The sequence below is a fragment of the Micromys minutus genome (assembly GCF_963924665.1).
Source record: "Micromys minutus genome assembly, chromosome: 23".
Taxonomy (NCBI): Eukaryota; Metazoa; Chordata; class Mammalia; order Rodentia; family Muridae; genus Micromys; species Micromys minutus.
Genome location: NC_137958.1, coordinates 20,412,365 through 20,556,543, shown reverse-complemented (window position 1 = coordinate 20,556,543; position 144,179 = coordinate 20,412,365). Strand labels below are relative to the sequence as shown.

The 144,179-nt window shown below is 35.8% G+C and overlaps 1 protein-coding gene across 1 annotated transcript; it reads left to right on the top strand.

The window, feature by feature from the left end:
• Nucleotides 1-31,369: 31,369 nt before the first annotated feature.
• Nucleotides 31,370-138,524, top strand: SEMA3D (semaphorin 3D; the record flags this gene model as incomplete). Its single annotated transcript, XM_080936271.1, has 17 exons — nt 31,370-31,520; nt 46,649-46,809; nt 64,498-64,560; nt 73,005-73,124; nt 78,809-78,902; nt 81,688-81,816; nt 93,507-93,649; nt 103,538-103,652; nt 104,687-104,756; nt 108,649-108,793; nt 118,330-118,552; nt 120,874-120,962; nt 123,346-123,387; nt 126,032-126,189; nt 128,615-128,679; nt 132,235-132,374; nt 138,099-138,524. The coding sequence occupies 17 exons, from the start codon at nt 31,370-31,372 to the stop codon at nt 138,522-138,524; spliced, it is 2,334 nt and encodes a 777-aa protein (XP_080792397.1).
• Nucleotides 138,525-144,179: the final 5,655 nt, after the last annotated feature.

The window sequence follows — 144,179 nt, the reverse complement described above, 5'->3', positions numbered from 1 at the left end:
ATCTTGCTTACAGGGATATTTCTCTTTTATTTTCAAAAAGATGGGAAAGAAGGACTTAGGAAACTTTGAATCTGTTTCAGTTCTTAGTACCTTAGCAGTTCAGTAACTTTTTTCCATGATACAAGTAAGCCAACAAAAATGAACCTTTGACTTAATAAATGTGGTCTTGAGAACCTAGATTGAAAAATCATAACTAATATTCTAATTAATTCTGAATCTAAGTTACTAGCATGGTGTGGATATCTTTGGGACATGGCACAGCAATTTATATTTTAATCAGATGGACCACCTTGAGCCTCATGATCTGTTCTAAATGGTACTCGAGGAAGTAGTTGGTTTTATCAGATTCTCTGATGGAAAGATACTTGCACACAGTTATGATGTGCTGGAATGCATGGTGTAGAAACTGTGTTAGCCTGGTCAGTTGTTCATGTACTGTCTGACAGATTTCCAACTTTGTTTTTAACCGAACAGTCAGCGTGCTTCACTATACACCAAACAAAATCACTTTACTACAGACTTGCCCTCTGCCCTCAGTATTAAGATCACAGTGTAGCCTATTCCTTGCTACCCACACCCATAATTCCAGATTCTTAAAACTGAGAATCAAAAAGGCTTACGACATCAGAATATACTGGAAAACATGGTAAAGTAACCATGGAAGCCCTGAACAATGATGTTTGATATCTTTTAATTTTTTGAGTCTAATTAAAATAAATACCTCTCATGATAAACAATGCAATAATTTCTCATTCCATGGCTAGGGTGGTGGAAAGCACAATCATAATATATTATATGAATAGCCATCAGTAAAAATTACACACAATAGAAAACCCTAATACTAACCTACAATCTGTAGGGATGGTGCAGAGGGACAGGCACCCTGACTTGAGGCAAATGGCACCTGTGGACTTTTAAGATCTATGCCAAAGGTTTCCAATCTTTCTGGATCCACCATTCCTTCGCTCAGGAGAGCTGGTGAGTTAACAGCTGGTATGCCACATATTTCCCAGAAAGGAGTGTCACCCATCTCCAGTGCGAGTCCTAACTCACAACCCTGTAGTGCTCCAAAGAAGACATTCTGAATGAATTCTTATTTTATATCAGTTTTACACTCGGTAACCCAGTTAACTATGAGAACATACTTTTCCCCTCAAAAACAGACATCTGCTACAAATGTGTATGTATCCTGAGCCTGTGACTTTGGTGGATACTTATCTAGATTAATAAAATAACTCAATTATGAGAGTCTTTACACTAAGTATTATTTATCTATTATGTGAGGAATGTGACCACACTCATTGGAAACTCAGAACAGAAAACTGAAGTAAGGTGAATCAAGGAGCAATCAAGGAAATGGATGGATTTAAGGACAAGGAAAAACAAGAGGAATGACAGAGACATTTCTGTACAATCCCAAAATATTTCACACAGTGTACAATAAGGGCAGTCACTAACAGTGATACTCTCAGTGACATTCTTGTGATTTACAATCAAATATCTGTATTCATTTTCCTCATCAGTCAATTCTAAACCCAATTTACAACAACTTACCATGTTCAACAACCATGGACCAACTAGGCAGTAGATGACCTAGGAAATGGAACTTAGCACTCAGATCTGGAGGGATGGCTCAGTGATTAAGAGTACTTGCTGTTCTTGATCACATTTTGGTTCCCAGCATCCTCCTGATGCCTCACAAGCCTCATTAAATACACTTCAGAGGAGTCTTCTAACCATACACACACACGGTGCTCATAAATACAAACCAACATTCAAAATCTCAACACTAATAGTGGGAAGGTTGGTGCAACACAGAGCTATCCATATAAAGAAAGGGTCCTGGGGTTCACAAAGTCGGATCTGTATTGTAAGTTGCAGACTCATCATATTGTATTAAATCTTATACAATACTAAGCCCTGAAAACAATTAGCTAATACATGGTAAGTAAAATAGATCATAGAAAATCAGAGACAAATAACTCACTTGAAAATGGAAAAGTATTAAAAGAAAAGTGAATTCAGACGTACCACAGGCAGTATTACCATCTGCTAGGGTTAGAAGCCATTAAGTTTGCAGAAAAGAATTACACACTTTCCAAGGGTATTTCTGTAAAACTTTCGATTATCAGCTAGAAAGAGAAAAAGGGAAATAGCTTTAGTTTTAAGCAAGTGTTGTGTGTGTTGAAATTCTTTATTCTAAGCTGGCCAGAGTCTTCACAAAGACTCTACTTGAGAGAATCCCTTTTCCCACAACTTCATATGCTTTGTTATTTTTCTATCTTACTTCAGCACAGCTTTGCAGTATGACGTAGAATTTAGAAGGATCAGGCAGGGGATTGTGAATTTAAGGGCAACTTGAACTACACAGCAAACTGCAATGTAGCCTAGCAAGTTCTTGTTTTGTACACAAGAAACCCACCTAAAAAAGAAGTGAAAAATATCACTCACATGAAGAAATGCTGAAATGTGTGTGTGTATGTGTGTGTCTCTGTATTTGTGTCTGTGTGTGTCTGTGATTTTTTAAAAATTGAGGCTAAAGCTGTAAAATGACTGATTAATAATTTTCACGTGGTATTGAGTACTGTGGGTTGGTTCAGTGGGGACAGTGCTTGCTGCATGTGAATGATGATTCAAGCTTGAAAAATCACCAGCTAAAAATCCCAGTGCTGATGGACTGAGATGCGTTCATCCAGGCAGCCAACATTGCCAGTTACTATCAAAGAAATGCAGCCCTAAGTTCAGATGATGATGGTGATGATGATGATGATGATGATGATGATGATGATGATGATGATGATGATAATGATGATGATGATGATGATGTGGGAAACAGTAAAGGAAGGTACATGGTGTCTGTCTCTAACGTCTAAAAACACAAATACAGGTTAGAACGCCTGTATGAACATGTACACACACACAAATTAAAAATATAAATAAAAAATTAAAAATTTGGATTCATTACATGATTTTAGACAAAATTTTCTTTCATCTATGACTTTAATTTTCTTATTTTAACTTACTAAAAATTAAAATTAGATATCTTACGTTATATTTTATCAGGAAGTAGGACAATCTATTGGCCACTGTAGTATATTTTATCCATACTGTGTATTTATGCTTCTTATTTATTTTAATCTGTAGATATCTGATTACACGAGAGTTAGAATTCAGTTGTTATTATTTATTTTAGAGTTTATGGTCAGACACTTCAGTTGTGTGGTCTGAGATGAACAGTTTCTGTATCAAGTCACTTCTCTTCCTGACTGCGGATTGGATCTTGGTGAGGAGGCAGAGGCCTCTCACTTTCTTCTGACTCAGTGGACCCTAAGATGACCTTGTATGAAACCATCTTTTGCTGCATACTAAAGTTGTGTGAGACAAGTTAATACTCTAAAGGAGAAAGATTTGTCAAGTTGATTGGAGTAGAGAAACTCTTGGGCATTCTTCTTTTTATTTAAACCAAGATGGCAGTGTCCTAACATCAGGCATTCTCTGAGAAAACCGTTTCAGCTCGTGGATATGATTCAACATGTAAATATCCACGAAAATAATGTATATGGATGCATATTTATTTTGAGAAACTATCACACAGCCAAGAAGGAGAGGTTAGTCTATTCACATCATTTTCTTTGTCTGGGAATCTTTCTAGGGAAAAAGCAAAGAAACCATAAAGTGAAAGAAAACATCTATGAGAATTTCATACTCTTAAAATGCCATTTCATGTTTTTCTTCTGTAATCTTCCTTTTGGAAACTCCTGGGATCACTAAAATAAAATAAATACAAAAATCTCTTTTTTCCCCTTCTTTCTAAAATTTGCCTGGATCTGCTCTTGGGGTTTAAGCCCAATGCAAAGTGGGGGAAATGCTTCATTATCACAGAGAATGATTAAGTTAAAATGGGACCACCACGAGCTGGATTCCTTATTTCCTTGATGTAATCTATGTTTTTTATAAATAAATTATGACATCTTTAAAAAGATTTTATTAAAAAGTTTAAAATAGTGCTGTACTTCCCTGTCTCGAGAAAGAAATTTGTTTTTATTTTAAGCAATCAAAGCCATACAGAATTAACTGGCCAATTTAAAAGTTATAGACAGAACTAAACACTTGCAAAATGGTTTACTAAAATGATTTAGTTAAGCAATCTATTATATTGGGTAAAAGAAAACAACTCCATAAACTCAAATTGAATGAACAATTTATTTCATTTTAAAATGGAGAAATTTACCCAATTAATTTTCCTTGTATTACTATTGGTATGTAATTGCTTAGAAATTCTACATATAACAAAACTAAAGTAGCATGCCAATTCCTATATTCATTTCAGAAATACCCAGCTTTCCTTTTTACCTAACTTCTTGGGGCGAGGAATCGCTGTTCTATTTAAATGGTATATATTGAGGCGTTATTAAATGTGTGCTTTGTATTCTTTTCCAATTCTCTTCCTTTGAGTGCAAAGTGCATTGCACACATCATAAATTAATACTGAGAAATCTGAATGTACCCTAATCGAGCCTCTCAGTGATGTCTGGATAAGCCAGGCCCTTGTTTATTCTGTGTGTGGCCACTTTGGTTATTAGTAATGGTTAGACTGGCCGCCTTGCCCCAGATTTATGAGACTTGGCAAAGGCCTTGAGAAAACAGAGCCCAGTTTGTCTCAACAGAAAACATTATTAGATACTAAATAAACATTAATTTAGGTAAACTAGTACCACTCAGCCCAAAGGAACACGTTCCTATTCAGATTTGACTCTGATGGATGAAAGGCTACATGAGGAAATTTCTTTTTGGAAACCACAAAGAAGGTCCATTTAAGTAATAGCTAAAACTGTGTCCTTAGGACACCTTCAAGCTCCTTTCTGAAAAGCAGTGACCGTCTGCCACAAATGGAATATAACATGTCTTCTCCCCTGGGGGAAAGATCAAGGGAACATTCAATCTTTTAAAAATAGTATAGAACCCCCAATAGTGCAATGATTGATTTTCTCTGGATTCCAACAAATCTTTGAGAAATGAAGCACATTGTAGACTTAATTAACATATGGCTCTGAGATAGATTATAGATAGACTGTGACAACTTTGAGATTTACCATGAGAAAGTTAAAACTATCATAGAAGAACTTGAATATGTCTTTCATCAAGAAGTAAATGTCATGACTAAGATGGGGGATGGAGCTGGCACAAATTTCATGTTAAATCCAGATTTGGAAAAATATCCAGCTACGAAAAACACTTTGAGGTGATCTTGAATATTAATGCGGATCGATTATGAAATAATGAAATAACTAATAAAAATTAAAAATTTAAGCAGTTTATAAATTATAATGTTTACTGTAATTACTTCTGTAAAATATATCTCAGTGTATGCTTGTATAAGTGAAAACACTTGAGAAGATAAAGAAAAGTTCTATGGTAACAATTTAAACTGGAGTTAATAAAAATGTGATATCTTAATTTTCTCTTTGTGAACCATTGATTTTTAGCCCCTCAGATTCAGATTTGGTGAGCAGTATCAAATCTGTCTCCAAACCGTATGAAATGAGTTGAAACTATTTTGTTTTCTTTTTGTAAAAATGGCTCTCATTGAATCTTTAATTATTTTTAGGGTACTGACATACACACCTTGCTCTAAATGAGTGAGTATTTCAATATATTTTTCCTCACTATGACTAATAATTCTATACATTCACTTATTAAGCCATTACCTGTGAGAGAAACAGAGGAAACCTGGGTTAAATGTATTTTGTTGTTAACAAGGAGTACTTTGCAGTTCAGATTGGTGGGTAATGTTCTTGCTTTCTATGCTGTAAGCTATGCATTAGAGAGAATACATCATAGAGGTCAGAGTCAGGAAATAAGATCTAAGAACTCTGCTGTAACTGGTCAGACAGCATTGGTGTTGTGGTTGAAGTGAGTATGGTGAATCCTTCCCATCTTGTTTTTAATCTTCATCTCACTCACTCACTAATTACCTTCTCTGGTCGCCTGCTTTTTGGTCCTTAGTCACTACAGTGTAAGTTGCATGGGATTCCTCCTCATGTGCTCCGTGGGATGTCGACAGTACTGAGAAGCCTTTGGAGCAGATAAAAGGTGCCTAACACTTTTCTGAATAATACATACAGAAAAAAGCATTCATAATAACTGTTGATAGCTTGATTTTTAAAAACATTTGCACTTCATTATTTGTTTGTGCTGCGTGGGGCACTATCACTCCTAGGGAGAGAGCTCACAGGACAACTTCAGGCAGTCAGTTTTTTTCCTTTGACACTGAAGGTCATGGTGACTACCCTCAGGTAGTTTAGCAAACACTTCTACCTGCAGAGTCATAGCTTTTTAACCCTACTTAACACAAGTTCCAGTAAAGTGAATATTTATATCTATTTTGAACAAATAATAAAAGCTGATTCGATGAGAACAAATACTTTTGTACAATATTTTAAAATTATAAGACATTTATTAAAATCTGTAATAATATACTAATCGCTACTAATTGCAATATACAAGTTTATCTAATGCTACTTTCTTGGATGTTTCATGGTTTTTCTGCTATCTCAATATAGTGCTTAACCATCTATACAAAAATAATTACTGATTAATTACATGTAGTTTCAATAACATACTTTACTCAGTAAATGCCAACTGGTGGTGTACTCAAACTAAGGTGGCATTTCACGTCAAATTTAAAAGCATACAATAGATAATGTAAATTTTCTTCTTAGGGAATTACTTTCTAAATGATTAAGAGCTTTAATCTTTGAAAAAACCAGTTATAATACATTATAGAAAGAAACAAGTACAGATTGTGACATTAATTTTATGTGCTATAAGGTTTAAATTTAAACCTTTTTTAAATTTAAGCATTTATTGACATAAAAGGGTATTTTTATCTTTAAGATGGGATAAAATAGATATTTGCCTGAATAAGAATTGGTAATTTTGATTATCTATAATTCCTTAGGACACATCAATTATGTTAATGACAGTAAGGACATTGAATAAGTTTACTCCTTCATTTCCCTCCTAATATTTCCTGTGAATCAGAACACCACACAGTCCTAGTCAACCCCTCCCTCTCCAGAAGCTATTTTGGGTTCTCACCATTGGTTTTCCTCAGGTTTTTAGCCTCTGCATAGTGGATCACATCAAGGATCAGTTCTCATTGTTCCTTCAACTACTGGACTCCTTGTCCTGGCAACCTGCCCTAATGATTCCTTAGAGCTGATCACTAATAAAGCTTGGCTTCTACCATGGCTGCCGTCCACTTCTTCAGTTTTTAACCCAGCTGTCTTGTCTATACTTTCCAGTTCACAGATATCCAGCTAACAGATTAAGCATCTTCAGATTTCACATTTTAATCCTCCAGCTATCTCCTGGTTGCTCCCCATGAGAAGCATATTTCTGAATTCTCTCTCAATAGTGTTAGCCCCATTGTTTCAGTGTGTTAGTAATCTGCCCTTTACTTTTCTCTCCTCCATAGCTATCACTGTTTCATCTGCTATGTAAGGAACTTCTCCAGATCTTTATTCTAGTTTAATGTCTTAATTCCTACTCTAGTATTTAAATGGAAACATTCTCTAGTGTCTTTGCACAATTTTACACATTGCTCTTACAACAATGTTGATATGTGCTTTACCTTTCATGTAACTTCTATATCTACATTTAAGGGAGCAATATGCATGGTGAATTTTGTTTCTAGGTTCTATTCCAACCTCTAAAAGAAACATTAATACACTATGAAAGATATATGTGTGTGTGTTTGTGTGTGTGTATGTGTGAATTTAGATTTAGAATTACAAATATTTATGTCATTTAAACTATCTCTTTATATGACATTTTCATTCATATATAATTTCTTTTTTTCTTGGATAGTCTCTGCATTTACATTTCAGATGTTATCTTCTTTCCCTAATCCCATTCCCCCTCCCCCTCCCATTGCCTCCATGAAGGTACTCTCTCTCCCAACAACCCTTTCCTACCTCAGCAGCTTGGCATTTCCCTACAATCAATGGGAAAATGGGCCTTTGCTGGACCAAAGGCTTCTTCTTGAATTGATGCTAGAAAATCCTGTCCTCTGCTGCATATGCACCTGGGGCCATGCATCTCTCTGTGCAAACTCGCTGGTTGATGTTTTAGTCCCTGGGAGCTCTGGTGGGTTTGGTTAGTTAATAATTTTGTTCTTCCTGTGGGGTTGCAGACCCTTTCAGCTCCTTCAGTTCTTTCTCTAGCTCCTTCATTGGGGTCCTCATGTTCAGTCTGATAACTGCAAGCATCCTCCTCTGTAGCAGTATGGCTCTGGCAGAGCTTCTGAAAATGCATCCATATCAGGTTCCTGCCAGTAAGCACTACTTGACATCAGCAATAGTGCTTGGATTTAGTGGTTGCATATGGGATGGATTCCCAGGTGAGGCAGTCTCTGGATGATCTTTTCTCCAATTCCCAATCCTTTATTTTTCCCTTTATTCCCTCCCATGAGCGTCATAATTTCTTTTTTTCTTACAGAATTCATTATAAAGCCTATGTAGATCTTAGGTCTCATAGATGACATGTTTTATTTTCTGTATCCCAAAGCTCATGCTAACTCCTCATAAACAATTGAGCTGTATCTTTGTTCAGAACACAGTTTAGAGTAATTTCTTAGCATGAATCCTAAAATAATCAGCTTATATTAGGTTGAATATTTCCTATGAAATTTAACTGTTTACCTAGGTCTAACACATGTGGTAACTACAAAGTAACATTGTCACATTCTTCTATATAGAATAATATATAGATTAGAGCTTCAATCATCATGCTCCTAGATTTAAAAAAATGGCAGCAATAAAATGCATCTGTGTTCTGCACATATACCCTGTGTTTCTGAACTTCTAATCAGTTGGGAACTTATTATCATTATCAGATTTTCTTATCCACTTCTGTTATCCACTTCTTAATATTCTTGTTATAGCACTATTATTAACAATGCTATTGGAGAACAAGTTTGTTGAAGACAGAAGCTAAGACAAAAACAAAACACTTTATTAAGTGGTGTTGAAATATATTTGGTCTATAGGGATCAGAGTTTGTAAAGATTAATCTAATGTGCTAAATAGTATTCTCTGATCAAATGAAAGGCCTTGAAACTCTACATTCTAATAATTGTAAGACCAATATTTGTGTAAGGTTGCTTTCCTGTTATGGAATACCTGAGAAAATCCCATTAAAAGATGTAAAGGTTTACTTTGGCTCAGAGTTTCAGATTTCAGTGCATGGTCAGTTGGCTCAGTTGTTTGGGGACCTAGAGAGGAACAGCACATGGTGGCCTTGCTCAGCAGATCTTCTTACCTAATGGCAGCCTGAAAGCAGCCGAAAAAGACGATCTGGAGTCTCATATTCTTTTCAGAGTATGTTCCCAGGGACCTAAGTTCTTTAAGATAGACTGTATTTATTCAGAGATACATTACCTTCCAAATGCATCACAGATGCAGACTAATGCTTTAACACCTGGCCTTCGGCAGACTCTGGAGACCCAAATTCAAAAGTTATTAGCATCATGTAGTGCACTTGGGCATGAGCACGCACGCGCACACACACACACACACACACACACACACACACACACACACATACACACAATATCATCTTGGTAGCTAAACATATTAAGGCAATAGATAAGATACAGTAAAGAATGGTTTCAACTGTGCTCAGACACTTGAAAACCATGATGTCCTTCATCAATTTCACAATATGTCCCATTACTTATAAAGCAAAACCTGTCACATCAATTTCTTCTCATCATTAATTATTATACTTTGTCAATTTCTTTTAACAAATTTTGATGTAACCAGGTGATTTTAAAAGAAATTTTCTATATACTTCTATTTCCCCAAAAGTTATCTATTTAATGACTCAGAAGAATGGATGTTTGTTACATTCACATTTTATTTATTTGATGATTTACATTCTACATACTAAGTAAGATTTGTGTTGGGCCTAGTAATTCTTTATGCGGTATTTATAGTAAATAAAAGAAAATGTACAAGTTTGTTGTCCGGACATCACCTGATCATTTTAGTTATTTTTAAAGTTGCTCAAAGTAGATTATGGATTTCTGCTTAGCATTTTTATGGAATTCCAGTGTAAACAAGTAGTTCTCTTACATATGTGCCTTCTCTTGGGCTTTTTACATTCAATTTTTGTTGTTGCTTTCTTATCCAACTTCAACATGATAGTTTCTGCTTTGTCTGATTATATTTTATTTTGTAAGATTTTTGGATGAGTGAATGAATGAGCAAAAACCTGTGTACAAGGCTAAAGGTTAACCAATGAATTGTCACTTATATCTACTGGGAGATGGAAAATTGTCACGCTACAATGGAGTCAACTTGAGTATATAAACCATTTCAGGAAAGAACTCATGTTCAGATGTTAACAACATATTATAGACTCCACCGTGTTTTGTGTGCGGTTATTTGGTTCTTGTTTGGGTGGATTTGTTTTGTTATGTATATATGCTTGAGAGTTGTTACATTTTCTTGGATTTGGTGGATTTTTGGTGTTGTGTTAGGTTTTAATTTTTTGAGAAAAGAAAAGTTGGGTGTATAAGGATGGGGAGTGAATCTGGAAAGACATATACAGAGACACACACACAAATAATTAAAAACCTTTTGAAAAGGAATTTATTGTGCTTGTAATTTGTTAGTTAAGCACAGTTGTCAAAATTATCCTTAAATTAGAAAAAAAAAGTTGAGCTATATACAGCCTTATTTATGATCTAGTCAGATCCCAAAGTCTATGTTTTAAAGAAAAGCATTATAAGTTGAAATGTATTTTGTGCATTAATCTGCCTAATATCTTAGTACTGTACCTTAGCAACACAGTTCAAGGCAGTTCGTTGCTTATTTGGCTCTGTGATTAGTAGACAGGGAGCTGATGTTTTTCTGCCACTGTCCAGCATTAGAAAATAATATCATTCCACATGCCATTCACCTGGGGAATGTTCCAAATTTCAAATGGATGCACGTGCATGTATGTAGAAAACTCAAAACATGAGAACTCATTACAGAAAGCATCAAAGGTTGAAGATTAATTATGATAAATTTTCTAAATCAGTGTAGTAAAGAGAAAACCATTCTGGTTGTCTTGGCAAAGAGTGAATCAGTGACTTGAACTGAAATGTATCCAGAAACGCTTTTTGGATGAGCTTGGGTGAGGGAGAGCAGAGCATCACCCACAGGGAGAGGAAATGCACATGATTTGGATGGCATGCACTCACTTGCCATTTTGTCTGGAACAAGGAGTGCATATTGAAGAACAGAGAGAAAGCAATTTATGTAGTTAGAGACAGAACTTGGATTTCAAGCTGAGGAGTTTATATTTCAAATTAGAAATGCCATTTGGAACGAAAACACTTAAAGTATCTGGAAGTAGTAAGTACTCCTTGGATTCACGTATACAGGCACAGGCCAGAATATCAATTGTAGTAACTCAGATACTCCAAGAGAGCAATCTCAGCTACAGGACTAACCTTGGACATGAAACAGCAAGGATCAGTCAGTGACAGAATGCTGGGTACGTGATTAAAAGTGGCAACTTAGATAAATAGCCTACTTTTCTTCACAGTCACCATTCTTTCTGTGATGTGTGTGTGTGTGCATGCATTATTATGAGTTGTGTTTTTTGACGAAGACAATTTGTAATAAATCTGAAGCAGGTTTTTTGTAAGTCATTTTACTTAATATTTTCCAGTAACATCTTTCTCAAAGAGAGCAAAGCTGACTTGGAAAATTCATCTCTGAAAAAAATATCGGTATACTATTATCAGTTAATCATTACACAATTTATATATTCTCTAGCTATGTGATGTCAATGATATATATCTGCATAACACACTTACATAGAGGCCCCACAAAATTGAGTGCAAATTACATTCCCCAAACTCATATGCCTCATATGAATTAAAATCAAGTTTATAGCCAGGTCTTAATGATCTTTTTACATGTCTTTTCTTACTGTCTTTAATAAAATTGCACCAAGGAATCTACCCTATATTCAAGAAACACATTGTAACTTGATGGAGTTGTATGGTAATAGAAAATCAGAGTAGCACCTTCCTGCTTTTCATTCAGAATGATTTTAGTTTTCATCACATTTGAAATAAAAATATGTGGCATAATTGCCTTAAACTTGTATAATTATAAAATGCAAACTGTAGATTGTAATAGTTCCCTAATAATGTTAGTTTATAGATTTTCAGTATAGTGATTAATTGGTACATTGTGATGAGTAATGTTTGTATTAAAATATGTCTGTTCTAAGTGAATTGCATACAACAATTTTGAAAAGCCAAGTTCCAGGATTCCAGAATACAGATATTATCATCAGTTTCTGAAGGTCAACCCGAAGTAAGAATGTACCTTGAGGGTTTGTTGGAGGAGAAGTTGTAAGTTTACAAGGTACTAGAGTATAGCACTGTTATTGATGGACCTCTAAGTCTGACTTATTGATGTGTGAAAGATAAAAGATAACATTCCTTCATTGTCTTATAATCAAGTATCTGTTGGTCTTTTTGTCACATTCCAAACGATGCCTCCACACACTGTTACAGTTAAGCTTCACATTCCTTCTTGCTCAGGACAGCAATAATCTCTCTATCACTTAGTTTTCCCTCTAAATTGTTTGCATATTTTACCACTTAGACACTGCTCTCCCTTCCCGCTTTAAATCTGATTGTGGATTTATTTACAATATTTCTGCTCCGTGACTGCAGCAGGAGTGGGTAGTGAGGACTCAGCTTGTATGCTTGATGGCTAGTTACCCAGCATGCCTAGGCTTTCTTTCTATGTTCCTATGTTCAATGGTATGTTTTCTCTTTTAGATACAAATAAAAATTTTAAAAAAGAAAAACAAACAATATAAAGACAACTGTAAACAGCTGCAGACAAAAACAGTTGTCTAGTATAAAAGAATCTCTTCACTGAAATAATGCTAATATGAAAGAAAGAACCACAACAAACGCTGTGGGAGAATTTCCTGACTATAAATGACAAACACGTCAGATGCTTTGGAGGGCCCCACAGCTTTGGAGAGAGAAGTTTGCCCACAGTTTATTGGGGAACACTTGAACGTTCATTATATGTGTTTCATTGCAAAATTGTCATTCTTAAATTTCAAAGAAATCTTGAAGTGAATAAAACTAGAATTCAATTCTTCTTCAAAACTACCTGAATTAAAGGTCAAATTATTTGTCTCTTTCGTGGCCTTTATCTGCATACAGAATTCTCTTAAAACATTCCCAAGTGATGAAAAAAGAAACGGAAGAGGAAAAAAAAAGAAAAACTGTCAAATATTCTGAAAACAAATACAAATACTCAGAATGTTCTTCCTGCATGTACACAAACACACACATATGAGAGAAAGAGACAGAGAGACAGAGAGACAGAGAGACAGAGAGAGACAAAGAAAGACAGAGCGACAAAGAGACAGAGGAACAAAAAGACAGAGAAAGAGACAAAGAGAGAGAGAGACACAGAAAGAAATGGATCAATAGATCTTAGGTCATTTCTTTTTAGTTCCTATGTTTACTGAACTTAGGTCTATAAGGTTTTTAGATCTTTTTGATGTATAGGATATTCGTGTCTTCCCTAACATGGATCACAGCAGTAATCTAATGAGAAAATAAGAAGAAACTGGCTATATTATGAGTACATGCCCAGCTCTTTGCTGGGTTTTGGAATTAAGTCATCATGGATGACTTGTACGCACAGGTTCTAATGAAAATAAATGTGGGTTGTTGAGATGGTTCAGAGACTAACATACTTGCCACCAAATCTGATGACTGGAGTTATATCCTTGAGAACCACATGATAGTAGGAGAGAATTAACTTTTCCAAGTGGTCCTCTGCCCTTCACACATTTATGAAGACACATAAAAGATCACACACACACACACACACACACACACAGAGAGAGAGAGAGAGAGAGAGAGAGAGAAATAAAACATTATTTTTTTTTAAAGAATATGTCTGTACTGTATATTTCCAAATAACAAAAAGAAATTTTGTGAAAGAGAGAAAATGGCCTAAATATCATTTGGACAGGTTTTTAAAACTGATTTTGGAAACTCGGTGTTTTCTGTAAACCTAAACCACTGTAGAACTCTTATAATTAAAGCTGAAGTTAATAAATTTGTATTAGCCTCCTCAGGCATTATAATGTCCAAATAACCATCAGAAGCACCTTACAGGCTGGCTTCCTGCTGCAACAGCTTCTCAATATTAGGAACAATAAAACCTCCCCAAAGACATTCTATTCAAAGATATTTAGTAACCCCAAGTTAAACCTATTTTAAATATTTCTTTTGCTTTTGCCTTTCTTTTTCTAATTTTCTAACATTCACATGCTATAAAGTCATTAAGTATGTTCTTTTTGTTAGGATTTAATTTTGGCAGTACATATAGGCCCTAGAAATAAGAAGTTGAAAGAAAATGGGTGTCTGACTATTAATGCAATGGGGCTCTTATCTCATTGTTCCTTGAATATAGTTTTATAATGAAAAACAAAAGCAGGGGTTTTAATGCCAAGTTATACAAACATGTTTGTGTGCATGACAGGGGATGATGGGAATTTCCAGCTTTCCTCTAACTTCATTGCCTCTTAGTAAAATAGTGGCTATCATATTCTGGATAAAAAAAGTAGAAATGCTTTAGGCTAATGTTGCAAGCTATATGCCAGACAAGGAATGAAATCTCTCACTTTTTTCTTATCATTATCACATTTGGAAAGGGCTAGTGATTCACTTTTCTAAATGAAGAGCATGGACTTAGAGAATTTATGTATAGTCTATGAAAAAATAAAGCCTTTAAGCATCCAAACAAATATTACACAAAGGAGTTAGTTGACCACGAACTTAGTTCTTACCTGGAACCTTGCATCTGTAGACGACTCGAGAACTTTACTGTAGTTATAATAACTCGCAGCAAAAATAAAAGGGTTTAGTTACTGATGATTTTAAAAGATTGATTGCTAAATTCAGTTCTATGTTTTAAATTTAAGATCACATCACTGCATTGATATCGGAGTCCATTTAAGGGACCATGTAATAAAAAGTGCTTATAAAACTCTCAAATAGAAAAGAAAGTTTTTTTTTTTTTTTTTTTTACCTTGAACTGTGAGTTGTTTCTGGGGTGTTCAGAGCTTTCTGCAGTTAGTATCCCATTATCAGTGACGGCATATTATGTCTGTTCTTTTGTGACTGGGTTATCTCACTCAGGATGATATTTTCTAGATGGATCCATTTTCTTAAACATTTCATAAAATCAATGTTTCTGATAGCTGAGTAGTACTCCATTGTGTAAATATACCACAAATTTTGTATCCATTCTTCTACTGAAGGACATCTGAGTTCATTCCAGCTTGTGGCTATTATAAATAGGGCTGCTATGAACATTGTGGTGCATGTGTCTTTTTTGTATGTTGGAGCTTCTCTGGGGTATATGCCCAGAAGTGGAATAACTGGGACTTCAGGTAGTACTATGTCCAATTTTCTGAGGAACTGCCAGACTGATTTCCAGAGTGATTGTAAAAACCATTATGCTTAATCTTTACACACCAAGAAAACTTTAACTAATTCCAGGTTACATCTTGTTTTCCATGTACTTTATGCTCATTGTAACTAGTAGGATCTTAATGCACACTATCAAACCTTTAAAAAAAACCAAGTACTGACAAAAATGTATTGTATATTTTTATGCAAAAATGCTAAAAATCCGTACATTTATCTTTGTTTTTTAAAATAAAGTTGTTCAATTAAAAAAAACATAGATCATAAAAAAATAAATAAAATAAAATAGAGAAAGTATTTCCAAATGGAGAAATAAACCTCAGAACTATATGCTCATCCCTAGAGCCTCTTGTTTGACCTAACTCAAGATCATGTTGGAAGCAGGGAAATCTATGATGGACTTTTACATCCAGCTGTTAAGATGTCACTAAGTTGTCTCGGATCTCACTGTCCTACTTCAGCCTCGTCAGTACGTTTCTTGCAAAAATACTCTCCATCACTTCAAAATTCCCTACAAGAAAGTATATATTATGCTTTAATACTGCAGACCAGCATATAAAATTGCGTTTCTGGAAAAATATAGTATTAGAGTTATATTTTTTAATATGACTTCTAATATGAATATATATATATATATATATATATATATATATAATTTAAAACCTTTATTAACCTCATGTTAGTATTTAATAATCTTTACAGTAATGTGATTTCCAATGATACAATACATTGAGTATTTAGTTTATCAATTAATAATTACCAGTAGCTGAGTTCTGTAGTTTGAAGGCCCATGCTACAGAAACTTTCCATTCTTAAACATAAAAAAGAGAAATTTAAAATGTGGGTTTGATATTCCATATTAGAGAATATATAGCAGATATATTATGATGATATAGGAAGTGATGTAACTCTTAGAATTTGTGAATCTAAAAAGCCTTAAAATTTTGTTATGCTACCCAGTCATTTTTAAAACTGTTACAAATAAAATATGGAAAGTTAATGGATCTGAAATGGTTGTAAATGTTATTAAAATATTTTTAATATTTCATATCCCTAGCAATCTGAGAAATGCAAATAAAAACTATACAACGATTCTATCTCACCCCAGTCAGGATGGCTGTCATTAAAAAATAACAATAATGCCAGTGAGAATTAGGGAAGGAGAATTATATTTTACTGCGGGAATGTAAATGGATCCAACCACCACCGAGATTCCCCAAAACACTAAGAACTACTCTATGACCCATTTAAGCCATACCACAGTGTATACGTTAAGCAATATAAGCGAACACATCACAAAGAGAAGTCATGTTTATAACAGCATTATGTACGATAGCCAAGTCTCAGGATCAGAATTCACTAAATAATAAAATGAGGTTTTTTTGCACAGTGGGGTTTTATTCAGTCACAAGAAATAAATTTGCACAATTTGTTGGAAAAATCATGTGACCAGCAATCATTTTAAAGTGAAAAATGTCAGATTTAAAAAAGCAAGTATTGTCTTTTCTAATTGTAGATGCTATGAGAACATTATTTTGTACTGCTGTATATTAGAGTTCTTTTTCTTCTATATATAATCATAAGATGTTACTGAAGATTGCTTTACTTATCTAAACAACTGTGGATTTCCAAATACACTTGGTAATTGAAACAAACAACCAAAAGCAAACAAAAACGAAGAGAAACAACAATAAAACAGTGTAAATAAAATGTTTACCGAAATTTTATTTAGGGAAGTGAATATTCAGGTCAGTGGTAAAACCTTCCCTAGCCCAAAAAGCTCAGAGCACCCAAGAAACAATTCACAGACCTTATGAAACTCAAAGAAGAAGGAAGGCGAGAATGTGAACGTCTCAGTCCTTCTTAGAAGGAAGAACAGAAAAACACTCACAGTTGAAAATACAAGGTCAAATAGAAAAGCAGGGATTGAAGAAAAGATCATTCAGAGGCTGTCTCACCTGGGGATCCACGCCATATGCAGCCACCAAACCCAACCAAGCACTGTTGCTGATGCCAAAAAGTACTTACTGATAAGAACCATTATGGCTGTCTGCGAGGCTCTGCCAGCAGCATCCAGATACAGTTGAAGATGGTTACAGCTAAGCATCCGACTGAACACAGGGACTCAGTTAAAGAGCTACAGAAAGGACTGAAGAAGCTGGAAGAGTTTGTAACACCATGGGAAGAACAACATTATCAACCAATGAAACCCTCTAGAGCTTCCAGGGACTAAAACACCAACCAATGCATACACATGGAGAGACCCATGGCTCCAGGTGCATATGCAGCAGAGGATATAGCATTGTCTGGCATCAATGGGAGACGAGTTCTTTGATCCAGTGAAGGTTCATTTCCCCAGGATAGGGGAATGCCAAGGCGCTGAGGTTGGAGAGGGCGTTTGGGAGAAGGAGCATCTTCATAGAAGCAAGGGGAAGAAAACTAGGGTGGGAATTGGGGGGAGGAAGAAGGAAATAGTATTTGAAATGTAAACACAGAATATCCAATAAAAAATTTTTCTAGCATGTATAATGGCCTTAGATTTCATCTCCAGAATAATACTCAACAAAGATATTAGCTATTTTAGAAATGTTTTATTGTCAGGAAAATATTTTAATTGACTATATGAAATAACTCTATACATATGCTGAAAGAGTAAGCAACCAATAAAATATAAAATAAATGGAGTTCAAGTTGACATTAAGAACATTAGTGTTTTACTTAAGGAAAATTGAAAACAAGGACATTTAATAAGCATTCATTAGACAAACATGTACTGGTTTTATAAGTTAAGGTTAAGGGTGTATAGAAGGGATCCCTTGCAAATGCCAGATTGAATTATATAGAAGATGCTATCACTGGGTTTTGGCCTCTGGTTTTTTATTCCTTTGTATTTCATATAATACACTGGATAATTGAAAATCCCTTCTCCTAGTACCTTGGATTCCAAAACAAAGAGAAGCTTAATCCTTTTCATTGTTATACAGCTCTGGAAATATTAAATATTAAATTACATTGTCTTCAAGGTGATTATTTAACTTCTTCTTCTTTAGGTTTTACAAAAGTTATTGTAATTGACATTGTAAAAATATTGTTTTTATTTGAGTTCACAGTGTTGGATGGTATCTAATTACTTTTTGACAATTATATTTTAAACCCTAATGAATTTTAAACATATTTTCATATCATTATTGTGTTAAGCTTAAGTTTTTTTAGTCTCACATAAATTGTTATTAAAAAGAAATATATATTTGTAATATGAATATGACCATTCTAAGTAGAAACATTAGCATATGACTTACTTACAATGGTGTGCATTGCTTTATATCATGAATATTTCATCCTTATAATAAATGCATTCAGTATTCTGATAATCCACAGTTTCAGGGTGGCAGGCACATGACTTTTGGTTACTACCTACAGATAAACAGAAGGCACACATACCTTTGAATGATGATTCTAGTATTCTGAGGCTGTTTCTGACATGGCGAAAGAATGTTATATAGAATATAACCAGGTAGGAAACTCAAAACATTTAGCTTAAAATAATTTAGAAATATCATCATATTAGGTTAAAAAAATAACACAGTGTCAGAAAATTTTTAAAATATTCTGTATTGATTTTATATGTATTTGATTTATACATTTTAGAAAATTAGGATTACCTAACAGAGCCAAGTTAATGAGGGGATATTGAGTGGGTCAGTTCTTGGAAATTTTGAATTATGGTAACTCATATAGAGCAAAGAACAGATTTCTGATACGAATTATTTAATCTTAGAGGCCCATCTCCAACCCGAAAGTTTTCAAGGTTATGTTTGAATATTTGTCTAAAAAAGATTCAATTAGAAATGCAATGCTATTGGAACAATGCCAAATGACATTTGAAGAATCTCAGTCTCAGATGAACCCATGGACATGTGTCTTCATTACTTCAACTATAAATAATAAATATTAACGCACCAATGCTCCTGAGAAAGACTAACTCTCTGCATATTGATGCTTGGAGTCAGCATGATTATTGATAGTTTTATTTTGTGACATCTGAAATTCAAATTCGATTTCAAGACTTTGTTTTGAAACTCTACAAATGACTTTTAAGTTCCCTCAGAGTACTGATTATGTTATTGAAGATAATTTTGTATGTTTTGATCATGTGCAACATATGTTCGTAACATATATTTATATACTCAAGAGTATTGGAAATTATCATACGGATGTTTGCAACTCTGTTAACATTCAATCAAATGTATATATACATACTGTGGCTTGCTAATTACCAAGTACATGATGTCAGGTTATTATCATTAGATAGCCCAGAGAACAAACACTCTGTCTTTTTTTATCTACAGACAGTGTTGTGTTTATAAAGTTAATTATTTGAATTATTTTTCTTATGAAGACAAAGCACTTCAATTTGCAAAAAAAAAAAAAAAAAAAAAAAGTTTATTTCCCAAAGATATTTCTGGGTGCAAGGAGTTGGCTTCAGGAATTTAAATCCAAGTAATCTGTAATGCTGTTTTTGTTGGGCAGGATTTTATAAAAAATATACTTCCAATAATCTTTACATAAAACTCTGTGTTTAAGCTATTTTACAATAAAAATGCAACTATTGCTATAATATATCTCTAGTAACAGATAGCTTAACCCAGCTCTATGAATGCTTTTTAGTAAAGTGATGTGCCTACTGATTTAGTGTGTAGGGAAAGACCATTGGATATTATCATAAAGATGTTGACAACTAGGTTAATTTTTAATAAACACTAAATGAAAATTTTATGTCACTTTTCTATATGTTACAATAATACTCTGTATCATTTTATATTTACTCTCATTTACAAAACTCAACAAGCTATAGACTATCTAAGGAAGACCTCAATACCAAGCATTAGGAAACTCTTTAAGAGTTTGTATAGGAGACCAGTGACTTCATAAACAACAAACACTGTTGCTGTTGATCTTGCTTGCCTTCTGGTTGTTAAAGAAAAGTCCCTGGTATTGAAAACATCACATACTGTGGAGATAGGACTTGGGAAATTTGAGCAAGATCTGACCTGAAAGCCTCCTTGAGTTCTAGAAAGCAATCGGTATCCCTACCCAACTGTGCAGTCTATGAATCACAAAAAGGATTAGTATGGCCAAGTGTCCCCAAAGGTGCAATAGTGGCACTCATATCTTGGCAGTAACTAACAGCCATCAACAGGAGGGAAATCATTCTTGGTACTGAAACTTAGCCAGCTAAGGAGGCCAATGAAGTTGTTGATCTTAGAGTAGAATCTACCCCTGTTCCTGCCATAATTTAAAACTGCATTATAAAAATACTTGATAACTCATTATAATTATAGTTCTCATACCTCATCAAAGAAACTCCCTTTGTCATAAATGAAAGTTACATAAAACCACAAAGGATTAAAATGCACAGGTCCAATAATCACAGGGTGTTCGACCCCAATGGTTCCATCTATAGCATAACTTTATAGATATGGATCAAGAAACATGGCAGAAGTGGGGTGGAAAGATTGTTAGCCAGAAAATGAGATGCTTTGTCTCCTAGAAACCACAGAGGAGTTTTAGTCATGATAGCTCAACTATATGGCTGTATACGGAAGACCTGAAAAATAACAATATCAATGGAGCTGTTAAGTTGAACGTGGAAAATCTCACAGGACCCTTAATAGCTGATGAGAAAGGGAAAATTAACCATTCTCCAAGATGAGCTTCCTAACCTGTTTTTCTTTCTTTCTTTTTCCTTTTTTAATTGGATATTCTCTGTATTTACATTTTAAATGCTATCTGTCCTCCCCAATCCCTTCCCCCATTCCCCTCCCCTTGCCTCCATGAAGATGCTTCCTCTCCCAGCCACTCTTTCTCTTCAGTGCTTTGGCATTCCCCTAACTGGGAAAACAAGCATTTGTTGGATCAAAGGTCTCTCCTCCTATTTTAAAGACTAAGGGATCAGCCATGAAATCATATTCATACAAGCAACAGTAAATGGGCTTAGCAGATTGCACTGAGGTATTTATGTATACATATAAATGCATTTGTGTAATGCAACAATATTACTTTTAAAAGGATGCCCTAGAGATGTTTTTTCCAACTCTGAAATGATAGTTTTCATCTTATTTTTCTTCTATTTAAAAAAATGAAATGAATGTTTAAATAGATAGATGAATAAATGGATGGATGAATGAAAACGGAGGCATTATAATAAGTGTAACCTGTATCTGCTGGGAGTGTAAAATCAGTTTCCTCTAATAAAGTGCTACTTGGCATATGAACACCAGGACAGGCCTCATTTTCAGGAGAAGTTGACCTGCATATAAAGCACTCTAAGCTTCTCTCAATCTCTCTCTCTCTCTCTCTCTCTCTCTCTCTCCCTCCCTCCCTCTCTCCTTCCCTCTCTCCCTCCCTCCCTCTCTCCTTCCCTCTCTCCCTCCCTCCCTCCCTCCCTCCCTCCCTCCCTCCCTCCCTCCCTCCCTCCCTCTCTCTCTCTCTCTCTCTCTCTCTCTCTCTCTCTCTACCTCCCTCCCTCTATCTACCTCCCTCCCTCTCTCTCCCTTTCCCTCTCCCTCTATCTCTGTTTCTCTGTCTCTCTCTCCTTCTCCCTCTCACTCTTTCTCTCCCTCTCCCCATCTCTTTCTCTCTCTGTATGTATGTATATATGTACATTTGTGTTTTGCTTGGGTTACATCTTGGGCACCCTTTCTCTCTGTTTGCTTGTGATTTTGTTTAATATTTGGGATAGTTTTATTGTTTGTATGTGCACCTGTACATATGTTTAATATTTGGGATATTTTTATTTTACTTTTTAAGCCAAATTATTTTAATAACATATAAAAACAAAAATGATACATATTATTAGGTATTATGTAATCTGTTAACAAACTAAACTGTATAATTATATTAAATATCTGTAATACTCCATTGGTTAAATGTATCACATTTCCCTTATTCATTTTTTTAGTTGAGCGATACTTATTTTAATTTTTTTTCTGGCTATTATGAACATAGTTGAGCAAGTATCTTTTTGGTAGAATGTAGCATTTTTAAGCTATACATTTAAGCTATATATTATTTGTAGCTATACCCAAGATGGCATAGCTAGGTCTTAAGGTAGATTGATTTACAATTGTATGAGCTATCAAATTGATTTCCATAATAGCTTACAAGCTTGCATTCCCACCAGCAATGAGGGAGCCTTCTCCTTGTTCTATATTCTGGCTACCATGAGATGTCATTTGTGTTATTAATCATAGACATTCTAACATTTGTGAGATAAAACCTCAATGTTGTTTTGGTGTACGTTTCTCTGATGGCTAAAGATGTTGAGCATTTAAGTGTTTCTCAGGTATTTGAGATTCCTTTGTTGAGAATTCCCTCATCATATATTTAGGCCATTTTAATTGGATTATTTGGTTTGTTTTCTTGGATTCTTTATGTATTTTGGGTATTATATTCTACCAGAATTGGAGTTGGTGAAAATCTCTCCACTTTCCTAGGATGTTGTTTGTCTTATTGACAGTGTGCTTTGCCTTACAGAAGCTTTTCACTTTCACCAGGTCCCAATAATTTATCATTGTCCTTAGTGCCCCTGCTAATAGTCTTTTGTTTAGGAGGTTGTCTACCATGCCAGTCAGTTCATGGCAACTCACTGCTTTTGCTATTATATTTAGCACATCTGGCTTTATGTTGATACATTTGATCCATTTGGACTTGAGTTTTTGTATAGACTGATAAATATAGATCCATTTGTATTTTTCTACAAACAGATTTCCAGAAAGTGCAGAACCATTTGTTAAAGGTCCCAATATATATTTCTAGCTATTTTTTTAATTAAATAACAAATATCCATAGATATATGGATTACGATTGGGTCTTTGCTTCAATTCCACTGACCAACATGTTTGTGTTTATGCTATCAACATGCACTTTGTATTACTAAATCCCCAGGGATGGCAATACCTCTGCAAGTCCTTTTATTGATCAGGATAGTTTTACTACTCTGTTTTTTGTTTGATTATTGTTTTTTGTCACATGAACTTGCTTTTTGTTCTTTCAATGTCTGAAAAGAATTGGGTTGGAATTTTGATGGGGATTGCATTGAATCTTCAGATCACTTTTGTCAGGATAGCCTCTTTTATTAAAATTTTACCAATCAATGATTATGAGAAATTTTTTTTATCTTCTTAATCTCCTTCAATTTTATTCTTCAAAAACTTGAAGTTTTGTTATACAAGTCTTACACCTGCTTGGTTAGTGTTACCCACAAGATATTTTATGTTCTTTGTAGCAGTTGTGAAATCAGCTATTCCTGATTTTTTTCTTAGGTCTTTTGACATATTATATGTAAGGGCTGCTGGCTTGTGTGACTCTGTCTTGTACCCAGCCACTTTGTTGAAGGTGTAGGATGTCCTGGTAGAATATTTGTCATTGTTTATGCATATTATTTTATAGTTTATAAATAATGACAAGTTTGATTCTTCTTTTCCAATTTGTATCCACTTCATCTTCTTCAGTTGTCCAACTGCTCTAAATAGAACTTCAAGTACTATATTAAATAGATACAGGAAAAGTGGACAAACTTTTTTTCTTACTAAATTTAGTAAAATTGCTTTAAGTTTCTCTTCATTTAATTTGATGTTGGCTATAGGTTTGTTGAAAATTGCCGAGTTATACATAGTGTATGTCCCTTGTCTACATAATATAACCATCACTATTACCATGAAAGGATATTGGAATTTGGTAAAGGTTTTTCAGGATTAAAAAAGATGAGCATACTTGTTTTTGCCTTTCAGTTTGTTTACATGGTGGATTACATTGACATTTTTGTTTGTTGAACTATCCTTGCATCTCTGGGATGAAGTCTACTTAATTATGGTGGATGATCGTTGTAATGTGCTCTTGGATTTAGTTTCCAGTTATTTTACTGAGTATTTATTATACATCTCAGTTCAAAAACAAAACTGCTTCTGTGATTATCATTTTGTGTGTGTATCAGGGTTGGTGGGTTTTCCTTCCAATTTGAGGGGTGGCTGATGTTCTTTTCTTGGTTTTGGTGAAAACATGGGGTAGAAAAATATGCTCGAAATATATTAAAATTTTAAAAAATGAAGGAAAAGGCTTAAGATGTGAGATATCTTATGAAAGGGGCTGAAGGAAGATAAAGGTAGTTGGGACAATGATTAGTTAGTATTTTAATTTAAAAGAAAGTTTTGCCATGTGAATTCAGCTTAATACCATTCTATTCACAGTGTCAGTGAACTGATAGTCTTAATTATTTTAAAGCACTACGTTTGATTTGTAGTTATTATAGTTTTTTGTCTCCTGTCTTGAGCCAAAATATACAAAGTTACTTTTGTACACACATACACACCTGAAACTGAATCCTAAATCTCAATGTTTTTGGTTTTATGTCTTCATGTCTGAAAAATTACTATATATTTTATTTTTCCTTATATATAAAAAAATCAGCATCAACAATTCATCAGCTTGCCTTATCGATTTTAACAAGTTGTTGTAAATAAGTCACATCAATTAAACTCACATAAAATTTTATACATCTTGTTTCTCAAATACAATTTCTGATAAGTTACCATCCATATAATAAGCTTTGGGCTTTTTATGTTACGTGGGGAAAGGGTACAGGGCTTCTTGAGTGTTAGATTGTGCTTTTGAATCTATGATTTAGTGGAACAGTGTGTAAAACTCTCATAATCAGAACACTCCCCATTGGCTCCACATCTGAAGATCCCCAAGAGTGCTGTTTGTCTCAATGAACATCTGGAATAGATTAAATGCAGCTAATTGGCACCAGGTCGAGCTTGTTACAGACAGTAGCAAGCAGTACAACCTATGCAATTCACTAAATCCACCCACTTTGGGTAACTCACACCTACTTGTCTTTATTCATAATTCCTCCCAGATGTAGGACTTGTACACATGTATTATGTGTATGTGGACACTCATGTACACTTACACACATATAAAGGTAGCACATATCGATGATGTATTAGTAGAGAGATTTGACAAAACATTGATTCATAATCCATTAAAAGATCAAATATTGAATTTAAAGAATAGTTGGGGGAAAGGGGGACAGAAAAAATAGTGTGTCTAAAGTGAATTTAGTAGTAAAAAGTTATTCATTTTTCTAAGTGCCTGCATTCCCAACACTTTTTGTATATTTTATTTCTCCCCTTTGGTATGTTTCAGCACGTGTAGGCACTTACCAGAATGTCATCGCAGTAAAGCATGCAAAGCTTTGATTTTTAACTTATTTAACATTATGAATGAGTGGGTTTATGAGAAACAGTATGGCCACTGTTCACTGAAACCAAAGCATCAATCTTTTTAACAGACGATCTTGGAGACACAGGGCATGTCTTAGCGATTAATGACCAGTTGGAGGAGTAGCTATCTCAGTACATAGCCAAGGGCCATTAACCTCAACTAGCCATTAATTTTCATAAAATGTCCCAAACTGAGGTCATTATTGCTAATAAAATGCACACATGGTGTGTTCTCTTTCATGCTCTGTATGTAAACAAACATTCCTGCTACACACACCGTTACGTGTCCAAAAGAAACCAGTCCTATATCCAGGAACTCTGAAATCCTGAACTTAATGGGGATTTTTTATCTATTCAGCCTTTTTGTTCCACTTAACCTCTCATGTTTTCAGAGGATGCAGGGAGCAGGCTTACACACTGCGGCTATTGGTGAGAAAGAACTAGATACTAGCAATCTTGTCACATGAAGATAGACAGAAAGAAGAAAGAACTATGGAATGAAATGAGACAGCCATTGTTGGGTGTGATGGGAACGACCTTCAGTAGTGAGCAATGCATGTATTAGGTTTCATAATAGCATTTGATGCACTTAAAAGTTAAATTTTCTCTTTTATATGCTCCTCATCATAAGCCACTTGATCACATACGATTACATACTACTCTTCTTCCCTTCTACTCATAATCTACCAAATGCTATCTTGCAACCTTCTTAGACTTTTCAGAACTCAGAACCAGGAATCACCAGATTTCTTGAAGTCTCTCATACTGTTCTTCAGCATTTGTTCTGTTCTTCATGAATGAGTATATGTCTAGCTTCAACATAATAATCTATGTTGATCTTAAACTTACTTATAAAAGACTATTACTTTCTTAAGTTGCTTTCTATAGCACTTTTTGTATCTCAGTTTTAGAAGTATGTTGTATTTTTAATCATTTGTGTATTAGGCTGATTAGTTTTTGTCAACTTGGTATAAAATAGACATGTGAGAAGAAGGGTACTCAGTGTAGAACTGCCTCCTTTGGATTTGCCTATGGGAATGTTTTCCTTATTGCTAACTGACGGAGGAGTACAAAGCTCAGAGGAAGCAGTGGACAGTGCTGTCCATGACCTGGTGGACCGGAGTTGTATAGAAAAAGTAGCTGAAGGCAAATCTGAAGTAATCTAGATGACAGCTCTTTGTTATGGCTTCCCCTTCACTTCCTGCCTCCAGGTTCTTTTCTGAAGTTCAGCATACTCTCAGAAATAGACTATAACCCGTGAACTACATAAATCATTCCTTCCGTAAGTTATTTTTGACCATGGTACTTATATCAGCAAAAATAACTAACACAGAATAAAAATTTTACTTCTTCTGGAATGAATTTAGTCTTCTCCCACCTTAAATAACTGAGAATAAAATTCAATATTAACAACTCAAATTACATATTATATATATTTTATGAAATATATGCATTGTGTAATATATTTATTATGGAAATATACATATGTAACTATATTTATATATGCAAATGTCAAGCCATAAAATAAAATTATAGCTTAAATGTACATAAAACTTAACCTAAGTGTGGTGATGCATAGCTACTATCCAAAAATCTAGGGGTCTGAGTTCAGTGGGCAAACTCTAGCTTGAGAACAATCTTAGCTACAAAGCACAGGGGAAAAAAGAGGCTTCATAGTAAGGCCCTCTCTCCAGATAATAGAGCCTGGAGACACAGTTCAGTGGTTCAAAACGCATACTGCTCTTGTAGAGAGCCCAAGTTCCAGATATGTTTGCTCACAATTAGTTATTCAAGTCCTAGAGATCTCTAGGCTCTGCAGCTGTCATTTGTGTGTGTGTATGTGTGTGTGTGTGTGTGTGTGTGTACCAGTATGCAGATGATATGACAGTATATAGAAGTGAACTTCAAAATTCTAACTATAGCTAATAAACACCTCCAATAAAGTGGCTGGATACAAAATTCACACACAGACACAGACATACACACACAGAGAGAGACAGAAAGACAGGGAAAGAGAAAGGGCAAGAAGGGGTGATAAAGAGAAAGAAAGAGAGGAGATTCTCATACTTAAAATAGAAACATCTATTAAATTTAAGAAGGCAAACATAAACTTTTGATAAGCGCTGTCAAATCAGTAAATACGTAAGGTGAATCTATGAGACAAGAAAAGATACATATTCAAGGTAGAAAGACAAACTAAAAGGTTGAAAGATTGATTTTATGAAACACTGGGTAGTTAAAAATATAATTCAGATCTGATCAGATTTTTAAGAGATTCCCGAGAGAGAAATGGTTTACAGCAATAGTGCAAACATACCTCGTTCATCAGCTACAGAAATTATTAAATTGATAAAATAAGGGTCCAAGTTTTAACCTTAAAACCAATATTAAAATAACAAGCTAGGCTAGTGGAATGCAATTGTAATACCATATAAGGGGAGATAAGACCCTATGACTTTCTGACCAGCCAACTTGCTTTCTCAGAGGTTTCATGCCAGTGGAAGACCCTTTCTTAACAATAAAAACCAAGCAGAAACCAGGTGGACATTGCCTGAGGAATAACACCCAAAACTGTCATTTGGATCTGGATTGCCCACAGACATGCACCTGTTCACAAGTGATCATGCACACACACACACACACATACACACACACACATGCATATGCACAAGTACACAAGTACACAAATGCACACACAAGCATACAAATACATAAACAAAACCAATATTTAGCTTTTGATTTTTAAGACTTATTTCAAATTCATTATTTAAATAAGGATTCCATTAGTATGTCATATTAATAAATGCATAATTCTAAGCTGAAGAACGAAGTTTTATAAATGGCAGCTGATTTATTTATCAGGTAAATTTTTATTGCACTTTGTGTGAAAGATATGAAGATGTCATTTATGTTTACCAAGTAGTTTCCGTGGGGAGCAGAAGGCAACTTTCAATGGAAGTTGAGGTTCTCTAAAGAAACACAGCTTACAGAATGTGGTATCTATCATGTTCACATATTCATGTGTATATATTCACATGTATCTGATTAATTTGAGTGGCCACAGGCTGTAGGCTATTGTCTAGCTGATTCAAGGATGGCCACCTTTTAACAGAAGGCCCAAAATTCAGCAGTTGTTCAGTTGTAAGGATGAATTTCTCGGCTCGTCTTCAGTAGATGTAATGTCAGTTCATAAACTTGCCAGGAAGGGAGAAGGCAAGTAGGCAGAAAGAGAGCTTCATTCTTCCACGCCCTTTATATAGGCTTCCAACAGAGCGTGTGTGTGGCACAGGTTAATTCCATCTCGAAAGATCTTGATTAAAGGTTTATCTTTTTACACCAAAAAAATCTGAATTAGAAGTAAGTCTTCTGACTTCAAATAATTAAAAAAAAATTCCACTCTGCAGTTGAGAACATTGAGATTTTTAGTTAATTCAAATTCTAGTCAAGTTGAGAACCAAGAATAGCCCTCACACATTTTATTAATTACATTGTATTCACTTGGGTGGAAAACTTCAAGAAGTATCAAGTAAATATGAATAAAATAGTGTTAAGAGTTACTTAAAATATCATTAAATAAATATATAAATGAACCTAAGTGCAATACTCTATAAACTCTAAAATCATATATTATTCCCAGGGAATAACTGTATTATTATTATATATATTTTGAAGAAAATAAAATTAATTGGGAAAATAAAACTGACTCAGTGTTGATGGTAGAAATATTTGTAAAATTAACTACCCCATAGTAGGAAAGATGGAGCCCTGCCTTATGGAGGCTGCAGTAGGGTGAGGAGGGTCCACATTAATGAGAAATGGTTGTAGGACCACCTGCCCTTGTTCAGGGGTGACAGTGGTAGCCAGTATTTGTGCCAGCCTGGGGCTTCCCCTCTGGTTTCCAATTTGTAGTTACTTGAACAACAACAACAACAACAACAACAATATTAACAACAACAAAAATAGCGTTTTCTGGGCATAAATTTACATTTAATTTTTAAAAAATCTTTAATTCCTATCAAACATGTGAATAAACTCACATACCTTAAGATTTACTTTCAGAGATGGATTTTACCCTCTGAGATTCAAAGTAACCTTAATATTGAAAATCTGGTCCTTAGCTTACGGATATAAAGCTCATTTCTAGCATGAACTTTTATCCAGAGCACCAAAATCTGAACCCATGAACAAAAATATGTTACACACTTCAGAAAACCTATTACTTGGTCTCCCCTAGAGAAAATAATCAATATAGTGGAATATTCTAAAACTAACATAAATAATCTTAAAATGTTTTTTTTCTAAAAGAACAATAACTAATAACACTACTTAAAACAGGGTTCATACCTACCTGTTTTGTAGGAAGCTATTCACAAAAAAGCATGTACATTGTCTGTATAATGATCAAAAAGAACAGGCACAATATACAGACAACCTGATAGGCTCCAACCTCACAATATCCTTTCTGTTGACTAGAAAACACAGATGAATCTGATTGGTAAAGAAAGAGAAGTTAAATGCCCCATTAGAAACTGATTATCAAAGGAGGCTAAACCAACCAATATATATGTACCTTGAGTTTAAGCATGAAGAATGAAAAAAATAGATTAAGGCCTAATGTTGTTTTGACTTGTTTTTTAATTAACCACATGATATTAGAAGAATTAATTAATTATGTACTCTTTTATCAACAGTCAAATTATTTAAGAAGTTTTTTTTCATTGAATTCATTAATATTAACTTATTTGGATTATACAGAACACATTTTAAATATATCTGATATATTTGTTTAATAAATGCCAGTTTTAACTTTGATTTTCAGGTTTAGTTTGAAATATGGGTTTATATATATTTTAATATACCATAAAGAACATCCAGTCAGCTGCCTGTGACAATGTAGTTAGTAACAGCTTTTCTCCATTCATAAATTTTATACTTTACAACATAATATTATGTGCAACCCTGCCCTCTGTAGAGCAGATTCATCTGCAGTAATGGCAGAGGGCATGTTAACAATATAACTTCTGTACCATGATCTAATTTTACCAATGTAAGCATCTGTAAGGCATTGTAAGCAACAAAGAGGGAAACATTATCTTTTGTCTATTCCTATTTGAGGATCTTTTCCATTTGAGTGTAGTCATGAGTCACAAATAGAACTCTACCATGATTTTTCCTTATGAATACATTGACCACACTTTTAAAACAAGCAAATCTGGTTTCTCAAAGTGATATATGTAAACTGAGACAATGCAACTCAAGTAGAAGCAAGTTATCCACTAACAAAAATGTTGAATTTCTACCAGTAAATTCATTCCTCCACCTAAAGTCACACTTGAATTTTATTACTTAGCTATCATTCAGTTTCTCTGTATCATGTCTGTCCAAACAAAGCAAAGCACAGGAGGAATGATGCCTTGTGAGGTTATTCTCTCAGAAAACCTGCTAATTCCACGAGAATCTATGACATTGCCTTTGAGTGGTATTTTTCTTTTTCTGCTTCTTAAGGGTGAATTAGCAGTGCTTGAAAGACAAAGTTTTCATCATGAATGCTAATAAAGATGAGAGCCCAAGGCCCAGAAGTCAAGATCTTCAGCCTTTTCACACCAGGATGATGTTAATCATGATTGTACTATTTCTTCCTGTCACTGAAACATCTAAACAGAATGTTCCACGGCTCAAGCTAACCTACAAAGGTGAGTTCATGAGCATCTTACGGTTTTCACTATGGTACCTGAATGTCTTCTCTGAGTCCCTTCTTTCTTTTATGCAAAATGTATATTTACTTCTATGAAGTAATATTAGTCAGTATAGAATTTAGAACACAGGCTACAATTATTACTTTTATGAAATAAATGATGCCAGCATTTTGGTTCTAAAGGTTGCCTTAGATAACATGACTACCCTTTTTTTAAGAATACAATAAATCCAACCTTGCAATTACCCCATTAGGTATTATCCATTCAATTCTTTGTGGTACTAGATGATTGGAGTTGGTGTGAGGTTTTACATCTTTAGTTTAAAGTGAAATAAATAGATTGTCAACTGCTTGTAACCATCAGCTGTCAGAATGGCTTCGTAGTGTTCAGATCTTACCAATACACATTTTGTAAAGCTGCATAAATTCACATGCTAGGGTTAAGAGATTGAGAGCGTCTGTTTCTAAAAAGAAAAGAATCCAGCTCTGACATTCAAGCAAGCACAGCACAAAGAGACATCCGTATTTTCCTGCATTTCTATCCTAAATGGGGTTCAGGCATCAATCGAATCAGCATCACCTCGGGAATTCACATTCTCACGCCTGATCTTGGAATTGAATGACAGTCTGGGTATTAAAAAGAATCACAGCTGACTTGAATGAAAGGTAAATCTTGAGATATAATCCTCTATATGGCTTTGTTTTCCCCAGTTCTTCTTCTCTTTCAACATGAATATTTGGACCATGAGCATGTGGATGTCACCACAGGCAGCCACAGTTGGGATTCCAGATGGCACATTACCATCTCTACATTATTAAAAATCTGTAACAAAATCTGCCTGAATGATAAGAAATGATCAGGATAAACAAACATCACTTTGAAAAAATCATTAGATATGTCTTCATTATAATTTTTCATGTACTGAAATATAGCAGTAATTTAGATATTATTCTTACCAACAAGAGAAACTAGGACATTTTGAAGTATGTTTACGTGTGTGTGTGTGCGTGTGTGTGTGTGTGTGTGTGTGTGTGTATGTGTTATGTACTTGCCAGATATGTGTATTGCAGGCAAAGAAAAATTTAGAGAAGTCATTTTCTCTTATTTTCTCTTTCCACCATATGAGACTCAGGGATCCAATTCTCTTGGTCAAGATAGATGGTAAGTACCTTTACATGCTGAGCCATCTTGTCAGCTAGACTATTAGGGTTTTTTTTTTTTTTTTTTTTTTTAAGGAACAAAAGGAATACTCCAAGTAGCTATTTAAAGATGACAGTTTAGTACATTTAAAATAAAATGTTTTAAAGAATTAGAACTGTAATTTAACTTGACCTTCAAATATTGAAAGAAGTTTAAAATATTTTGTGTAAGGTACCCATAAGCATTAGAGTATTTTCATTATAGAATCTATATAATTCATGATTATTAAGAAAATTAGAAAAGGCAGCATCATAGGTAAGGATTGATGTGATTAGTAATGATTGATTCAAAAAAATTCATTTGCAAATGTATATAAGTAATTTGGAAGAATAACTTGAATCTGAACCTGACTTGTATAAAGAATAAAATATCTGAGAGTAGATAAATTTTCTCTTGAATCTTTAAATCTTCCATTTTAACAAGGTATTGGTGTTTAGGAAGTGAAATGAATACATAAGTAATAAGGAATAAAGAAATGGAAGAAAACTAAATCTGAGTTGGTTGTGGAGATGTGTTTGTATTCTGAAGTCATTACAACCAGAAGAATGATACTCTTAGAGGTAAAACAGCTAGGATACTGAACTAAAGCTCATAAGAGGTGGAGGAACCCTAGGAATACTTGAAATCATTAATAGATATCACAAAGTTTATGGGACATAACTTGTAGGAAATATAGAATTATAGGTGGGAACTATTATTTTACTGCTTATAGAGTAGTGATACTGCCTGAGTTGGAGAAGCGCTCTGTTGAAAGCATGTGTGAGAAGGACAATGTCAGACATCTGACTACATCTACCCAGATCACAGACCATCATCTGGACAAAACCTGGAGAAAAATTCTTGAAAATAATGGGCATCTGTACAAATAAAAAGCCAATGTGAAGATTTCTCAAAGCAGTGGAAATTTAGGAGCAAATGTGTTACAAGTGACCAGCATGATGAATGAAAACAAGACATCTATGTGACAACTTATTTTAAATTCCATAATAGAAAGAGTGAGGACATAGTTTGAACAACTTCCAGGAAAAACAGAAGGCATGTTCAAAGACTTGGGATGCATATGGAGTGAAACATCTCAGCTGTGACCAAAACCTCACATATGACTTGACCATTGTTTGATATATATTCACGTAACATTAAGAGAAATTGGTGTTTAAAATTTTAAGTATTTTATAAGTATTGTAAAATATGATTTGAAAAACATAATGAATATAGCTCTTTGCTCTCTATTTTGAAATAATCTTACTATGAGGAACCTTCTGTTTTTTTATATATTTACTTTACAACTCAAAGTGATGTTTGGAGTAGAATTTTGATTTTAAAGACTCATGGATAATTGAGAAGTCTAAAAGCCCTGAAGTTTCCAGGAAAAGAAATATGGCAGGACCAATTTCCTTTGACAAAGTCCACTCCATTGTGGCATTCTTCCCAGGGAAGTACGATGTATTTACAGAAATAATTTTTACTTAGAACAATTAGTAATCAGCTATCAAAACATGGTTTGAAAGATTTAAAAAGACTCCATATTGAAATTATATGTTTAAACGTTATCGATGACTTGTGAAATATTTATATAGAATATCTATAATTAAAAGCGAACCTACTTTCATTAAACTTGTGATTTAAAAGTGTGGACAATCATAATGGGACAAAATGAAATTGCTATACACATACTACACATCCTGTCCCTATAGAAACATAGATCTGAAAATATAAAAGACACTGATTTCAGTTAATATTTCTGTAATTGAAATCAATCTCATTAAATTTTTAACATATTTAATATTCTCTAGAATAAAGAACAGAATTATGTTAAAAATTCCACTGCAGAATAAAAGATAACTTAGTTCTGTTGTGACACTTTTTATTTGGACTTGCATTCATGAGAACAAGTATTTATGATCAACATGTTAACATACATGTAACAACCTTGCAAATTGACAATGTCAGATACATCTAGAATTTTGAAGTCATCCCTTGTGGGATGTAGGGTTGACTAAATCTTGAAGAATTCTTTCTTTTGTATTTATTGAAAAGTTGGCTGTTTACTACAAAATTCAGACATGTTGACTGGGATTAGCATTTTTATGCAGATAGTAATGAGTCACTTGTAACTAAAGCTCTGCATTTGATCTCAATACAGATAAACTTGTTAGAAGTCAAACACAACCATTATCAATTAATTTCTTCTGTACTGAATCAAAGGTAATGCCTTTCCTAGGAATAGAAGCTCAAATTATAAACAGGCCTTCATAGATGCTGAAGGAACTCAACAACTATTTACAAAAGTGGAAGCGAATTTTTTATTTTACAATAAATACTTTTGCTGCTTCTGCTTCCTTTTTTTAATTGAACAACTTTATTTTAAGAAACAAAGATAAATGTACAGATTTTAAGCATTTATGCATAAAAGTATACAAATACATTTTTGTCAGTACTTGATTTTTTTAAAGGTTTGATAGTATGCATTAAAATCTTACTAGTTACAATGAGCATAAAGTACATGTAAAACAAGATGTAACCTGGAAATAGTCAAAGTTTCCTTGGTGTGTAAAGATTAAGCATAATGGTTTTCATTTTCTCTTGAATTTCATATAGTCTGTGAGTTGTTTCTGGGGTGTTCAGAGCTTTCTGCAGTTAGTATCCAATTATTAGTGACTGCATATTATGTCTGTTCTTTTGTGACTGGGTTATCTCACTCAGGATGATATTCTCTAGATGCATCCATTTTCTTACCAATTTCATAAAGTTATTGTTTCTGATAGCTGAGTAGTACTCCATTGTGTAAATGTACCACAATTTTTGTATCCATTCATCTACTGAAAGACATCTTGGTTCTCTCTAGCTTGTGGCTATTATAAATAGGGCTGCTATGAATATTGTGGTACATGTGTCTTTTTTGTATGCTGGAGCTTCTCTGGGGTATATGCCCAGAAGTGTAATAACTGGGTCTTCAGGTAGTACTATGTCCAATTTTCTGAGGAATCGCCAGACTGATTTCCAGAGTGGTTGTATCAGTTTACAACCCTACCAACAGTGGAGAAGTGTTCCTCGTTCTCCACATATTCACCAGCAACTGCTGTCATCTGAATTATTGATCTTAACCAATCTGACTGGTGTGAGGTGGAATCTCAGGGTTGTTTTGATTTGCATTTCCTTGATGACTAAGGATGTTGAGCACTTCCTTAGATGCTTCTCAGTCATTCGATATTTCTTAATTGAGATCTTTTTGTTTAGCTTTGTACCTTATTTTTAATTGGGTTGTTTGATTCTCTGGTTTCTAACTTCTTGAGTTCTTTGTATACCTTGGATATTAGGCCCTTGTCAGATGTGTGGGCTGGTAAAGATCTTTTTCCAATCTGTTGCCTGCTGTTTTGTTTTATTGACAGTGTCCTTAGCCTTACAGAAACTTTGCAATCTCATTAAGTACCAATTGTCGATATTTGAGCTTAGAGCATGAGCCATTTACATTGTGTTCAGGAAATATTCTCCTGTGCGTATGTGTTCTAAGGTTTTCCCTTTTTTCTCCTCTAATAGTTTCAGTGTACCTGGTTTAATGTGGAGATCTTTGATCCACTTGCACTTGAGCCTTGTACAAGGAGATAAGAAAGGGTCTATTTTCATTCTTCCTCATGCTGAGTGCCAGTTGGACCAATACCATTTGTTGAAGCGGCTGTCATTTTTCCATTGAATGTTTACAGCACCTTTATAATAAATTAAGTGACCATATATGTGAGGACTCATTTTTGGATCTTCTATTCTATTCCATTTATACACATGTTTAACACTGTACCAGTACCATGCAGTTATTAACACAATTACCTTGCAATATAGCTTGAGGTTAGGGATAGTGATTCACACATATGTTTTCTTGTCATTGATGATGGATTTAGCTATTCTCGGTTTTTTGTTATTCCAGATGAAATTACACATTGCTCTTTCCAGGTCAAAGAAAAATTGGATTGAAATTTTGATGGGGATTGGATTGAATCTGTAGATTTTTTTGGTAATATGGCCATTTTTTAAAGTTGATCCTTCCAATACATGAGCATGGGAGATCGTTACATTTTCTGAGATCTTCCTCAATTTCCTTCTTCAGATATTTGAAGTTCTTGTCATACAGGTCCTTTACTTGCTTAGTTAGAGTCACACCAAGGTATTTCATATTGTTTGTGACTATTGTGAAGGGTATCTTTTCCCTAATTTCTTTAAGACCTCAGCACCCTGCTCTCATCAATTGACAGATCATGGACACTAAATAAAGAAGGACTCATTGGAACTAACAGTGGTTATGAACCAATTTAAAACAATAGACATCTACAGAACATTTCATCCTAAAGCAAAAGAATACACCTTCTTCTCATCACCTCATGGCACCTTCTCCAAAACTGACCATATATTTAGTCACAAAAAAAGCCTCAATAGATATAAGAAGATTGAAATACTCACATGCATCCTATCCTATCACCATAATCTAAGGCTGGTCTTTAATAACAACAAAGACAACAAAAAGCCCATATACACATGGAAACTAAACAATGCTCTATTAAAGGATAGCATGGTCAAAGAAGAAATAAAAAAAGAAATTAAGGATTTTCTAGAATTTAATGAAAATGAAAACACAACATACCCAAACCTATGGATGCAATGAAATCAGTACTGAGAGAAAAACTCATAGCTCTGGGTGCTTCCAAAAAGAAACTGGAGAGAGCATACACTAGCAACTTAAAAGCACAGCTGAAGGCTATAGAGCAAAAGAAAGCAGATACACTCAAGAGGAGTATAGGGCAAGAAATAATCAAACTTAGGGCAAAATAGATCAAATAGAAACAGAAAGAACCATTCAGGGAATCAACAAAACCAAGAGCTTGTTTTTTTTTTTTTTTTTTTTTTTTTATAAAATTAGCAAGATTGATAAACCTTAGCCAGACTAACTAGAGGGCAAAGAGAGATTATCCAAATTAACAAAATCAGGTTATTGAAGACATAACAACAGAATCTGAGGAAATTCAAGAAATCATCAGATCCAACTACAAAAGCCTATACTCACCAAAGCTGGAAAATCTGCAGGAAATGGATGAATTCCTCGACAGATATGAGATACTAAAGTTAAACCAGGACCAGGTAAAACATCTAAATAATCCCATAACATCTAAAGAACTAGAAGCAGTCATCAAAAGCCCCCCAACCAAAAAAAGCCCAGGTCCAGATGGGTTCAGTGCAGAATTCTATCAGACATTAATTGACAACCTGATACCAATATTCTCCAAACTATTCTACAAAATAGAATCAGATGGAACACTACATCACTCATTTTTTAGGCCACAATAACCCTCATTCCTAAACCACATGCCCCAAGGAAAGAGAACTTCAGACCAATCTCACTTATGAACATTTGTGCAAAAATACTCAATAAAATTCTCGCAAACTGAATCCATGAACACATCAAAATGATCATTTACCATGATCAAGTAGGCTTCATCCCTGGGATGCAAAGAGGGTTTAATATACGGAAATCCATCAACATAATCCACCCTATAAACAAACTCAAAGAAAAAAAACTATATGGTCACCTCACTAGATGCTGAGAAAGCATTTGACAAAATTCAACACCCCTTCATGTTAAAAGTCTTGGAAAGAATAGGATTCCAAGTCCTATACCTTAGCATAATAAAAGCAATATACAGCAAACCAATAGCCAACATCAAACTTAATGGTAGGAAACTTGAAGCAATCCCACTAAATCAGGGACTCGACAAGGCTGCCCACTCTCCCCCTACCTATTCAACATAGTACTGAAAGTCCTGGCTGGAGCAATTAGACAACAAAAGTAAATCAAAGGGATACAAATTTGAAAGGAAGATGTAAAATCATCACTGTTTTCAGATGATATGATAGTGTATGTAAGTGACCCCAAAAATTCCACCAGAGAACTTCTACAGTTGATAATCAAGTTCAGCAAAGTGGCTGGATACAAAATAACTCAAACAAATCTGTAGCCTTCCTCTACTCAAAGAACAAACATGCTTCTGCTTTCTTATCTATACCTTTATTGGGAGTGGACTGACAGCCAAAACTATTGTAAAAAGAATAGGAAAATTTTCAAAGTAACCTCATAAAGATTTTAGGACATTGAATAAGTTACTAGGTAATGTCTATGAAATACAGAATTAGGTGTGTGGCTAAATTTATTTTCAATTCAGGAGTAGAAACTCAAGCTACAAGTATTATATGCAAATGTTTTAAATACATTTCATAGAAGATACTATGCATATACCCTCTTGGTTAAGAGTCCTTAGCCATAGTCATATGACAGCTATTTCCTTGAGGACTCACTTCCAGTGAACCTGCTAGCTTGGCAGAGATGAGTGGCTGAGCTTTGATCTGCATCTATTTTTATATGCAAGATTTCCCCCTGAAAAAGTGTTGTCCTTAGATTGGCAGGATACAAAAATTGGACTTTCTTCAATACTGATTCTCTTCTTGATTAATAGAATTATATCACACAATTTTGGTGTGCGTGTATGTGTGTGTGTGTGTGTGTGTGTGTGTGTGTGTGTGTGTGTGTGTGAAAATCTAGTAAAGATACTCTTTTTAAAGGATGCGCAGAGTCGTTTGTCAGCCATGCAGTCTTATGAGAGAAACTGCCAACTCCACCCAGGTCAGAAGTTTTGGCAGTAAATTTAATTTTCAAAGGTTTAAGGTCATGTTCATTTAGCACTCAAAAACTGAGGAAGTCTGTGTTGCCTAATCCTAAATTTATTAGATTCAGTATTACTCACCACTCCCTTCCTCTGAGGGGTTAAGGGGAGAAGTGAAGATCATCAGGTCACATGAGCTCGTAGGCTGAATGATTAATTATATTAAAGGACAGTGAGGAGGAAATAGAAAGAATTCTTTGCAAAGCAGGCATTTGTTTCAATAAAAACCAGGAATTTCCCTGTCCTTACTCTGCCCTTCACAAACAGGAATATGTGATCATTTCACCTGAGAGGAGTCCTTGCTTCAGGCTTCTACCACAAAGGGAAAATCTATAATAGAAAAGCCCACTAATCATTTCTATCTCAGTGACACCCTGAGAGTCATATTCGATGATCGATAAGATCTGGCCTATTTATAATTATTTAATATTTCAATTGTGTTTTCCCCCAAAGGCAGAGGCTATCTATTTTTAGAAGCAAGAGTGGAATTTGGGAATAAAGACTTAACCCTCAAGAGACTGGAGGCCTCATGGAGTTTAGAGGTCTAGCAGGTGGTTGGGGAGGAGATGGGGGAGGTCATTGAGTAGGTATGAGATGTATTACAGTAGGTGGGTGTACTGGATATGGAACAGAATCTTGAGTTTGAAAATAAGAAAAAAAAATGTAACCTTATTATTTGATAAGTTCTGTATCTTAACAAAGTTTTTAAGAGTTCTAATACCATAACACCCAGTCTCACCCACAGATGAGGAAGCTGAAGTAGCGTTATCAAGTTTGGTACTACATCCATTCCATGTCACTACTACAGATACCTCACGTCTGCCTAGTTTAACTTCTCTTGTCACTGTGAGTTTTCTCTCCAGCTGTGGATTAGCTTCTTTTCTTTACTAGGCTGTGCATTTCCCATGGCATTGCTGCTGCACAGTGGTGTCTTGACAATGTTAACAGCTCTTTCCAACAGAAGATGAGCATTCATGTTGTCAGTATTTTCAAAACCAAATTTGATGAGAATACTAGTGTCTTATACTGATTATGTGTGAGAATCATGATTTTTTATCACATTTTACAGGATGAAGCCTAGAAATACCCTCTTTTAAAACATTGCTTAAAGTTGGATGTCACAGCACATGTCAATAACCTCAGCAATGACAGGCAGGTAAAAGATGGTTCAAAAACCATGGTCATCTTTGAAAACATACTGACTTTAGCCAACCAGGGCTTCATGAGATCTGTTTCAAAAGAATTAGGCAGGGAAATAACTCATTTCAAAAGTGAGGATGAGGGTTCAGGTACCCAGAACACTCGTGAAGCCAGATGTGATAGCATGCTTCTCTAATACCCAGTGCTTTTACAGTGAGATGGATGGAAGGCAGAGAGCAGCCCTGGGGGGCTTATGAACCTGTTATCCTGGAGTGCACAGCAGCAAACAAGACGCAAAGACAAAGGAGAAACCAAGGACCAACACCTGAAGTTGTTGTTTGTGTGTATGTGTGCATTGGGATGTATCATGCACACATGTGCATAGAGAGGGGATGAATTTGAAAAGAAAATATGAAAGGTGGAAATAAAGACGGGTAAAGGGAAAGAAAGAAAAGTGTATGTACCCACAGGCATGGAAACTTGTGTCTTTTATGGAGTTTCTGATCCTCAGAACTCTTTCTAGTTCTTTATGTTCTATAATGGGTTATGCACCATGAGCACCTTCTCTGTCATCTATCAAATTCACTTTAGAAGATGTTATTACTTAACAAAGTAGACACATACTGACATATTTAATTCATTTATTTTGGGTGTAATTAGATTACAGGACCTCCAAGATTATGTTTCTAATACAAAAATGCTGATCTAAGTGTCTGAGTGAAATTCAAAACCTAGAAGAGTGTGACTGGGTAGTAAGTATGTACTGATGCACCTACAAAGTGCATAAATCATTAGATGTCTGGTGGATCAGTACAGCATTTATATGAATCACACAAAGGGGTCACTTAGGAACCATATTCAAATGCTGCTAAGGTCCTCTGAAAGGGTGTCTCTGATAAACATAGCACACAACAGACCATGGCATGGGACATGGGGAGGGACACCCTTGCCCTTGCCCTTTCATTAAAGGTAGAAAGGGAAGAAATCCTGATGAGATTATAGGGCTTAATTATGAGAAGAGTGTTGATGGTTACATCCCTGAGTATTTCCAACGTAGGTGAATAAATAAACTCTGAAGTTTGTACCCAGAACAGCCACTGTCTATTTTGACTCCCGATGTTCAGGTTGTGTGTCAACAATAAGTGTAATAATATATCTTCCAGAGTTACTGTTCCCTGGGTTTTGGTTTATGATCTCATGGAAACAAAAAACTTATAATTTTCCTTGGTTTGGCAAAAATGCAAGATAAGCTGTTTAGGAAAAACAGAACCTATTCGTATCTCTTTTCCTAAGGTGTCTGTGAGCCTGTGAAATTTTCGTAGGTAATGCCTTAGTCTGATTATTTTATTTGGCTACAGAGGTTCTGTGGGACATGCTTTAATCACTTTGATGCCAGCACTGTCACAGTGCAACACTAAATCATTTGGAAATGATGCTAGTTCCGGATAGTCAATATTTTTGCAGCTGTTTTCTTGTTAAGTTGGTTTGAAACCAAATCAAATAGAATTTGTTATGGTGAAACAGAATACAGCAAATGAATATATCAACATTTTATTTCCCCATGTATAAGTAGAGGCAGAAAAGAAAAAAGATAACCACAGTTCCTACGTGTCTGAGTTCTTTAACTGGCACGGGTGCTTTTCAGGGTCTCTTTTTGTTTTAGAAATTTCTGAGGAGTCTGCTTGACGCCATCACTTCCCATCCTCTTTCATCCTGAGCACTTTAGGCATATTTATCTCTCTAACACTCATTTTGAGTCCTTGGCATTTCCTTGAGAGATTAAAAAAAAAAACAAACAAAAACAAAACCAAACAAACCATATTTGTATTTTCCATTCACCTGCACAATAACTGAACTCTTCCGCCTGACATTTCATTTGGCTGTCAGGACACTGTGTGTCTACATCCTTTTTTTTTTTTTTTTTTTTTTTTTTTTTTTTTTTTTTGTAATCCCATGTATTCCATATTTACTAGACTGAATTCCATGGTACAAATAGTAATTAATTACTTAATTTTCCCAGACCATAAGAAAGATGCTGAGAAGTAAAATTCAAGGAAGACCTGGTCTTTGTCCTGAACTTACACAGATTTATTCCCTTTAGTCCACTGGAAATAATTTACAAGATAATCAGATTCATAAAATTGGAAAGAATATTGAAATCTCCATGTGTTAGGTTTGTTATATGCACATGTACCCAAAGAGTTATAAAGTCGTAATAATCAATAGAAATGAGTAGAGTTATAATAATACACTGCCATGAAAGCTGTTTGTGTACACTCTCTACAGAATTATATAATTGAACAGTACCAGACTATTTACGACGATATAAGACATTACAGCACTGGACTGATCAAGAAATGTAAATGACCTAGGTTTGGGTGTATAATAGAATTTAATCTATTCTAACTTGATGACTTATCTAGTGATCATTGCTTTAAGGGACTTTGAAACCATGGTGCTATTGCATTGCTAAAGCACACAGCAGGGAGATACTGAACAAGGGATGGGTCAGAACATTGGACCTCTCCTAGAATAGATTTTATGTGTGTTGATATTTATTTTCATATGTATGTTTTATATATACATTTCTCACACACATATGTACATATAAATGTGTGTGTGTGTATGTGTGTGTGTGCAATTATGCAAGAGATTTTGCTGGAGGATTCTTTAATACAATAATACAAACATGCTGCTCAATGCCTAACACATGCTTCATTATACAAATATTTGGGCAATAAATATTCTTTTACTTTTATCTGAATATCATAAATTAACAGATATATTTCAATCTTCATAGTTATGGTTTATTAGAAGATAAGATAATGTGTTTTATTAACTAAAAACTTTTTTGGCCCAAAGTAGACATTAGTGCTAATATTTAGAACAATATTTACTAACATTTTCTCAATTACCAGTCATAACCTTAAGAAGTACTGTAAATTAACTCTTCTACTTGTCAAGAAAGTTATATTAATTGGGAAATGTTATTATTTTACATAAAATTTACATATGCCTTAAAAAGAAATCATCATCATCCCTATAGTAACTAACCAACTCATAGCATGTAGTGTGTGCTAGCCACTATCTTAAAGCCAATATCATGTTGATGCCTGTGTTCTGCAAGCTGATAGGAGTTGTTATAGAGTTTCTATTATCTTTGTTTTGTATAAAAGGAAATTGAGACACAGAGGATAAAGAACTTGTCCCAAATGTCTAAATCACAATTCCAATGATATGTCAGCCCCCGACAGGATCTTACTCCTTTGATCTATCTCTTCTACTCTTGTCCTATCACTCACTATACTCAAGTTTTGTTTGTACTCTCTATTGAAACCATGCTTCAGAATAACAGTTACTTTTGGAAAGTTGAAGTAATAAGGGTTTCTAGCTCACAAAATACCTTAGTAGCCAACTGAATTATACTCCTGGGTGCCATCTCAAACACTTTGAATTCTTTTTTCACATTTCAACTTTTATTAAGAGAAATCTCAAAGAAGATACTGATTTGCCTAACTCAGTGGAGGTTTGTGTGATGTGCATTCTTTTAAAAAGGCTTTAATCATGTCTATGTTAGCCATTCCCTTGACTCCATTGCTTTGTTCTTTTCCCAGTTCTAGTTATGAAGAGGATGGAATGCTCACTGGAAATGAGCCAAAAACATAGGCCTTTGGCATTTGGAATTGTAAAATTATATTGCAATATTGTACTGCTCATATGAAAAATGATATGTACCTCAATAAAAATGAGCATAGATTTCAATATCAATCTAGTGTGCAGAAAATACGCTCTGTAAATATTACGGAAAAAGTTTAGTCTGATAACCACAGCCATTTGAGTGTAAACTGTGTTTACATTATTTTTCAGCATTGTAAATTTAATTCTGAAAGTCTACCTTAGAAATTGAGGAAAATAACAATTACCCAATAGAAAGTAGAAAAGAGTCATAATAATAAAAATATAACTTCCCATTGATTATAGTCATTAAACATTTGGGAATAAATTTTATCTTACCAGCAGTTGTGACCACCATATTTTTAAAAACTTTGACATTTCTATTTCTAGGACACTGTCACTTTGTATCTATCTCATATTATTAGTTAATTACTTGAAAATTTGCATCTGTTTTCAATCTTTAATAAAGTGATAAATTTATTGGTGATTATAGACGTCTAAGTACTGTAGGTACTTTGGTTAAGACATCTATTTGTATAAGGAAATATCTTATGAAGATCTAGTTTACTTAGAAGTATCTAAAATTGTTGCAAACCCAAAACGCATGGCCTGCAGATGGTCTCAATGTTGTGAAACTAAGAAATCCATTATAATTATCAGGTTTGGCAGCATACAATGTAAATAGCATGTGTATCTTCATCTCACGGAGATGAAATGATTTCATTTGTGAACTTACAAGTTTGTACTAAGTCTTTTGAAGATTACCTTAAGTTTTACAATTTTTTATTCCATGTTTGGTTTCAGGCTATAATTCTTTCAGGATTAATTCAAGTTTGGGGTTTACATATTCATCTGAAATATATATGAACAGAAATGTTACATCTAAAATAGTAGGAAAGCGTGCATCATTAGGAGGCATGATATCAAAGCAAACTCCCTGATCCATACAGTCTGTCCATAATAGTCTCTAAGTAAGAGGTGTGCAGGTTGTTTATATAGAGACTGGGCTTCCCAGATCTTCATTTTGATTGGCTATGGTTTTCTACAATGAGTTTTTTTGTTGCAGAGAATACCTACAGAGTTTCATCAATATTACTGCCTAAACATGAGGAGAACAAGGAAACCAACAGTCATGCTGAAGTGATAGGGAAAGCCCAGGAAGCCTAAACCCTAGACAACTAAAAAATCTTGAGAGCAGACTAGTCTTCTGTAGGAGAGAGCACAACAATTTGTCATGTAACACTAAATTATCAGCTATGAAGACATTCCTCCAAGAAACAATATCAAAATACAGGCTGACAGGTTATATTTATGTATTTGGAAATGTATATGCATAAACCTTTGTAAGTACATAATGCATGCAACATTAAAAAAAACATAAAAATCTATAAGTTTGAAAAAGAAAGAGAAGGGGTGTGTTGGAGGGGTCAGAGGAAGAAAAGGAAGTGAGAAAAGATATAATTTTACTATAATCTCAAATATGAAAATAAATAATATTGAGAGTGCAATTGTTCAAACAAAGTACCAACTTAAGCATTATCAAAACATGAGACAAAGAGGTGATGAAGAGAACGCTCAGTGGTTTAGCATTCATTATATTCTTTCAGGGATGTGAGTTCATTTCTCAGCATCCTTGTCAAGTGTCTCATCACTACCTGCAATTCTAATTCTACAGAGATCTGATCCATCTGGCCTCTACAGGAGCTCCAGTCACATACCACCTTGCCTACAACACACAGACCTAGAAGTTAAATCTTAATTTGTTTTATTTTTAAAAATTTGTCTTATGTCTATGAGCATTTTGCTTGCATGTATATCTGCACACCACAGGGGTGTCTGGTGTCATCAGAGGGAGCAGCTGAACCCTTGGGACTAGAGTCACAGGTGGTAGTAAGCTGCCACATGGGTGATAGGACCAGATGGTTGAGAAGGGAGCAAAGATAGCATAAAAAGTGAATATAAGCATTGTGCAATAATAAATATGAATAAGAAGGCAATAATAACACCATTGTTTTGCATACTAAATAAAAAATATTACAAAGCACAAGAGGAAGAAATACTATAACATTTATGTTAGTTTTATACTGTTTATTCAATTAAGTTTATCAGTTTTTAAATGTTACTATATTAAATGGTTTACATTATAAATTAATATCTGGTTGTGTAACAAATTGTATTTTACATTAATTTAAAATATATTTTATATACAGAAAAGTGTTAACCACATGTTGAAGGTAAAGTATCTATTTCTAAAGAAGTGTATATTAAACCTGTTCTAACGTGTCTATGCTGAAACTTCCATGTTATATAGGTATATTCACAAAATGGACCAATATGTGTCTTTGGTTAGCTACATATCTTCCATGCTAAAAATTTTCCCTTTCTTTCTCTCTTTTGACTTGATTATAGACTTGCTGCTTTCAAATACCTGCATTCCCTTTTTGGGTTCATCAGAAGGAGTGGATTTCCAGACTCTTCTTTTGGATGAGGAGAGGGGCATACTGCTCCTAGGAGCCAAAGACCATGTCTTCCTGCTCAGTCTGGTAGACTTGAACAAGAACTTTAAGAAGGTCAGTTTATTTTTGTAGATCTGTGCCCTTTGTCTGCTTCGTGTTAAGTGACACAATGTCACTCAGGAGGATTTGCATATACGAAAAAGAATACAAGGAATTTAAGAACATATTGCTGTTGATAAACATTTTGTACTTTCATAGATTTCAGTACATATGCATATTTTGAGTTAAGGACTATGAAATTAAAACTATTGAAAATATGAATAAAGGCAGCAAAAAGAGAATAAGTATCTAATAATGTATTAGAAAAGCAAGTATTTATAAAACAAAGTATCTATAATAAAGAAGTGGCAGGTGAATTAATAAAAACAAACATATATTCTGTTCTGAACTTGCAGAAACACATCAAATTCTCTTAATTATTAGTTAATAGCTATTTCTTTAATCAAAAGTTTTAACTTTTTTTTGGCTATACTTTATTTTACATCTTAACAAATTTCCACTAAGCCCCAATGATTTTGAGGTGATAAAGATTCATGGTGCTTCAAGTTGGTTCAGATTTCTTACCACTTAAAGGAAACATAGAGAAAGAGCAAGTTGACGTCTAAGTTAAATCATCCAGCAATGGAATTTCCACAGATTCTATTCTGAACAGTTGACATAACCAGAAATTCTTATAAAATAAAGCCTGATGAGATACCATGAAGCCTAGTTTGAATGAAATTTATTTTCATTGAAGTACAATGAAAAGAAAAAAAAACATACTGAAGAAGGCATAAAAAAGAAATTATTTGTTTATATATCCTCCCCAATCCAACTAAGAATGTTGGGGAATGCCTTCCATGTGATGAATTATAATGGAAATTAAGTCCCAGCTTCAGAATTGACCAGTACTGGTGACATTCGGAGATGGACAGATCTTTCTGAATTCTCTTTTTCCTAATCCCAGCTGACTGAAACATAGAATGGTGTTAAGACAGAAAGATTTCTTTATCATCCATTGCCAATCCACACACGGCAGAGCAGGAAAGATTGCCTATCCTCCAGTACAATTTTATAGCTTACACATATTGTATCTTTGGTTTAATCCTGAAGCCACTTGAATGACAAACTAGACTGGGTAAAAGACAAAGACCACATATTGAGGATAAATCTCTAAGACAGGTCCTCTAGGCCTGTCTTAACATCCCTATGTGAACTCTATCACTAGGGGATAAACACTATTTGGTGACTGTATCAACACTCATCTTTAATTAATCTCCTGTCTGTCCACTCCCCACTTTTGATATGTCAGTTTTGAAGCTCCTACATTGGATTTGACCTAGCTCAGTATGAACATTACAAATTGAGAATTGACTATATTACCTTAGTTCTAATCCTTTCTAACAGTGTTATCCTTTGATACACTCTCATATTATGGCCACTCCCAACAAAATTTATTTCATTGCAACTTCAAACATGAAGTGGTCTGAGTATGCAATTCACTCCATATCCCAGGCAGCCCCTCTTGAGGAAGCAGCACTAGCATCAAAATACAAATAGCACCAGGGCTGTTCACTGCATCTCCCCATCTTGTCCAATTAGAAGGTTCTTTTATCTGAAATGTAAATTGAGCACAACTATTACTATTCTGTCATTTATAAGTTATAAGATTCATTTGGCACCGAGTCTATTAATTTTGTCAGTTAAATAGAATTCTTTGTTATCTAGCCTAACATTTTTTAAAAAATGCTTATAAATTTATATGTTGTGTCCGGGTTAGCTTGTATACTATCTGAAAACTACCTTCTTAGATATACTTGCTCAGTGCTAAATAACTTCGGTTGACTATGAGACTACAGCTAGTCTTTCAACCCCCTAGGAAATCCAAGAGCAGCCAATACTATCTGAAGTAAGGAAGTCTTTTGTTGCTGCTGAACAAACCAATACCTAGAGACAGGATAAATCTGGGTGGAGATGATCCTTGGTGCAGAGAGAGTGGACATACCAAAATACTGGACACTGTAATCATGAACGTAAACAGCATCCACTGCAAAAATCATTGAAATGACAAGCTTGAGAAAACAAAAACAACAAAAAATGTTTTTGACAAGTAGCAGTTCTTGCCAAGTTTTTGGAAGTTTTGGGAATCTATGATCCACCAAATGCCCAAAAGACCATTAACTAGTATGAGTGAACTCTCACATAGAAAAGTTATAAAAGGTTATACTAAGATTTTTACCCATTAACAATTACTTCAAATTTAAGGAAAATAAGTGTTTTAGTTATGTTTTGTATTGTCATGGAGAGACACTTATAAAAAAGGCAACATTTATATAGGGCAATATTTAATTGGATATGGCTTAGAGGTTAGGAAGTTCAGTTCATTATCATCACAGTGGGAAGCATGACAATGTGCAGGCAGACAGTACTCGAGGAGCTAAGAGTTCTACATCTTGTTTTAAAAACAGTCAGAAGGCTACTGGCTTACTCAAGAGCTAGGTAGAAGGTTTCTTCTGCAATGGCTAGAGTCTCAGCATAGTAGAAGCCCTCCACAGCACACCCACATACTGACACAGTTCCTCCAACAAGGCTACACCTCCAAACAGAATCACTATTCATGGGTCAAGCATACTCAAAACATCACAGATACATAGTGTTGGACTGAATCTGGGGCCATGTCAACTATATGTTGTTTACAAGAAACCAAAGTGCTTCAAAGTGTATTCATAAAATAGAGTAAAACTTGAAAATCTTATTCTATGCAAATAAAATTCAAACGGAAATGGAGGTGTCTCTACTTACATCAGATAAAATAAACTTTAAATGAAAAGTAGTAAAAAGTAGTAAACTAGACAAAAAAATGATAACAGTGAGTTCAAGGCAACATGAAAAAATGGACTTACAGTTATGCGTACATTTAATTTTAAAGCATTCAAATGCATAAAGCAAATATTAGTAGGCCATTGGAAGAGGTAGAATCCCACTCACTGATGGTTGAGGTCTTAAATGTTCCATTTTAGCAACACGCAGATCGGATAGAAAAATGAGTAGAAATTTAAGTTATCTTAAGTTAACTAAAGTCCTCAACCAAGCAAACATCCATAGAACATTTTGCCCATCAACCATATGAACATATCGCTTTTCTTACAACTATCAAGCATGATGGTAGGCTAATGGAATTCTCAACAAATTATAAGAAATTAAAATATTATCAATAATTATTCTTTACTAAAAATTAACCTGAATATATTACACTACCAGAGTTCCAAATTTTCTGAGAAGCTAGAGATAACAAAATAGCATTGCTTTGTCATCTACAAATAGACCAATGAGAAAGAAAAAAAAAAGAGACTTCAGATAACTCATGGAAGCACATTAAACTGATTTTCAACAAATGTGTGAAAAAACTAAATTTAAAATAAAAACTCTTTTATTAAAAATACTGGGAAATTGACTGTGCACATTCAGAAGACTGGAGGCACAAATCTCTCTCTAGTTATAAAGGTCAAATGAGAATGATCAAAGAGTTAATTATGAGACATTAAACAGAAGCCACTGGAAAAAAATTCTCAGAATATTTTAAAAGGTAAGTACTTTATATCTTTTAAACAAAAACTTGAAAAAGAAAGTTTATACAAATAAAATTATATCAAATTAAGTTTCTGAACAACAATATAAACAATAACCAAAGAGGAGAAAACATACAAATAAGAAATATATGCAAACTATAAAAAGAATGTTTGGTCTCAATATTCCAAAAACATAAGCAATTCATAACTTAATAGCTGTAAATAAATGCAATTAAAAGTGAGCGAAATGTAGGTTATATAGCTAAGCATCAAAGTGCTTAACAAGTATATTCAATCCTCCATAATCACAGAGAAAGAAAATGTATATATAAAACAAATAAAAACATGACCAACTGGTATTAAAACTTCTCAAAATCATTTTTCAGGGAAATGTAAAACACTCCAATAAGAAAGACTCTTATAAAGAACAGATAATGATGTGAATAAAAGAGAAACCTTGAAAATATTGATGAGAAAATAAATTTTGACAGTTACTATTATAAGCAGTATGATGTTTCTTCAAAAATTAAAAGAATTTCCATGGTTTGAGAGAGTGCTCATGGTTAAAAGCAGAGTGTAGTTTAGAGAATACAGTTCCGTTCTCAGCACCCACAGTGTGGCTAACATCTTTAACTCCAGTTCCAGAGGATCAGTTACCTTCTTGTCCTCTCTATTGGAACAGGTGAGCACAGAAATGCAGGTAGGCAAGATGTCAACACACATAAAATAGAAATAAATAAATCTCTTTTAAAAATAGTTCTAACATGCAATCCAGTAGTTATCCAAAACAAATCCATCTGTCAAAGTAATATCAGCCTTTCCATGTTTTTTACAGAACTGTTTACATTAACTGGAAAAAGGAAGGAAGCAAGTAAGGAAGGAAGGAAGGAAGGAAAAAATGAAGGAAGGAAGGAAGGAAGGAAGGAAGGAAGGAAAAGATGAAGGAAGGAAGGAATGGAAGGATGTAGGGAGGGAGGAAGAGTGGAAGACAAGAAAGCAATAGAAGTTCAAAAACTATTAAATGAATGAGGAAGATGTAATATATATACTCAACAGAAACTTTTCATCTATTAAAAGAACAGAACCTAATCACTTTCAAGAACATAGAATTGGAGATTTTTCTGATAAATTAAATAATCCAGACATTGAGATACAATTAACATATGATCTTACTCAAAAGTAGAATTTAGAAATTTGTGATAATCGAGTAATCTTGTAGTTATCATCAGCTGGGGGACTAGGAAAAAAAGAAGAAGAAGAAAAAAAAATGACTTTCGGGAACTAAGTCATCTGTCAAGAGGTGATAGAAGGACAGATGTGGGCTATTGTGGGCTAGTGTGATTGGATGTGACAGTTACAAAGTTTATCTGCCCAAGAGCTGAACATGCAGTTATGGTGATACAAATCTTTAATGTTAATATAAAACAGCCCAAGGCAGGAGGATGGTGATTTCAAAGTCAGACGTGTAAAACTGCTATCATGGAGAAATGATATATGAATAGACTCAGAAGTTTAAATCAGATTTAAATCACTTAGTTTGTACATGGGTCAAACATGAAATAATGCCTTCGCAGTTTATACAATTGTCATTGTTTGCATGTCTATTAAAATTAACTTTAAATTAAGTCTTTAAAAGTCATCAAAAATGCATTATCCAAAATACATTATCTATCATATTCTACAAGTTAACTACGAGTGTTAAAAATAAAAGTGTTTCGTATTTTTGATATTTAAATGATAGGATTTATTCATTAATGTTTTCTTAGGGTTTATCAAATATTGTTTTCTACAGTAATGCCTATAGATATACGTCTAATTGGATACAAAAATTGAAAATGTAAAGTATGTGACCTAATCTTAATTTTTGAGGCCCCCTCATCTGTGATTTTTCACTTCTCTTCACAAGAGTAGAAGCCTTGTATGCTTCAGGAAATCTGAGTTGATATTATTATCAGTAAATAACTTAGCAGAAGATGGCACTTTCTACAAATGAGGCTAAAGAAAATATTTCAGTCTTGCTTTTAAACTATCTGGCTTACAATGCATTTTTCCAAATATGTCTTGTTTTAGTGTAAGAACAATAAGTAATTCATGCTTTTAAGGGAATCTGGTCTTGCTCTCTTCTTTGCCTTCAGGGTTTGGAAGAAAAGGTTCATTTATCTGGACTGAGTGTATTAGATCATTGCTTAAAATAAGTTCTGATAGCACAGCATCCTTTTGTGACTATTTTAAGCAGAACTTTCTTTGGCGATATTCCATGCTCAAACTGTGCTAATATTTAGTAAAGTAAATGTTTATAAAATATCTATTTCGCTTATGACATTCTTGCACTAAATGATTATTTGAATAATTTATGTAATTAGAGGTTTTCCACATAACTGAAATTTTTTGTAACCCTTTAAAATATGTAGCTCATAAGAAAGTCATACATTGAATAGAAACAATTTGTGTTTATGTAGGTATACACCATTTCAATTTATATAAATCACTTCAGTGCTAAAAGGTACTTCACAGTAGCCAGTAAGTGTTGAGATATAGTACTTTACCAGTGTTTAGACCTTCAGGTTTTCATTGGCTCAGTGCCCTTCGGCAATGATCCAGACCACTCTATGAAGGAAACCACACATGTTGGGACTCTGAGGTCTAAAGGGTGTCCTTTGCACTTTTACAATTGAAGCAGTCTAGAACACACAAGTGAATTATGGGTGTCTGGTTGTTAGTAGTTTCCCCAGGAAAATTTTAAAAATTCTGTGCATAGTACTCAATTGGAGTAAGGGAAATTTAGCTTACAATGTGCATATCAAAGTCATATACTCACAAGGCTGTGCCTAATGAAAAGTAATCATTGTTGTTCATACACACAATTCAGTTCTAGCTAGAACCTCAGCAGGCAGGCCCAGCTGTCTGTGGCAAAACCTTCAATATATCCCACCAACTGTAGTGATACAAAATAACAATCGACCAAGGTTTTTATTTTCCTCAAATCAAACCATTCTCAGTGGCCTTCAGAATTAAAAATTAAAATAAAATAATAAAAAGTCTCCCCACTGCATATAAACCTCTATCCATTCCTTGTCCACAAGCTTGAAAACTCAGGTTTTTAATAAAAAGGCTGCTAGCTCATTTTTACCTGTGTCTAACGCTTCTCACAGAATTTAAGTTCTTCCTGTTACTTCACTTGCTCTGCCTCCTCTGTCACTTTTTCCCCCTACATTTCAGTCTCTCTTTTACCCATTATCTCCCTATCCCTTCTTTACTCCCTACTGCCATTTCCTTTAACTGGTCTGCTAATACTTTGCAAAATGAATATGCTACTTGCAGTAGTTTGCCTTTAGTGAACCTTCCTGTAGTGGCTCCACACCTTAGTTCTCCACATATAATTTCTGACTCCATTCATCCAATCGCATTGTCTTGTGACAGTTTGTTCTCCATGCAAACCTTAGCTCTAGCTTGTTCTTTCCACTGACTACAGTATTCCGAGTGTTTATAGGAATGTCAGATGTCTTACCTTATTCTTTAAAATTAAGACACTCTCATCCAAGTATATATTCCTTAAATGTGGGAGTGATTTCAAATTGTTTTTTTCCCCTGTCATAAAAGTTGTTAACTTCTGGGATTTTTTTTTTTTTTTTTTTTTTTTTTTAGTTTTCAAAGTGAATAATCAATTTATGTATTGTTTTTAATCAAGAAGCATTCAAGTAAGAGTCAAAGAATGATAAATATGTTTGTGTGTGCTGGGTGAGGCAGCCTAGTCTTGCTCTTTATTTGTTTGTTTGTTTGTTTGTTTGTTTGGCTTAGGAGTGTTCTTCCTGCATGTACACCTCCATGCCAGAAGAGGGCATCAGATCTCAATATAGATGGTTATGAACCACCAGGTGGTTGCTGGGATTTGAACTCAGGACCTCAGGAGAACCAGATAGTGCTCTTCACCACTGAGCTATCTCTCCAGCCCCCTCTTGTATTGGTTGTACAAAAACACCCCACAGTTTTGGACTTTTATTCCACAGCTGTGGTAGGGCCTCTGGCAGTGCAGGCTCCTGTGCCCAAGCACCTGTTGGAAGATACTGCTTACTCTGAGGTTATAAAGGAGACAGACAGTGAGGAAGAGAGCATCAAGCTCTCTACCATTAAGCTATGTTCCCCAACCTTGAATTTGTGAACTAAGGTCTTATTATGCAGTTTAAGCTGACTTTGACCTCACTGTGTAATCCTAATCAAGTTCTACAATGTTCAGTAGTGCCTTTGGTTTGAGGACATAGACTGTGGATGTTTTGTATGGATCTGAAGTATAGTGTAAAACTAAATACAGAAAAAAAATAAAAAGAAAAAAGTTACAAAATATACTCATATGTTTATCCAGGTAAAACAATGACTTAACACTAGATTCCAGAGTCTGGAGGCCAAAGAAATGGTGGTACCACCTGATCAATGATTATTCTGAGGAAAAACATTTTTTCATGAGTGAAACATCAAAAGATCTTGTCTCTTTCATTAATAGACACTTTATATTGTAGTAATGTAAGAGATTTCCCTTCTGAGACATCAAGCCTACCTCACCTGTGCAGTCAAAAAGTAGTACATAGAAGAACTTTGGGTGTATTTGGGACAGCTGGTCAACCATACACAGGCAGTTGTAAAGGATATGGTGAGAACATGTTCAGCATTGACACTTTTAAATAGACCTTCAGGAACTGTGGTGCCTAAACAAATGATTCTAAAATGTATTATCTGTAACTTTGCAAATGAGCCCTGTCTTTCTCAGTCAATTTTAACATGTACTGGCAATGATTCATACAGAAGCTGGAACTCCATGTGTAAACTTCAGGTTTAATAGACAAATCGAATTCTTTGGCTTCATTTTCACCTCTTTGTTTTTGTGTCATCATGGCTGACAGTAAACTGAAATACCTAAAATATTCTGTTTAGTCATGTAGCTTGATCAGACTTCCATAATAAACTTTGGAGATTTTTTTTCTCTCCATCTGAAGATGCTACTTATTTTGGAAGCAGTTCAAACCTGCATGGGTAGAATGAGTCTTAATATAGATGTAGGTAAGTGTCAAGGAGTGTCTATTTTACTGGCACTATTCTAGATGTCACTTCCTGTCCTTTGGCCTTGACAGAAATTTAAGCTGACTTACCTTCTTAGGCACCCTTGTTTAGATTATGAGAGTTGGGCATTTCCTCTGCATGAAGTTATTTTCTTTATAGTTGTCTGCATGAGGGTGAGGGTCTTGTTCCACTGAAGTATGTAGTTTCACTATGAGATAGATTTTAGTACAGCAAGACTTTCACTTTCAGAGTCTTCAGTTGATTTTCTTGAATTAGACCTAAGATCACCACAATGACAGTTCTATGTACAGACTTTATTTTTTATCTTAAAGTGTGTCTGTGTGTCTGTCTGTCTCTGTGTGACTTTGGGAGCATGTGCTTGTGAGTCTAGGTGCTGAATAGGTCCGAAGGAACAGGTCCTCTGGAATTGGAGTTGGGGACAGTTGTAGATCGCTGGACATGGTACTGGAAACTCAAATGAGTTTCTCTAAAGAAGAATTATTTACTTTTACCAGCTGAACCATAGATCTAGTCTAAACTTACAGTGTGCATCCAACAGAGGAAAGAGAAGCCTCATCTCCCATATCATGTAAAGGGCATACAACATTACTTTAAGAAGGAATATCACTTTCCCTTATTTTTCTAAGCTGGAGGCCACTTTTAGTTGACTTTAAGCAAAAACAACAGGGCAGTCAAATGGGACATCTCAGCAGCTTCCAGGAGGAGAGAAAAAACAAGGAGAAAGAAGTTAAAATTAAGGACTTTTCAGTTAGGGTCCAAGAAGGACAACATGTTCAGGAGCAGAGACTGATCGATAGTTGAACGGGAATTTGACTAGGGAAAGCCCTTGCCGAGAATTAGTGATAAAGTCCAGAGTTTGGGGGAAAGCATGCTTTGGTTATTTGAAAGAGAGAGAGAAAGGAAAAAAAGTGAGATAGTACTAGAAAGGAATTTCTGTAAGCTACATGCCACATTACTCTTTAGATCATGGCATTTGTCTAGTTCATGGGAAGCCTTTTAGGATGGCACTGCTTGATTCCATACAATCAGCACCTGTCTAAGCATATTCTGGATGTGTAGACTAACAGCAGTTTAGCCATCAAGCATGTTCACTGACTTCACTGTTACTTATTGTCCTCCCTTGATTTTGAGACTAACTCACAGGAAAACTGGAAAACAAGAACTTTTGGATGATCCCCAAGGCCATTACCCTAACAAGTTCTCAAGGGGTCATTGTAGCACCAAAAGTGGGCTTGCTCTGACAAAAACACATTTCTCAAGGGGAAACAACAAAAACAGATCTCCAATTTCTATATCTGTTATTGTTGGACATAGAAGGAATAATAATCTAAATGAACCTTCCTTATCAAATTTGTAGATTTTTACATCTTTGAGATACATTTCACTTGATATTTTGCTTCAGTTGAAATTTTCCTTTGATCATCAAATTATACAATCCACCCCAGGAAATAAAATTTTTAAAAATGCTGCTTTAACTTTAATATTGTCATGGAAGAGTTACTTAATCTCATTCATAAAGTGTACCCATTGGAATTTCATATGTAAGAAAATACCATTAGCCTTGTTATTACCCCTGAGATATTAATAAAATCCACCAAACACATTTTTTGTATCTTGTTTCTTAGATTTTTTTCAATATTATTTTTGTTGGATTACAACAAAAGTATAATTGAGAATTTTCTCTAAAAAACAATATATTACATTCATTGAACCATTATAAACAATCTCTAGAATTAAATAAGAGGTTGCTTTTATTTTAAAACAATACCTAATCATTTTGATCCCTTTATCCAGTTCATTTATGTCTTCTCTCTTGAAACTGAGATTTTAAAATTAAGCATATGTAATGTGTTCAATACATTACATTAAAGTGAATGGATGCAGTAGTAATCCAAAGCGAATTGTCCCTTGGTACTTTTAGCTAAGATAAAGTATAAAATATTTGCTTAACAAAACGAATGAGAAGAAAAGAAGGAGAAAGAGGAGAGAGAGAGAGGGTGTGTGTGTGTGTGTGTGTGTGTGTGTGTGTGTGTGTCACTATTTAGTTGAAGCTGACCTGGTTCACCCAGAATCCTGCTCCTGACTCAACTTCCCAACATTCTTAGTGATACAATTTTAATGTGCCAACAAACAACTTTATCTTCTTCTTCACCTCTTCCTCCTGTTTCCCTTCTTCCTCCTCAAAGCACTCAGAAAATCTAAAGTGTTAATTAGACTATAAAATGATTCTAAGTTATCAATGTGAGGAAATTTACTTTTATATCACAATAACTATGAAGCTTTTTTTCTTGTCATTACTACCAAATCCAAGTAATTACAAGCATACATGATGATTTTGAAGCTCATCAAATTATGCCCTCATCTATTTTAGCATCTATGAAATAGCTGAGTCTGCAGCTGTCAATCCCATACTTTTGCTTAAGTGTTTAAGCTTCTTTGCTAACATGAAAAGACCTTCTCTACTTCCCTTTCAGTGGGAAGTTTACAACTAATTTCTATATGTGAGGCCCCTGCCCCATTTGTTTTATGCTGAGTGCAATCAGAAATCCCTTTATAAATAATGGCCACTGACTGAAATCCTATTAACTCGGTGGCCAGGCAAAAGTGCATACAATGCTTCATTCTCTGAAGCTCTCCTTCATAGAGAAAAGAATTGGAGTAAATATTTTCTCCACCGAAGCTTTTTACTGATGAAAGAAAGATGCATTTATTTTAAAAACAAATTAATACATGAAATCAAGAGAATTTAAATCCTTGAAACCAAGCTGATACCATGATAAGTGAAATTTTTATATGAGACACCCTACTTAGTTTCATGCTGTTTAATCTTCTTCCGTTGCCTACTGTGCAAATGATGTCCTGTTATCAGAGCTGTAAAACAATTGCCCTGTTCATGGATGTACTGGCTCCTCAGCTCAATGAAGATATGCAGGTCCCATCTGGTCACTGTAATGAACTGTCAGACTAGAGACAGAATACTCAGGCTCCTGCCAAAACTTTGGCCAGAACGCCCGAGCTTCCAATTCTAAAGGGATCTTGAAAAAAAAAAATCATTTTTTTTGGACTGCTGAGTTATGTGTACATAGCAGGTCACAAGCAGAGTAGGGAAAAGCCATGCCCATTGCACTCATCATCAACAGTCACAAAACTTCAGTAAGTCACAGAAGGTAAAGGAGTATCAGAGTATGACTCAAAAAATGAAAAAAGAGAGGCTTAGTATAAAGAGATGATCACGGATAAAATGCAGGTAATATACTCAAAGCATTTGGATTAAACTTACTGGGGTGATGGGAACTAAAGAATCTATTAACATGCCTAAAGGCAAGCTGGGGTTTGGGTGGGCTATATGTTCTGAAAGAGATGCAACAGTAGCCTGGAAAATTGGTGCATTTATTATATAGCTGAGCAATGGCAGAGTACCTAATCTCAGTGGTAGTTTCTGTAGGTGGAGAAGTCTCAGGCTGCTGTCTTATAGGATGATATGTTGTGGATGATATGTTCTGCATACAGTGTTCACATTAGGATCCTGACTGGAGAAAAGCCCTGCCATTTCATGAGTTGAGACATTACAGCTTTTGACATATCACTAATCATGTCAAAAATGCACATTTACTCATGACATTACCTACTCCAAAATCATTGATATTTTTATTTTAGTGGCAGACAAGTACTTAAATATATTTAATACTTCAAGTGTAAGATTTAACGTGAAGCTAAACAGCTTCCATTGTTTTCTCCTTCTTTTATTTGATAGTCTCTGTATTTACATTTCAGATGTTATCACTCTTTTTACCAATCCCATCCCCCCTCCCCCTCACATTGCCTCCATGCAAGTGCTCCATCTCCCACATCAGCACCTTGGCGCTCCCCTACACTGGGAAAAGGACATTCTTAAAGGCTGTTCTAATTGCTTAGCAGTTCCTTGAGTTGAAAGAAAGTGGAATCTGGTTAACTTGTATGTATGATGGTTTTAATTTATCTGAAAGGTAACTTGTATGTATGATGATTTTAATTTATTTGAAAGGCTTTTTAAAATAAAGATTATTAAAAATTAATAAATAAGAATCTTAATTTCAACGTTTTTGAATGAAGAATATAAAAAGTTTAGAAATTAAAAGAAAGAAAATGAAAGATACAAACGGGATTCCTTAGAGCTTTTTGGGAAAGCGTGGATAAGAGTAACTGAGCCAAAAATGAAACATTATCCAACCATTAGTACATTTAGAATTTATTTTGCTTTGCTTAGTGTTCCTCTCTCCTTCTTGCCATGTATACTTCTGATGATCTACTACTGTATTCTTCTACTCTTCCAGATGCCGTTGGCACCCGAGAGAGACTACATAGTTCAGGCTCCCACTGTGTATTATTATAGAAGAAAATAGTTGATGAAAAAACATTGCCTCCTGACCTTTGATAGAAATATCCGCTGTCTGTGAGGTTCTGGATTTTGTCTCTAATTAGGTTTTATGAACACATTGAAGCTTCCTATTCAGTCTTTTGGCATCCCTGAAGTAGGCCAAAGGGCATTGACAAACGTTGTGCTTGCTAACTTGACTCAATTAAATTGCCTTTTCAAGATGAAACAAGAAGCAGATATAATTAGGATTTCCTTAGGATGTTGTCATAAGGACTTATCATTCCTTCAATGTTTCTATAATTTTTCTAACATAAACTACTTAAAAACACATTGAGTGACATTTTCACCTTAATAAATGACAAGTATAAATGAATTATATGAGTCGTAAATAAAGATTACTAACGAAGCTCCTAATTTATGAATGAAGCAATAACTAGAGGGACCGCACAATATTTCATTTGTAAGTTTCTTGATTAAATTTCTATGAAGTGAAGAAAAATGCTCAAAAAGTCAAAACTAAAACTATCATTTTAAATTTGTTTTGATCTTTATTTTAGAGAAAATTTGAAGTATATTTATTTGTAGTTGATTGATAATATGCATACATAACCCAAAGTATTTCACTGGGAAACTTCTACAGCTAATAGACACTTTCATTAATGTGCCTGGATACAAAATTAACTCACATACCCAGTAGCTTTCCTTCTTACAAATGACAGATGAAAAAGAATCAAGGAAGCAACACTTCTACAATATCCTCAAAAATATGAAATATCTTCGAGTAACATTAACCAAGCAACTGAAAGAATTCATTGTGAAAAACTTGGAGATACTGAAGACAGAAAGGGAAGATTACAGAACATGCAAATGTTGTCCATGTTTATAATTAGTAAGAATTCTTTTCTTTTAACACTTCAGCCAGTTTCTCTTTCCTCCAATCCTTCTAGATTCCCCCCATTCTCTTCGCCTAATACCAATTAGAAAGCACTCAAGCCATGTTCTCTTGACTCCTAAGCCATGGAATCTTTCCTTTTTTCTTCACCTTCTTCTCCTGCTCTTGGTTTTCCTCCCACCCCAAAGTGCAGGAACCCTAAAACTGCCTTTGTCTCCTCTGCCCAGCTATTGACTGTCTGCAATTTTATTCACCAATCAGAAGTAAAACATGATGTCAAGGTCACATATTGACATTTGGGTCTACCTGCAGACTCTCTTGTCTCTATGGCAACTAGAACCTGAGGCCTGCAATTAGCATAGCAAAAAAATAACAAAACCTCAACACTTAATGATGAGAAAACTGAGATTTATAGATAATATGCTACTATATCCTTAAACACAACTCTATTAAAATATAGAAATTACTTATATGTTCACTGAAGTATTTATTTTAGGTAAGATTCTTACTGTATGAAATGTATATTATTCTCTCCCTCCCTCCCTCTCTACCTGCCTCCCTTCCTTCCTCCCTCTCTCCCTCCCACCCCTCCTCTTTCTCTCTCTGGTTTTGGGCTCAAATTCTCTATGTAGTTTTGTCCTGTTGCCTATATAGAAAAGATCAGATACATATATGAATCACTATAAGAGTTTTCTAGCAGGACTGGAGACAGACCCCATGGTTTCATGACATTTATACACACACACACACACACACACACACACACACACACACACTTAAATTAAAAAGTATGGATATTAGATTCCTAGTTTATGTGCATACATTTATGCATTAAATATCACTTCAAATAATTACTGAGATACAGAATTATTAAGCAAATTTTGCAATTACTCTATAAATATGCATGTACAGTGTGCACTATTAGAGTATAAATGTAAGTACTGTTGTGTTATTTGGTTTTTATATAGATTGTACTAAGATTATTTCTGTCCTTCAAATTATTTACTAGTTACCACTCACACAAAGCAGGTGTGGTGACAGGAAGCTGAAAACCCCAGCATGTGGGAGTCAGGAGTGAGTCACAGATGCCCCTTTATTAGATGTCAATTTGAATTAGAGAATTTTAAAAACATAAACATTTGATTCTAATAGCTACAAAATGAGTAGAAAAGATTCATCTCTGAAATATTGCCACGATGCAGTTTTTTCTTGTCAGAATATTTAGAGTCCAAAAGCCAGTCACATTTCTCACACATTTATTTGTTACTTGTCTGTGAAGTACTTTTTGTTAAAGTAATCCCATTTGTGAAACCAAAGTTACTGATATCATTTTGCTAGAATAAGCCAATATATAATTTCAACAGATCCTTATTAATTTTAAATCTTTTCATTGGGTATTTAAAGTATTTATATTTCAAATATTATCTTTAAGCCCCTCCCCCTCCCCATGCTACTATGAAATGCTCACACTCCCAACAACCCACTCCCACCTCATCACCCTGGCATTGCCCTGTACTGGAATGAGCCTTCACAGGACCAAAGGCTTCTCTTCCTATTGATGCCAGACAATGTCATCCTCTGCTGCATATGCAGCTTAGCTATGGATAACTTCTATGTGTGCTCATCAATTGGTGGTTTAGTCCCTGGGAGCTCTGGGGATTCTGGTTGGTTGATATTGTTTTCTTCCCATGGGGTTGCAAACACTTTCAGCTCCTTCAGTTTTTTTCTATAGCTCCTCCATTTGGGTCCCCATGCTCAGTCAGATGGTTAAACGCAAGCATCCTCATCTGTATCAGTAAGGCTCTGGCATAGCCTCTGAGGAGACTTCCATATCTGATTCCTGTCAGCAAGCACTTCTTGGCATCAGCAATAGTGACTGAGTTTGGTTTCTGCATATGGGATGGATCCCGAGGTGAGACAGTGTCTGGCTTAAAGAATAGACTATTTCTTTAAAAAAAATGTCTTCTTTGTAGCATTATCTTAGAATCTTTGTGCCACTATACAGAGAAATCCAGGACATCTTCTATTTTCATCAGATCCTAAACAATGTTGGGGAAGGTGGATGAAGGAAAGAACTTGTGCTGAAACACTGTTACTTTAGCAGTGATTAAAGGATTTATATAAAAATGGTTTCTGTGATTCTACAAATTACCAGTACTTACATGACATATACCTGCAGGTCAAAAAACAATTCCTTAAAGTCGTAATTAGCTTTATTGCATCACCAACTAAGATGAAACAACTCGATTTTATAATTATATGTTCAAACCAAAAATGTGTAATAAGAATATCAAAATACATTTCAGAGATTTATGTTTATTGCAGAAGCAAAATAATATAATTGCTTTTTATTTTTTTAACTCCCTAACAAATTGAAACTATTAAATTGTGTAAGACAAAGTCAGTGAATTAGATAGAAGACCATCAGGAGCACCTATCTGAAACAATCACTCTAAGAAGAAATTAAGAAAGACAGATCACCAGAACTCCTTAATTCTCCCATGGTTTAGTGGCTTCTTCCTGAATACGTTTTTTTCTCACCTTTTATCTTTCATGGAAATGGAGTATTATGTTTGTAGACCTGTCCCAGTGAGTAAACATGATCACTTTACTCCAGTACTTTGACTGACTTGGACAAGGCCTTCTTGTATATGCATCCAGTGTACCGACCAAACAGCAAATATTCCACAGTAGCATTTAAACCTTCATGAATAGCACACAGAAACTAGGCATGTTGTTTTGGCATGTTGTCATTCTTTAAATAGTATTTTGGTTTTAGATAAAGCAATGTTTTTAATTCACGTTGAAGATGTCCTTTAATTCAAGCTTTACACACTCAGTCATTCCATCTTCTGGTTGGATAAGGAAAAGTAGAATTCCATAATAAACTTTGTTCTCTTTGCAACTCATGTAATATAAAACTTACATATTTACCCTTCTTTTTACTATATTATATGTTCCTATAAATTATGATGGATTAACTATTACAATACATAACTCTCTGAATCCTGCCTTCCAAACCTGTCCTGACAGAATAAAAAGACTCAGTTTTTTAAGATGAAAAACAAACACACAGAAAAACAGAATCACAGATAAACAGAAAATAAAAACATAACATATTTAGTGAAACATAACTTAGTGCCAGCAGACAGAGAGTGCCCATTCCCTCAGCCCTCTGCCCAAACAGCAGACAGAGAGAGTGCCTCTGTTGCTTCATGGTTAAGATTCTCAGATTTCGGTGACATCAGATTTGGTTCAGATTATCATGAGTTCCTTTTGTGCTGTTCACTTTTATCTGATGGCTATGTGATGGAGCTTTCTGATAGAAAAATGAAGAAAGGAAGAATGGCTATGTTTTTTTTTTTTTGAGATTTTGTGGTTTTTAAGTAAAGTATGCTTCGAAAATATTTAGCTATTTGCCATATGTGTCTGAGCTTTGTGTATGGCAAACATGGTGAGTCACCATGGTGACTTAGGACTTGGCTTAGACATCACACGCTCCGAAAGTGACAGAGTCCTTGTCTGCTACCTCACCATACATGTCTATTGTGCACCAGCACATGGAGAAACCCAGAAACTCCTCATGAATAGAAAAAATGTTAACCCGAAGTTCTGTTGACATCACAGTAAGAGAAGGTGGCCCTCTCAAGAGAACTCATTTGTTATATATGTTAAAGTCAAGAAACTTATTAAAAATAGCTGCCCCTTCATCGTTTTCACTTAGAAAGTTTTCAGACAGGTTTTGGACAATATTTATGTCTGGATTCCCATGCCATGGTCGATGTCTACGCTTCTGTACCATTCATTCTCTTCTGATCAGAATTAGATGCTTTAACTCTGCCTGTTCTTATTTATCTCTGTATGTTTTACAGATTTATTGGCCTGCTGTAAAGGAACGAGTGGAACTATGTAAATTAGCTGGGAAGGATGCCAATGTAAGTATCAAAGCTTAAAATTACCCCTCAAATCACACAGTAATGGTTTAGTAAATTTTTATATTCATTTCCTTGAATTAATAGCATTACTATGTTACTTCTTCTATGAAACTATGCTCTGTAGACATCATTCCAATAAATGGAATGGTAGTGGGAACATGTAACACAAAATTTGAAAGTAGAGAGAGGAAATTCAGGTGCTCAAGGTAGCCTCTGCAATGTAGTGAGTTTGAGGGTGATCTGCACTATGCTAAACCCTGTTGCAAAAATTCAGAAAGAGCAAAACAAAGAAAGACTTATATGGTATAAAATATCTCCATCTTACAAGAAGCAACACTAATACCCACAACAGTCCAAAAATGGAGAAACAACTTACTCTAACATATTAATTCTAAATATTGTTTTCTTCAGAAAAGTAGATTAGAAGCAAATCAAAATATTTGAATATAAACCACCAGGAAAAAATTGCATTTCTCTGAAGGTGTAACTGCTATTGTGCACATTTATTTATAATTTGTAAAATAAATGTAAATTATCACTCATAATAGATTTGCAGCTTTTATTTCCTTTCACCTGAGCTGAGGTTGGATTTACAGCATGCATGTGACTTCTTTTCAGTGGTGCCACAGAAATGGCTGGAATAGTCTGGAGATGAAACATTCAGGATTCTGGCTTACGAATCATAAGCAACCACTCCAAACTTTAGTAATTGCACAGAATTACTAATCAGATGTACACACATGGTCTTCATAGAAATTTCTGAGAGTATGGTGGTTTTCACTACAATAAAACAATAACTAGGAAGTTTCAGAAAGAAGGATTGCCACACGTTCAAGGCCAGCCTGAGGTAGACCATGCTCTGCTTTCTCAGAAAATGAAATAAATAAAATGGAAAACTCAGCTTTAAACTGCCACATAAGTCACTGCAGGCCCTCCTTCAGGGAGACTGAACTGTTGGAGTTTGCTGAGTCCTGTCTGGATGACTCTTGCAGTAGTTAGGCAGTACCGAAGGCTTCCCAACTGCTCTGCCGTTTTGTCTGTAGCAGGACTGAATGCCTTTCACTGCCTCCTCTCCTCATCCATACTCCCATCAGGCCAGGTATCCTGTGCTCTGCACTGACTTCCTGCCCTGTACTGATGGGGATAAACATTATTTGTGAGCAAATTCCTGAACTTCACTCAAGATGATCAGAAATCCCAATCTTGTGACAAAATGTGAACGTCTCCTGGCTTCTGTTGCAGTATCTTCTGACAGTGATACTGCTAAGAGTTAAGCTGTGCATTGTTTTCGTGTATGATAATGATAAATAATATTCTTTCTGTGAAAGCATAATTAGACTAAGGAGGAAAGATGATTAAAGTACATCCTATAACACAAGATACCAGTTGTGTTGAGAAACATAAAGGCTAAGAACTAGAATCAAATTGGCTCACTCATTCAGCTGTTTATTCATTCATTTATCTATCCAATAAAAAGAGTAGCTAAGTTGGTATTGCCAATAATTACAATTACCTCGAACCGGGCAGTAGTGAGATTAGAAATTGACAGCTAGCCTGAGATATTTGCTGAGCCTCTATGTCAGGATAAAAAGAAGGAAATGATACTTTTCTGAAATATATTCCTCTTCTTCTTGTGACATGAATGGCCTCGCCCTGTTCAATATCTCCATACTGTGCAGATGCCCATGAATGAAATTAAAAAAAGAAAATCAACAGCTCTTTATTGAACTTGTGGGGTTTAAATAGCTTGGTAATGACATATGACAGTTTTCAAAATAGTTTGTCAATCAGTAGGAGTGTAGCAAAACAACTGTGAATAATTTTATACTTGTGAATCATGTATATTGAGGGTTTGATAAGGAATAAGGAAAGAAAGATGCTTTTGGTGAACTACAATGAACCGATGTCAGTTTTCCCATGGGTAGAGGAGGGGTACAGAATGAATGCACTATGAGAGCATTCTCCCTTCCCTAGACTAAGTTACACAGTAACTTCATTGCTCCTCTTGTTCAGTTACATCAGGGGGAGACTAAATTTCTGGAGTTGCTACCCTGAAGTCCACTATTTGTGAGCTAATAATCATGTTTAACTTTTAAGTACATCTACTGCTAACCTTCGGTTAAAGATTTAGGGCATTTTTCTTCCTTTTACCGAAGTCTATAAAATTTGATACCGAATTAAGCAAACACAAAGGGTTATTTTCAGCACATCCTTTGAAAACAGTGTTTTATTTTAGAGTTAATAAATACCAGTTTCATTTCATTTAGTTTGTTAAAGAATTACTTCTGATGTTTATAGTTATAATCTCATTTAATCCACATTCAATATCACATACTTGTCCACTAGTGAAGACAGAAACTGAATCTGGAAATCTGAACACATCCTCTGTGCTGCCATAACACTATAAAATATAGTCAGTAGATCAAAAATCAATTTTTTCAATTCTTGTTTCTAATATAATGATAACAGAGATTCTCATTTTGAATAGTGTTACATTGATTTTAAGCAATAGATACTGAGACAAATTTCTGGGTTTTTTTTTTTTTTCTTGCCTCTACATGACCCTCTTTTCCCCTCCTTTCTAGTAATTTTTACCGACTTCCAAAGAGTATGTTTAGGATTAACAGTGTTTGGAAAGACTATTCGTTTACACAATGGTACTATATAACTGCAAATTGGTGAATTATTTACCATCACAAAAGTTAACTAGTGGTGATGGAGAGGGAATGGGAGCTGGAGAACTGGACAGTTGGGGACCATTACATTGAACATGCATCTGAAGAAGGGAAGGATGGTAGAAAGGGAGATGGTAGTGGTTTGCTTTTATTTTGAATGAAGAGATTTAAAAGAAAGGCACTAGGGAAATGCTTTAGTTTTACCTATAAAGCTTGATTTATACTGCTTAGTGTAGGCAAAAGAAAGCAAAATGAGGTTAGCTTGGGCTATTTGTTAGTTTAGCCACAAAGGTACCAGCATTGACTGTAAGAGATATTAGAGAGGAAAGACATCTTTCTGCTCTGAAATCCTGCAGTTCACTGCTCTTCTATATTTACTTTTGAAGGAAGTCTAAAACTAAGTGAGGTTATTGTCAAAGCTTGGTAAATTATATGAGAGAAAATAAGGAACGGCTTTCAGATATGCTTTTCGCCTATAACCACTAGCAGGGCGAGTAATAGCAGTGAGATGTGCGATCTTGTACTTTGCGTATTTACTAAGTTTCCAGATGAAATCACTATCTGCATAGTCTCTTCTAACAGAGTGCCATAAGCCTTTCCCATGCTATAAATGTTTTATGAGGCCATTTTCAAAAGCAGCTCTGCATTCCTTCCTTTACGCATCATTTCGTCAAGGTAGTGTTGTTCAAATCTTGACACATAACCAGTATTTCCTGCTGCAAATGATCCTGCATGTGAGACTCCTGCATCTAAATATTGAGATCATCAACTACTGAGTAGTCTTTTACAAGTTAAGGACTTAAAACGTCCTGCGTCCATGTAGTGAAACTGACCTCCAATAAGCAAATGATATACTCTAAACACAAGTCCATGGTTAGAATATATGTTTTTCCATGGCTGGGCTATTAATGGACACACCATAAAGTGATATCCATTGTGCATGCATGGAAGTGTAAAATCAAGGTATTTAACTTTTGCTAACAAAAGGAAAACTTAGTGTGCTTTGTCTTGAAATTCTTTAGTTATACAAGTACCTAGTATTTTTCATAATTGTAAGAATATTTCTTCTAATGGCTTATAATTATTGCAGTTTCTGGTCATTTATAAAACATAGACATGCAGTTTTTATGCTGTTGTTTATGCTATTGACAGGAGCCTATGAGACATATGCTTAAAAGTGTTGCAAAGGTTATTTTTACATGATTTCATAGTTTTCTTGATTTTAAATTCAAATAGGAATACCTGTCATTATCTTTTCTTTATTTTTTTCCCCTTTTACTATAATAGGATCTTTTCTTAATATATATTTGCATTGATGGATTTTTTAAACGAAATTCTGCATTTGGATTTTAATATAGTTATTTTGTAGGAATCTGTAGATTTATAGATGATATAGATAAACATAGATTTAAATATTTTAAGGCCTTAGCAGTTTTCTTCAAAGAGGGTTGAATCTGAGAAAGGTATCTGGGAAGAATCACAAGAACAGAAATCAACAGCAGGTGTGATGACCTATATTTTTAATCTCCACACATGGGAGGTTCTGGTAGGAGAATCTATAATTCAAAGTCAGCCTCTGCTACATGGCAGGTTCAAGGCCAGCTTGAGATACATAAAATTCAGTCTCAAGTTTGAAAGAAGAAAAGTCATGTGTCATGATATTTTGTAAAATACGTTCAAGGACAAAAGCAGAACTCTAGGCCCTGGGGAAATGCTAAGTGATTTATTTATCAGGCTCAAGACCCTTCAGGCTTTGGGTTCAATTCCCAGTATTGCCAAAAGAAAGCTAAACACATCAAGGACTTCGAAATCCATGAGTGTCTTCCCATAGTTCATACAAACCAAATGACTCAGCTTAGCATCTGTGAGGTATCTGAGTTCCGTATTAAGTTATGTTGCTTTAATTTGTACTCAAAGATTGGAAGTTCATCTGGTTTGTTATGTGCTTATCTCCATGAATAAAAAATAAAATTAAATTCTCATTAACAGACTTTAATATATATTCATTTAACTTCTTTGTTATTCATATATATATATAATGCAAAATGTTAAAAGTTATAGTATTACTTGAGAGAAATAAAAAGTTTCTATTGGATTTGGTGAGTTTGCCTAGTGGTTAGACTTGATTCCTACAATGCCTGAGGAAGAATGTAATTCACTCCCCAAAATGCAGATGATTAGAGGAAAAAACAGAATCTCCCAATCTGACCTCTGTCAGAGCACATGCACTGTGGTCCCAAAATGCCCATGTTCCCATCAGCACTCACACACATACACTATACACAGAGAATATGAAAGGGTACAAGAAATAGTAGTGGTAATAATGAGTTGATGCTTACTTATTGTTCATATTACACACGCACACATACACACACACACACACACACACACACACACACACACACACATTGTATAGTAGAAACAGTTTGGTTTGTGTGAAAAGGGGATTAGATCCTCAGAATAAAGAAAACTGAAGAAACTTAATGCTTTTCCAACCTAAGTCTTTAACACAAATTCCATTTTGAGCAATGGCTGACAGGTCAGCCAGTTCAGGGAAAGTTTAAAAGGTTGCTTCTCAAAGTTTTCATTCTTCATGCCTCAGAGAATTACCCACCTTCAGTAGCCTAGCAAGTCACAGAGTGAAATTAAACCAAGTTAATTATTCATCATACCATTTAAACAAAACTTTCAAACTTTGTGCATAAAGAGGACAGCAGCATATAATCTCTAAGAGTTAGCATTGTAAAGACATGAGCTAAGAGGTCATTCATTGTAAAGAGCCTTGAATCGGGGTTGTTCAAATGTCTGCTCTGTGCAAAATGTGAAGTTATAGTTCTTACCATTTTATAATCTAATCACAGTTTTCCTTCCCTGAGAACCACCCTGTTCAACTCCCCAAACTATACTTTCACAGAGCAAGGATGACACTTTTGTGACCAGGTATCTCAGGACTCAAACGTACTATTGTCTATTTCATATCAGCCTAGCAGAAAAGTCAGTTGTAAAATTAAAATGATTCCTAGGAATCTTAATGATGGAGAATGGCTTAGATATAATTCTGGGTTTTTGTTTTGTAATTATTAAAATTATCACATGTGTGCCTAAAACTTTTTATGGACCCCTATATGGCATTTTAAACAGTGCTTCATTGTACAGACCCATATCATTCCGATTTTATAATTTATAATTGGATGATCAATCGTGTTATTTATTTATGCAAGAATTTCTTTAAGGACCTTCAAACTTGCCATCTGAATCCTTTATGTATTTCACATCCCAATGTCTGGGTGTCTCCTACCAAGACCCCCCCACACAAAGATCTCTCCCCCACTTTCCAGCTCTCCTTCTCTTATGAGAAGAGAGAAACAACCCACCCCCCATGGAATCCTCAACCACCTTCCCAGCACATGAATTCCACACAGGACTAGTCACACCACTTCGAACTGAGGCCGGATGAAGTAGCCCAGCTAGCGGAATGGTATCCACGGGCAGGGAACCACTTCAGTTGTTGGGGACGCTCATGAAGACCAAACTGCACACCCGCTGCACATGTGCATGGGACCTAGGTCCTCCCCATGCTCACTCTTTGGTTAGTATTTCAGTCCCTGAGAGCCTGCAGGGGTTCTGATTAGTTGACTCTTTTGGTCTTTCTGTGGAGTACCTGTCCTCTTCAGGTCCCTCAGTCCTTCCTCCCAACTCTTCCATAGACTATCCATCTAATGTTTGGTTGTGGGTCTCTGTATCTGTTTCCATTTGCTATTGAGTGGAGCCTCTCAGGGGACCATGGCATTATGCTCCTGTCTGCAAGCATAACAGAGTATCATTAATGTGTCCAGGATTGGTTCTTCCCTATTGAGTGGGTTTCAGTTTTGGCCAGTCACTGATTAGCCGTTCCCTCCATCTTTGCTTTGTCTTTGTTCCCTGCACATCTTATAGGCAGGACACATTTTGGATGAAGATTTTATGGGTGAGTTGCTTCTATGGGAATCTTGCCTGGCTACAGGAAATGGCCAGTTCAGGATCCATGTCTCTTATTGCTAGGACTCCCCAGTAAGACACCCTGGGGACTCCCCACATGCCCTGATCCCAGGTCTTTGAGATTCTTAGAGATGTTTGCCTCCAGTTTGTTTTCTCTCCCCTGCTCTTCCTACTCCTGATATTTATTTTCTATGAATGTATGTGCACCCGCTTTTCTATATGTATAAGATGTGTCTAAGGAATCCAGCAGAGGATGTCAGCCCACAAGAAGCTGAGTTACAGGAGGTTAGATTTCTGTGGTTGTATAGAGGCAAAATCATCTGGGAATCTAACCTTCAGCAGTAGGGACCCTGTTCATTAATACACAAAACAAAAGGCACTCTCTCTTGCAGAGGGTTCTTTTAGAAATAAAAGCTGGTTGTGACTCTTATTTAGGGATGGGTTAGGGGCTTAAGAATGGAGAAATTGTTGTAGCCCTAAGGGGCCATGTGTTTTTCATGGAGTCTCTCCTTCATGAAATTACTTGCTTACAACAGTACAGTATCTTTTTCTGGGATAAAGGGTAATAGTTAAGCAAAGTCAATATCATTTGTAACCTAGGAAGAATCCTGATTCATACTACAAGTTTTATGGTGCCTCATTTCGGGGCACTATGTCTGTCATGAGATACCAGATGTGGATTCCAGGAACATCTGTATTAGGATCTCCCATTGCCCAAGAGTGTCCATGCTTTACTGGTGAGGAGTTGACAGCTGGGCAGGCATGGTGAAATTGAACTTCACCTTAAGTTCCCCACGTTTTAATTGGATGCTTGTCTGCCTTGTACACAAGATAAGTGTCTAGAGTGGCAGTGTGCATAAACATTTCTTTGGGTATATGGGGTCATGATGTGTTTCCATTTTGCTGTGATATTTTATCTGTCTAATTCCAGTACGTCAAAGCCTAAGGTTGGAGAGCTGTTCTGAACTTAATGGTAGCCTTATTGAAATCCTTGCTGGCCTTGGCTATGCTGTGAGATTATCTTTCTTAAATTAAAAAAATAAATCGCTTCCAACAAATTTCTAGAGATAAGTGTTCACTTGAAGTAGATAAACTTAGTATAATCTATAATGACATGAATAAATATTCTACAAAACACAGAATTGCTATTTAGTAGTGATAATAATAAAATTTTACAAAATAATTGTAGAGTTTGTTAAATGTAAAGAAAATTTTAGACTTAACGACGTGTAAAATAATGTGAGTTTTCAATATTTAGCAGACATAAATATGATCATGTGAAAAATGGAAGAAGTGCAAAAATTAATCAGATTTGAAAGACTTCTTGGTACTTAAGAATAAAAGGGAGTCTATTATTGAGAAGCAGATTAAGACAGCCATGTTGGTCTGGTGTTTTGATTGATTGGTGAGGCTTGGACGTAGGTGTTGTAGTAGGCTGAGATACATGTTCATATCACAGTAAGAGGGACATTGTGCTCTGATGTAACTTGTGTGGTTCTCAGGCTATGTATTCCCAGGGATTCTGATCCTCATTGAATATACTTATAGAGTTTTGTGTCCTAATACATGAATTAGCTACAAAATTATAACTTCAAGACATTTTCAAATCACTTCTTAAGCCACTGTTTTTCTACATGCTCTTCTGCTTTTTAAGTCAAGTGTTCAAACTTTTTTGCATAAATCTAATGTACTTTTCTTATTCCAGATAATTGAAGCATTCTCAAAACAAGGAATATAAAGGATAATCTTTTGCCATGTAATAATAATGCTTTTCTTTTTTGTACCCAATAGACAGAATGTGCAAATTTCATCCGTGTGCTTCAACCCTATAATAAGACTCATGTTTACGTGTGTGGAACTGGAGCATTTCATCCACTGTGTGGATATATTGATCTTGGAGCCAACAAGGAGGTAATGAAACAGTATAAAATATTATTATCTAATGCCAATACCACAAAATATAAACATTTGAATATAGAGAAAGCATACCTTAAGAACTGTATAAACATTCGTGTTTCTGAATATTGTATAGATTATTCACTAATACATTTTACCTATTTAATAAGTATATTTGATCAAAAATTGTTTTAATGAGGGACAATTTATAAATTTTTGACTCTACATAGCTTCACATTCTTATTTGTATCTATATACACATATAAATTTACATATAAATTATGCTGCAGTGAAAGTGTGTTTACATATATGATCTTATAATTAAATATTATGTACTGTTCATTTTGTCATTTAAAGTTGACCTCATATATTTGTTAATAATGGTGGATAGTAAGTAAGAAGAACTTGAATAATTTCTTGACTCTGTGTAGACGTTCATTCACATGGAAGTCATTATGTTTTCTGGGCTAAATTAATGGAGTGGAATTAAAGGATGTATTAGTTAAAGACTAATTTATTACAGATATCAATGGGCATTTCTAGTAAATGAGAAACATTCAGATTTCAGGATTTTAACTAAAATCAATTTCTTAAGTGCTCTGTGTCCTAGACTGTCCTGTGCTTTGTACGCATCCATCCCTGCCCCCACTTTGGGACATTACACAGAGATTAGTTAGCACCATTGTAACTCCTAATATTTAGGTTAGCAAAAATGAACTCTGGTGGTCTATTATAAACAGACCAACTATGAAATGAAGCCCGGCAGTAGGAGTCGCCAGCCAGGAAGACCAACTGAGCTTTAGACATGTGCTTTATCTTCTCTTTGTAGACACTACCCTCATGTTTATGCATGTATTTCTTATGTGAAAGCATGCACATTTGCAGCCTGTGTGCTTCAGAGTAAAGTCTGAGCCTATAAAACAAAGTTTCTTTATGTCAATTAAACTGATTTATGCAGAGATCAAACCAACAACCGAGGCCAGATAGACTTTCTTCCTCTATAACCAACTTCTCTAACCAGCCTAGAATCAACCGCTTGGAAATAAAGCAGCCCTGAGAGTTAAATTCTGAACGACTGGGAGATTTGGCAATGGAATCTATCATTCTTTGTCGCTGGTGTAATGTTCTCCCGCTTAGCTTTGATGGAGGGCAATATATAACAGTAGCTCACAGCACAGGGTGTAATTACAGGAGCACCCTACAGCGTGTGTGTATTTAGGCCTGAGGCTAAAGGCCAAACTCACAACCTGCCCAGGGAAGCACACAGTCTTCTCTAACTCTTAAAATCAAGCGTGTTAGAAGGAAACTTAGATGTAGCTAATTACTTAGCTTGGGACTTGTCAAGAAGGCTCTGGCAGTCCAATTTACACGTTTTCGTAATAAGAGAATTATGAGGGCAAAGGTCTTTTGAGAGGCACTTGGAACTAGTCTGGAGAGCAGGCACCCTGCTTCATCATGCATGGTTCAGTGATTTTATGTATCATTAATTCCAAAAAAGTTTTTTTTTAGAAGTTTAGGGACTGTTTTTATTTCAAGTAGATAAGCTATTTGAATTGGATATTTGAATAGATAAGCTGAAGAAATGGGAAGACAGAATGATATGAAATGGACTGGAGAAAGCCACCCTGGGAGAGGGTCAGGGAACGGCAGTGACCATGGCTGTCCCAGCCATAGTGGGCCTCTTTCTCCTACTTGCCTTTGTTCCCCCTTGGTTCCAGCAGCCCCAACCAGGCCTCCCTCTCTATCCACCTTTGCTCTGGGAGGGATTCCATTACCTGCCTACTCCTGAGGCCATAGAATCCAAGGATAAAGAATATACAGACAGCTTTATTGTTTTAAAACTTTCCAGCTAGGCACAATTGTTGGGTGCAGAATCTCCTGCCTGGAAAGGCATACCCTCTTCAGTAATCACTGCCGTTTCTCTTCCTGCCCTACACTTAGTGGCTTGTATCAGCTAGCCCCAACCAACATCCTTGGCCCCTACCCGTATTGGGGACTACTGCCCTAGCTTCCCTGAAACCTAATATGACTGATATTTTCTACTCCTTCCAAAGAATGACAGAAAAGCCCTTCTATCTTTTTTGCATCTATCTGCCTTTTCCTCCTGGGACCAGGAAGTCCCAATGGTACATTCTGCCCAGCAATTGTATCCCGACCTATTTTTGACAAATCAAGAACCAATTAGCAAACTAGACCTTAGCTACAGAACCTCCCCCTTAGAGATGCTACTGACTGAGGTAAGACTAGGAACAAGCCTGTGGGGAAAGTAGAGAGTTAAATAATTGCACATTCCACATTTGAGCAAAATGGATCCGAATGCAAAGTAATGGTGACGTTCAACAGCTTCAAAGAACAGGTTTAAGAGTCAAGTTTGACTATTTACCAGTTTCAAGTTCCAAGAGTTCTTGCACACAGCTTTTGTTTATTCAGTGAGGTGTGATGATAACAAGAGTGAGTGCTTATGCAGTTATTTCAAGGAACAAACAACTCAGTATTGACCACACGATGGCCACATGCTTGAACTCACAGAGACTGAGGCAGCACACCCAGGGCCTATGTGGCTGTGCACCGCACGGGACGCTAGAGCTGAAAGGAGACGCGGACACATACTCCGTCCCTAACCCAGAGGTTACCTTCAATTCAATAACCACTTGTGAATGAAAATTCAGTTTTCTGGAAGGGAGTCTCAGTAGAAAATAAAAAAACCTACTCTTAAGGGTAGACTGCATTGCATGCCCAGCAGTAGCTGGCCAACAGAAAATAAACGCAAAGGCATCTTTGGAGGTTCTTCGTCTCAGATGCACCTTGCATCCTCTTTTTACTCTATATGTACTTTGCATACATTATGGCTCCTAGTTTAGACTTTTAGGGAATTTCTGAGTGTGCAAATGTGTCAGTCTCTGTTTCTTGGCCCTTTTCTTAGACTCTTTCTCTTCCATTTATTTGTTTTTCTTTTCCCAGTTCTGAAGTTACTTTTCATTTTATTTTGTTATTTTAGTATTTTATCTAGAAGTCTGTTTGTCTTCTAAGGAGAGATATAAACAGAATGGATCGGCATGAGAGGGTGGGAGGGAGGAACTAGGAGTAGAGGAGGAATGATCAGGATATTGGGTAAGAAAAAAATCTATTTTCTTTTTTTTTTTTTAAGGGGAGAAATTTAGTATGTTTTGGTATATTTTAATATTTACTCATCAGGAATAGTTACAATCCATAGGTGTTTGACACTGAGCAAAGTACCTGGTACTTCTGCATTCACAGTTCCGAGTGCAAGCTGTATGTATGTATGCATGTATGTATGTATGTATTTGGTTTGTTGAGACAGGCTTTTTCTCTATTTATCCTTAGCTGTCCTGAAACCTGCCCTATAGACCAGGCTGGCCTCCAACTCAGAGCTCAGATATCTGTTTGCCTTTACTTCCTGACTGCGGTTGGTTGGATTAAAAGCATGTACTACCACTATCTGGCCAAAGCTGTAGTTCTATGTCAGGCTTGGGGTGAAAATTCAGTAGACAATCTGATGAAGTGAAACCTTCACTATTACCTTTTTGAACTATTAGATATCACTATTTGCCTTAAAATACGTCAGTTTTATTTCATGAAATACCAGTTGCTAGCCAGTCTCATTTAATTGCTGGTACTGTTTTTCACTGGACTATAGGTCATTTTAGCCTTGTTCAGAAAAAAAAAAAAAAGAAAGAAAGAAAGAAAAAGAGAGGAAAAAATATCAAATGACAACTTAACTCAGGAAATAACCTGGTGTCCTCTGTCCCTTTTGCTTCCCGGCTCGATTTCTAAGTAATAGCAATGATGGTTCTTTCTTGACTTAAGAGCAGATCTGTTATAGCAGATCTGCTGTCCAGAATGCCTGCAGTGTGGGTTTCTCTCCTGACTGCATAGGCTGAGTCATCTCCGAGCTGCTGGAAGGTGGTGTTGTCATTGTTATGAGACTCTGGGGATCATGGAGCTGGGCTCATTAGGCATGCATATTTTCCTTGGAAAGTTCTGCATAAGATGACTTTCCTCTGAACACTGAACCTCTGCCAATGTCATTCTATCTGTGCCCGTTATTATAAAAATAGATTCCACAGCCAAAATAACTATGTTGCTCTCAAACACAGTGTTTTCATGATAGTGAAAATACTACAACAGGATTTTTTTCCTCCCTCTACATGAATCAACATTTATGAAAATGCACTGTCTTTTTAAGGACACTTTTATGCCATTTAGCAGTTTTTAGCAGTCACCAGTCTTCCGTGGTACAACTGAAACTGCTTAATTACATAAATAATAATTATCATGCTAAAATGCAAATAGGACATAGCAAATTCTTTCTCTGTTTTGTTGTTGTTTTGCTTTTGTTTTTGTTTTGGACAAGGTAGTTCTGTTTTGTTTCTAGGACAGGGTACAAAATTCTCTAGGTAGCACAATTCATACCTCCTGATTTTCTTTGCCCCTACTTCCCTGGCTGCAGTCTCAGAGGTATACACCACCATGCCAAAAAGCAATTTTATTTATTTGTTTGCTTTTATTTATTTACTTACTTACTCATTAGATGGCCTATTTTTTTGTTTCCTAAGATGGGATTATTCTGTGTAACCGTGGCTGACCTGTAACTCTATCTGTAGACCAGGCTGGAGTCAAACTCAGAGATCTGACTACCTCTGCCCCCCCTACTTCTGGGATTCCAGGAATGCTCCATCACCACCAGCTGCAGACTGATATTTTTATAGTTAATGGGAGACTGGGAAATGACTAATTGGGTGAAATCTACTGCTACAGTGTCAGGAACAGTATTTAGATTCAGGGGACCTACATAAAGCTAGATGCAGAAGCACTGTGATTTCAGTACTTCCTGTTGTGAGATCGGAAGTAGTGACAAGCATCCTTACATGCTCAGAGCACAGACTGTCTCAAACAGGATGCACGATGAGGGCCAGCATCTGAGGTTATAGTTATAGTTCCTGAGCTTGCTGTCAGTCACTGTAGACAAATTGGTGAGCTCCAGGTTCAGTGTAAGATGCTTTCTAAAAGAAGAAGGTGGAACAGAATTAAGAAAGACATTGGACATAATGTCTGCCCTCCACATTTATGAGGACACCTGTGTGTAGGCATATTAATGAACATGTGCACACACACGTTAACACATACACACATGTACACAAGAAACACAACAAAAAAGTCTTTGAAAATACCGCTTGCTTTATTTATGTTTGTTTGTTTGATTGTTTGTCTGTTAGTTAATTACATCCCAAAAGCTGCCCCACTCCTGTTGCTCCTGAGTCCCTCTTCCCATCTCTCCTCCTCTTTCACTCTTGAGAAGCTGCCACTCCAGTCCAGGTATTTCCCCCACCCTTCTGCATCAAGTCTCTGCAGGATTAAGCAAGTCCTCTCCCACTGTGTTGTTTTCTGTAATGACAGTGATCCAGACAAAATGCATTTTGCACAAAACATTACTCCAACCTGAACACAAATTGATTTGCTAAAAGCAAAAAAAAAGTGAAAATAGCAAAGAAAAACAAGAAAACTGGGCATGGAGTCTTTAGAGATGTAACAGTACCTCAAGAGTTAAGTCACTGCATAAGGCTGTGTGTGTGCTCTATTATTTTTCATTGAGTTAATGAATGGAAACCTAATTCTTATCTGCACGGTTCTTGCTGACTGTGATAAATTTTAAAACGTCATTGTATTTCTTACCACAGGAACTCATATTTAAACTAGACATGCATAACCTGGAGTCGGGCAGACTGAAATGTCCCTTTGATCCTCAGCAGCCTTTTGCTTCAGTAGTGACAGGTAAGATCAGAGCAAACAAGGCTTGTGTCTAAGTGAGTCCCTAAAAGGCCTGTGTAGACTCAACCCCATTTTCTGACCGGATTGAATAGAAGATCGGATTAGCCCTTCCCTGCATGTTGGTACTGGCCTCACTATATGAACGTCATTGTCTGTGATGTGAATGAGGTGACAGAATTTCTGCCTGTCTACCTTTTAATCTAATGTCTGACTGAATTCGCTCTAATGCAAATATCACACTTCTTTGTTCTCAAACTACATTTACTCACCTGAGATTTTCTAATACTCACCATTAACCCTCTTTGTGCTCAGGAAGGTTCCATATATAACATTTCTTAAGTAGCTGGAAGAAATAAAATAACCAGCAATGAATCATGCTACAGAATATGGCTGTAGACTGTCTAAGCGTCCTTGCTCTCATATTTCTATTAATAGAAATGTGAGTGCTTTTTCTCATGCCTGTAGCCCTGTCTGGCTTTCTGTGCATCTTAAACTCTCATAGAAAAGACTGTCTTGTTGAAAGGCAATGCTGTATGGTCTGAATTGTGTTCTAAAGACCATCAGCAGGAGCCCTGCATTTTAAACATTATAAATACGCCTTTTTTTGATTGGTCCATGACTTTGGTCTCTTATTATGTAACTTGTCTATCAGCTGTGTGAGGTAATAAGACTGAAGAACCATGACATTTTAATGTCCACATAGTGGGAACCAGAACTTTTGCTTTGAAGCGAATGTGTGTTTTGATGTTATACAACCCATAGTCATTTCTTCTTAGTTGAAGCCATAGATTATTTTCATCTGTTAAATGGGACTGATAAGCCCTTAATAAAAAAGCAATAGACTGTGGATGTGCTGACCCTTCTTCAGAAATCCCTGTATAACTCCAAAAGTAAACTTGCCAGTTTTTAAACCTGGATATTTAGGTCAACATTATGGCTAAAATACACTTTTTTCCTGACAAAATATTGTCATGTTTGTGTAGATTGTCCTAAAACTGTTTGTATTTTAATGTTAATTCCACTTTCCTAAGAAGGGATGCCTAGTCACTCCAACTGAACCTTCCCATTTAATTAGTAAAATAAAGGAAAGCCAGTGACTGGGCAGGGCGAGGGAGGTAGAGAGGGCTGAGAGGTCTGAGGAGGTCAGAGGACAGAGGGGGAAGGTCATGGCAACTTTGAGTTTCCCAAGGACCAGCTAGACCCAGGTGATATTAATTGGTGTTAAATAGCTATGAACAATAAGGATTTTATAGGTCTAGTATCTCATATAGAAGGACCGTTTGTATCTTTGTGTATTTGATGCAGTCTTGTTGTATAGAGGGTTTGTGGGTTGAGAGTTGAATATATAAACCTGTATGAAAAGCTATTGGGCTGTAGAGTTGTGTTTCTGGGATTTTGGTGTACATAAACACCCCAGGAGAGAGGCAGAGAACAGGTGGTAGTAATCAGCCCAGGGAAGGGAGTTGTGTGGACAGGGTTGGGCCGTGGTGTTTTTGGTTCAGACCAAGCTCCAGAGGTTCCAGCAGCTCTGTATCAGGGTTGGGCCTGAGGAGTGAGACTTCAGGGCCTGTAAAGAGATAAACCGAGTTAATAATTTTTAATATTTACCGCAACATGTTTGTAGTAGAAGATGTTTCAAATGAGCCATTGCTTTCTCTTATCTAAGGCTCCTAAGAGCTTTTTATTGACATTACCATTTGTTATTCTTCATTTAAATATTTAATTCTCATTAAAACATTGGTATGTATCTGATACGTTAAAGAAGTGTCTTTTAGAGGTGGGGGTGATGTGCTATCGGCACCGAGCATGTGCCACTGGGTGTCACCCCATTTTGTTTCCTGTAGTAACTGGCCACCACCGATACTGTGGTTGAAGCATCCCAAGGGGGTCCAGTGTAAAGCTATTAGACATAAGCAGGGAAATTTTTAGAAAGTGTTTTAATCGTTTCACATCCAGACAGAGATTTGAAGATTCTGCTGCTAAAAGTGAGTTACATTTCAGGGGTGTTATTGTTCTCAACCATTACATAGGTACTTAAGAAATGTAAATGATCTACACAGATTACTCATTTTCACTTTATTTTTGGGTGTAACCCAAAGGAGCTTCCTGTCTAAATCTCTTGAAATAGCAATTTTAGTTTTCCAAAGAACAACCCCCCATGCTGCAGGGACAGGCTTCTTCCTGCCTCCCTTCCCCATTTCTCTGACAAACACAGTGGTAAACAGACAGAGGACATTGATCCTTAAACGCACTCAGACTTTCTCCATCCTTATCTCCTTGCCTCCGTTCCTGCCCCGTATCCCCCTTTTCACCCCTACTCTCTTCTCTCTTCTCTTTCTTCTTTTCCTTTTCTCCCTATTATTCATTTCTCTCCTTGACGAAACATTCACTTCATATAGCACAGGACCAAAATCTAGGATGCAGCAAGAGTGCAGTCTTCCCTTTGTTTATCAGAGCCTTAGACACACGGTCATCCCAAGGAATGCAGCATGTTATAATTACCAGGAATGTCATCAGCGTTGAAGGCTTCCTTTCCGCAGGGCCTGGACAAAGAAAAGCTGGGAGGTTGCGTCAGTTAACCAATCACGAATTTTATTATCCAGTTTTCTAGACTTTGCTAATTGCTTATCAGTGTTAATTAGGTTAGCATTTCACCTCAGCTATTCCTTCAGGATCTGACTAACCTATGAAGCAACATGTAAGAGTGTTAAACAGACCATGCCCTAGGTGTCTTATGGTCATCTTCTACTTCTGTGGTCTTAGCCCATGTTTGCTTTGTGTCTTGCAGATGAGCACCTCTACTCTGGAACAGCTTCTGACTTCCTTGGCAAAGACACTGCATTCACAAGATCCCTTGGGATAATGCAGGACAACCATTACATCAGAACTGACATTTCAGAACACTACTGGCTCAATGGTTAGAGAACTTTCTCTTCTGTTTGTTTTGACTTTGGTTTTGGAAAAATGAGAATCTCATTAATAATGTATCCAAAAATGTTTGAGGCAAGCTGATTTAGTACACTTAAGAATATGTTTAAAATGATTTCTCATTAAAATAGACTAATCTCCAGAAAGTGTGTGTGTGTGTGTGTGTGTGTGTATGGCTGATAGTTACTGTTTCCTGTAACCTTGACCTATCTTTGGTACTGGTCTGCTCTAATAAAGATGTCATTTAAAAAAAAGATTTATAATGAGATTTGAGACATTATAATTTTAACACTTTAATTTTAAAGATGAGGAAAGTGTAAATGTAAAATGTTGAGTGATTTGACCAAGGTCTCACACTCTATCAGCTACAGAACTAGGGTTTAAGCTGCCAGTCTGTGTTCCATGTTCTAATTACAAAGCATATTAGCTCTACAGTAAGGAGATGGATAGTAATGCTATTTTTTGTCATATTTTAATTATGACATAAAATTATATATGCTTTAATGATTATATATGCTATGTATAAATTAATTTGCAGGCTCTATTTCTTATCATATATTAGCAGGGATAAATTTAACACTAACTTCTGCTGCTAAAATTGTGTTTGATTTTAGAAATAGCACTCCAAGATTTTAAAATATCAATTTGCCTAATTATTCATAAGTTTAAATATCATATGGTATTTGTGGTTACAAAGCAGATTTTTTTTTAAATCTTTAAGGAATTTATGTGGTTACATCAAGGACTAATATAAAACTATTTAACACACTATCTTACTTTACTCCATCTAAGAAGAAAAATAACATAGTTTATTTAAGCAGTCAGATCACATTTACCAGTTCCAACTAAATTGGTGAATTTACTAGAGAAGTCCAAACCAGAAATTTTCAAGGGGCTATCTTTCTATCTCCGAGTGTTGTTTGAACAGTGACAATATAAACAAAGGGTAAGACACTTTGAAACATTCCTTTTGTTAAAACCTATAATTCCATTTGGTTACCCAGTAAAGTGATTTCCAAACTGGCCCCAAAGAAAAATCTACTAAAAATTAATGGGTTTTGGAATTACTTGATTTGAGAGTAACCTCATAGATTTCGCCTTTTATACATGCTTTTATAAATATTCTTGTGGATTTAAAAATAAACCATAAAATGCATCTTTCTATTTAAGAATGGCAAACATCCCCACATAAAAAGTCAATTAGAAGATAATCTAGTCATTTTTCATCATGACATGTCAATTAAGAAGTCTACATATGTAATTTCTGTCTAAAATGTTATTGTTGTTATTGTTATTGTTATTTGAGTAGAATTTCAAAATAGTTCACCAGCAGCTTCTCAACCTTTTGCATTCTGAATGCTACTCTACCCAATGGATCCACATAGATAGGCAGTGCACAGACACCTTCCGCTGCCTATCTACGTAGGTCCATTGTAAATTGCTAAGCATGGAGTCTCAGGGTAGTGAACAAGGGGGGTGAAAATATTTTTATCTTATTAGTTGGTCTTTTCCTTAGTCTCTTCTTCGTCTTGGTCCCTGTATTTCTTTCAGACAAAACAAATTTTTTGGTCAAAAGTTTTGTGGATACATTATCCTTATCCCTCCACTGAGGGTCCTGCCTGGCTATAGGAGGTGGCCACTTCAAGTTCCATGTCTCTATTGCTGTGAGTCTCAGCTAAGGTCACTGCCACAGACTCCCAGGAGCCTCACCCACCACAGGTCTCTATCAAGTCTTAGAGATGCTCCCCTACCTCCACCATTCATTTTCCTGATCTCTGGCCCTCTCCCCTGTCTCTGCCTACATTTGATCAAGAACACTGTCATGTTCTCCTCCGTATCCACTTTCAAACCCAGTTCTCCACCTACAGCTGTCTTCTGTGACTATTTTATTTCCCTTTGTAAATGAGATTCAAGAATCTTTGCTTAGACCTTCCTTTTGTTTAGCTTTTTTGTGTCTGTGAAGCATAGCCTAGGTATACTGTGCTTTTTGGTTAATACAATGTATGTCCATTTGGATAAGGGCTACTTCACTCAGAATGATATTCCCAAGTTCGATCCATTTCCCACAAAATTTATGATGTGCTTGTTTTTAATAGCTGAGTAGTATTCCACTGTGAAAATGAATCATATTTTCTGTATTTATTCTTTAGTTGAGAGGAATCTGAGTTGTTTCAGTTTCTGGCTAGTAAAAGCTGCTAGGACCATAGTGAATCATGTGTCCTTGTGATATAGTGCACTTGTTTTTGTTTTGTTTTGTTATTTGAATATATGCCTGGGACAGGTATAGGGAGGTTTTCAGGTAGAATTATTCCCAGTTTTCTAGGAACCCAATGGATTAGTTTTACTTTTTAATCAGGAAAATTAGTGTGTGTGTGTGTGTGTGTGTGTGTGTGTGTGTGTGTGTGTGTGTGTGTGTGTGTGTTTCTTAAAGTTGACTAGTCACACACTAAAGACTAACAGACAGTGATGTGGACAGGAGGACCAGTCCATTAAGAAAATGGATCCAAATGAGAAGGAATATAAACGTAAGAAGCAATAGCAGTTAGAAGAATATGAAAATATGCAGCAAAGAAAATGTGAGATGGACAGTATTTGTTGGATAATAGGAGCATAATTTACGTTTAAGAGAGAGGGGGAGAGAGAGAGAGAGAGAGAGAGAGAGAGAGAGAGAGAGAGAGAGAGAGAGAGAGATACAGAGACAGACAGAGATAGAGATAGAGAAATGAGGGTAGTGAAAAAGATATATAATAGAAATTTTCTTAATAATTAAGGAAGCAATCATCCATGAAAATTATTCAAGACAGTGTTTACAGATTAATACTCAAAATGGCCAAAAGACTTTGACTTAACTGGATATTTCTAGATACTCTGTCATTATTACATTGTTGAGCTGCATCAACTTACACACACACACACACACACACACACACACACACACAAAACCTATGCTTTTGGAACATAAATACCTGTTTGTAAATCTTGATTATCACTTATGTAGGAATGTATTAAAATTGTTTAGGCATTCTGAGCTGAATTTGTATCAGGATAACCACAGCTGATATTGTTCCTAAAAATGGGAGAAGTAGGAGGCGTAGAAAGACTAAACCTTTGCTTTTCCCCCACATCCCTTTAACACTTAACCCACTGACCTCCTTTCAGTGAGCTCACCCTGATCTCCACTGTAACATGCGCTGTTTCCTGAAACGTTCATTCCCATCCTTTGTCATTAGGTGGCCTTAAAGTGTTTCTATGGGTTCCCACACTCTCCTCTTAGATTTAAAATTGTTTTATAGGGAAAGGAGAATATCAAATCCTGGCATCGGACATGTGTTAGTGGATTAGCTCAGTGCCACCACAAGACACCTTACAAAAGCAATGTCAGGGAGGAAGAGTCTCTTGTGTCTCACAGTTCAAGGGTGTAGTGCACTGAGGTTGTAGCACATGTGCCATCTGCAGAGAAGAATGCTGCTCTTGCCTGCCTCCTCTGTTCCATTTTCTCCCTCTGGAACTGCAGGCCAAGGAATGAGGTCCTTCACCTTTAAGTGGGCTGACCTCCTTCAGTTAACCTGATTTGTAAAACTCTCACCAGGAGGTCTGGAGGCTTGGGTGCATGCTAGTCCTTTATTCCAACAGGATGATAAACATCATAAGGTCTGGCTTTGGCCCTTTAATGACCCCCCACTTTAATTGCATCTAAAAATCTGTGAGGGAAATTTGTATATCTTGTTTTCCATTTGAACTGCCCCTTGGTGTCAGTTTCCTGGTGTTATCTCTCATAATTTTGTTAACTTCCTTCAGCTATTTACCTTGAACTTATCTTTGATCCCTTCCTCTCCTTCAACTCCTTTATCTAATCTGTTCATAAGCACCTCTATTTCCTTCGAACCTTCTGTTGACCTTGTTCTGTCCAGGGCCACAATCCTCCTGTAACTCTCAAGGCCTCAGGGAGGTTTTATTGTCCCAATTTGATTGTTTACCAACTAATTTCCCTCACTTTCATCTCTCCCTTTGCATTTTTTTTATGTAGCATATATGTTAGCTGTTATCTCGGGCACTTCCACAGTGTAATTTTGTTTAATGGCATAATTTTGAGAAAATTACTATTTGCTTGTTACTCGCAGGAAGACCTTAGAAGCCAGATACTTAGATAGTTAACTAGGCCATTCAGGTAAGACTGAAACTACAATAAATCTGTCCAGCTCTAGATGCTAAACTCTTTCCAGGGAATGCAATACAGGCTTGTTCTGCACAAGCAGGAATCCAGGCTCTTATATTGTCTTCAGACTCAGCTTCCACGCTTGTATATGCTCCATGCGGGGCTAAAAGCACAACAGAGCTGTAGCTCTGGCAGTCAAGTCTACAGCCGATGAGAAAATGAGCATAGATCAGCTGAAGGAGAGGCCAAGGCAGCGTGGGCAGAACTGAGTACTTGTAAGCAGCTCATCAGCCCATTGCAGAGGGAACAGAAAGCCAGAATGAAATGACCCCATCGCTTCCAGAGAGCCATTCAGGCAAGACTTTCTTGGTCCCTGGAAATCAGGCCAGAGCAAAGGAAGTAATTACAAAAATTGAGTAACATTCCTATAATGAGGAGAGAACGGATGGGCAAAGGCAAGATTATGGTTTTGTCAGGGACTATTTTTAGCCTCTGTCATGACAAATGGCCATTTTGTACATGCATTCAGAACATGGCCCAAAGACAAAAACTACAGGGATTTTCTGGCTGGGTTAGGAATGTAAAGGCCAGAACACAGCCAAACTATTCTAATTGATGAAAATGAATGTTAACGTAGAATCTTTTTTTTTTTTAACCTCATCCTTCATAAGTTGAGATGCAATATCCAGAAGGGATATGTTTGGGTCTCCTAGCTTCTTCTAAATTGGAAAGTTGATGCTGTTTTTGTAGTAGTTATGGGCATGAAAGCCACTTCTGGATTTGCCACAGAATGAATAGAAAAAACCATGGGCCTCTCTGTTTAAAACTCAGATGTAAACATTAGCAACCAATGATGATTTAAATTTTATAAAAATTAGTAAAACTCAAACAAAGCTGCCTATGTGCCTCAGTGGTCGATCTCAAGCTCTAGCACTTGAAAAATTTAAATAAGCTTTAACTTTGGTTTTATTCTTTCTAACCACGTGTTAGTATTTCAGTGGAATTATGATCTGCAGGACAACAGATTTTGAAGAATAAAAACAAAAGAAAAATTCTCTCAGTACATAAATGTCATTAAACAAGACTTGCTTAAATTATCACTGCCTATTAATATATGCCCAATATCCTACAATCACATGCTGCAATGTATTTGTGAAGTTTCTTCATTATTTGTGTGACATGTAGATGTGAAACTTGCTGTTGAGGTTCACAAGACTATGTTTGTATTGGAAGAAGTGATGGATAATCAATGTACCAAGGAGTCAGCACAGTATTTAATGTGGCTTCCACTTCTGTACATGTAATAAAGTCAGCACATTGTTTACTTCTTGTGAGCCACAGTAATGATCCTATGTTAAGCTTTGCTTCCTGAGCTTGTTTCTATTTTAGTTCAATTTCCCACCTTTTTATATGTGTACAAGCTAAATCACTTAAAGCCTATTATAACATTTAATTAAATAAAACTTAAAAATGGTAATTTATTGAATATTTGTTATGATTATATATATGCTAACAATTGTTTTTAACATGATGGTTATGAATTTATGGATTTTTTAGGAGGATTAAGCTGCTGACCATCCAGGAAATTTTAAATCCTTAAATTCACACCATGACGTGTCCTGTAATCCATTTGTCAGCAGTGAGAATGAGAATAGCTAGTGTTTCTCCTGTTCAGAATCCCTGTAGGACTGCCCAGCCCCTTTATGACACAAGAACCCTGACTTCTCAGTGCTTGGGTCTTCCTTGAACCTCCCTTCTAAATAACTTATCAGAATACAGAATAATAGAAGAGCAACCTTATGTGCAATTCTAGGTAAAACTCAAGACAGTCTCACTCCCCATTAATATTATATATAATATATATATATATATATATATATATATATATATATATATATATATATATATATATAGAGAGAGAGAGAGAGAGAGAGAGAGAGAGAGAGAGAGAGAAGGGCCCAGGGACAACCCATGTTGGTTACTCAAACAGGGTTGAGTTTTTGTTAGAATGTAAGGGTGGATCTACATAATGTCACCTCTTGGAACACAGAAACAAGTAATGAACCTTGGATGCATGTGTTTTTGTTTTCTTTCTGGAGTAGCTGGGAACTTTTGTTTTAAATTTTCATTTTTACCATATTAGAGGGGAGTTTAATTTAAAGTTTCTGTTGAAACTCTCTGTTGTCTGTAAATTCTCCCACATGGAAAGAGATGCTAAAACAATTAGAAGACAACATAAGGAGAACTCAAAGGCAATTAGAAAAATAACTGTCAATAAAGTATACCGGGGTAGGTATTATGACCCTGTGCAAAAGTGCCTTGTGGCAGAGAGAACCGTGTTATGCTCTGTAGGCTAAGATTTTGTCATCTTCAGTTGGCAGTGCCTCGTGGTGTCATGCTAGAAGTTCAGTTCTTAAAAGGCATAGTTTCAAACTCTGTCCCTAATAGGGCATATGTTTTAAATGCCAGGAGGAGGGGAGTTTGCTATAATAAAGCCCAGGTGTCTATTGCTATGGGTTTGAATTGTTGAATTCAACAAACATGCACTAATTAAATGATAGCTATTTTTGTCCCAAATTGGCAGCCAATCAGGAAAGAATTTCTATCACAAAATGCTAACAACACTTTTCTAAGACAAGACGTTGGTAGAATCTGAAAAGGACATGCACTATTCTCAAAACTTGTATGTATTTTTAGCTTGTAACTATGTTTGTTGTTTAAATCACAGAACAGAGCACTATTTGATTTTTCACTCTTCTCTTCCGTAATTAGATTTCTTCATATAATAAACAGTTGGCTTTGACTTTCCCTCAGAAATAACTTTCTTTCAAGACTTGTGAAAGTGCCACACTCAGTGACTGAATAATGCTGTCATGGATGTTGCTTGCTCTATGTTATCTAACAGTTAAAAGATCAGCTCTTGCAACAGGATGGTAACTTCTGCCGTCCAAGTCATGCAGAATTTCTGAAACCTTGGCTGCTGTAACACTCTAGCTCTCTGTTACGTCAGGGGGTGCATGTTTTCACTTTCAAAAACGTTGCCCTGTGTATGTCTGCAGCACCGCCTCAGCATGTCCCATATGCCTTTTCTCTCCTCACACCCTGTATATTCTGCTCCTTACATCCTATCAGTTGATGCAAATAAAGGGAAGATCAGTCAGCATAGATCATCTCCAGTGACCATTCTGTTTATTCTTCATCTGATTACCTTATAAAAACATATACATTCATTTAGTTAATTGGTTTGGTTTATTTTTGAGACACGGGTTCTTTGTATAACAAAGCCCTGGCTGTCCTGGAACTCACTCTGTAGACCAATCTGGCTTTGAACTCCTAGTCCTGTCTTCCACCCATATGCTGGAATTAAAGGGGTTTGCCATGATGCCTCTCTTAGCTGTCTATTTAATGCTAGAGGGGCTCATTCCATAGACGAACTAGCCTAGGATGTACAATGTGGGCTAAGCTTGCTCTGAACTCATAGCAATCCTTCTGTGCCATCATTCAAAGTTCTTAGATTGAGTAACCACATGCAGCTTGAAGGATATTTTATAAACAATTTCTGCCTTTCATGTGGTCTGATTATTTCAGACTTTCCTTGTTTAAATTATGAAGTCCTCATTTTTGTCTGAAGAAAAGATTTAAAATTTTTAGTCTTATTTGGGTTTCGTTGTTGTTGTTTGTTTATTTTGTTTTGTTGTGAGATAGGTTCCCACTATGTAGCTCTAGCTCTCTTGGAAATTACTATGTAGATCTTACTGGCCCTAAACTCACAGAGTTCCCCCTGTCTCTTTTCATTTCTACCCTACACCTCCCACACTTGACTGCTAGGGTTCAAGGCATATGCTCCCATACCTGACAAGAATGTGACTTTTGTATCACTGTAGAAATGATTTTAAGTTTTCATTGTAAATGTATATTAGTAAGGTAGACACATGGTACAGCAATAATGATCACTCAGTGTTCTCCCAGAGGATCTGGATTCTAATCCCAGCACAAACATAGCTCACAAGCGAAGGTAACTCTAGCCTTACGGACTCTGAGGACCTTTCCTGGGTCTGTGGGCAATACACAGGCAAGTGATGCACAGATATACATGCTTTCAAAATTCCATGCACATAATAGAAGAGGATATCATAGAGTAGAAGAGAATGATAAACTTAAAATTAAGAAATAAACTTATGTCTGTTACCTAGATCCAAACATATACCCACATTTCATGAGTCATGATGATGAACATGTAACTTTTATTGCTTTCATATTTAAGTGCTACAATCTATTATGTGCACATTAAAGTCTGTTTTAGGTTCCTGTATTTGTCTAAAAGAAGAGGGCCAATTGTATCCCTATGGTTTCTAAATAATTTATCTTGGCCTCCTTTAAGCTCACCCTATGTACTAAAGATTTACGTATTCATTCCTTGCTCTCTCTCATCCAGCCATACATTTTCATCACTGGCCAATCTTTCCCTATCTACAAAGTGCTCATATCCATGTCAGTGACTCATAAATTCAGATGATTAAAAGCATCTTTTTTTTTCTGTTAATGCCCACATAGCTCAAGTATGACTGTAGATTTTCATCAGGCTTTGCAGAATTGCATTAGAGACTGTTAAGACATTTTGTATAGTACTACCCATCATGTTTTATGTCTGAAGGAATGTTATCAACTTTCCACAGTGATGCTACTCTAAGGTAACTGCAGCATCAGAACTGGTTTGCTTCAGCATTTTGTTACGTATGCAAATATATGCAAATGTTTACCTACTATAAATGAAAACTGAACCCAGTTCTTATTGGTTAACTATTAATTGATCCTAATGCTTCTTCTCATGAATACTAATGATTTCATTAAATCAGTGAAGACCTAGTCACACGTACAGAAAACAATTATGATACTTCCTAGTGTCTGTTTGTTATTTGTTAGTTTGAAGCAGGGTTTCCTGTAATTCATGCTGGCTTCAACCTTGCTACTTAGACAGTGATGATCTTGATGTCCTCTTGCTCCTGCTGTCATTAGAGATGCCCTCTAGGGCACTTAACTCTGATAGTTCTTTTTAAGAAGAGGCCTTTCATCCAGTGAAGGCTCCTTTTCCCAGTGTTGGGGAATGCCAAGGCACTGAGGTGGAAGTGGGTGGTTGGAAGTAGGATCATCTTCATGGAAGCAAAAGTAGGATGAGGGGATAGGAGTGGGGGGGATAACATTTGAAATGCAAATACAGAGAATATGCAATAAATTGATGAAAAGAAAACATTTAAATAATAAGTCAAAAGAGTTTGTTAGTAAGAATAATTGTTTTTCTTTTCTCCAAACAAAACTCCTGAGTAGAACTGTGATTGATCCTTGCCAATTTAAGATACCTTGAAAAATAAACGTTTTTCAAATCGCATGTGCTTTTCTAAAAATGACTTCCAGGTATTTTTTTGGGTCTTAACCAAAGTTGGATTATGAGGACTATAGGAGGGCATTGTGAAATAAATGGAATAAAGACAAGAATATTGTTCATCCATTGCTCTGCTCTTATTCTTAGGGTATAAGAGATGGAACAGGAAAGTAAGGGCTGGACAGAGAAGGCTAGGCTGATAGTAACAAGAGTATTCATTATTTTATTTCTCTGTCTCTGTCTCTCTGTCTCCCTCTGTCTGTCTGTCTCTGTCTGTCTGTCTGTCTGTCTGTCTGTCTCTCTCTCTCTCTCTCTCTCTCTTTCTCTCTCTCTCAGGAGGGCACATGTTTTGGTTGTTTCATTTGAGAAAGGATCTCAAGTAGCGAAGGTTTGTCTTGAACTCTTGACCCATGAGATTAAGATGTGTACAAGCATGACTTTTGAAGGAGGCTACTGTGAAGCTTCATTTATGGGACCTTGGTCAATTGCCATTCATTTTCTGTGACATGATTCTTTCAAAACTCTTGAGATGTATAAAAAATCAAATCCTTGGTCAGAAATCATCAAGAATACTGTGATGCTTTATGGTCTTTCTTTTGAATATTTAGTGCCTTGTGATTCCTGCAGATTGCTTATATAGTCTATTGAACACAACTGGTTCTCAGAGAGCCATGTCTATGTTCGCTTTTACCTCAAACATCATTTCTAAACCAAACACAGACCTGTTATCAGGTTGATTTATAGTTACACAATAAGACAGCTTGAAATGCCCAATTCTTTCTAATAAAGGCATTAGGAAACTTTATCAGACCTAGATGTGGCACAAAGGGGTTTCTCCCTCTTGTGATTTAAATACTTTGTACCTAGCTATATATGAAAGATACCTTTCTAGGTCAGGACAGGCAGCCTTTGTTAACTTCGAATAACTCTATGTCATTACTACAAGGACGTGCTATGCTCAGGTTTCCTAAACTCAGTGTTCTCAGGACCATGGCAGCCACTCTCATCCCTGTCTCCATCACATTGATCTCTGCCCTCGTTTGTGATGTTTGTGATACTCGTGATGGGTCCCAGACCTAAAACAAGCTGTGAAACTGCTTTACCACTCAGAGGTCTCCAGTCCTTTTTGTATTTTCTAATTTGGAGATAGAATCTCTCTAAATTACATAGGTAAGCTTTGAACTCTCTACGTGGGCCTTGTACCTGTGACCTGGTATTAAAAGTATCTGCTTTTGTGGCAAGCTCTGACATATGTTTGCTGAATGTTTGGCACTGCCAGCTGCTAAGTGCTTTAGTGTGTACTAATTCACTAGTAGACACTGTTTAATACCAGGAGACAAACAACATTAGCAGCCCCATATTATGTATAAGAAATATGTGGCATAAATAGCTTCTTGGACTTTTCACTAAGATCATATCGCCCAAGGTCACCTTTAAAATCGCCCAAGGTCACCTTTAAAATATAAACTCAGGAAAAGTATCTCTAGAGATAACAGAGTCAGTACTGGTCATTTTATAATACATCTGGTGATCACACAGTGAAATAAAAAATATCACACTTATCATAATTAGTGAGATGGACAGGTTGTCCCAAGTTCCTTACAAATCATAGTCATTAAAAACTCAGTCTCATTATAAAGAGAATATGCAATCAGAATCTTTAGATAGAAAACAATTCTCAAGTCATCTGCGTAACATTTCGATCAACAGTGGACCATTTATTTTCTGTGTGGAATAAGATCTCACAAGATGCTATTGCCTAGTGACATCATGGCCAGTTATGTTCCTGTAATTATGTTCTATAATGTTTGGATAGTAACGATAAGATCATCAGATAATTATTTCTCAGGATATATCCCTGTGGTTATATGGTCTGTGACTGACTTAGCTGAAGTCACTAAAAGCTGTATTCTCCAACACTTTGTCACCCATTCCAGGGACTCCTCACAAACTTGGTCCCTAGCTTTTTGTGGTACCACATGCTCCAGCCCATTGCCATGTTTCTCTGCACACCTAATGTCCTACATTCATCTCTCAAACCACTTTTTCAAAACTCTGTTAATTGATGCGTAATAGTCGCAAAGACCATGCTGCCTGGATTGTCTTATTGTGTTAAATTGTAACTGTCCTTCTTTTCATACAGGAGCAAAATTTATTGGAACATTTCCCATCCCAGACACCTATAATCCAGATGATGATAAAATATATTTCTTCTTTCGGGAATCATCTCAGGAAGGCAGTACTTCTGACAGAAGCATTCTTTCAAGGGTTGGAAGAGTTTGTAAGGCAAGATTCACTCATTTTTCTTAAAAATTATGTCTATATGCATAAAGTAAAAGTAATTCTTCTTAATGGATGACGGACTGGCGACCATCCATTATTGATAAAGTTGTAAGATGATTTTTACACTATTATATATAATTACATGTAATATGTATATGTGTAATTTTGGAGATGAAATTGTAAAAAAGCAAAGGTAAATTGTTCTCAAATATCGAATGTTATTTTTAGGGCATGGTCTGCCTCCTTGCTCTTGCATTGGCACTCTTGCTCTGATGTTCTGTTACTTACTGCTCTTTCCAGGAATAGCACACACTGTCCTGGTTCCCAGAGGAACAGCGTTTTCATGTAGTGTTAAAAGTCTTATCTTAAAAAGGAATACTCAGAGTAGCTTAAACACTAACAAAATCATGTCTCTGTCTTTTTATTAATGCACATCACATATATAACAGCCATGTATTTTGTTGGGGACAACTTGGTTTGAAATATAGCTTATATCTTACAATATTAAATACATTCTATACAATTAAATTAGACTAATATCTAAGAGAAAAATAAAGAAAGATAAACTGTTTATTTTCAAGAATACTGAAACTAGTTTTGAACACTGCCATCTAATATAAATTATAGTAACTAAATTAAGAGCTTGAGAAACTTACATTTTGTTCCATCAAGGCTTTTAGTGACTTGACTGCAGTCTTTATGGAACAGGGACAGCACTGGAGCCAAGCCTTGATTTCTGAATGCATGTGTGCTTCCTGAATTCATCTCTGCTTACAGAAGTTTCCTGAGAAGGAATAAATCAATTACTATGAGCAAGAGCTGTTACGTTAATAAATACCTTCTGCGGGAAATTTTTCTTTGGTCTTAAACAAACTTTAAGTAAGCCTGTCACATTTTGTTTCAGTCGGTGCCCTAGGGCTCCTGAACACTTCCAGGGGCAGATACACAAACCATCACCACACATAAAATGGCTAATGACAGCGTGTCTTCTCAATGAAGCTGACTTGTGAGCCCGGACCATGCTTTACTTCCTGTCCTGGCCAATAATGCTTTCCTCTCACTGATCCTCTTCCGCCCACAGGGGACAGAATCTCTGAGAAGCATCCTCATTGTCCCAGAACCCAAGGATATATAGTGTTTTTAAAAAATTCTCCTGCTAGTGAAAATGGCTATGCCCGGAGTATGTCTGGTGCGTTAGTGTATGGAAGCATGCGACATGGCAAGGGTATGCCGACCCAGAAAGCTATGCAGTAGACTGACCCTTTCTAATAAGTGAAATCTATTCAGAATGTCAAAAGGAGTTTACAAGGAGTAGTAGATTTCATGAGTCATTTCGAAGAATGCATAGGACAAGTGCGCTGTTTGTGTAGAATTTCAATGAGTATAAACCGTTTGATGGAGTTGTATCTGTAATAAAGTAATGGTTTTATTCTGGTGTAAGTGAAACTTAAAGGTAGATGAATGGCTTAACATTTGTCACAGTTATGAATTTCTATACAGAAACCATATAAACAGGTAAGTCTTTAAGCTCTGATCAAACTCCTGAAATATTGAAAATGCAAAGATTATGCAATAAATAAGTTTTTACAAATTAGAATGTCTCCGAGACGACAAAATAAAACTGCCATCTTATTAAGCTAACAGACTGTGGAATCAAATAGGGACATGCAATGCGTGAGTCTGACTGAACAAAACAGACTTTTCACTCTGTCTTGTCTCTTAGCCATTCTTTAACTGAGTGGCATCGTAAAACTGCTCACTATATCTATGCGAGTCAGTGGTTCATAATGTCTGGTTCTAAATGCGCTCTTTGCAATTTACATATAGTCTATTCAGCTCATGCTCCCTGTGACTTTAGATGTTGTTTTAATGTAAATCAATCTGGCATTATTTGTAATTTATTCTTTCTGGCTTATTTCTCTTACCTCCAAAATATCATCTTAATATATCATCTCCCTATTTTTTGTCGAGTAATATCAAGGAGCATATCCTTATAATGAGAGAAAACTGAGTTTGATAATTATAAGAAAATAGCAAAGATGGAAGGTTTCCTAGTTGGCGGAATGGAGAGTAAGCTGTTGACGTCATTCTGACTTTACCAGGTTGTGTTCTGATAGCACAAGGGCCCTTCATGCTGCCTGTTCTGCTCACGTTTTCCCACAGTCCAAATTTCTAGTTCTTACTGCTATTGTTTGCTTTTTTTCTGACCAATCCTTTGGCGTGAAGAGGAGCTGTTTACAGTGTAAGAATTTCATGCCACTTCTGTTATGAAACATAAGAAATGGTGTTATATTGAGCTGAATAATTCGTTTTTTTTTCTTATGTAACATGAAGGTATTGGTAAGAGGTGTCTAGAACATACTCTCACATATGCATATGCATACCCACATCCACACATGCGCACCCACACATGGACACGCACGCACTCGAGATTAAACATTATTCAAGTGAGAATCTAATATGTGCAATACTGTGATATTTTCATGTATTATCCTAGACCATTTCACCAACAGCAACAGACTATGCCTTCCCTAAAACACAAACTACAGTGCCTATTCTAATTTGCTGTCCTTCTATAAAAGTAAGATTTAAAGTACACCAAGGGTATATTACTAATAAAATATGACATAAATGGGAGATATGATGAGTTGCTATCAGTGAAGTTTGAAGACATCAGATGAAGGGAATGATTGCAATGAATCATAGAATGTAAACAGGGTTAGCCTATGTGGGGGATAGAGGACAGGCATTCCATGCAGCATTTGTCAGGGTAGATTCTGTTCACAGAATGCTGAAATCTTAGAACAAAAATTCAAGGCATGTGTCAGCAAAGAATGTTGTAAATTAGGTTATTAGAAGTCTTGTCTTCATATTAGCAAATAAAAACACTATTCTGTAGGCAATAGTGAATTATTCAATACAATTTGAGGTATAGAGGGAAAAGGTAGATATATTAGGTACCACTAGAAGAATGCATCTGGATTGAGAAATTCTTGTGATTAGGAAGCCTGTCATATCCGACATAGTAGAAATAAATACATGGAGTTGTATTCAGAAGACATTTAAAAAAAATCTATTTATACACATCTGAGGTACAAATAATTATCATTATTTTTATTGGTAGAGCAATACAGGCCAGGTCAATCTGTGACCATGGTCATACTCACATCTGCAATATTTAATGCAGTAGTTACATGCTGTTATATTGAAATATGACTATCAAGATCAAGAACCGAATTTACAATATATTTTAATGGTTTCCTTGTTCCTATTCCTGCAATGATATTGACCTTATATAATACATGTCTCAGAGGCAACATTATTTCAGAAGACATTTGACATACCTAGAAGCACTCCTATATTTTTGGTAACTGAAATTTAAAAATAAAAGGTGTGGATCTGGAAAGTATTACCATATTAAGCATGAACCCAAGGAACTGTAGAATCTGGATTTTTGACATTGAAAGCCACTGTTGGCTCTTGAGTCATAAAAGTTCCTGAAATTGTTTAGAAAAATGTGTATATTGTGTGTGTGTGTGTGTGTGTGAGAGAGAGAGAGAGAGAGAAAGAGAGAGAGAGAGACAGAGAGACAGAGAGACAGAGAGACAGAGAGACAGAGAGAGACAGAGAAAGACAGAGAGAGAGAGTGAGTTGTGGTATTATGGGAAGGAGAATTATCACCAGGCAAGGTAATGATAATAAAACATCTGTTGCTATCGGTGGACAGATATCTATAATCCTAGTATTTGGGAACAAATAAAACGTAACAGAGAGTTAGGATAGAGTAAGTAGACTGAGTAAAAGGCAGAGAAAGGAAGGAAGGAAGGAAGGAAGGAAGGAAGGGAGGTAGGGAGGGAGGGAGGGAGAAAGGAAGGAAGGAAAAACAAGAAAATCAATGATTTTAGAATAATATTACAGTCCCAAACTTCAGATATAATAAAGACTTAAAAGCCAGGTTTGACAAGCAGCAAATAACCAATATTCTTTGCCTGGGGGATATAAATATTCACTCTGATATATACCTTATATTCCTTTGTAACTTTCTCCATGTTTAATCTACACAATGTAGATACACACATCTTCCATGACTATTGTATCAAAGAAATGTAAGGCTTAAGTGAGAGTATTTGGATTTACCTGTGATAACTAATAATCAGGAAGATATTGATACGTGATAGATTTCTGGGTATGAACCCTTAATTGTATGATGTAGGAGACTAACTACTACATGTGAGAATGAAAACCTTACTTTTGTATATAATATATATATATATATATATATATACATATATATATATATATATATATATATATATATATAGAGAGAGAGAGAGAGAGACTTTTAGATCGACTTTAACTATTGAAACTTCTTTACCTGCTGAAGAAGGTGGCAGTAGTATCAACTGGGTTAACTACCAAGTTGTATAGGTAACAAATAAAATTGTCTTATGTTTCCATGTGTTTTGTTGAATTGGACAAAGTATTTCACCTTGGAGGCTACTGTGTAATGTACACTAATTTCAAACTCTTCCTTCTGGGTTTCAGACATGCATCATCATGTGCAGCTGACATTGTACCTCATTATAAGTGTAGAAGTTACTGTTATTTTGTTTTCATTAAGAAAAGAGGATTTGTTTTGTTATTATGACAGCAGATACTCACAGAAACCCGAAGGTCATTGATTCTGAAGAGCTGGAATTACAGGAAGCTATGTGACATGCTACCTGAGATGGGTGTTGGTAATTAACTGTGGTCCTTTGGAAGAATTTTTTTTATAGATTGTACACTATTTAGATGGATGCTCGTGGTGGTGAGGAATTACACTCAATGAAAAGTCACAGCAGCATGAAATAAATGATGAAAAGATTTCTGTCTATTTACTTGGAAATTTAGCACTTTCAGATCCCACTGTATCCATGTAACCTCCCCCACTGTGTGTTTGTGTGTGTGTGTGTGTGTGTGTGTGTGTGTGTGTGTGTGTGTGTGTGTGTGTGATTAAAGTCCCTTTAGTGGAGTTAGCTCTCAGCTTTGCACCTCAAGGCTGTTTTGATTACTAGTGGATTCCCTTCATTTTTGGAAGCATTGTGGCAGGCTTACTTATACAGCTCACTCTAAGTTCCAGCTGCAGGCCATGCCAGTTTTTCTTTTGTTTTGAGCATTTCCTTTTGTCTATGCCAGGAATTCAATTTGGATGGCCCTGACACATAACTTGCCTAGGGGTCTCATTAATAGCTGTTTGCTTCAATTCCACTTGCTTTGTCTGTTTTGATATATGGCCCTATTTGGACAATCACTGCCTTTGAAGATTTGTGTTTTTAGCCTGATGACACTTTCTGTATTTATTGATCTCCTTTGAGCTGTGGTTTTTCTGCTTACTTTCAGTGTGTCACTTGCAACTTAAGTGAGAGATTTAGTGCCCCCAGTCACAGATGTGATTTGCCTGTACTTCCGTCTGTTTTCCTGTCACAGAAATTCCTGGGAGTGGATTTATAATGTTTGCTGAAGCATTTAAAGCAAAAATTAGCGAGCCTTGATACTACCCACAAGCATGCCTTTGTTTACCCAACTTAATCTGCTAGTGCTTAGATACTAAATTCGTTAGCATAATTGATTACCTATGTCCTGTGTCTCTATGATCTGGGTTTTGGAAATAGTTAGAGAAACAGGTTTTCCCCATTTTCACTGATGTTCTCAAAAAAGAAAAAAAAAAAAAAAGACAAGCAGCTTCCTGTAAGTATTACTTAAGAAACAAATTAACAAACTAAAAAACTATAAAAACTTATCCCTGAAACTCTTTGTAGACATTTTTATGGCTGTGAAGCTCCCCCAAGTGCATCTGACTGCAGTCAGAACAAGGTATAGATAGAACTCTCAGGTCCTTCAGCACCATTCCTGCCTGGACGCTGCCATGCTTCCTGCCATGATAATGATGATATCTCAGACCTTGTAATCCAGGCATATGTTGTCCCTTAAAAGAGTTGTCTTAGTCATGGAATCTTTTCACAATGCAAACCTTAAGGCACCCAACTACTAACAATTGACAGATGAGATTCCTTAAAAGAAAGAGCAAAAACATATATGCATAGATCATTAATAAAAGGGGCAGGGAAAAAAACTGAACCCAAGCATCTATATACATGCTTTCCAAGAATTCTGCCTACTTGGTACATCTCCATCCCTTAAACATAGGATTTCAATATGTTCTCAGAGCTTTGGCAATTTTATCTATCCTAATTACAATTTAAAATCACTTAATTTCCCTACATATTTGTTTTACAATAAAGAGGTGAAAATTACAAGAAAAGGGGCTGATTGATCCATAAAAGTTATAGCAAACAAAGATTAAACCATATTTACCATATGAACCCTGTGACCCACAAGATCGCAAGACACACTCATAGAAGCTCACATGTGATGACCTTGAACATCTTTACATGTCTGTTTAATATTTATATGATCCTAAGTTTGCTTGCACAGAAGAAATATGTTTTATCCGTTAGGATGTATTGTGACTGATCTATTCATTACTAGGTCATAACAGTTCATAACATGTCCAACAAACCCAAGCAAGCGACTAAACAGGAGCATTCTCATTGGGTACCATCTAGATGGAGCGCAAGAGGTCAGGTTTATTTACCTTTACCTCTTTGTTTCTCTCATGTGCATCTTTGTGTAGAGGAACTCACTACAAGGAGCCTGTGATAACTAAAGTGGGGGCACACAAAACTGACTGGTAACCACATGATGCTGATTCTGACATCCCAATAATAAATCCTTTGTGTTAATGAGACTGTTGACTTCTTTAGAACTTCACAAAAGTAAGCAAAGATGTGGCCTACTAATAAGAGTGATTATCTTCTTTCAGTCCTTTTCTGGGCTTAATGTTCTCAGAGGGGACTCTGTGGATTTGCAAACAAACATACAGGTGAAGAGCTGGACAACAGTCAGACTGACACTTCCTCGCAGAGCAAAGACAAAGTCTGGTGCAGGGAACTTCCTGGGGTGGATTTCTCTGTTTGTTTTTATCTTTTGTTCCTTAAATGAGTTGACAAGACTTCTGGGTAGGGACACAGGAGCGTCAAAGTTTCCTTTGTTGAAATATTGAAAGTTTTAATTGTCACGTTAAGAAACAAAACAGTGTAGAAATTTCTTTTTAATCCATAAATTTGGAGCTAGTAATTTAGAATTTTCTTATATTTACCATAGATGAGATTTGAAAATAGAAGAAGGGAGACATGTTTTAATAAAAATATTTGTTGACATTTTATACACCAGTATATATTGAACAAAGATACTTTCTGAATTATGAGCATTTTAAAAAGCCATATTTAGAAAGGTCTGCCTTTAAATCTTCAAAAACATCAGAATTGTCAAATAGCTAGGTAGAAGTTTTTTAAGCAATATTAATCAAATAAGAAAAATACACAAGAGATACTTAAAAGCAGCTATAGATATGCCTGTTACTAGAGTAACATTAAGATATGGTATGTGGTTTTCTCAAAGACAAATATGATTATTTCATTTCTTTCCTAATTACAATCTCTGAGCACTTCTTCATTGTGTACTTAATAATACACAGGCACCTTGGCCTCATATGAAAGCCTCCCTTGGTCTTCTCCTAATTTACTTTCTAACATTTTTCTCCACTATTTTAATTGATCCCAGTTTACTTTAAAGCTGTCTTTGTTTTGGTTCTCTAAGTGTGTTTTGGATTGTTCTGTCTGCTGTACTTTTCCTTTAACTTCCAGCCCCTGGGGCATTTCTGCAACTAATCCTGTCACACGTACCCTGACACTGCCTGTCTTTGTGAAGACATAACATCAAGTCTGCCTCCTCCCACACACCTGTCTGCCTTTTCTCAATGGACAGGAACTTCAGCAAAGACTCTGTATTCTTGGCTCTCCAAACATGTTTAAACAACTTTGTCCACCACATTTGTAAAACTAGTTATTTCTTACCTATTAAATATATGTATTAAGCACCTGATAGAAGACACATCAAAGAATATTGTAATAGATTAAAAACTTGGTTTTCTCAGATAACTTAAAACAACTAAAAATTAAATGCTATCATAGATTTTATTATCATCTAAAAGGCAGAAATTCTAAACTGCGTTTCTGATAAAATGAAACAATAACCTCTCCCAAACCCCTTTGATGTTTTTTTTGATTGTTAAGTTCTTTCTATGTACACCATTGTGGTTTTATTGTATATATTCATATACATAATAACACATATTTCTCTGTGTAACCTTAAGCACATGTGCACTAACCTACAAATGAATTTTATTGGTCAAAAGGCCTTGGAATCATTTAAGCTTTATGGAAAAGAGATAGTTATTGAGTGTGGTGGTACACCCATTTAATCCCAGCTCTGGGAAGGCAGTAGAAGGATTTCTGACAGCTTAAGACAAAATGGTCTACACAGGGAGTTCCAGGCCAGATGGCTACAGAATGAAAGCTTATGTCAAATTTTCACAAAGAACAAGTGAGAAGAAACAAAATCTATGAGATTTTATGTTTCTTTTATTAAGTACATGAAGTGTACTTTTATTCCAGATCAATGTCTTCAGAGTTTAGAATTATCTTTTACTTTATATATTTATTTGTTATAATTTTAAAAAAATAAATGAAGAAAATAATAATTATTACTTCATTTTATTGGTCAACAGCTCTCCTTGTTAAATAGGGATGATTTTAAAGAGTTGTTTATTGTGCAACTTTGTGCTTGATCTTAGCTACTCTGAAGATGTGAGGTTCTCTAGTCTTCCTTCTTTGTCTTCTTTTTTCAAAAATAAATGTGTATGTGTGTGTGCATGCATACATACATACATACATACACAGGCTCAATTTTCTTGCTTAGGTTAGTGGTTAGTCATTCAGATATTTTTCTTCAGTTTGGTCTAGTTTATAGGAATTAAGCAGCCCATATATAGAGATTGTCAATTAGTTTTTCATTAACTATTCTTAAAACAAGAATGAGGAAGACAAAAGATTTAGGTAACTTATAGTTAAATATACATAAATTAATAGAAACTGAATTGCAAGATATTTTTATTTAAATAAAATGCTTAATGTGTACATTCCATGAATCTTCTGCATTTTCATTATTATGAGCACCAGAAAAGCTAGCTTATTCAAACACATTTTTTAAATCTTATAAACAGCGTACAAAGGAAAATAATTTGGTTTATTCTATTTATTTGATATGGATGTTTATATTTGGCATGATGCTTAAAACCACTTTAAATTTAAAAAACTTTTGAGTAGAGGTAATGTACGTAAATTAATACTAAAATTATTTTTATGTATGCATATACTTATATTTCCTTGATGTTTAATTAGAAATACATTAGTTTGAGAAAGACTTTTAATTCTATAATGAAGCCTAATTTTAAAACATTAAAATATTGTTCTTTAATTCTTACATGATACATAAGTCTTTCTAATGGATATTGAACTCAAGTTGCCTGACAATATATTAAATATATTACACAAAATTTTCCATCTGATCATCAAAATAACTGAATTTCAAGTCATTAATCATATATGGCCAATGACAAACTAGAAACGTATTAGCATTTTGTAAGTCATGGAACAGAAACTTGGCAGACATAGGATTGATCCCAGCCTGCTTTAATTACTGCAGCTCTGCATACATCTACTCACTCATGAGAGTTAAATTGCTTGTCTTGCATTCTCTTAAGCATAAGAACATGCACGGTTGAGTGACAAGCAAACCTTTGTATTATGGAGGATATGAAGTACATACTCAGGCTCCATGCTTTGTAAAGGTATCATTGATAAGATACTACCTGTAATGCATACTGGTTTTGTTCCTTATAGATTTGTATTGTTAACTTTTTAACCGTTTGGTTGTTCGTTCTTTTAGAATGATGTTGGTGGACAACGGAGTCTGATAAACAAATGGACTACTTTTCTTAAGGCAAGACTGGTTTGCTCAATTCCTGGAAGCGATGGGGCAGATACTCACTTTGATGAACTTCGTAAGTTGCATATCCCTTGTTTCTTGGAAAAGTTTATCTTCTTAATCAAGTGATTCAACATTTATCTTATTTTAGCATCACATACCTGGATGGAAACGTATAAACACAGTCCGAGGGAATTGTTCTTACTAAATAAATATTTGCACACGTGAAGCCTTTGTTCTCAGTATAAGTACACAATATAATGAAGTGCTCCTGTATCTGAAAGATTCTCAAATTAAATGAAGAAAGCAAAATTACAGTAAGGAGAGGTGATACAATTAGATCGTCTAACCATACAATCCCCTCCTTATCTTTTTCTTTGCTTCCAGGAACCTTCTACAAGTAGGATGTTTGGATTCCTTGTTCTCACAGTGCCCTCTGCTGGGCAATATGGGAGCCTATTAGATTACGATCATCTGACTAAAATCACATTCACAGATTTCCTCTTCATATCTTTATTGTTATTACTTTTGAATCTAGGTCTGGAAAGACATTAGATTCATATAAACTCAACATTATTAGCTTTTTCTGTTTTATTTTTATGAAACATGCAAAATGAATAAATCCTCCAATTACTTCATAAGAATTATGTAATCTCATATTGAAAATAAACACACTCAATATCTCACATAATCCTATAAAAAACTCTAGTACTTCTTCAATATCAGTGCTGAATTCACTATGCATGCATTTATTTTTCATATTGAAATATTAACCCAAAGCCATTACAGTACAACGTGCTCTTAAATTGGTGAGTAATAGCTTCCCTCAGTCTCTGGTTTTGATTTTATGTAAAGTCACATATTTTTAATTAGAAAGTGTCAGGGAGACTGCCAACTGAGTCATCTTCTTCATACTTGGTTAAAGTATACCAATAGAGGTCATGTCATATAGCTGGTGAGAAAGCTTTGACCCTTAATTCCTTAATATTGTCGTGATTCATCTTTATTTTATAATCTACATAGAGTTCATGAAGTATTATACATTATTAAAAAGCCAATGGTAATATTGTAAAACAAATATGTGAATAATAATTATTTTTCTATTAACAGAAGATATTTACTTACTCCCTACAAGGGATGAAAGAAATCCTGTTGTATATGGAGTCTTTACCACAACCAGGTAAGTTGAACAAGATGCTCTTCTTAAAGACTTGTTAAAAAAAATTACAAGAGTTGTGTGTATGAAATTAAGGTACAGGATCTCATGACTTTGCTAGGCAGCTCCAGAATCCAAAAGGCAGGCTGCCAAGACAAGGCAGGAAAGTTAAATTTTCAACATGTCCAAAGATCTCAGTGCAGAATTTGTAGATAGGTAACTTGAGACCTGATTAAATCAGGTCCACCCAGATTATTAAAAATACTCTCCCTAAAGTCAACTGATCATATACTTTGATCATCATATCTGTTAAATTCATTCATCTTAGTAACTAACCTGATGTTCGAATAGTTGGAGACACACCAGAGAGGCCACAAAAGTGAACGTGGTTTTTCTGTGGTAGACAATAAGGTTCTTTGTTGCTACGCCAAATTTTCATACCTGGTTAGTCTGAAGACACTTAATTCTGTACTTTTTTACTTTGTGTGTGTGTGTGTGTGTGTGTGTGTGTGTGTGTATGCTATGTTTATGTGTTTGTGTATGTGTGTATGTGAACTCGTGTGTGGATGACCATACAAGCCAGAAGAGGACATCTGACACTTTAGAACTGGACCTACAAGCAGTTGTGAACTGCCTAAAGTGGGCATTGGAAACTGAGCCAAACTCTGGTGCTCTGTAAAAGAAACAGGCACTCTTAACCCTGAGTCATCTCCTGCCCCACAGAGAATGCATTTATCCCTCGAAGATTTTATACATTATGAGTCAAATATTATTTGTTTGTTTCCCGGGCATTCATAGGCTGATACCCATGCTCCAAGCTACACATTCAGCCCCAAAGTAGCACAGTTACAGTAAATGCTTTTGTCATAACTCTGACTGAATACCCCAGAGACCACTTACAGAAATTTTCACCCTCAAAAGTTTTAATCCATTATGGTAGAGCAGGCATGCCCCAGGAGCTTTCTCATACTTGAGATTATAAGGCCAAGCAAAACCATGGCCAGAAGCAGAGTTGAGGTGTAATCTTCAAGGCCTACTTCCAGAGAGCCAGTTTCTCCAGTGACGTCCCACCTCCCAAAATAGTACTATGAATTTGGGCCCAGTGGCTTAAGAGCAAGTGTTTGTTAGGGATACCTAATGGTCATACCATAACAATAGCTAGAGGGGCTTTTAAATTTTCTTTCATAGTTGCATATCACACATATTTTTAATTGCCTTTGGTTTTCTGTTTCTTAGAAATCTATTCATATTTGTTCTTTTTACACCAGCATGGTGTAATGCAGATAATTTTTATCCAGTCCCTAAACTTCCCTGTTGTTTCCAGTCTATGTTTGTTACATGTGATTCATCAACAACTAATCTGAGCTCATGCTACTTTACATGTGAATAAGCTTATTTCTAACAGGAAGTCACAAGATAAAACTGTTAGTACAAAAAGCACACATATGTGCTTTTCATAATTAGTGCTTTCTATATAGAGGCTGTACTAAGGAAAAAATGAATAAAGGACTGAGTTAACTGGCAAAGCTGTGATCTATCACAAAATGAGAACATTCTTGACTTAGAACCTTAGATCACAAACTATCCTACATGTGTTCCTTTGTCACCTTGAACAGGCTGACAGGGCTGTTCTGACTATTCCATGAACCTACCCTTTAAGACAAGTTGCCAGTTCCTATCAGCAAAGCTATTCTGAATGTTTCCTCACATTTATACCTTTATCATGACCTGATTTTTATCTTTTGTGCATCAGAGGCTCTCCTCTGACTTCAGTGAGTTTGTAGCATATCCACAAACCTCGTACAAATGTGTGCTCCCTCCTGTCATCCTGTTCAATGTGGTTACTTACGCCTGACTGTGTTAAAAGACACAGCCACTTCCATTGCATGCCTGGAGTACCTTTCAGTTTTGCATATATCTCCCCCTTAGCTCTTTATCTTTGTGCTCTGACGTTAGCACAGGAGAACTTGAAGGCATTGTTCTTAACAAGGAAAGAAATTACTCTTGTATCTTCCTTTAAATAAATTCTTTCAGTTTATAGCTTATTTCTTTTTTCCTGTAGCAAGATCCTCATGAGGAGAAATTGTCTATGGATACAGAATACGTTATGAAAATAGTATTTGATTAATTGTGAGACTTAATAAGGAAATATTGTAATAATTTAGAAGATACCCTAAAAGCTGTGTTTTGGGGATCTATTTATCTACTAATGCGCAATGCATTTAAGATGATGCAAGAGGAGCAATTGCCTGCAGTGGTTCAAGTGTCTCAGCTCTAGTTTTCTTGGCCCCATTCCATTCAAAGTCTTGCTTTGAAGTCGATGTGCACACACAGATTTAGATATGTGCCAGGGAGACAGAGACCCAAGATTGTGTCTCTTTTTCTTTTCCTATCAAGTTTCTGCCCACCCAGGGTGTGAAGTATTAAGTCAGGTCTTTGTTGCTCGTGTTCTTTGTTGTTTTATTTTCATGCTGCCATGAAGACTGAAGTGATGTTGGAATGCAAGTCATATCCTTCATCTAGTGAAAATAGATAATTAATCTTTAATAATGGTGCATTATTTCTTTAAAATGTAATAGGCAGATATGTTGTTATTATCATGACATCACGTTCCTTCTAGATGCTTGCTTACCATTACCTTCTGATGTTTCCCACTTACTATCATTCTAATAAGATTAATGACGAAGCTTCTCATGCTAAAGAGTTATTAGCTTGCTTGTGTAAAGTCAGGATGATGTCATTTGGTCAGAAAGGTTCATCTTAATTTAAATAACAGACTTTGCAAAATGTCTTAGCCTCAAAGACAATTACAGTGAGAAAGAAGTACCAGATGTCTCCTAAGGATTGTGGTTGCTGTATTGTAGAATTTTAGAATTCCTGTGGAAGTTTTACCTGCTTGGTATTCCTGCTGATTATGGTCACCATAACTATTAAGTAGATGGCTATAATTCATAAGCCCAATAAAAAACTAAAAATTTATTTCTGCCTTAAAAATCATTTTAACAAAATTATGTTAACAAAGTGTCCAAGGGGATTTGCAATCACTTTTATAGATGGATAAATGCCAGGAAGCTGGCTTCGTCAGTGTTTGAACTTGCCACATAAGCCTGACACCAGTAGTTCTATCCCCACAATACAGCACTGAAGAAGACAATAAAATTTGTTGCTAACTCAGAATTACATGTCATATACAAACAATAAAATAATAAGAAAAAAACCAAAATGTTCAGAAAGACAGATAAACAATGTTTCGTGTTTCATAAACTGTGTTTCATGCATTCAAATATTTTGAACATAATGTAAATTTTTATATTTAAGTGCTTTATTAGTATAGTATTAATTTCAAAATTAAGTGATAGGTGAGTAAGAATCATACCTAATCATTTCTATACTACAGGATTATTTTAGATCAATGTTTGTCAACCTGGGGCTCATGACATTTTGGGAAGTCAAAAGACCCTTTCACAGGTGTCACATATTCTACACATCAGATTCTTACATAATGATTAATAACTAACAGAATAACAGTTATGATATAGCAATAAAAATAATTATATGGTTGGGTGTCACCAAAACATGAAATATATTAAAGTGTCATCGAACTGGGACACTTGAGAACCACTGGATCCAATGATTCCTACTAAGACTTAAGTGTCAGTGCAGACATTACCTGTTCCATGGTGATTCTTGGTAACCCATTTGACATCTTATTCTTGATGCATGCTTCCTTTACCACCTGTAAGGTAGTTACCATCATCTCATGTCAGTCAAGGTTACTTGCCTATAAGCTCCTTCAAGACATAGGCACAGATTCTGCAATGCCTGTTAACTGGAGTGTGCGACGTATTTACCACTCATCTCCTGGTGCAGATGTGAGTTCAGTGGGCAAATGAACAACCCTCTTCCTCTCTTTCAGTTCCATCTTCAAAGGCTCTGCTGTGTGTGTGTACAGCATGGCTGACATCAGAGCAGTTTTCAATGGTCCCTATGCGCATAAGGAGAGTGCAGACCACCGTTGGGTGCAGTATGATGGAAGAATTCCTTATCCCCGACCTGGAACGGTATGTACCCACGTTAAAACTGGATTAGTTCTCTAACTCCACATTCAGTTCCTAATTCTATGATTACCAACTATGCCATTTGTAAAGCTACATGTGCTGTTGATTTGAAAGAACTATCTGTTTACAGCGATACATTAGTATTTTCATTATTCAAATGAAGTTAACGAATTTTGAATGAGAATTTTAAGTACTGAAGAACACACTGGACTGTAACGTGATGATTGCATTATGATAACATGTCAAATTGTAACTCAGTTCTGTCAGTTTAGTTGTACAGAATGCAAATTTGACAAATTACATAAAAATGCCAGCCGATGAATTGTTTTGTTCATATGTATCTGCATATATCTTGCATATGTCTCTAAAATATCTCAGTGTCTGGTTCCTTATTTAAAAAAAATACTTGATTGTTTAAAATGGCTTATTTAAATGATACCTTTTCTTGATATGCATCTGTCTTCATTATACAGAAATTTGAGATAATATACTGTCCATAGAGTGGAAGAAATTCTTGTTTTTTAAATTTGAAATCTTTATTATGGTAAATGAGGGTTATTAGATAAAGTTGCCTCAAACATCCTCATTTCAATCACAAAAGCACCTTCAGCCTATTTCAGCTGCTTATGTGTTCATGGATTGTAAGACATTTAATAATATCAACTAAAAAATGTTTCTCTCCCCTGGGAAGTTAGTAGCAAAACTTGCTGTATGGCCATTATCTGGAGCCTGAACCAGAAAAAAATAATGGCACTAGCTTTACAAGGCAGGTGGGAGCAATCAGTTATAGCCCCACAGTGAAGTTGCTGGGGTCATGTCTCTGGGTGAGAGGTTACTTTCAGGAGCTGAGGTGACTGTGGGGCCACCCCAACCTATGGTGATGACTCAAAAAACCTCATCACTGGAACTCCAGGGAAAACTTGCAAGTAGCTTTTCTGAATTCTTTTCTGGCCAGCAATTCCTTCCTGCTGACTGAACCCTGCAAGGGGTTTTATGGGTCAGCTATGTCACCAAAGCTTCTTCTTCAGCATTGTAAGGGCCACAATCCTCCCCCCAGCAGAGAATGTCCTAACAAGGAGGAAATAGCTAAACCAATGCTCAGGTTGGTCTGAAGCCTCAGTCTTCATGTATATTAGAGTGGCCTAGGACTGCTGTAGTCTAGCTGTATCTCTTAACCCCTTCTTGGAAGAAAGAATAAGATTACTGGTACAATATTTGAGCTAAATTGGAAGACGGTTTTTAAACTAAATATTGGCCAGGATGATGGACACGTACCTGGTCCATACCCAGGATTCCCAGAAAAAGACCCTGAATTATGTTAGTCCAGTGATTATAAAGGCAAACTTCCAAATACTGTGCACTTTCCGTGTTTGTCGAACAGGGGCAAGCATTCATCCTGATAGACCATGTGCCCGTGTACCTCCATACTACATGGGATCACACAATTGCTTGGCAGTTGGGTGTGAAAGTGTGTAGTATGCTATCTGACATGAAAAGCCTCCAGTGTTTCCAGGAAGTTACCTGTCCTTGGGCAAGTGAGGCTTACAGGTTTATCTGTCCTTTGGCAATTAGGCTTACAGGTTAGAGATACTTTTGTTTTACATGTCTCTTAAACACAATACATAAATGAAAACATAACACTAGCTCTCACAAATTCAGCTTCCAGTTACTGGGATTATCAGAGTGAGCCACCAGTATCAGCCTGTGGAAATAATTTTTCAAATATTACAATTCTTAACAGTCACATTTTAGTTTATTTCATTTTTAACATGAACAAAAAAGGACCCTGTGATACATCCTATTAAATTTTTATGTTTGCAATATGTCACCATGCAGAACAGAGTAATGGGTGTACAATGGGCTTGTAGAACTCATTCTTTTTGCCTGAGAAGTTCTGCCCATAGTTTTTCCCAACCGCCTCCATTCTCTTTTCTTTATCCTGTGATAGCCACTTCATTGTTTTTTGGGTCTATGAATTGTACTTCAGTACTTCCTATTAAGTAAGTAACAGAATTTCTATAAATAAAATGCTTTACTCAGTGTTTTTCTAACTATGAATAAATTGCTAAATTCAGTGTCATTCTGAAAGCTTTTTATTTTTTATTTTTTGCTACATATGGTAGAATTTATTTCCCCTTTATGGCTAATAGTATTTCAGAGGGGTGGGTGTGTGTGTGTGTGTGTGTGCATCTGTGTGTGTATAAGTTTGTGCACACAAATGCATGTGTACTCATTATCCATCCATCTATTGGTGTACACATAGTTGTCCCACATCTTTGCTACTTGGAATGCCATTACAATGAACCTAAGAATGATCATACTCCTTTTAGGTACTGCCATGAATTAAAGCCCTCTAACCCCAGTCCTCTGGGTATTATAAGTGAAAGAATTTGAGACTGGGACAATCTACATTAATTGCAATTAATAATTCATATACAAAAACACACTCACTGAATTTTATCACACTCATTAATTGCACACAATTATCAAAAGGACTATATACCACTTGTTAATGGTTACATTACTTCCTATTTAAAAGGTAAGTAAAAGAAGCTGCAGTAAGGTTTTCTGTCACTATTTGCTCAGCTACTGCTGGAATTTTATAGAAAGCACACAATGCTCACTATATGACATTTCTAAACATAGAGCAACTTCTATGAGAGCAATAAATAGCTCCCACTAAATCAGAAAATGCATGTGGGTGGATTTTGTCAGTGATAAAAGAAGAACCAAAATATGTTAAACAAACTGGTCTGTAATGCTGTATTTTTAAAATAGCTAGGATAAAATGATAAAAGAATACAGAGGTTTTAACTTCTTTGTTTCCTTACTTACTCAGTTGTTTTCAATGAGTGCTTATTATTTTATTTCCTAATAATAATCATCTTATTTCTACATTGCAAATATTTTGATGTATTTGCAAACAACTTATTTTTCATTTTTAATGCTGATATTGTGGTAGCAATATTGTGTATCTGATGTGAAAATCTGTCCCACAAGTTCTTCTTACCAAATGAACTTTACCACTTTAAGGAACCACATTCATAAAATCACTGAAATTAAGTTTCACAGACTATCAAGTGACTGCTCTTGTAAAATTTGAGAATGTAAGAATTGAATGAGTGATAAAGACATTATAATTTACCCTCTTATTACACTGGAAAAAACTGGTGTCTAGAATAATTAAATAACATAGCGAATCTCATATTACCCAACCGGCAGGATGAAAGAGTGGGGCTGGGTACAGTTTTATGATCAGTCTTTTTTCATTCCTTGATATAATGTTATGTTTTTCTTAATGTTTCCCTGGAAATATATGCCTGCATAAGCCACATAGTTATATATTCTCTGTATCATCTACTGCCACATTGTCATGTCTGTGCTTATATTTTGTGAATCTCCTTGTTTCTTCTTAATTGAACAACTTCATTTTAAAAACAGAGATAAATGTACAGATCTTAAAAGCATTTTTGCACAAAAGTATATGAACACATTTTTATCAGTACTTGATTTTTTTAAAGGTTTGATAATATGTATTAAAATCTTACTAGTTACAATGAACATAAAGTACATGTAAAACAAGATGTAACCTGGAAATATTCAAAGTTTTCTTGGTGTGTAAAGATTAAGAATAATGATTTTTCATTTTATTGTTTTTCTTTTGGCCTTTGTTTTTCTTTAACTTAATATAGTCTGTGAGTTGTTTCTGGGATGTTCAGAGCCTTCTGGAGTTAGTATGCAATTATCAAAGACTGCATATTATGTCTGTTCTTTTGTGACTGGGTTATCTCACTCAGGATGATATTCTCTAGATGCATCCATTTTCTTAAGAATTTCATAAAGTCATTGTTTCTGATAGCTGAGTAGTACTCCATTGTGTAAATATGCCACAATTTTTGTATCCATTCATCTACTGAAGGACATCTGGGTTCTATCCAACTTCTGGCTATTATAAATAGAGCTGCTATGAACATTGTGATGCATTTGTCTTTGTTGGTTGTTGGAACATCTCTGGGGTATATGACCAGAAGTGGAATAACTGGGTATCAGGTAGTATTATAGCCAATTTTCTGAGGAATCACCAGACTGATTTCCACAGTGGTTGTATCAGTTTACAACCCCACCAACAGTGGAGAAGTGTTATCCTTACAGAAACTTTGCAATCTCATTATTTCCCATTTGTCGATATTTGACCTTAAAGGACGAGCCATTGGTGTTATGTTCAGAAAATTTTCTCCTATGCCTATATGTTCTAAGGTTTTCCCTACTTTCTCTTCTAATAGTTTCAGTGTACCTGGTTTATTATTGTGTGTGGTGCGAGGTATTTTTTTTGTGCCTTAGTAGGGTTTCTTTTATGAATATGGTTGCTCTTGTATTTGGAGCATATATGTTAAGGATTGAGAGTTTCTCCTGACAAATTTTCACTGTAATGAGTAAAAAGTATCCTTCCTTATCATTTTTGATAACTTTTGGTTGAAAATCTACTTTAGTTGATATTAGAATGGCTACTCCAGCTTGTTTTTTGAGGCCGTTTGCTTGGAAGGTTTTTTCCCAATCTTTTACTCTGAGATAGTGTCTGTCTTTGTATCTGAGATGAGTTTCCTGTACGCAGCAAAATGCTGGATTCTGTTTATGTATCCAGTCTGATAGTCTATGTCTTTTTATTGGGGAATTCAGTCCATTTATGTTAACCGATATTAAGGAATAGTGGTTGCTGTTGTACCACTGTTGACCAATGCCAAATCTCAACTCCTGGTCCCCAGTGCTCTCTGTTAATAAACCTGAGCGCTCAGAGATATTTTCCCACAGTGATTCTTCTACCCTCTGGTGTCTGACAAGAGCAGCTGAACAAACCAGGTTTTCTTCAATACATTTTTAGGATCTTGACTGTCCTGCTTGGTTTTGTGCTATGAAGTTCCGAATGAAACATTATTGCACACATCAGATACAGGAGCCAAACTGGAGAAATGTAATAGTCTAAAAAAAATCACCTCAGACTAAGGAGGATTTGAAAAGAAGCATTATGATTTTGGTGTTGATTTCTTAGGAATAACTTAATGCAGGTTTAGTAAATAAAGAAGTGTATTTCACAGTTATTCTGTGTTGACAAGGAATTTTTGTGTTCATGTGCACATGTGTGTGCACACCAGTGTGTGCTGTGTTTATTTTATATGTGTTATATGTGCACATATGTGAATGTGTATCTGCAAGTCTGAAGCTGATATTCAGTGTCCTCTGTTGCTCCAGCCGGGTTATTATTTTGAAGACAGAGTTTTTCAATGAATCTGGAGTTCACCAATTGGGCAAAACTATGTAGTAACTTGCCAGCAGTTAATCCTCTGCCTCCATTGCACTAGATCATGGTTACAGGCATGTTCACACTTTTGTTTTTATGTCGTACTAGGGATTGGAAGTCAGTTCTCCTGCTCCCGTGGCAAGCACTTTACAGATTAAGCTATCCTCCCAATCCTGATAAAGCATTTTAATGAGAGCTTGGTGAATTTCAGTTTTAAACCATTCTGTCAAAGGCTGAAAAGAGCTTTTATAATGTAGATGTGTAGGAAACATATGATTCAATGCCCTTAAACTATTTTGCCCCAGTTTTCAAGTTTTGTAAAAATTGGTGATTTCTTTACAATTTCTTTGAGAAGGACTACTGCTATTACCATCAAATTATTTTGCTTCGTATTTAATTATCAAAAGCATATGGTTGTTTTAACTAGTCCCTGTTTTATTGGAAGACAAGGAAAGGAATCATGGGTACTGTCATTGATTTTATTTTCTTCCTCTGCCAGGCAGACATGCTCAATTATTACTGATGAATACCCTGTGAGAATTTTGTGAATTCCTTGGGCTGAAAATTTTTAGTAGAGCTATGCCTCAAGAAACACGACTTCTTAAACCTGAAGGTGCTACGGGTTTTCACACGATGGCCATTACTGGCATTCCCATAACTAACTAGATCTGGGCTACTTCTCCAAAAGACAGTGAGAGGCACATTGTTTTAAAAATATGTTTACCTTTTCCACTGGATTTCAGCTGTTTGAAAGCACATCCTGAATTTCTAAACTGGGGTTATTGAGTCTCAAGCTACTCATTTAGTTTAACTGTATTTTGATTGTTCTGTTGGAGAACTTCCTGTAAGGAAATTGGAGTCTAATGAAAGTGGGAGCAGGGCTTGAAACATTTAAGTTCTTACATTAATTTTTGTACAGTTTATTTTGCCGTAATGTCTACATATTTGGGCAAACCCTCCTCTATATCTTTAATCTCCAATACAAGTTTTTTTTCTATGCAAAAGTTCTTTCAGACTGTTGCTTAGATGAACAAAAGCGATAAGATTCCACTCAGAAATTTTGCATTTTCAGATAATAATAAAACACAGACAACCGTTACATACTACACATTAATATATATATATTTAATATATCTGCTTCTTTCTCCAGACTTCCCCAATAGAAGGCCTGGTTTTGTCTTTCCTTGTGCCATGACTTCCCTCATGTTAGCCCTTGCACTGATATGTATAAGAAAATTGTGCTCTGGAGAAAGCAGACGGGGTGCAGCATCGTGCACACAGGCTTTCCAGAGCTGCCTAGTGCTTGTCCATGACAAAGTTCTCTCACTGGACCAAATGCCACTTCTCGTCTTAGCCCTTCTCCAGGCTGCCCCCCTAAAGGCCATACACTGGTACCCAGACTGTCAAACAAGAAAGAATGGCACCTAGCGAACTGCGGCTGCCTAACACAGACAGGAGGCTGGCTGTTGTGGATTGCGCCATGGCTTCTCACGGTTTGCCTGGACCACATCTCTTTTCTTGCCTTAAGCTTTTGTGATATATCCTGCAGTGTGGTGGCGTTTTAAAGTCTGACTGGAAGTTTTCTATTCCACCTTTGCATTCTCTCCAAGTTTAAACTGTTGTAAGAGTTTTTCAAAGAAGTAAAGAGAACACAGTTAATAAGCCAGGATTCCTGCTTTTCATAGGAGCCAAATAAATGCTAGGAACCCACAGGAAGAAACAAAAGGTGCTACAAACGATGGAATGTTTAGAGGAATTATGGCAATGCTTACAAATTTCAAAGAATGTATGCATACCCACTACCACCTAGGGCATACAGCTTCAGGAAGAATCCTTGAAGGAAAATTAATAACCAAATATGGCTTTTCTTAGATGAGACACTTCTTTGTACTTTTGTTTGCCCTTTCATGGGGCTTTCATTCCTATTTTACCCAAATAGTTGTTGAGTGTGTGTCGTTGTGTGTTGTGTAACACCAAACCAGACACCCACTGGACCGAATGTACTAAAACAACACTATTGGGTTCAGACTGTCCTACCTTCAACCTCGGGGAGTAACACTTGTGTGAGCACAACGCTGAGGTTCTGAGTTCACTCCTAGCAACTACAGGCCGGAGGTCTCAGCAGAACGCTGGCCGCATGCCACAGGGAAAGCCGTCATAAGAGAATGTATTCCCAAAAGTCTTTCTGTAACTGTCAATAGAAACCAGGTTTCCCTGTCTCTTCGCTTCTCCCTGCGTTTTTATTGCTTGTGGTCCTTTCTGTGAGAGGCAAGCTGGGAGGAATGCTGACCTCTGCAGGTTTCTAAATGCTTGTATCTCATTGAGTTGTACTCTCTTCTGGCAAAACATGTGTTTTTCAATTCCACAACAGAAATTACACATTGACTGCCATTCATTTCTGAATTTTGAAATTCTGGTTACTACGTAGCCACAGCTAAGATGTCTGAGGACCTTTGCTGTTGTTTTCTTTCTCCTGTTCTAAATCTTAAATTGAAGAGCTCTTTGCAATTCATCGTGCAGTCAAAATCGTGCTCTTAATGGTAAACCAATAAGACAGAACTGAAAGTGTGACGAGGTATATGCCCCCCGGGAATGGCCTTTGAGTGAGACTCACATATACAGACTCTAATTGGGAAAGAGCTCAGCATTATCTGTGCTCATATACATTTCCAGTCTCAATCTATTTAACAAAGGGCTCCTTCCTCTATCAGGTGGATAGATTCTCTACGGATGAAGGGTGTGCAGAAAACAGTGAGGGACACACAGACTCTGCCAACCATCAGTGACAGAGATGCTAAATAAGTACCCAACTCTAATGATACTGGGCATTTCTATTCCCCTTCATGCATACCTAGGACAAAAAAAAAACCTAACTACGCATTCAGACAGGATCAGCTTCTTAATAGTACACATTCAAGACCTCTGTACAAGATAGATACAAATTCAAATAAATTAATTTGAAGATCACTATCAGGTCTTTAAACTTTTTAGTATAACCTCTTTGGTGGACATTTTCCCTTATGGATCATTATGGTTTTATTTGTATAAAATTTGGAGAGAGAACTGTCTATTATCCATTAACCCAATATTTCCAGCTAACAGGGCACCTCTTGACCTCTGAGAGGAAGGCTTTGAAGTTCTGGAATGAATCTAATTAGTGCCTCGTTTAAATGGCTTTGTTCAGTGAAACGTCATTTTGTATTATCACATCTTAGAAAACGCTAAGATTTCTTTTAGCTTTGTTTTTATTTTATTTCGGTACTATTAAAAATTTGATATAGGTTTATCTGATGTCACAAATTTTATTTTACATACTTACACTGATTGCATATAATTTTATTCCAAAAATTATTTGTTCGTTAAGATTTAAAATGTGATGGAGATTTTGAAACATAAATGGAACGTGATATGAAAGAATATATAACTTGTAAAATATTTAAATCTTAATGTCATTCCTTCTTTATTATTTTGTATCTCAAATTCGGTCAATTTTTATCAAGTTGTGTTTTTAGGTCTGACCACCAGAGGGCAGTTGATGCTAACTCTTTCTTTAATACAGGCTCCCAGGAAGCGGTTCTAGGCAAAAATGAAACAAAACCTGAGCTGAGACTCAAGACCAAGGTTTAGAAAGGCTGCAGGTCGGGGCATGGTCTGATTTTCAAAGTAGCTGTAGCAGAAGTCTATAGTTAAAATGCTATTTTGAAGGTAATTCTGTGACATGTTTATTTGTTCCTTTTAAGTTTTAGTAAACATAGTTAATTTGGAAAGGAATTCTACTTTTTTTCCTAACATTCTGGGAGTTATAGCTCATTTCCATGGCGGTTTCATCAATTAAAACTTCCAGCACCATCACTAGAACCTCTTGGGGTTGAAGGCAACGCGATTTCTTTTCGTTCTGAAACGTAGGCTGACTTTGAACTCTGCCTTTGTCTGGATAGACACTGAATCTGGATCCTTCTGCCCTGGCCCTGTTCTGTAATTAAATTGATATAGCATCATGCTTCATTAACAATATTAATTCAAAACAATAATATTTTAAAGAAAGGAGCACTGTACTGGAGAAATCTTAGAAAATTCCGGTAAAGTCGCATCATTTTGCATGTTTTATGAGAAGCTTTAACTCTATCGGAGCAACACTTCACAATGTGCCCGAGTGATTCCTCACCGCTCTGACATCTGATCACTCTTAGCCACGGCATATGCACCTTTCATGGGTTTATTCTTATGCACATCTTTTTTTCAGTGTCCAAGCAAAACCTATGACCCACTGATCAAGTCCACCCGAGACTTTCCAGATGATGTTGTCAGTTTCATAAGGCGGCACCCGGTGATGTACAAGTCAGTGTACCCAGTTGCCGGAGCACCGACCTTCAAGAGAATTAACGTGGATTACAGGCTGACGCAGATAGTGGTGGATCACGTGGTGGCTGAAGACGGGCAGTATGACGTCATGTTCCTTGGAACAGGTACGATCAATCCAGTCTCTCAGTCAACGTTTGTTCATGGAGAAATAAAAACCTGCGAAATATTTGTCATCCAAAAATCACGTAAACATTAATTAGTATCTTGTATAGAATGTAGATTTAAACGATGATCATCAATGTCTGCTATCCTCACTGAAGTTTTAGAATACATGCGCCTTGAATGTTTTTCATACTATTCCGGAGTAGTTGCTCAAAGCGTATGTGTCTAATCATGGCGGACGAACAGCTGTTTCCACCACAGGTTGCTTCGTCCGTTCTACACACAAGGCTTCCTTTACTAGCCTGGAAATCAGAGACTTGGTGGCCGAAGGCAGTTCTCGGAATCGTTAAAGCATTACTTTGTAAATGCTTTCAAATAGAGCTTCTTGGAAGTTTACTTTCCTATTCGTGGAGTTTTGTATACTAAAGTTCATTTTGTGGGTCCCGGATAGATGGCTCGGCAGTTAAGGGCACTTACTGCTCTTCCAGAGGATGTGGCTCCAATTCAGAGCATGAACATAGCAGCTCTCAAGTGTCTGTGACTCCAGATCAGACACCCTCACACATACTTACACTCAAAACCCCAATGCACATAAAATAAAATAAATTATTTTAAAAAGTAATTTGTTGGATTCTTAGTAATGTAGTTTGTGCTCTTTAGTTTATTGTATGTCAACTGTGCAATTAAAATAGGATCATGTGGTAGTGAGTACCTATAATCTTAGGCTAAAGAGGAAGACCGTAAGTCCAAGACCACCCTAAGGGATAGGAATGGACTTTCTATTTATCTGTCTGTCTTTCTCTATATCTGTCTGTGTGTTTGTCTATCTACCAATAGATAGATATTGATATAAATATAAATATACATAGACATATATAGACAAATACACATCAGCCAATGGTTTGACAATTTTCCTGTTAATTGTATAGTCTATGATTTTAGATGATGATCAGAAATATATATGTATATAAATACATATATGTATGCATATATATATATATATATATACACATAATATATGCATAAATTTTACCTAAATAATATTGCTTATTTGGTGATGGGTTATCTTGTATTATCCCTGATGGGTTATAAATGTCATTTTATTGAAACAGGTTTTTTAGAATATGAATTGATTTTAGAATTTTTTACTCTTTTACTACTAACACCGTTCTACACAAATCAGGTTTATTATGAGAAGGACCTAGAGCCAAGTGACAGCACCTGTCAGGACAGATGATATCACAGACAATCTAAGGGATGCTCCATTTCTGAGAACACTGCACTGACTACTTGAGGGTCAGAACTTTATTTAGCCTCTTATTCATTCTCATGAGCTAAATTTAATTTGTCCTGTTCAGCCAAAGCTCATTCACAGGTTGGCAACAGTTCATTATCACAAGCAGCACTCAGCCACTAGGTGGTACTACCTAACCTTTCCTCAGAAAAATATGATTTGAAAAGTCAATTTTGTACTGCAAAAATGTATTTAACAGTTTTGAAGATTCTAGAGTCATTTTAATAATTAAATAATCTAGGCACTATTACTATATGTCCCTATTCTCAAGACCGCTGCTCAAAAGTTTAAAGACATGTTCCAATAGATTTCAATAGATTAATAGGAAAGTGACAGCTTTATTTTCATTTTTCTAGTGTGTTTTTTATGACCTTCCTATGTTCACATGCTACAGAGTCACACTGAACTCATTATAAAGGAATTTAAGATAACTTTCTTAAATATCCCTTTTGTTATATGTCCTTAAACTTATATTTTAGTATGAGTTTGAACCAAAATCATTTGAATAAACTTTAAGTTTTAACTCATTAACAATCATTCTGAAAGCATACATGTATCTTAACTTAGAGTTAATTTCTTCATGGAAAGATTGTCAGTGTTTTTTGGACAATTGTTTACACTTTAAAAAGATAATATATATATATAACTTTTATAATAAATCATATATAATTATGAGAAAATTCTTAATATGTATATATAAATATGTGTGTGTGTGTGTGTGTGTGTGTGTGTGTGTGTGTGTGTGTATGGAGGGAGAGAGATAGTTTAGCATTCCAAAATAGAAATAAATTCATTTCACCTTTGTTACTTCCAATATTTAAATGTGTCATATATATTTTATTAACATATATATGTTAAAATATTTTATATAATCTTTTAGTCTCTTTATAAGTATCTGCTAAGTAGCCTTCATTCCTCACTTCTTTATTTGGCTAGATTTTATTGAGAGTGAGAGAAGTGTTGAGATTTCCAGGAATATGCATTCAACTTCATATTGAACCAGTGGGGCTATGGGTCATTTTTTTCCAGACATTGGAACAGTCCTGAAAGTTGTGAGCATTTCCAAGGAGAAGTGGAATATGGAAGAGGTAGTACTGGAGGAGCTTCAGGTATTCAAGGTGAGAAGGGCCACAGAGCCCCAGACAGAGGGAAGGATGGCTCAGGGCTGTTCGTGGGGCTTCTTGTCTTTTTCCGGAAGTCACTACAATGTGTTCCAGTGGTTTCTGTGGCTTAATCAAAAGAGGTCAGATACAAGGGGAAATGCACCCGCCTGCCCTGTTGCATAAGACTGGCACAAGCTGCCACAATTTCCATTCTTCATGCATCCTCCAAAGACATGGTGGGTCAAATCGCCACACTGAATGGTAGCTTAAGGTGCTTTTCTACCCAGATGCTTTTACCTGGCAATTTTTCTTAAAATGAATTTGAGAAAACTGGAAAAGTTTATGAATCATGGGTAGGAGCCCAGCATTACTGTAATGAAATGAAAAAAGAAAAGAAAAATATAAACATGATAGCAAGTTATGCATCCTCTTACTTCTCGAAGAAAGTTAGTAGGCCTGGAGGAAGAGTTATTTGTTTTAAGTTCTGCTTTTAACAATGAATATATTTTTGGGGTGACATTCTTTGTAGCTACTCTGTGGTATTTAGAATTATTTCCTGAAGAGCAAGACACTAGAAATAAGGTTATAATTCTTAGAAAACATGTTCTTTTATGTTTTTGTTTGGTTAAAGAGGTTTATTAAAAACTGTATCCATGTAAACATCCCTTGCCTGGGGAGAGTGGAGTCCTCCACTGGGAAGGGCTAAAGTTAATTATCATGCTGGGGTTTGCTGGATCCTGTTTACATTGTGATGATAATAGTGGTCAAGAAGTTAACAAGAACAAGACCAGCTATCTGGCCTCTGCCAAAACAAAATCCTCAGTTGTTCCTAAGGGAAAAGTTGATGTCAAACATAAGTGTGGGGAAAGCAGAGGCTTCACGTGTTCCTATCATGCACAGAAGTGCATGAGCACATATGGGTCCCTGTGGGTATTAGTGCCAAGGATGAACTGTTTTATCAGCGACTGTTATTCAGTGATTTTGACTTTTATTTTCCTCCTTTTCTTATTTTCTTTCTCCTCTTATTTTCCTCCACCTCTTATTTTCCCCCTCCTTATTTTCTTCCTCCTCCTCTTCTTCCTCTTCATTTTATCTACCCTTCCACCTACACATCAAATCATTCACGTACCCTTCCATCAACTCATGTACCCACAGATCCATATCTATCTGTCTATCTGTCTGTCTGTCTGTCTGTCTGTGTGTCTGTGTCTGCCTGTCTATCTATCATCATTCTGTCTGTTTATCCATCCACCCATCTATTTAGGCTGGATATGAATCCTGGGTTCTTTTGTATCCAAGCAACTAACCACTAAGTTACATACCCAGATTCCTTTTCTTCTTTCAACTTGTCTCCTCTGCTGCTTGTCTTCTGTTTTCTTCTGTGTTCTTCTCTTCTCCTTTTTTTTCTCTTTTCTCCTCTTCTCCTCTTCTCTTCTTTTCTCTACTGTTCTCTTCTCTTCTAACGTTTCTCCTCTCTCCTGCTTTTCTCTTCTCTTTCCCTTTTCTTTTCTTCTCCCCTCTTTTTTTCTTTTCTACCTATGTTTCCTTTCTTTCATTAACAAATTTATTAAGGTAAAATGTAATTAAGAATAAAGAAAAGCAAAACAAAACAATCCAAACAAAAATCAGAATCATAATTTGATGGATATCACCATGTTTTTAAAATCAAGGACAACAATAATTATTGAAACAAACTTAAAAAAATAAAACAAATATTTTTATCTTCATATATATTTAGATATTTTCTTAAATCTGTAATATCAACTGTTTCTCAATTGGTATATAAAAGTAAAAAGCAATAAATAAATTATATATATATATATATATATATATATATATATATATATATATACCCTTGATATGTTTGGTTGCTTTTATACCCATGTTTCTGGTCTTACTAGAAATAAAGTCTGACCTGTATAGTGAAAGTGCACACGTTGGTAGCTTGTAGTATCATATAAGGTGTATCATCATCAACCAACAGAACTATAGCTTTTCAAAGCTTTGTTACTTAATCATGTTTACTATCTCTGATGCAAGTAAGATCTGAATAAAGCAATCAATAATTACAGTCCTTGTTAGCACTAGTGTGAATTATATGGCAGCAGTTAAGATAAGCATGTATTGATCAAGGTGAAAACTTGTGAATAAATAGAAGTCATTCTCAACACAGCACTTGTTCATGGAGTTAGCTTGTTTCTCTCTGACAAAGTACCTTGAGCATTTTCATCATGTCTAGTAATAGAGAATTAATATACACTATAAGAAAATAGCAAGCCATACAAATACGTTTGTCGTCTCATTGAGTCTGAAAAGCCCTGTTTTGTGTAAACTAGAACAACAGACTGACTAATGTAAAGCTGTGAGTGTCCGTTACTGACATTACTTCTCTTCGCAGCACCCAACAGCCATCCTGAACATGGAGTTGTCGCTGAAGCAGGTACCTAAGAATTTCTGTTCAACAACTAACTTCAGAAGCCGGAAGTTCTCTAGATCAAAGTTCATTTGCAGAATCTATTGAAACTGAAAACTAGACTTTAAGTCATTAATAATTCAGAGAGCAAAGGTTGCTTGACTTATTCTATTGATTAGAAGTCATTGTTTTTGCTGGGCCTTAGGAGAACGAAGGTTGAATGTGTGTAGTCTAGATCTTTGACTCAACAACAACAACAACAACAACAACAACAACAACAAAAACCCATACAAAATAAAACAAAACAAAAAACAAAAAAACAAAGTAAAACAGTACAAAAAACAGTGTTCTAGGCATTAGACATATTTTATATGATAATCACAAATTTTGAAAAGGGATTTTAATTAGGGAATTTAGTTCTCTCAACAACAAAACTAGAATTCTCCCTTGTTTGTTATGAGTTTGATGTTTATTTTGTGCTATTTAATTGGTGATACTTGGGATGAAACCCAAGGTTTTACACACATTAAGCAAGCCAATGAGTTGTTTACTGAGGACAGGATCTTACCTCAGGCTAGATCAGAATTCACAACTTTGTGTTTTAACACTGCCTCCTGCTTATTGTGTTTGTTTATAGGCATAAGCAGAGCATCATTTTCCTTTCCTGAGTGCTTAAGATGACCCTAGTCCCTTGCAAATACTAGACAAGTACTTCATCCCTTCTACCACTGATATATCCCTATCCATTAAAATACATGCCAGTGTTTTAGCCTTCTGTGTTAATGGTAGCCACTATTAATAATGGTACATTTATAAAATATAATTTCACAGTTTCCTGGTATAATTCACATCTCAAATGACTATATTTAGACTTTTCATTTCATTTCTACATAAATCCTCAAGATTTAAGAAAGTTATTTGATAATGTAAGTTTCACATTAAGACATTGCTACAATTAAGCATGGTAGACCAGTTATTAAAGGAAAGTCTAAATGAGTTTCCTTCTGGAGTCTGTGACTTGTTCCTTAAATGACATGTATTCCTTGTATACATGCTATTGTCCTGTAGATATACAGAAAGGAATACAGACATACAGAAAGCATAGTCTTAATGTCCCCTCTGGAAACTCTGGGAAAAGCTGAGAGAGAAAAGCATGCTAGCAATGCAGAGTAATAACTGAAGCATATAAGGGTAAGACAAAAAACAGAAAGTATTTGAAAGGATCCAGAAAGAGCAGTGGAAGGGAAATACAGAAAGAGACAGACAAACTGAGTCATGAATGAGGTTATAGTTAACCAAATACATAAAAGAGGGATGGAATGGAGAAGTAAGGATCTGAAAAAAACAATCTACACCTGTTTCCATTAAGTGTGTATAAAATTTGACCTAAAACATATGTGTTCTTAGGGTAAAAGGAAGTTAGAAATGATCCTGGAAAACTGAGTCTGAATATCTTAGCCCTACCTGTTCTCCATGAAGTTTAATAGTTTCAGGGCAAAAACCATTACGTGTTCTAAGCAGAGAAATGTTATCTTTTTCTAAGATCATCTTTTTGTAAGAATCTATCTGTAAAAGATAAAGTGGGTCTTCTGCAGTCGTTAGAGAAAAGGAAAGCATTAGGGGCACTAGTTCAAACTCTTGCAAACACTCTATGCAAGCAATGATGCAGGGTTTGCAAAAGCGGCAGCAGTGGGAAGGAGGTGGAAACAGGGTCCACAGATAGAGTAAAAATTAGTAACGGTGATGAAAATAATCATCTCAGAGTATTGTGGAAAAACAGGTAGCAGGATTCATTGTGTTTGATGACATCAAAGTCTGAACAGAATTTAACAGGCAGTAAAGGGAAAAATAACTTTTAGAAGTTGAGAACCTCTGTGATCTTTATGCAAGTGTCTGTTTTTGTAAGGTCCCTCCTTCATTTAAAGCCTAGTGAGCAACACTGGAGTTGAACACCAGTTATTTGAAAGCATATGCTGAGCCTTTCTCACCTACTTGCTCTTCCTCCCTCATGATCTCTGCTGCAGACACACAAATGGAACTGTATGAGGGGCACTGCAAGAGTTTCAGGGTGAACTTGTCATTTTTTTAGTGTGTTCCCAAGATCCTGCAGCCTTTGCTCTGTAATATGGCATTGCTCAAATCCACTTGGTGATGTCTGCATGGAAATAATCAATATTTACTCTCCTCATTGTAATCTGTATTCTGTCAGAATAACTTTCTCATTAGCAAATGAGATGGTTACTTAAAGATTGGCAGTGTCAGGAGTGTCTTTTAGTCATACCTCATGCTGAGAGGCATGCCTTCAATATAAATGCCTTTAGCATAGGTGCTTTCTAGAACCTACCAGAGTATAACCTTTACTACTGAGAAAGCATTTGACATTGCAATTCTACAGGCTGGCAGCTGGTTTTTGACCTTCCTCAACTACTGCCAAGTCTACTTTAGCTTTCTAGAATGCTAAAGATCAGTATGTTCAATACAGAGTCTGGCCAAGGTTGAAGAGCTTGTCTTGTCTTACTACTCATCACACTTCTCCACAAGTGGTTAAGGTAGCTGGGCACTCACAAACAGATTGAAGGTTATCCCATGGTATTTATGAAAGAGTACTTCTGAAGAATGCACTTCTAATGTGAGCAATGCTGCTAATTCATTTCTTCTGCTTGATTTGCAGCAACAGTTATACGTCGGTTCCTGGGATGGATTGGTTCAGCTCTCCTTGCACAGATGTGACACTTACGGGAAAGCGTGTGCAGATTGCTGTCTTGCCAGAGACCCTTACTGTGCATGGGATGGAAATGCTTGCTCCAGATATGCACCCACTTCCAAGAGGTCAGTGCACACCCCCCAACACATGATGAGTTTTGTACATGAGGAACTTTTCTTGTAGCTTAAGTAAAAAGCAAAGGAAACTTGACCTGTGGGAGAAATATTACAATTAAAATGTTTAATCATTTTATATTAAATTAAAGTTGGGAAGGTGGAACAGATATTCTGAAATAGTGAAATGTGGATTAAAAAAAAACTGATACATTCTATATAGTAGTTTCTTTCATTGAAGTGAAAAACCATTGAATTTTATTTTAACAGAGAACCATGCTAGCACATGCCTATAATGCCACATCTCAGGAGGCAGAACCAAGAGGATTGTAATGAGTTCTAGGACAGCCTGAGCTACATAGTGGCTTCTTGTCTACTTCCCCAAATTCTTATTTCTGTCTATTGCTTTGCAAGTCATTTATAAATATATGTTCTTAGAAGTTCATACATAACCCACTGTACAGCTAGTGACTTGGTTCAATTTTATATTTACTCTAATAACTGTAATTTGTAAATTTCTGTCACTAAGATAAGCTTCAATGGCAAACTATTTCCTTGACAGTTGTAGCCTTTTTGTTTTATACATACCTGGAAATTGCCAAGAAAGTTCAAATCTTGCTTTATTCGACACACACAAGCACAAGTGACCCAGAGTTATAAGATATGCATTTCACACTATTTTAAATAACGGTAATTAGAAATAATATGAATGGCTACCAGGAACACCTATGTATGACTAATATTTTTACATCATTATTTATGTATGTACATATTGATAACATTATTTTCTAAGGAGTTATTCAAAATTTGAGTTCCTCTAGATAATATTATTTGTGATTTTAATTATTCATTTTAAGTTGTCTTTTGAGCCTATTGTGTGTTTTGATACTCAAAGTGTAGAGATTGCATTTGTTTCACTACCAAATAGACACTCATTTTATAAATTTCACCGGTTTATCAAATTTTAAACTTGAGGACTCAAAGATAAAAGGTACTTACCTTAGTCTGTAAACACTGGTTAAAACTGAGACACAATTTATATTCTTTCACATCAATAAATTACACATGAGTGGGTAAATATGATTATTAGCAGTTAAAAGTCACCAACATTTTGTTAAACTTTTCTGCCCAGTAACACTCATCTTAGTGAATCTTTGGGGAATACTTCTCTAGAAGCCAAAAAACAGAGTGCTCATTACTTGGCAATAAATGTTGGCTTTGATTAATTGATCCCATTCCTGAAGAAGCCAAGATTTAAAAACATTTGTGACCCCCTGTACCTCACACCGTCATAATTTTTTTCTTCTTATATTTCCCAAGCCTGTACCTCTGATCTTACAGACACGCCACTGTGATGTGCTCCCTTACCTAATATAATGTCTATCCGAGGTTACAGATGTGTACAATGGATGACTCTTTTCCAAGATTGTCATCTGGTCAGCTTTGACCCTGGGGAGCACTCCAAGCATCTGAGAAAGTTTACTGCTGCTTCTCTGATCTCTGAAGTGACAACATGGACTGGAGAGAGTAGCGGTGGAGGAGGGTTCTATAAGATTTAACAAAACTGTCGGAAAGGAACAGGAAATCCTAGTGTGCTGGGGCACAATGTAGACCAGCAGACATAACACTATACCATACAGTTCCAGCAAACCAGAAGGCATTTTGAATATTTATATTGCAAAAAATTATATAAAGAAGTCAATACATTTAATCCAATTTTAGCATCACACAACTATATGTGTGTGTATGAAAACATTCTATAAGAGCATGTGAATATGTCTTTACATTTTATGTGTATGTTAAAGTACTTTATGTTAAAAATAGACAAATACAATGAAAATATATAAAGGTATAAGACATATTTAAATGGAGAAAAATGTGAAATTTCTTTTTAAATACAAAAACCAGAAAATGTTAATTACATATTTATTGATAGTAATAACATGTATGCATATATTCCATATAATACATTAAGTTCTATGTCTGATAGTACTTAGTTTATTAAATAAAATCTACAATAGGGTAAACTTAGATATAATGAGTTTTCTGTATTTATATATACTTTCCAATTTGTTGGAACACTTTTTATATTATGGTTTGATAGGCAGAAGGTGAAGAAGAGTTATTTTCATATTTTGTATATAAAGTTGGGTCCTAATCATATTCAACCTGTTTGTTGAATACTTTGTCAGGTTAGAGAAAAGAACAGTAGTTAAATGAAATTCTGTTAATCTTAGTGCAAAACCGGCTTTGTAATGTTGGGACTTTCCTACCACAAGAATTTCAGTTAATGTTTGATTGATGGAAACAGCGACCTACATTTAGGTTGCACGGTAATACAAGGATAGTTTGCATCTGCCAGTCTTAAGATGAGAGACAGCATTTCTGTATTCTGCTTAGTCTTTAAAATCTAATTAGCTTAATCTTCTTTCCATAGGCGAGCTAGACGCCAGGATGTGAAGTATGGAGACCCCATCACTCAGTGCTGGGACATAGAAGACAGTAAGTATGGCTTGATGCCTGTTCCTTACCACTTAAAACTGTAAACCCAGCCTTTCTGTTTCTTTTGAAACTCACTAACAAATCTAAACAAACATACACGACTATCTCATTCTGTGTGATGCTTATGTTCTAGAAAGTAACAGGATTTTTTAATCCAATCCCCTGTCTACTTTTCTTAGGGGATAATCCTCTGTTAAACCATGGTTTGTTTCGTATGTCTTTTAAATTCTTATGCCATGGCACATTTCTTTCTTTAGTGCCTTACCCATCCTTGTAAAGTTTGAAAATGGTTAGAGGCAAAACAGGATTTGGCCCCAAACCTTGAGCATCCTGAGTAAAATGCAAAGACCTCCCAGGAAGGTCTGATAAAAACTTTGGTACTTATTAGAGAAAAGTTTCAGATAGTCTCTACTTTATTTACATTCATTTATTTTTGTATACATTCAAGCAGTAAATGTGCACTGAGAGAATTCCATACATATGCACTTAACTGATCCGAGTATACTGTGAAACAAAGAAATTCCTTAGCATGCTTATGCCCTTTGGAGATGTCGTAGGGTATAATTAGTAATGTAGCAAGGAGAGATTGCTACAGGCTCTATCATTCTGAAGGGAAGACTCACAGAATAGGGCTTTCGAAATATGAGTAGGGTAGAGGTGGAGATACAATTTCAGTGAGTGGGTTTGCAAAAAGGGGGGCATGGGGGGCAATTGAATCTAAAACCCATAGACAGCTTTGAGATTTTAATTTTTGCCTTCCTCCTTCGTTCCCTCAACCATTTTTTGTTTAAAAGACAGGGTTTTACTCTGTCACCTGGCAGGCTGCACTGGAATTTGATTAGCCACTTAAATCATGCTGACAGTTACCTCAGAGACAGAGATACCCCCTCTCCCGAGTGTTGTTATTAAGGCTGTGAGTTCTCTCTCTTCCTTTCTCCCTCCCTCCCTTCCTCCCTCCCTTTCTCCCTTCCCCCATCTCCTGGGGTGGAGAAAGGAAAATTCTTCCATCACATTATTACTGACCAAAAATGACCTAACTCTTCATAGTTAATAACTGGTGATGTAGTTGTCAACTCTTAATCGCAAAACAAACACAGCCATGTTTTTAAACTCACAATTCATTCTTTTGCAAAGAAAGTTCTGGTACAGAATAGGGGGTATGCCTTTTAATTCTAATGTGAAACTGACTTTCTCTTAGGTCCATTGTTAAGTTTAGTAAATGTCATTGAATTCTATGAATTCAATCCTTTACACGTATAAATTAAAGGATATTTCAAGGACAATTTTGAGTACTGAGGATATGTCAATGAACTGAACATTGCCTATGTATTCACGGACACTACTTTCCTATTCCTGGACTTTATATCCAGTGTCTGTTATGTTAAAGGACAAACATAAAACCGGAAATATAAATGCTATATCAGAGGATGACAAGTGTCACAAAGAAATGAACAATGTACTCTCATTGCCTCATGCACTCAGAGTAATTGCCTCCCGTTTACCATGTCTCATTTCTGCTATAAACTATTGCCCAAGACGTCTTTGAGTCTTCATTCTGCCCATTCCATTCTTGTTGAGGTCACTGACAGCTTCTTCCATTCCAAATTCAATAGACAACTTTCAGTTTCAATGTTTATACAATTGGCAACTCTTTCTTCTTTGAAACAGTTCATTCTTTAAACTCATCCTTACCCTTTAGGAACTTGTGTGAGCTGGCTCAAATCCTTGAGCCATTATTGTGTTCAGAGATGTAGACTTCTGCACACTTACTCTACTGTGGCACTGTCTTTTTGGTGGATGTGTCTTACCTAACAAACTGTACCTTCCTCATTTTCTCAACGTCCTCACAGTTTGTGAGTATTTTGACCTATTTTCTTATTCTATGTGTGTTTCCTTTTTTCCCTTATTGTAGTAATAATAGCTGTTGGACTCTAACATTTTCAGTTAACTCTCCTTTCTGCTAGGCATGGGCGTCTGCATTCCCTCCCCCAAAACTGCACTTGAATGTCCAATTAGCATCTACACTGAATGGTTGAGAAAAAAAATTTGTTTTTATGTTCTGCAGACCACCTCATTTTAGTAAATGCCACCATCATTCACTCAACTGAAGTGACAATCACCTAGAAACCCTAGTGAAGGCTCTCCCTTGCACATTCTATCAGGAACCTCTTGATCATCCTTCTGACTCCACCTCTTGTTGTGCACTGGCAATGAAGCTGTGGTTCCTCATCTGATCTCATCCCATCCTTAGACTTCACAGAGAGAGACACTCACGCCCATCCTATCTGGAACCTTTCTGCCTCTCTCTCCATTATGTATCTATTAGTCTGTTTTATGTGTTTTCCTTGCAATTCCCCTAGACTGGCTAAGCCTTAGTCTTTTGCCAATGCCTGAAGTACTAAGCTGGTCCATCTGTAGAAGTGAATATCTGAATATATGATGGGTGAGTGCATACTTGAGCCAGGCTGTGTAGTCATCATTTTTTTAATTTGATTAATTTGATTTTATTTGCCACACAGAACATAGCCTTTTAGTATTCTGGTTGAAATGCAATATAGGTACTGTAGCTAAATTAATAAAATGTCTGAGAAACTAATCTTTAGCTTTCGTTAGCGGTCTCATACTAAATATATGGTAGGGAAAGTATTTCTTCAAAGGCAAAATGGTAGGCAGTGAAGAGAGGGTTTCCATTCTCTGTGACACCATTAAGCTTGTTCATGTTATACAATTCATCAAGCCTGGACTATTCCGTTTACTTTTCTGTTTTGTGATACTAAAATCTCTAAATATTATCTGGTCCACTCTGTATACCAATACAAGAAGAACCAATCTCTCCCTCTCCTTTCCTTCTCCCTCCCTCTCCATGGTGTGTGTGTGTGTGTGTGTGTGTGTGTGTGTGTGTGTGTATAGCTGTCTGTCTATTTATTTCTTCTTTCAGAATAAATTAATGGGGCTCGAAGGATGACTCATTAGTAATAGTCCTCACCTATCTTCTAGGGGACCATTCGATCTCCATCATTCACATGGAAGCTGACAACCATCTCTAACTCTATACCTAGTTAATCTGCCACATGCTGACCTCTGCGAGTGTTTCTTGCATGTAATGCAGGCATACATGTAGGCAAAACATCAATACACATAAAACTGAAGTGAATATGATATATGTATATAAATAACCTAATTGTTCTCCCAAGGCTAACAGCAGAATAGAATCTGCCCTTAAGGCAGGGATATGACAATATGACACTGAAGGACAAAAGAAGTTACTTAATGAAGAGATGCAACATAGTTAGTTATGTTTTATAAGTTGTCATTTCTTTAAGATAACTACAATATGGCAATGAAAGACTAAAATGATGACACATACATAGTTTAAAATCACTCTGTTGAAGAGTATTTGACTCTCAGGTAACAGTATTATAGCATGAATTTCCTCTCTCTTTAATAATGTGTACGGTTCTTCCTTGATGACATCTGTTCTGAATCACTCCACTTTCCCATTGCTTTTAAAAAATCAGGTCAAGGTTAATCTCCAATTCTATGTTTGCTTTCTAGGCATTAGTCATGAAACAGCTGATGAAAAGGTGATCTTCGGAATTGAATTTAATTCAACCTTTTTGGAATGTATACCTAAATCCCAGCAAGCCTCTGTTGAGTGGTACATCCAACGGTCCGGAGATGAGCATCGAGAGAAGGTAAGTTATCACCAGCAAGGATGCTACTGCCAAACTGAAGTCAAGCTCTGTACAATGGAAGTCACACAATCCTGAGGGCCAAAGAGCACCCTTGTCACCTTCTGATAAAAGGAAACATAAGAACGTATGATCAGTAACCACAGTGGCTACAGTTGTTTGGGGAGTAAAAAAAAACAGGCCAATTTAATGAAAATGGTACACTGATAAACACATTTAAAATAAATTCACCTGAGTGTTCTTCCAAATTTTTATTTCTTAAAACATTTCAGGACAACTTCTGACTGAAGACTAGAACACAGTATTTGTATAACCATGGTAACATCTCTAAATTATAGCTAATGTTGAGTTGAGTTTAGTCACAGAATAAACTATTTCTATTATATTGTATCTTAAGAGTAATTGGAAGAGTTTTTGACGATAAACAGATTTTCATTTTTATGTTTATGTATTAAATCTCAAGTCACTGGAGAAAAAAGTAATGTTTATGGTTTTTTTTCTATTAATTTTCTTAACATAAATTTGAGATTGAAATGTGTTATGAGCACTTTATGACACAAATAAGTCATATATGGAAGAAGAAGTACGCTCCTGCTGGAGGCATTCCTTTAGCTGAACATACCCGTGGCTGCCTTACATTTTCTACTTTTCCGAAGTATCTTCATTATTTTAATGTACCTCACAGCACTATATCACATATCATGATGGTACCATGGTCCATGAAATTCAATGGGGCAGAAATAATGTATTTATTGAATTTTACTGAAAAGTCTGTTCCAGGCAATGTTTCAACCGGTATTTTCATCTGTCTTTGCAAACGGGCGGTTTTCCATTGTCCCGGACCCACAGAGCAGCTTCCTGAGTTGTGGAACAGAGCAGTATTTCTGATGCATTTGAAGCATGTCACCCTGCAGGGGCCTCCTGCTCCTCTCTCTTAAGGTCGCTGTTTGTAATATTTTCTCTCCTCATAACAAGCCCCAGGGACGTCCCATGGTCTCCTGGGCTACAGATGTTGTCACCAGGTTATTCTGCGCCAGGAGGAGCTTGTTTCCTCCCTGAGCCATCGCGCAGTTGGGTGCTGTTGGAAGAGGCCATGAGTCGGCGGACTTCTTAAATGGCTGGTCTTGAAACTGAGTTAATCGACAGTCCCAGAGCTTCTGTTGAACTTAGGGGCGAGCTTTAATGAAGAAAAGGAGCAATCCTTCATGCCGTTTGCCATACTGTTTTCTCTTGGTGAAGTTGAATGTTTTTCAAACATCTTCCAGCCTCTGCATTTTCCATCAGCTGGTCTCTGTTCTTTCTTTGTTATGAAAGCAAATAAATGGTTTTAACCTTGCGACAACACACAAAGAGCCACGGGACCACTTAGTGAAGATAAGCGTGAGAGATATTTGGGGTTTATCCAGTTCCAATTCACATCTCTGCCCCGGGAGCATTTCTCTGCTTCCTCCTGTTAGTAGTAAACACCTTACTTTTATCTCTCTTTTGTCTACGGGTTATCCACAGTTGATGAGAGAAGCTCTTTGAATAGCTCACGTTTTCCGATAATAAAAAGGATCCCTTTATATTTACATTCTTATTTAGTTAAGACAAAATCCCAAAACAAAAAAAGCAAGTTGGAGATATTGGTCACTATAGTGTTTGTTTATCAAGATCACCAGGGAGGCACATACCCCTTACAGAAACAGCATACATAAAATTTAAGAAACCTTTAGTGTGTGAAAAAACAAATACATTGTGTTCAGTAATAGCACAGATGAGCAAATGTTCTCACATTTCTTGACTGTAGATTTTCTTAATTTTCTTTGTGAAACACCTTAGGTGTGCATAATTTAGGTAGTTGCTAGCAGATCCTCCTAAAACACTTTCCTTAAGCCATTCATACATCCCAGAAATCAATAATTTAATATTAAAACAGCATAAGTAACTATTCATTGCATATCCTTTGTTTCCAACAATTTTTAATTTTTCTACAAAAGTATTATGTTTGATATAGAAAAATCTACTTATTTATAAGTGCATAGTTTTTTCTTTAAAACTATTTTGCTTAGAAATTTCTTCCTCAGTAAGACACTAATAAAGATTTTCTAAGGTATTTCTACTTATACCTCATATTTATGTTTATATTTAGTCAAAGGTAAAATAATTATTCAAACAGTTATTTATGTATAAATTTCATTTCGTAAAGGAATGAACCAGTTTCTTTAGTACTACATTTGTTTTGCTTTTTGCCTAAAAGTGATTAATTATTGATTTTCTGTTATATTAATAAATACTGCATTGCATAGCACTATGTAAGCAAAACTGGAAAAACCTAAAATATGTATACAGAATTTTTCTTACAGTATTTTTTCTTCTTCCCATATTAAATTAGAAAAGTATTCAGGATTTTATTTTAAATGCAAACCTATGTTTTACAACAAGTTTTCATATTTTCATATATAAATATATATAATTCTGAGAATGTTTTTCTTATTTCATGCCAATTTCTCTCTGGTCATATTTCCTATTGTCTGAAGAAAGGAGTATTCTTGACATTATATTTTTTCCTAAGACATGAGGAATATTTTAGGCCTTCCAGTGGCTCCTATTGAGAATAAAGCACCCCTCAACTTAGCCTGCTATCTGTATCCAAATGACCATCATTATTCTTATTCTTCCCATTTTAAACGAATTGCCTTTCACTGAGCAGTTCCATTTAACAATGCCAAGTATGTAATTCTTGCTCACATTAGGCAAGGGGATAACTGACTCCAGTTGGAGAATGGCTAGTGTTCTTAAATTCAGGGAAGGTTTTGCTTAGCACTCTAGAGTGGAGAAAATTCCATGAATTTGAATCAGTGGCCAGAAGTGATCTCTTTGAGAGGAGCTAGACTTTCTGTGCTGACAGGGCTGCCATTCCACGGTGGGATTTGCAGTTACCTGTTGATGTGTTTTATCCCAGGACCAAAGGAAAGCCTTATAGAGAAATAACGCATATTAAGTGAATGTTAACCAACTACTTAATTTCTGAGTCACTGATTTTTATCTGTAAATTGTAAGAATCTTCCAAATATGGAAATCCAAAATGTGTTTTACTAAAGATTCAACTGCACTAAAGTTATACGTTTGAAATTTTGGAAAAGCAATGAAAATTAATCAAACAATTTAAGGCATCTCAAGTAAATTCATGTAGCTCAATTTAAAGCACAGATTATAACTGTTGGTCAAAATGTAAACAATGGGAAAGTATTCAATAGAAGTAGAAAAGAGGAAGAACTGTGACCTAAATCTGAAATGTCAACTAGGACAGTAGTAACATACTACAGAAAAGATGGTAATGGGATGAGGCCTCAGGACAAAGCTTAAGAAAACAGGATACAGCAACAGACTGACAAAGCTGTGCTGGGTTGGTGCCCAGTGCTCATGAAGCTGGAGTCATAAATTTCTTCCTGTTGGAAGATTAAAGTGAACAAGAGAAAGCACCCAGTTAGACCTGTGATTGTGTCTAAATGCCACAGTGAATGTAGCCTCAGCAACAGGAAGATACAGGCCACAGAGATCCGTGAGGCGCATAGACAGGCCAGACAGGTACCGATAGTGTGATGCTGACAGCTGCAGGCCATTTTCAGTGAAGAAACTGCAGAAATAGAACCTTTCATACATCTCAGCCCAAGCAACAGGGCAGTTATAGTGCTGTGAATACCGCACACTTGAACTTCTAAATCTACCGTGGGTTATGCAGAAACTGATAGGTGGGAGAAAATTCCGGATGTCAGAGACAAGCATCCACGTGTATAGAGCCAGCATTTGGAGATCCATGATGCATATATACTTTTTACACCATTACAAAAAGTTTATTGATAAAGAAGTTGTGTATTTCTGTGTTAAGCATGAGAATGCTATTTTTTGTACAATCGTCTCCCTTTACAAGTCTACCAATTCATATCTACTTTATTTTAGGCAGGAAGCTCAGATGGTAGTGGTTCTCATCCTGGGTCATGACTTCTTGGTGGCAGGAAGGGGTAGGACAAACGTTCCACAGGAATCATATATGGGCTATTCTGCACAATAGATACTTATATTGTGTTTCATGACACCAGTGAAATGACAGGAGCAATGGCCATAACTTTACGGTCTGTGTCACCACAGCAAACACTGTTAAAGGGGAGCAGCCTCAGGTAGGTTGAGAATCACTGCCCTGTGGTTTGAGAATGTAAATCAATTTGAGGTTAGTTTGTATTACAGTAGTGTTTTAAGACATCAGGATTTTTTGATTCAACCCGGTGGGAAAAGAAAACACACACAGGTCATCAAATAGTAGAAGAAGAGACCACAAACAAGCAACCAAGCAAAAGCCTGTTGGTGTGGACTCAGGGCAGTGCAAAGCGGGTCTGGAGACCATTCAGCCTCATTATAGGAGGATCTGAGCTGTGACCTGCCTTTGGCCTCAGAAGGTTCCCCGCCAGCTGCACTTCTCTGGCACAGAGGGTGGTTTGCCATATACTTGTTAGTTAACTGGGCTGCTAGCCAAAGATGTTTCTTTCTCTTTTCTCATATTTCCAGAATAAGAGAGATTTTTCCCCCTACATTCTTTTCACATAAGAATGTGGACAGTCCACCCACTGTGAATAAATTTAATTTAGCTGTCTCTATTCCTCTTCCATTTCCATCAACTAGAAGTCTATAATTCAGAGACAGATGTGTAAGCTATGAAGTCTTCCAGATCATTTTGTTGTTCTTGTTGTTGTTGTGGTGGTGGTGGTGGTGGTGTGGGTGTTGGTGTTATTAGTGTGGGTGTTACTCTACTTCATGCAGAGCCATCAAACATTTAAACATGGCCTTTGTGTTGATAAACATGTCCCTGATACACAGAAGCTAGCTCATTGTTCACACCATTTTCAAGCCAGGCAAGCATCTCATTTGAATTGTCCCCCAATGTCAAAGCTTCAGAGACTTGAGCACCACATTTCAGGAGATGCTCCTTTTATTTCCTGTGCTTCCTCACACTTGAAACTCCCTTACCATGTTATCTCTAGTAACCCAAGCTATGGGAAAACTTTCCACAAATACTGTAGTCCACAGTTTTACATGTACAAATGGATGGTGATAGGAAAATAAGCTTTAAACAATTTTAGCTGCTCAGTTCCAGCTCCGATGTTGAAATCTGTACCCATTTTGTTTTCCAATTCACTATTCACAAATCATAGTGTATCTTTCTTGTAGACCTTGCCAATCTTTTATTTGATGATATGTAGAAAGCAGAGCTGATATCATAGTTCTCTCTATCACAGGTAATACACACTCCGAGTTCTGCATTTTAAGTGGCTCTTCTTACAATCTCCCTTAAAACTGTGAACTTGACCACTGATCTCCATCTGAAATTCCTGTAAACACCACTTGATAGCTTCACTTTTCCTTTTTTGTTTCTCTTACCTCCACACTGCAGAGAACAATTAAACATATTGCAAAGTTTCATTTAACTTAGTAAAATTCAAATGTAGAGAAAGCATGTTACCGCTTTGGGCTACTACTTTATTCTTTCTTCCTTTTTTTCCTTTCGTTTTCTTTTGCTTTTTTTTTTTTTTTTTAAACTCTCTTCAACTATGGGTGACAATGTTCCATTTGATGACAGAAAGATGAAGAGTATATCTTTTAGGTTCATCTAAGTAAAACTATGTGGTCTGTTTTCATTTGCTTGTGGGTCTCTGTTTCTAATTTATTACCTACGTTTTTTTCAACCTGCAGTTGAAACCTGATGAAAGGATCATCCAAACGGACTATGGGCTACTGATTCGAAGTCTGCAGAAGAAGGACTCTGGGATGTATTACTGCAAAGCCCAGGAACACACTTTCATCCACACCGTAGTGAAGCTGACTTTGAATGTCATTGAGAATGAACAGATGGAAAATACCCAGAGGGCAGAATACCAGGAGGGGCAGGTCAAGGATCTGTTGGCTGAGTCACGGTTGAGATACAAAGACTACATCCAAATCCTTAGCAGCCCAAACTTTAGCCTGGACCAGTACTGTGAGCAGATGTGGTACAGGGAGAAGCGGAGACAGCGCAACAAGGGCAGCCCAAAGTGGAAGCACATGCAGGAAATGAAGAAGAAACGAAATCGACGACATCACAGAGACCTGGATGAGCTTCAGAGATCAGTGGCTACATAGTCTTCTATTTAATTCAGAGAGAGAATTATTTTCCTGCCTGCACAAATAATGTCTTTCGTTTTGTACATCCCTTAAACTAACTCATAGATGCTTCCCACGGAGTCTCACTAAGGCACAGAATGCTATGCTGAATAAGACTATATAGGACAGCATCTGAACCAGCTTTCTGAGAACAAAACCTGTATCAGCAAAGTCAAGGGTAGTCCTAAAAATAGGGGCCTTACGTTTGTAAACGTTTTATAGCTTGACTTTAATGTCTTGTAAATAACCAAGCTACACGAACACCGGGTCCACTGAGTAAGGAGCTTATCCTCAAGCATGTCCATTAAGTATGGACTTTTCCCATGCTGTTGGCTGTGTTTGTAGAAGAAGCTTAATCATTCCATTTTAGAACAGGTGATCTTGTAGAAACTGGAGAAAAGGCACAAATTAAAACAGCTGATGTTAGTAATAGGAACTTTCTTCAAGAAACCATCAGCCTACACTCAGAGCTGGGCATGGAAATGTGGAAGGGTGGGTTCCCTCTTTCTGGCAACAGGCTACATCTAGTGTGTTGCCGTGGTGCTTTGGAAGAGGGTATTAGTGACCCAAACTAGGTTCCTCTTGATTGGTCAAGAGAAACAGCATCACAGACAGAACTGGATGCTTAGTGATGTGCTCTAGAATCCACACTATAGGAACTTAGTACACAATTCATGTTTGGGAAAAATGGGAAAATGTCTTAATATAAAGATAACGGTGACATGAGGTACATCTGCAAATGGAAACTGTTAAGGGACAGACAGAAGGAGAGCTATAAATTCTGCCTCTGAGCAAAATGTATATTGCCATAAAAAAAAAAGGAGAAAGCCAAAAAGTAGATAGTATGTGATGGAATTCTTTCCACGGGTCTATAGGTTTCTGCCAGCTTGGAATGTTTCAGGTAAAAATAATTTAGATTATAGCAAATTGTTAGCCAAAGCTCAAGTGAAAGTAAAGTTTGTACAAAAAAATTTGGGGATGGCAATATTTTATTTATAACCAATGAATTTCTGTGTTCTCTCTTTTTCTAAGTATTTATCGTATTCTGTACGTTGTTTGCATTCACCTCCTTTTTTGATTACATTTGAGTAAATAGGAGAAAGCAATACAAAATACATAGAGATAGTTGAGTAGGTGACCAAGGTGGGGTGTGGGGTTATTTTATTTGTTGAATGGATGGATAAGGGCAAGATTTTGATGACGGGAAGGGTTAAATTAACTCTTCGACATCTTCTCTACATAAACTTCTAAGCAGCATTGTTTTTTTAGCAGCTTCACAAGTAAGTCTTCCACATGTCCAGAAAAAAGCTCACAGCATTAACATAAATCCCATTTTTTATTTGCTACCATGTGTCAGATTCAACTTTCCCCCTGAACAGTGTTTTCCTGCTGGTCTCCACCGAAATCACCTTTCCTTTCTTTAGCACAAAGCCTTTAGCCTTCCTCTGTTTTGCCTTTTCACGCCCTTTATAGTGTGAAATGAACAATTAGTCACTTCCTCACAGAGAATTCAGCTTTTTAGAAAACCAACAGGCCTTGCTTGTTTCTCATGCATTCTACATGTTTTGAAAGATTCTGTGAGAAGCCTGTCTGGTTAAAGACCCACACTACAGAGTCAAACAATCTCTCAGTTCAAAGTAGCTTAAGTAGTTTACATTCACTCAATTTGCTTTGGGTGCCTATCTCATGGGCATAATACTGATCTGCAAGGGTCTAGTAAAATAAGGAATATTTGTATATGCTTCACTCTAAGAAAAAGGGAAAAAATAATATGTAAACCAGAATGAAATGCATCTCCAGAAGAAATGCATACAAATTTTTGTGTCATGGTTAGAATAGTAATCATATATCACACAAGGGTGTTTATCTGTTGGCTTCCTGAGTGCTACAAAGTCAGGTCAGTGGAGACATGTTTCACTTAAAAAATACTTTCAGATAGTTATGAATCATCAATTAATACTCAAATATCAATAGTGTTAAAAATTGCAGAAAGTTCTCTTATTTGCGTTGACTTCTAAAAATTAATTTTATATGGATAATAATGTCCAAACTACTTTCTATTTACTTATGTAATTAGAACTGTATTTTTTTTTTACTCAGTATACTGTAAACCTAATTTACATCTTATGTTTAAAATTTTGGCTGCCTTGGACATAAAACTCCTAATAATTAAATGTATTGTAAAGATAATTAGGAAAATAAGAGTACATAAGAAAGTAGGACTAAGGTTTATGTGCATTTTAAAATGCAGACTATAGCAAAACAACACTCATTCTTCCTTGCCCAAAAGACTTAGAAGAGTGTGAGAAAGCTTCATTGACAAATACAATGTGTGCTTTCTTACCATTGATGACAAGCAAACTGTGTACTGAAATAATGTAAAAGCAAAATATTGCTCAAAATTCCAAATATGAAAGGCATCGGATCCCCCAGAAACAACTCTGAAATATCTATTCATTTCTTTATATATATTTTTCTGTCTTCCATACATGTCTTTAGCTCTTTGAGTGCTTTCATTGCATTTTTATTCAGTCCTTTGTGCTGTTAAACAGAAGTATGCTGGAATGGGTTCATTTACATTTAATTTATTGGAAATTTTAAGAGTTTGTTTAGAAATAGATAATCTAAATAATCAATTTATGTAAAATCCTTTGTTTTTCTTTCCCAAAAGAGCTCAACACCACATATTTACCTGATGGATTAAACATTTCAGAAGAAATAGTCAAATTACTTAACAAAATGAAAAAATAGTCCGAAAGCAATGAGCACATTGCTGAGGGATCAGCAGCTCTCTGGATGTCCTACCGCATCCCAGGATCTTTTGTTTAAAGTCAGACTTCCAACACGCCTGCAATATCAGGATGATACTCTTGGACTTTTCCTTTGTGCTATAATTTGATCCTTTACACATCTTATCACATGCTAGTCCTACTGAATTAGAGGCTAACAAGAGTGACTGCTTGCTGGACTAACAAAACCAACAGTGAGTTTCCAGGATACCTTGTGTCATTTCATTCACATAAAAATAAAATTAAACAAGACCACCCAGTAAACACTGGTTTTTCTTAAACATATATCTAAGATGTATCACGCACATGTTACTGAGACAGATCAAAGTGAACTTGGGAATTGCTTCTGTTAAGAATCACCTTGGAGAAGTCAATGTGTTTCAACAGACAAGCCATTTTGAGGGATGGGTAGTTTTTGTTGATAGATATATATATTTTATCATAATAGATGTTCATAATATTGAAATTTACAGTACGTGAGGTTAAAAACACGTAAGACTTAATTTTCAGAGTTGGCAAGTTGAAAATCCATCTACATAAGAATGCTCAGGCATTGTAACTCTTGCTTAAATATTTTGTAATGTAAGATATTTATGAAAATTTGAATCATAACTTTTGGGAAAGAAAAATAAAACCTGTCAGAAGCCACAATTGATCATTATCAGTGGTGGTTATCAATGAATTTGAATAATTTTACTTAAAAAACCTAGTCTTGTAGAATATCATAATTAAAATTTTTAAATGTATATTTTGTTTGTATTATAATAAAACACAAGCATCCGTGTTCTATTATTCTAAACAGTGCTGGTATATGTAAACATTTTCTCTTTTTTTAATTCCAAATATGGCAAACAGATTTTATACAGTAAATTGAACTAAATAAAATAAGATATTCCTAAAAGTTTTCAACAAATATTTTTTTACTACATGTATGTAATAATGTTATTCATGAAAGAATCCTATTTTACCTACATACATAAGATTTATTATGACATAATTTAGATTTTCTCCTCAAGAGGCATAAAATTATCACAAACAACTGCTATCTCAATAGTCAAAGTTTACAATATTCACCTATGCACTAATGTGGATATATAGGTTAGTGTAATTTATTAAAGAAGGTATAGTGAGACTTTATTACAGTTTCATGGGTTGCTTTTCCAACTTGACAAATTTAGAAATTATATTTTAGTTTTTCAAGTAGAGGACAGTATAATATTTCCATAATGATATAGAGATAATCTGTGAGAAATTATAAATTTTTATGATGATCCTGTAAGACTTCAAAAATGAATTAATAGTAACACATAACTTATAAGACCCTTGATTTAGTCTATATAAAACAAACTATGGTGAATTAATTTTTTCTCAGAGATCTAGGGGTGGGAAGTTTATGACATTCAAGGTACTGCAACCATACAACTTTGAGGAACTCTGTATGAAAAATGGTGTATAGATTAAGAATGTACGATTTTATGAAATTCTTAAGAAAATGGATGCATCTAGAGAATATCATCCTGAGTGAGATAACCCAGTCACAAAAGAACAGACATATTATGCAGTCACTGATAATTGGATACTAACCCCAGAAAGCTCTGAACACCCCAGAAACAACTCACAAACTATATGAAGTTCAAGAGAAAAAAAAAGAAAATGAAAAACCATTATGCTTAATCTTTACACACCAAGAAAACTTTGACTAATTCCAGGTTACATCTTGTTTTACATGTACTTTATGCTCATTGTAACTAGTAAGATCTTAATGCACACTATCAAACCTTTAAAAAAAACCAAGTACTGACAAAAATGTATTTGTATACTTTTATGCAAAAATGCTTAAAATCTGTACATTTATCTTTGGTTTTTAAAGTAAAGTTGTTCAATTAAAAAAAGAATGTATATAGAACAAGAACAAGCAGAATTCATACATTGATATTTATGACATTCAATATTTTCAAAAATTTTTTATTAGATACTCTCTATGTTTACATTTGAAATGTTATCCCTTTCACCCACCCTGCTCCCATCCTCTCCTCCCCTTCTACTTGTCTTCACAAAAGTGCACTAATTCCCAGTCACCCTCTCTGCCTTAGTGCCTTGCTTCTTGCCTTAGTGCCTTGCCTCTCCACCTTGGCACATTGGGAAAACGTGCCCTTACTGGACCAAAAACCTCTTTGCACATTGATGCCAGACACTATTCAAGATTTTGAGGCTGGCTAGGGCCATTTTTCTTTCCTGTTATATTCTTATGTGTTGGAAAAGGCAAAGAATGAGTTGGGGTAGAAAATATAACATTTGCTATCTAGCAGAATGCTCAGATCCTAGATCAGGCACAAAAACATTGCTGTAGAAAAAGGACATGAGGTTAATTATTGAGAAAAACCAGAGGTGTTTATAACATGATGATATTTGATAGTCTCTTCAAAGAAAAAAGTACAATTTTAAGTTATGGGAAGGAGCTATCAGACAACCGGCTGCTTATATTATGTAACCCTATTCACTGAGAAAACCTTAACCAGGAAAGGGAATTATAACTAAAGAATTCTGGTCATTAATACAGAATCTTATATAGATGTACAAGAATATATTTATTTTAGCACTCATTTATCTTAGCAAGCATTTATCTTGGAGAATGAAAAGGTAGTATTCATGGATGAAAACTGCATTTAATCCAAGAATCAAATTTGAGGAACTTCTCCATATAGGGGATGGCATATATTTTCAAAAATGTTTATTATAGGAACAAGGAAAAAACAATCTAGATGTTCATGTAAAGGAGAATGCATTCCTCAAATTTTGTCTCTCAGTGGATACATGCACTTAAATAAGATGTGCTGTATGGATC